Source organism: Eleutherodactylus coqui, chromosome 4 (genome assembly GCF_035609145.1).
Source record: "Eleutherodactylus coqui strain aEleCoq1 chromosome 4, aEleCoq1.hap1, whole genome shotgun sequence".
Taxonomy (NCBI): Eukaryota; Metazoa; Chordata; class Amphibia; order Anura; family Eleutherodactylidae; genus Eleutherodactylus; species Eleutherodactylus coqui.
Window position 1 is genome coordinate 25,183,495 of NC_089840.1, and position 144,179 is coordinate 25,327,673.

The window sequence follows — 144,179 nt, forward strand, 5'->3', positions numbered from 1 at the left end:
AATAATTGCATAATTTTATAACATTAATAGAGATGAGCGAGTATACTCACTAAGGCACATTACTCGAGCGAATAGTGCCTTAGCTGAGTATCTCCCTGCTCGTCTCTAAAGATTCGGGGGCCAGCGGGTGACAGGGTAGTTGCGGCGGGGAGTGGGGGGGAATGAGGTAGAGAGAGATCTCCGCTCCGTTCCTCCCCGCTCTCCCCGCCGCTCCCCACCCCACGTTGGCCCCCGAATCTTTAGAGACGAGCGGGGAGATACTCGGCTAAGGCACTACTCGCTCGAGTAATGTGCCTTAGCGAGTATACTCGCTCATCTCTATATATTAATCCTAAACATAATTAACCCTTTCCAATCCACTGTCTGATGTCTGAAGACATTATGATTTGAGGCTGTACAGCTCCGATGTTGGAAGACGTCCGTCGGGGTTCTCTTACTGTATATTGCCAGCCTCCCTGCTGTCGGAGCCTATCTAACATGTCACCTCATGCAGTACTGGCTTAAGCCAGCATATAGCGCTGTTGTATAATGGCGGAAAAAGAGTAAGCCCCCTAGAAAAAAACAGGAAACAAATTGGATTGGAAAGGGTTAAAGAATAGTTAAATATCCAATAGTTTAATGTTGTGTAATATTCTTCACTTTATTTATGTTTGTTTGTTTGTCTGGATAGTGCTATGAGCAGGAAGGAGGTGGTTATCAATGTTGCTAAGTAACACTACCAACATGAAGATACAGTTGGGAGGAGGTCCGATTTGGCATAGCACTGAGACAAGAGAAGTAGGTTCTGCCTATGTGAACATGCTTGAGCTGAGATGAAGTCAGCAGCTATCAGGAAATTAACACTTTCCCATTCTGTGGGCACTTATTTACCTGCAGCGCCATTTGACCACCCAACCTAGCAGTGACAAAGGAAACTTATGTATTTGTTTAGTAAAGAGTTTTCAGTTCTTTGCAACAAAGTGGCATCGTCATTTGCGCCCACAACAGCAGGGACAAGGACTCCATAAGCCTTCTGGGTGCCATTTTGCTCTCTAATTTCCCGTCACTGTGGTGCTGAGGCCTAGAACCTCCAGCAAGACAGTTTCTCACCTGAGACTGGTAAGTGACATTGATGAGCCCGTTACCCCTTGATTCTGGGAAGTCCAGCTTTAGGCCTCTTATCTGCTGTTCCCACTCGACACCCACACTTTCAGGTGACTTTTTAGAATAAGCCATTCTGGCCTCTATGTAGATGGGACACATATTTGGTATCATCATATCCGTAATAGCCTGTTAAATAAATTGAACACACTATTTGTCCTACATGGCAAAAAAAAAAAATACATTGCTCATTTTGGCTCCCAAAAAAACCCAATAAGGGCTCAATCAGACAAGCAAATTTTTCACGCATGTTTAGGCACGGAAAAAAAGTCGCACATTGTGTGTAGAAAAAATCTTGTGACCAGATGCATTTGCACTCCCATGTACTATCTTTTACAGGTGTGGATTTTAAGGGCTTGTAAAAGCCGACATGTGATCGCTTTCTTCGGAAAAAGATCCGTTTTCAAAAGGCGCCTATAGATTTTTGAAAAAATGTGCGCGTCTGACTGAGCCCTAAGGCCTTAGTCAGACGGGCGTTTTTGCGCGATTTGCGGATCGCATGACGGATGCGCATCCGCAAATCGAGTGACCGGTGCCCGAAAATCGCCCGAAAATCTGCTCCTAGCCGCGTTTCATTAGAAACGGGCTGGAGCTGTCCAGCGCATTGCATTCAATGGAGCCGGCAATACAGCCGACTCCATTGAAAGCAATGCGCTGCGGGCGAGTGTGGGATGAATTGTCGGGAAGGACTTAAATATATAAGCCCTTCCCTGCAATTCATCCAGAAAAGTGTTAAAATAAAATATATACATACTCACCTGCTCCCGGCAGCCGGAGTTCCGCGCAGCCGGCCTGCAGTGGGTGTGAAGGGGGTGTGAGTCAGACCTGCCCCCTGATTGGCTCAGCGCTGAGTCAATCAGGGGGCAAGTCTGACTCACACCCCTTTCACACCCACTGCAGGCCGGCCGCGCGGAACTCCGGCTGCCGGGAGCAGGTGAGTATATATATATTTTTTATTTTAACACTTTTCTGGATGAATTGCAGGGAAGGGCTTATATATTTAAGCCCTTCCCGACAATTCATCCCGCGCACGCCGGCAGCCCATTGCTTTCAATGGAGTCGGGTGTATTGCCGGCTCCATTGAATTCAATGGGCAAACATCGTTCTTCTCTGCCACAGCTGTTATAGCTGTGGCAGAGAAGAATGATTTGTCTTCTATATGTTCTCAATGGGGTCGGCGCTGCTGCCGCCGGCCCCATTGAGCGCATATAGAGAAGAGAACAGGAATCGCAGATCGCAGATAGGTGCGATCTGCGATTTCTGTTCTATAATTTATCGGACGAGCGCATAAAAAGCGCTCATGTGTCCGATACCATTGCAAAGCAATGGTTTTAAAAAATCGTCGGACGCATGCGCATGCACAAATCGCGCAAAAAAACGCCCGTCTGACTAAGGCCTCAAAGTGATCAACAAAGCCCTATGTAACCCAAAAAAGTAACAATAAAGACTATACCACATCATAGAGTTCTGTCTATGAAAGACAAAAAAAAGTTATTGGACGTTAAATGAGAATTAAATAATAATAATTTCCAAAACAAAAGTTTTTCTATTTTTCAAAAGTGGAAAGACCTAAAAAAATAATAATTTTCATGTCATTGTACTAACCGGCAGAAAAAATGCATCATGTCATTTATGCTGTATGATTAACGCTGTAAAGAAAAAAATAATAAACCATGGCAGAAGTGATGTTTGTTCTCTTTCTGCCCTCCAAAAAATAAAAGTTTTACAATATATGACATGCACCCAAAAATGGTACCAATAAAAACTACATTGTTCCACACAAAAAACAAGTCCCCCCCCCCCCATGTCGGTGGACAAATAAAAATGTTATGAAATCTGTGATGGAGCCTCCAAAAGGAACCTTTGATGCAGATGTGAATGATCCCTAAATGTATAAGTGAAGGCATGAGACTCAGTACTCCCATTAGAAGCAGCGTTGGATGCATAATGCGATATTTATGGACAGTCGAAGTCTTAGTTATTTAATGCTGAGCTGAAGTGAGAGCTTCTCTGGATAGAAGGTGGCTTACAAATGCCGTTCATAATAACATTGTGTTCATCTTCCTATTATATGCCTGCAAAACTAAAGATTTTTTGATGAATTTTTCATTTTATTTTTCAACCGGGGTTTGTTAAAAAGTTAAAACAGCATACTTAACCAGAACTTACTGCATTCTGGATGAACCCACAGATGCACTGAAGTTATGTGATTTATCTGCTTGAAAAGAGGAAACATCACAAAGGCCAGAAATGTGGTTCGACATGACCATGAAACCAATTTTTAATTTTTGACTTGAATGAATTGAGTACCTGGTTGTAGACTATCATCAATATGGAGTGTAAACTGGTGTAACCCTACATACAAAGCTATGATGAATGTTGAACAAGCTGATTAGTGCTGAACTTTCACTCTTTGTCCTCCTTTGAAAATTTGTATTACATTTTTATATATCTGAGGGTATTTTGCAAGCAAAATGGAACTTTTTGTGTTGTGCAGTAGGTAACTCGATGGCAGATTCCACCTTTTGGCCCCATTTCAATTAGGTGCACTGCTCTGTAGGACTGCTGGTGTCAATTCAAATCAGTGATCACCCATTGATTGCAGTCACAACTTGCAATTCAGCACTGCAGGAACAAACACAGACTTAGGCCTTTATCACACGGGTGACACGGCATCGCCGCGAGAAAATCGCAGCGATATCGCATTGCTGGTCCGTGCAATATAGCTGCAGTCTCTCAAAGTCGCATGTGGTGCTAAAAAGTCATGTGACTTTTTAACACCACTTGCGAGGATTTTCGGGGGAGGGCTTGAAATATAAAGCCTACTCCGAAAATATGCCCTAGCTACAGGAAAAAAAAAGGATACATCACCTTAGAAGCACTGTTCGGGGTTCTACCGCAGCTTCTTCTCATCTCTTCTGGACAGGGATTGAAAAGTCCCTGCCTCCTGGAAGTGCTGGCTGTGATTGGCTGACACTTAGCCAATCAGAACCAGCGCTCGATGAATGGCTGTGATTGGTTCATCGAGTGCTGGCTGTGATTGGCTAAGCATCAGTCAATAGGAGGCGGCACTTACAGGTGGTGGGGATTTTCCAATCCCTAGCCAGAAGAGATGAAGAGAAACAGTTTCGGGGACCGAAGAGAAGATGCGGCTGAGTTGACAGTGCTTCTAGGATGATGTATACTTTTTTTTCCCTCCAGCTAAGAGTTAGGTTAGTGCTTTTACAGTAGGATTTCCTACTGTCAAAGGTGCGTCACACTGCACGAAAATTGAGTTTTTGTGTGATGCGATGCAATAGAGAGGAAGGCTCCATAGGGAAACATGAGCTACAAAACCTCAAGAGTCGTGGGCATATCGCGGGACCCGCAAGGTTCTTATGTCGGGATGTCACATGTTACAAAACATCGCAGGTGGACCAAAGGAGTTCATAGTAAATTTACATCAGATGAAACACAGGGACCTGGCCCTGCTGACAAAATGAGGCTAGGATAGAAGAATTCCTTTATTGGGTAATGCGTTTTAGTGTTGCACCAGCAATTTCATCGAGCAACATGTTGGCCAATGAAGGAATTATTCTGTCCTGGGCTCTTATCTCATTCTGTTAGCAGTGCTAGATCCCTGTGTTTCTTCTTTCTGTGCATGTACAAGAGTGTTGCTGTTTGGGAAAAAAGACAAAGCTTTCTTTCTAAAAGGATGAATGTGTGCCGTGTTATAGCTTTACATCGAGCTTTCCGGCAGGGGGTACCATTTGTTCTGCATTCAAACAGAACCCTGAATGGAAACATTCATTTCAATGAGGGAAACTGAGTCCAAAGGTGCATATTTTGGATTTTGTTTAATCTGGTTTCCATTCAATTCTAGACTTTTTGGAAGGCATAAGAAATAATTTAGTTAACTACTAGAGATGAGCGAGCGTACTCGGAAAAGCACTACTCGCTCGAGTAATTTGCTTTATCCGAGTATCGCTGTGCTCGTCCCTGAAGATTCGGGTGCCGCTGCGGCTGACAGGTGAGTCGCAGCGGGGAGCAGGGGAGAGCGGGCGGGAGAGAAGGAGAGAAAGATCTTACCTCCGTTCCTCCCCGCTCTCCCCTGCAGCTCCCCGCTCCGTGCTGGCACCCGAATCTTTAGCCCCGAGCACAGCGATACTCGGATAAAGCAAATTACTCGAGCGAGTAGTGCTTTTCCGAGTACGCTCGCTCATCCCTATTAACTACACAAATGTGTCTTCCAAAAAAGTCAGAATCAAAAGAAAATCAAGTAAAAAAAGAAAAAAAGTTTGTACTTTTGAATTCTGTTTTTTTTCTTGGAGGATACAGTAGTGCAGTTAACAGTGCTATAGTGAATCCCAGAAAAGGTAGAATCAAGCAGAATCCAGGTCGAGCAAAGTGAAAAAATTATACTTTTGGATCTGTCTCTTTTGGAGGACACCCTAGCGCAGTCAAATATGCTGTTGTGTGCTCAAAAAAAGACAGACTTGAATGGAAATCAGGTCAAATGAAGTCCAAAAATGGCACCTTTGCACTTTGTTTGCCTTGTTAAATAGTTCAGCTTTGAGTTCCGTATGAGTACTGTTTTTTGGGTTTTCAAACAGAACCCTTGTTGGAAAGCTAAACACACAGCTGTAACGCAGTGTGTCCATACCTAATCCTGAACAACCCTTTTAAATCTCAGTTTCTATAAATCTAATGACATGTTGTCTCTCTACCCACACCCAACAAAAGGCAACTCGATGTCAATACGTATAGACTTTAATAAAAGAGAATCCATAGACTGTCAATTCTACAGATCACATAAATGAGAACTTTTATAAGTTGTGATTAGTGTTGGGTAAACTGAACAAGTAGAATCCTACTTCGGGTTGAACTTTGCTAAAAGCTCGGTTCAGCATGGACCCAAACTAAGCTTCTTGCAAAGTTCTACCCGAAAAAGGTTCTACTGGTTTGGTTTGCTCAACATTAGTCCTCAATAGTTATGTAAAACTATCTAAGAGCCATAAGAGCCTTGTATACCACTGTCATACATGACTTTTATGGCTCTCAGACAGTGTTTTACCCAATCTTAGGGGTTTTGGTAAACTTCCGGTTTGGTTCAGACCAAATCCTTCTAAAGTTCACTCTTCACTAGTTATGACCACAAAGAAGCATTTTTTTGTAACAAAAGGCTCAAGACTTTTTAGGTTCTTGTCGCCATTTCCTACCATTTTCTGCATAATTCACAGTTCTGTATCTCTCGCTTCTACCAGCCATTGAGCTTTGCTTTCTCTAGAGTTTTAAAATATTGAGCTAACATACGCTGTTGCGGATCTGATTGATAGTACAACTATATAGTACCATCTGCTGTAGGGAAATGGCTTTAATAGGAGAAACAATCCTAAGTTATAATACACGGGCATAGTCTTGAGCTCAGACATAAAACATTTTTGAGTCTGTAAGTAAAGTATGTCACCAAAACAAACTAGGGTCTCGTTACTGGAAGAGCCATGCTGCTTACTAAGTTTAGTAAACTGGATAAGCTCTACCTGTCATTCTTGTCAGAACATTGTGGTGCCGTAAAAGTCTCATGGTATGACCTAAAAACTGTTCCTATACAGGCTCTGCTGACTGAACTAAACTGTAACAAAGCATTCATCCTACTCACGATGGCAACTGATGTGGAGCAGAGCTGTCACGAACTGGAGAAGAGAAAAGCAGAAAGCTATTATCTAGAGAGCATAGATATGTAGAAGAGGAAAAATGATTTTTCAACATCAAATGGGTCACAGAACATTTTAGATCTACTTTCTGGATTGAATATTTATGGTGGTTTTCAAGGAGTTTCCTTCCATAATAAATTTGCCCACTTGGACACCATCGTGGAGAGTTCATTTCCTTAATAATGTTTGTTAAAGAATCTCCTTCTGTACAGATCAGGGTTGGTTTGGAGATCGGAGTTGACTAAAAGTCAAGTCAAATATCAGATGACATTTTGCCCAAATATGACTCTAAATAAATAAAAATAAACAAAAAACAAAGTAGATATCTTCTGATTATGAACCCCTTCCTTTGGCTATATACGTTCTAACTTCCTATGCCTTGTGAAGTTAGGGCGTAAATAAATGTCGATATACTGATATATGGAGCAGGCTTGGAATCTGAGCCTTCTCCATTCACCGCAGATAATGGCTGTCTGTGACAACCGACATTTAATAGTTACGATTAGAGATAACTCCGATCGCAGCTGTTAACCCCTTAAATGCAAATGTCAATTCTAACACTGGCATTTAAATGTCGGACTGAAACAACTTGAGTGGCCCCCACGTGATGAGATGGCAGGGTGCCATCCAGATGTCATGGCAGCCTGAGGCCTTCTGAAATCGCCCCTAGGTGTCATGATTGTTTGCCTATTAAGACATGCTTGTGACATGCCTTAACAGAATGTTGGTAAAAATATTATATAATGTAATACTGTAGGACTGCATTACACTGATTCAGTGATCAAACAATTGCAAGTTCAAGTCCGAAATGGGGACTAAAAAAAAAGTAAAATAAATTACCAAAATAGAAACATAATTAGTTTTCAAATATTTTTTCCCAGTCTTTGCATTACAAACAAAAAACATTTCAAAGTGGGTATCACTGCCTCTGCCAAAATTCCAATGTATAAAAATATCACATTATTAATTCTGCATAATGAACTCCATCAGAAAAAAAAGTTAGACAGTGGCAAAATTTCATTTTTTGGTCAAAAAGTCTTGTGTACCCCAAAATGGTACCAATAAAATCTGTAGGTTCCCCCACAGAAAAAGATCCCTCTTACTGCTGTATCAACAGATAAATAAAAAAGTTATGGGGTTCAAAACTATATAAATTTGCTTCAGCTTTAATTGTCCTGACCTACAAAGTAAAGATAGCATGTCACTTTTAATGCATTGTGAACCCTGTAAAAACAAACCTCCCCAAAATGGCTTTTTGGCCAATTAACCCTCCTTAGAAAATTTTCTCATACATTACATGGTACATTTAATGGTACAATTGAAAAATACGTATTTCTATGTTGAATGGCCAGTAGAGACCCCATCTAGCAGCAAGTTATACCTCAGAATTGCAACAATTTATCATGTCATACAGAAAAGTCCACCCTTAATTTAGCTCTAATTTGGTTAAGGAATTCAATTTTTCATAAAATCAATTAATTACATTATTTTGACATGCTAGCAAAACCTTTGAATTCTGCAGTTTAAAAGAAAACCACTAGGAGGCCACAAGGGACACATATAGACTAGAGATCTCGCCACGGCATATCACAAAATTGAGTTGCTATGAAAAGCTGGTTACGTTGTGACACATTCTTGATCATATCCTGCCAAGAGAAAAATTAAGAAAGGACACATCTATAGACTCCACTAGGTGCTGAAACTGTTCTGCAGGAATGTTTACCCAAGCGGACAGGAAGCTTCTTGTAGTTACCGTAAATTAGATGGAATTGCTAACATGCTTTGACCAGCTGACGGTAAGGGGTCATCGATTCATGCTGCTTTCACCAAATTCTGACCCTCCCATGCAACAGAAATCTGTATTTATCTGAGCAGGCGATGTTCTTCCATTGCCCAGTGTTACAATTATTGTGGGTGAGCCGGCGAGATAAATCTGACACAATTTACAGCTGTCTGTCTAAGGGCTTAGTCACACGGGCGTTTATTGCCGCGATTTGCGCATGCGCATGCGTCCGGCGACTTTTTAAAACCATTGCTTTGCAATGGTATCGGACACATGAGCGCTTTTTATGCGCTCGTCCGATAAATTAGAGAACAGAAATCGCAGATCGCACCTATCTGCGATCTGCGATTCCTGTTCTCTTCTCTATATGCGCTCAACGGGGCCGGCGGCAGCAGCGCCGACCCCATTGAGAACATACAGAAGACAAATCATTCTTCTCTGCCACAGCTGGAACAGCTGTGGAAGAGAAGAACAATGTTTGCCCATTAAATTCAATGGAGCGGCAATACAGCCGACTCCATTGAAAGCAATGGGCTGCCGGCGTGCGCGGGATGAATTGTCGGTAAGGGGTTAAATATATAACCCCTTACCTGCAATGCATCCTTAAATGTGAAAAAATAAAAAAAAAGGATGTACTCACCAGCTCCCGGCAGCTGGAGATCCCGGCGGTCGGCCTGCAGTGGGTGTGAAGGAGGTGTGACTCAGGCTTGCCCCTGATTGGCTCAGCCTGAGCCAATCAGAGGCTGATCTCAGTCACACCCATTCATGAATTCATGAATGGGTGTGACTGAGACTTGCTTCTGATTGGCTCAGCGCTGAGCCAATCAGGGGCAAGCCTGAGTCACACCTCCTTCACACCCACTGCAGGCCGACCGCCGGGATCTCCAGCTGCCGGGAGCTGGTGAGTACATCCTTTTTTTTTATTTTTTCACATTTAAGGATGCATTGCAGGTAAGGGGTTATATATTTAAGCCCTTCCCGACAATTCATCCCACACTCGCCCGCAGCGCTTGCATTCAATGGAGCCGCTGTATTGCCGGCTCCATTGAATGCAATGCGCTGGACAGCTCCGGCCCGTTTCTAATGAAACGCGGCTAGGAGCAGATTTTCGGGCGATTTTTGGGCCGATTTTTCGGCGCCGGTCACGCGATTTGCGCATGCCCATCCGTCATGCGATGCGCAAATCGCGTGAAAAAACGCCCGTGTGACTAAGGCCTAAGTGTGCACTATCTTTTAGACAGTATTAGTAAATCTGCCCCGATGATTTTATGTTAAAGGGGTAGTTCGCTTCTGGCAATTTCTGATGATGTAATAATACCATTGATCTCGCCCCAGTGATCAGCTGTAACATGTATGCAAGCCCACCCGTAGGTATACATTTCCTCTGCAGCACCATCATAGGAGAAATGAAGCATTACACAGCTCCTGTTATATTCAATTTCTGCAGTAAGATGAAGAGGTGCCATCTAGGTGTTATGGCAGCCTTGGGCCTTCTGAAAGCCCCCAAAGACTACCATGAGTGAACACTGTATACTGCAGTACTATAGATGATTGCACATTTGAGCCAAGAATAAAAGTGGAAAAGCTTTAACCTCACATCTATTAGAACCAATGCTTTTTAATGGCAGCGATCACATGTCCGTTCTTTACCTGCGCACAAAATATCGCATCGGTAAAAATAGGGCAGTGGATTTCAAAACGCAAGTAACTGTGGCATTGAGGATTTTTGGGATGTGAAACCCTTGGATGCTGTCACATCCAGGGATTTCACCTTGTGGTCAATGGGGCTGGCGGCAGGCAGAGAAGACAGCATACAGAAAAGATCGCGATCCTCTAGCACAACTGTGACGGTTGTGGCCGTGGATTTCTTTATCTCCGCGGGAGGTCCGCTCATCACTAAACACTGTGACAGCATTGTCACAGTGTCCAGTAACAAGGGGACTCCACACGGGGATGACGAATTCCCCTTGAAAGCAATGAATGGCTGTCATTCAGTGGTTGAGCGCTGCCTCTGGTCACAACACTCAGCTAGGACAGCAGTCAGAGGGAATTTGCCATCACCACATCCTCAGGCAGATAGTTCCATAGTCTCACCGCTCTTAAAGTAAAGAACCCTCTTCTATGTTGGTGTAGAAACCTTCTTTCCTTTAGACATAGAGGAAGACAACTTGTCCCACAACAAACAAGCCCTCGTGTAGCTGTCATTGGAAAAATAAAAAAAGTTATAATTTTTTTTTTTAAGTGGGGAGGAAAAAATAAAAGCAGAAAAAAATGCCTGCAGTGGGAAAGGGTTAAAACGATAGCATCTGTAAATAATATACCTTAATGCACAGTACTGTTTCATACATCTAACCCACGAGCGGGAGAATGAATAGAAGCAATGCTTTTATGATCCCTTTACTATACAATTTTTTCAAACCTTATATTTTCCTGGGTAGACTGCCTCAGCAAAAACCATTCCCTCTGCCAAAATGTACATTCAAAGTGTGCGTGATATTTGCCAAAATCCCTTTAATTATCGCTTTTACAAAGCATTTCAAAGAGAATAGAGTCATTGTTGATACGTTTCACGGAGAACAGTGGCAGCAACAAAAAATTACCAAGATAATTGCTGTTGAGAAATAATTTGACTCCATGGTTAAAGATCCCAATTAAACAAGAGCGGCACTGACCTATGTTGCTACACGAGTGTTGTGTTATTAAGTTAGGAAATGCATGGACTAAGAGCGCCGTTAATTTTCCTTCCTCCTCTCCTTCCTGTTTATATTTTATAGTTCAAATGCAAATCAAGTGTATTGGATATTTTTTAATTGATAACAAGTTGGCATTTAAAAGCAATTGATCATATATTTTTTGAGATTTTCGCCTCCCACTAATGAAAATCAATTGTGTGTTTTTGTTTTTTTAAATTAGGACACTACAGGGAAGGAGGTGCATCATAACACTCAATCAAAGTTCAGAGAAGATCTGCTAATTAGACACCACTTGGTAAATCATAAATAGGGATTTAAAAAAGTTTTCAAACTTTTGTCAAATGGTTACCTCACCTTAACCCTTGAGATGGATTAAGGCTCCTTAATAACAAACTGGAAATAAAAAAAAGTAATTAAATAAAATCACCAAAAAGTAAAAGACTTTCCACATTGTTAATTACTTGGAACATTAAAAATAACTTTGCTAATTGCACATCACAATGCCTATTATATCACAAAGCCTTATAATTAATTGCATTTTATTAACATGAAAAATAAATTAGCACATTACTACAAGAAGAGATAAAGATCTTACTGGTTTTCTGCAGGCAATGTAAGCACAAAATTTAAGCTTCTTGCATATTTTGCTTAAAACTTATGTCCACTTTGTCAACTTTTGATGATTCTAATAGAAGATATGATAAAAAAATTTTATCCATGTTTTAGATTAAGTTTTATTGTATAATTATGTGATTCAAAGGTAAGTAATTCTGATTAAGGATGCAATCAGACAAGCAATTTTTTTTCAGCTCCTATGTGCTGTCACAGCCGCAGCAAGGGATAGCAATCCGCTCCCATTGCTTTTAATGGGGCAGCAGTAGCGCCGACCCCATTAAAAGCAATGGGATAGCATTGCAGTCCTCAGCCACTGCTGTGTCAGCTGCGGCAGGGGATTCTTTCACCCCCATTGCAGTCCCCTCATCACTGAACACTGTGACAATGCTGTCACAGTGTTCAGTGATGAGGGGACCTTCGTTGAGGAGCTGTGCTTATACAAGCACAGCTGTTCCACACACATGTAAAAAACAGCATGGAGCTTTGGTCACGTGCATTTTGCACATTCGTGGAACACATTTTTTTAGCACATATGCACGCAAAAAAAAAAAAACGCTCATCTGACCGAGCCCTAAAATTAGCTTTTCTTTTTTTGTTGTTTTCATTGTGTAAAGGGGAACAAGGGTTTTTTTTATTTCTTTTGTGTTGAAATGTTTAGATGCCAAAGTCAGCAATGACTGCAGCATTTGTGGGGTTAAACGGTGTAGAAGAGTGATTAAGATGACCAAATTTTCATGATTTCACTCCTTTTCCAAGTTAAACCCCATCTTTGACAATCAGAGAGCAAATATGCTCTTTAAGTTATGTGGGGTGATAAGATGAACAAAAAATAATGTCCCCCCTCTCCTAGGACAGTAATATATACAGAAGAATCACAGGAGCTAGACTTCCCTCCTTACCCACACACTAAAAAAACACAGATGTAATTTCAATCATCTCCAAGTCAAACAGATGTAAGTCTGGTTTATAAGGGCTGTGAACATACAAGAATGTTAGCTTTAAAACAAAAAAAAGGTTTGGTACCATGTTAGCCAGTAGAGCAAAGTGTGATTGTTCCTAGTTAGAGAAACCAAGTCATCTTTAAGATATGATACCTTTTAATGGCTAACAAAAATACATGATGTTACAGCAAGCTTTCAGATGTTCTATAGATTCTTCCTCAGGCTTACTACAGAGACGACACCCATCTTGACCTAAATACAAATGTTCACACACAGAAATTTGCGACTTAAAACATTACCAGACAAGATGAGCAGAGAGGTAAATACTTAATCAGTCCACTGCTAAGGAATGTGACAGTTGTATGATGTGTGTTATCTCTCCTTCAGACCTGCACTGTTAGATTTCAAATGACATCTAAAGCATGTTGCTAGTCCTTATAGAACCCGAGCTACAGCCATTAAAAGTAGAATTAGCTCTGTTTACTCCAAACTGTAATGTCCTTTCCCCACAAAGCAAGTTGAGCTTGTCCAAAACTGCTGGGGATGGGGGGGGGGTTTAAGCAAATTGAATGTTATTTAGGGATCCTATGTTAATGTCAGCTTTGGTATCTGGTCATATTTTCCATCCATCCTCACCTTTTAGCTATGTAGAGTGAGGAAACAAAATTACTGTTAAGACCAAATGTCCATCTAGAAGTCACTATCAATGTCACAATCTAACATACAATAAAAAAAATAGACATTGGGAGAAGGAAAGAGTTCTCCATGCCTCTTTTTCTGGCATGAAAATAATGATTTTCCTTTTTCAGTATTCTACATATAGTAGTTCTTGTCACACTGGGGCTTGTAACCATTTCAAAAATGTTGTTCATCCACATGACCTGTAACAAAGGGACCACTAGATTCCGTTACAAAAAGATCACATTAATAATATTCTTGGGAGTATAACCAGCCTTGATTACTCAGTGTATGAACATATGCATAGATTATTACTGGCATTCACTGCAGGTTCTGTCTGAGTGAACAGATGGTGAGTGATGCCTGTTTTGTATGTGGCTCGCCTTGTTTAGTGTTGTTGTGTTTTACTTCGAAGATCTTGGCTGAGTGAATGAGATGACTTCCAATAAGATTGCTCTCATATTATCTTCAGTCATTTAACCAATGCATTAGGATTATCTAAGTTGTATTAAGTATCTCTTATTCCATCAGAAGCCTGTGTGACATGCAAATGGGAAAGATCCATTGTTATTGCTCTTTGTGCATTTGCAAATAGTTGGGTTGTTTTATATTAGTAGGCCACAGTACAGGCTAATGCAATGCTATTTGGACAAATCAGTGTACAGATGTGGCTTAAGTTTCATTAAGGACTCCAGTTTATAATGCAAAGCAAGACAAGGACAGATACAAACAGGCAAAAAGCAGAACAGCAAATTATAGACAAAGAAAGAAGGTCTGGATTAAAAAGAAACAAGCTAGACTAGGAACACGATGCTAAAAGCATACAAGAAATACTAGATATAAATGGACATAGCTTACGTTTTAACCAGCAAAACACTACAGAAGCAAGGAGCGATTAAAGAGAAACTAACCAATTAGGAACTCCTCTCCAAACTGGACTGGGCTACAGCAATGTGGTCAGCTGACCTACTCTAAGGGATCAACGTATGATAGTTATATAACTTCCGCAACAACAAACTAGAAGACAGGAAATTACAAAACAGGAGGAACATTCCTGCTGATCATGACCTAATTATACAGCAATATCCTTATGTTCTATCAGTTTATAATAGGTAACATGAGATAAAGAGTGATGCAAACGGGAACATGTGTCATTCAGATAGAAAAGATCCATTGTTACAGCTGTTTGTGCATTTCTAAACAGTTGATTATTCATATGCTTAATACAATTCTAAATAAACAAGTCAGTGGACATATGTATTCACCCTTACCTTGCCTTGAATATCATTAAGGACTCCTGTTTTCTGTTTGTTTTTATCTGTCCATGTCTTGCATCTCATTAGAAATTGAACAACAAATGCTAGGCTTAGAAGCAAGGTCTAAACTAGAAAAAAAAACAAGCTAGACTATAGGAACAAGGTACTATAAGTATACAAGAAATACTGGATATAAATGTACATAGCCTATGCTATAACCAGTACAACACTGCAGAAGCTAGTGATATTTAAAGAGAGGCTAACCAATCAGGGACTCCTTTTCAAATTAGGGTGGAGTACAGAAATGTGGTCAGCTGACCCACTCTAATGGATCACCTGTGCAAGAATGGCATGGCAACTGCCCCAACAACAGATTAGACAACAGAAGATGATGAAACAGGAGGAAGATTCCTGTTGATCTTAACATATACTTGCTTATACAGCAATACATTTATATTATATTGGTTTATAGTAAGGCTAGATAATAAGTTATGTCTGTTTTTTATTGACATTTATGTTACCAGTCAACACTTTTAAACCTGTAATTTGTTAATTAGTGTTACTGTGTGACTCTAACACGGTGACATTTAAATCTTATTAATCGAATATAACACGTTAATTGTGCTTACATTGATCAAACTATTGACTAGTAATAACAAAGCTGTTTCCTAGATTTCGACTGTGGAGATGAGGGAAGGTTTCTTTCTCCTGCATTAGTCTTATGGAACAATTTAACGGTTATTTCTTTTAGAACATAGCATGATACAGAAAGAGTATAGGGGAATTATCATGGAAGAAGTAGAGGCACATATAGTATAAGATTAAATCTTTTTTTTTGTATTGGATGTCAAGCATCTTGATGCCATCTTGGTTTTGGATTTCCAAGCTGTTTATTTCTACTGTTCTTAAAAAAAGTGTGCTAAATGTGGGGTTTGTCAAAAACTTGAAACAATACCAATATTTTATCACACAAGTCAAAGACTTTAACCAGAAATATTATTCCTAGAGGTGGAAACTAATGATTGGCTAACTTATTTGCCATATGTGTTTTATAGTTATTTATATATACTTCTGTTAGTGTCCATAAAATTGCATCAGTTATCATCAGTAATGTTCTCTTCCATCGTGCTTCCATTGTTTTGGATAGGTTGAATAGTACAGCTTGCTGTGTTTCACCATTTAGTTAAAAAAAAAAGAGGAAACCTGATGAGCCACAATAAAGTCAATGGAATCCACTACGATCCATTAAGCTTTCTTTTCTAATGTATTAGAAGCTTGTCTGACATGGATTTGTTGGAAAATGAAGCCTTAGTCCAGGTATATATACCATCTTATACACTCCATAGTAGGAAATTCATCCATCTAAGTAACACAGGCAAAGTAAAGTTTCCAAGGTTGGCAGTGAAATCCTGGCCCTGGCTAATCTGCTACTCATGACCGGGCCTCATTGGAATTGTGTAGATCACTGTATTTTCCCATTCTAATGTGGATTCACACTAAAACTAGGGTCACAGATCTAATTTCCAAACAGGGAAACTCCAATTGTAAAAGGTGACTTTAATGAAGTGGCCTTTCAATACGTTTACATTAAGATTAATGACCAATAAACCCACTAAAAGAAGAAGAGGGTGGTGGTGGCCCTGTGGTTAACCCTGTTTCCTTGCAGTGCTAGGGTCCTAGCTTCAAATCTGACCAAGGACAACATCTGCAGGGAGTTTGTATGTTATCCCTGTGTCTCATAATAATCACTTTTATTTATATATATACATGCAGCACTTTATAATATAATTTGATATTTTTTGTCCCCATTCGGGCTCCAATCTATATTGACCTATTAGTGTGTTTTTGTAGTGTGAGAGGAAACCAACCCAAACCCAGTGAGATCATACAAATTCCATGCAGATGTTGTCCTTGGTCAGATTTGAACCTAGAACCCCAGCACTGCTGGGCAACAGTGCTAACTGCTGAACCCCCGGACGAACCACTACCATCTTTTTCTTCTCCTTCTTTTTCTCCTTCACCAATTTTAGATGTATTGGTGAAGTCTCGGTTTGGTTTGAACTAATTCGGACTGAACCGTACTTTTGATTGAAATTCAGAAAAACGTCCAGACTAGAGATGAGCGAACGTGTTCTTAACGAACACTTACGCACCCAGACACCGGCTTTAGCGAGGACTTCAGTGTCCGCGCGTAAAGATTCGGCCGGCGCCGGGGGGCGGGAAGAGGCGCGGCGGCGCGGGCGGCAGCAGCGGGGAACAGGGGGGAGCCCTCTCTCTCTCCCTCTCCCCCCCACTCCCCGCCGCACCCCCCCGCGCTGCCACGGCGACCCCCGAACTTTTTTCGCCCGAGCACGGAATTGCTCGCAAAGTTCGGTGCTCGGGCGAAAAGGGGCGGAGCCGAACACGTTCGCTCATCTCTAGTCCAGACCAAACTTTTCAAAAGTTGGCTCATCACTATTCATGTCCAACCTATATGCCAGACAAGCCCACCGATAGCCCTTTCCATACTAAAACAGCATGAAGCTATTAACTTGGACTAAACAGGAAAAAATTCTCCTATTTTCCGAAGACTACAAAGCAGAAGTATAATGCTGTCAGGCTGTGAAGTGACTGGGCTTGGCAGGTGAGCAGTACTTTTACACTGAGAGCACAAGTTGGAAGGTATTTACTACTTCATGAATATGCATCTATATTCCAATCATCCAAGCCAGGGACTTCAATCCTCAACCTCCTTGTCATATTTCTAGCGTAAAAAAGTGATATTTCAGGAGACCGCTGCAACCAAACAGGGATTGATATGTTAACTTACACTGTTGAATGTGAGGATCTACTTTATGAACCTGGAGTACATAAATAAAACATGTTACAGGAGCACGGCGGATTCATGCATCACTGCCTGGATTGCAGACAATAAGAATAAAATTCACTCATACTGTGACTGTGAGCTATGTCATTTTGAAAACACAATAGCTACTTTAGTATAAAGTGGACCTGTCAGCCTGGCATAAAACCATGCTGGGGTCTTTAAAACACAAAGTAAGGATTTTGTCTAATTCATTGTGAGCACAGAGGCAGAAAGAAACTTGGGTGATTACCTTTTTAGTTGGCATCTCAGAATTAGAATGGGTAATTTTCTAAAAGTGTATTTTGAAGCAGATTTTGTTTTAAAGGTCATCTCTTAGCTTCACAGGCCCATGTAATTAGGGAATCTACTCAGGAGGTGAGTAAGATCCACCTAAGATTTGGCACTTCTAATTGTTCTAGAAGACTAAAAGTGGAAAATGAGAATATAGAGTGCACTTGATATGTTTGTCTAGCCAACAGTTTAGGAACTATTTTAAGGGGTGGAAAAATACCCAGTAGCTCAATTCGAAGATGCCCATAAAAGGGGCTGTGTTGAGTTTTACCACCTTTCTTTAGGATAGATAATAAAAGCCTAATCTGTGGAGGTCTCACCATTGAGACCCCCACTGATCCCGAGAACGGTGGTCCAGTGTCTCCTTCTTCTCCTTGCTGAAAACTCACTGCACCCCCACAGTAAAGAGGAGATTGAATGGAGCGAAAGTCGTGCATGTACAGTACTGCCCCATTTATTTTTAATGGAACTGGCATAAATTGCCGAGTACTTGTACTCAGCTGTTTCTGTCGGCTCCATTGGAATGAATGGAATGGTAGCATGCAAGCATGACCGCCGATATATTTAGTCTCAACATCACTACAGGTTGGTGCTTTGAGCCCACGGTGATGAGAAGAAGAGGATGCAGAACCCACATTCTTGGAATTATGGGGTCCCAGCAGTGAGACCTCCACAGACTAGACTTGTATCACCTATCCTCTGGGTAGGTGATAAAATTCAATTGTAGTATGGCCCCTTTAAATGGCGTATAAGACAGTGTCTGCTTTTGCCTCTTCTACAGACAAAAGAATATTGAGTCCCAGTTCTGATCCCTACTGTCCATTGATCCAGTATCATTCTGTCCTGCACTTAAAGTATACCTAACTTTTCAGAATAAGCCACCATTGGTATATACATGAGGAATAAGATATATTTGGCCATTTTATGATTTGTATTCTGCTTTTATCACTAGTTTCCCCTCTGCAGTCTCTATCTCTAATTTTCAGTTCTCCTGAGCTGGTGGGTAGAGACTAGCTGCTATTTTCTACTATACACAGCAGAGAAAACTTAAGATTTTGCTTTCTAATTTTCTGTAATGTATGCAGAGAAATAACAGGAACATGAAGGACATTATGCAGCAATACTGAGCAGTGTGGATGTGATTTTAGTATCCATAAAATGGTAAATTACTAAGAATTAGCTGCAACAGCCATGTCTGTGTGTCTCTTCTTCTCCCCTCTCTTGAACACAGACTTCTATGAGCAGCATGAGACAACCTCCACTCCCTGTAGCCTGTCTTGTTATCTCTGTATCTACAGATGTACTTCACTTGATAATAAGAAATGGGTAGCAAGTTAGAATGAAGTAAAACTCCCTACTGTCCAGCGCTTTTGAGGGATTTTTTTTTAGCACAAAAACATCCTTTTAGGTTAAAAAAAAAGTAATTTGCCCTTTTGCTAATTATCATATTGATTATCATATAAGCATAGGTTGCTTGAAATGTAAATGACCATTCTAGCATCTTTGGCATTATTTCTAAATTCTCACTTGGTTTCACTATAGTACAGTGGTCATGCAGCAGTTTTTCAGACCAAAAGGTCCTTCCTCAGTCTTATGCCACATTTAAGTGGTGTTGATATAGAACTTCTCTCAATATAGATCTAGAATGCTGTTCATTTTAGGTGTCATTGTCAATTAATATACAATAGCAACCAACAAGGCGCTAAACTGGTATTGCCTTCCAAATTCCAATTGAAAGTTCTGAAGGCAAAGTATTGTTCCTAAAAAATTATCTATTTCCTTTCATCTTCTTAAAGAGATTATCCCACTAAAACATGTATCATCTATTCACAATGCATGATTGGGGGGCCTGGTTGCTGGGAACCGCAAAGATCATGAGAACGGTGTACCTCAAATTCTCTTAGTAAGTGTAGTAGCAGTGCACATGTGGGACCATCCCTCTATTGACTTCTATGGGACTCAGGGAGATTGCTCAATGATGCACTTGCTTATCTCCATAGATAGTGAATGGAGCAGTAGCTGTGCATGTGCACCGTTGCTCCATTCTCTAGGACAACTTGGGGTGTGCTGTTCTTGTGATTCCTGAGTATCTCACTAGTTGGATTCTAGAAGATCATACATTTATTATCTATCCTATGGATAAGTCATAAATGCTTTTGGTGGGAAACTCTGTACACTACCCATAAGTGTGTCAATAGTTTGACTTGTATGGATACATGTCAGCACATTGCACCAATAAGGAACAGTGTGCTGAGACCACCACACATGCCTAAAACAAAGGGGCCAAAGATCATGATAATACGCCCATTCCCTTGACACTATCATCCGTGGAATAATCCCTGACTGGCTAAATATTATCATGTAGAGTATTAACTCTGCAAGAGCTCATTGGATCTATTCTGCAGGAGAATTGGCTCTTTGGCGACTCCTAATCATCTAGTCTTTCAATGTGGCCCATCAAAGACTATTATTAGTGTAAAAAGAACTGATAGAGTTGAACCCTGTTTTATGTTGGCTTGCTAATAGTTTGGTTTGGTGTAAACCGGAACCTTGGGTGGTTCATCTTGATCGCAGCTTCTTCTTCTTTTTCTTCTTCCTTCTGCCTCCTCCATTATAGAAGAAAAAAGAGAAAGAAGAAGAAGGTGGAAGAAGAAGAGTGAGTTCTTCTACATCCTCTCTTCGTCCTTCTCATTCTTTCTTCTTCTAACATCTACTTCTTCAGTGTTATACACCAGTTTGAGGCCTTAGTCAGACGGGCGTTTTTACGCGCGATTTGCGGATCGCATGACGGATGCGCATCCGCAAATCGCGTGACCGGTGTGCGCAAGTCGCCCGCAAATCGCCCGAAAATCTGCTCCTAGCCGCGTTTCATTAGAAACGGGCCGGAGCTGTCCAGCGCATTGCATTCAATGGAGACGGCAATACAGCCGTCTCCATTGAAAGCAATGCGCTGCGGGCGAGCCCGGGATGAATTGTCGGTAAGGGCTTAAATATATAAGCCCTTACCTGCAATTCATCCTAAAATGTGTAAAATTAAAAAAAATTGTATACTCACCTTCTGCCGGCAGCCGGAGCTCCGAGCGGCCGTCCTGCAGTGGGTGTGAAGGGGGTGTGAGTCAGACCTGCCCCCTGATTGGCTCAGCGCTGAGCCAATCAGAGGCATGCCTCACTCACACCCATTCATGAATTCATGAATGGATGTGAGTCAGACCTGCCCCTGATTGGCTCAGCGCTGAGAGGCAGCAGTCACTCACCCATTCATGAATTCATGAATGGGTGTGTGAGTGTTTTCAGCCTCTGATTGGTCAGGGCTGTGACCAATCAGAGGCAGATCATTCAGCAGGCGGGGATTTTAAAGCCCCGCCGGCTGAATAGTGCCAAGAAGCAGTTCAGGAGAACTGACAGCGGCCACGGCTGGACTCCGGCTGCAGCGGAAAGGTGAGTATCCATTTTTTTTTTATTGTAACACATTTTAGGATGAATTGCAGGGAAGGGCTTATATATTTAACCCCTTCCCGACAATTCACCCCGCGCACGCCGGCAGCCCATTGCTTTCAATGGAGCGGCTGTATTGCCGCTCCATTGAATTCAATGGGCAAACATCGTTCTTCTCTGTCACAGCTGTTACAGCTGTGGCAGAGAAGAATGATTTGTCTTCTATATGTTCTCAATGGGGTCGGCGCTGCTGCCGCCGGCCCCATTGAGCGCATATACAGAAGAGAACAGGAATCGCAGATAGGTGCGATCTGCGATTTTTTGTTCTATAATTTATCGGACGAGCGCATAAAAAGCGCTCATGTGTCCGATACCATTGCAAAGCAATGGTTTTAAAAAATCGCCGGACGCATGCGCATGCGCAAATCGCGGCTAAAAACACCCGTCTGACTAAGGCCTGAGGGGTATTGGTGAAGTTCAGGTTCAGTTTGAACTAATTTAGACCAAGGCAAACATTTTGCCCAAATTTGTCGAACCAGCTGAAGCAAAATTTTGAAGAGTTTGCTGACCACTAACTATTACTTCAGCCTCTATTATCCCATATGTTAACATGTGTATGCAATTCAATAAACTTTTGATGCAAGTGAACAAGATTAAACATCATTCAAGCTGCAGTTTACATTTTACTCAGAAGCCCAGTAAATCACTTGGGCCAATTATGAGTATCACCCAGTATGTTTGCCAGTATCCTCTCTTATGTTCCATTATTAGTTTTTGCAGTTTTGCAAACTATAGAAAGCTAAAACAGTTTCACTGTATCAATAGATCAAAGAGAAATATATCATTACCCTCTGTTTGATAGACTAGTTAAAGCATATAAAGGAACATACTGCGGGCTCTTTGTAGTTACTATGGCAAGCAAGTTTTCTATTCATTTTTGGCATCAAAGAGTCACCCCAAGGTCACATTTTCCTTGTTAGTATACACACTGATCTGTGCTGTCCTGACGGCTTCACAGTAGGGGACCATGTGAGAGTAAACATGGAGGAATTCATTTCCGACGGTCACAACAGTTATTAATTATAGACTGTTAATAAAATGTGAGAACCCGTGATTCAGCAATATACAGTAACTTTATAACGCATGGCACCATATTATATGTTTGTAATTTAGTGGAATACAATTGCATCGTTTGCACATCATAAATAGTAAGAGTCCTCATGTTTATGATATACTTTAAGGCTATTTTCACACAAGCATATTAGAGGCACTTTTATGCATCCGTAATATAGATGAGTGCCCCAGCTCAACTTGCGTCTACTCTTTTTAAGGATCCATGATGATCTGAGTTCCAGTCAGTAGACCTGCGGTTGGGCCAGGAGGCTAACCCATTTTACTGACACATAAATATGTCAATAATACGCAATAATGGCTTTTCTGAGTTACATATATGTGCAAAAGAGTAGGAAAAAAACTAAATTACACATGTAGCAGCACTAATTTAGAAATCAAATGCGCTATATAAGCAGCGTAGGGGCGGGATGTGCCACTATGCTATTTGCATAGCATGACAGTTGCCATTCACTTCTGAGCAATTTAAAAAGGAGCAAATCATATTTATTCCATTAGGACATGCCCATTTTATTCTAAGTCAAGCCTCTTTTTACCCTGACAGTAACACTGCCCCTTAATGACCCCATTACAATAATAGTGCCCCTTAGTGACTTCCTTACTGTAACAGTGCCCCTTTCACAGTAATAGCACTAATTAGTAACTCCCTTACAGTAATAATGTTCCTGAGTGACTCCCTCACAATAATAGTGCCCCTTAGTAACCCCTCAAAGTTGAAGTGTACCTTTAAAGTCCCTGTCACAGTAATAGTGCTCTCAGTGATCTCCTCCCAGTTATAGTGATCCTTTGGGTTACTTTCACAGTAATAGTGCCACTTAGTGGCACATTAGGAGTTATAATGCCCCTCAGTGACCCCCTAAAAGTACTAATGTCCGTTTGAGTTCCTGTAACAGTAATAGTGCCCCTCGGAGACCCACTAATCTTAACAGTGCCCCATCATACCCATCTTCAGTGATAATTCCCCTATTGTTCCCTCTCAATAATGATTCCCATTCGGCAAGCAATACCCCATCTACAGAATAGGGGATAACTTGATGATCAGTTATCCTAGCAGTTGGACCCCCACAAATTCACATAAATCACTCTAAGCAAGTCCTGAAATTTTGACAGCAGGTGGCCATGCATGTACATGGCATTTACTTCAATAACAACTGCCGGAGATAGCCAAGCTCAAAAGTTTGGCATTCTTTGGCATTCCCAATAACTTCAATGGTATCATGAGATTTTCAAGTGCCTGAACTCTGCTATCTCTAGTGGTCTCATCGAAATTAACGTTGTAGTGGCGTGAATGCATGGCCAAACTGCTGTCTAAATTTAGGGACCTGGCAATTTTTGTGGATTGGTTGGGATCTCAGCAGTTGGGCCACCACCGATTGGCTGAAATGGGAATACTCCTTTACGACAGTGCTTATGGTTCAGGACAGTCCTGCTGAATTTAGGATACATAAAAGACACATAATAGAATATAAAGAGTTAAGCTAAAATGATAAATATTTCATCACATACCTACCTTAGTTTGTTTTCAATCAGCCTGAGATTGATTACATTGTATCAGCCCTGAATGCTCCAGGATTTCACATATACTGTAATTTCAAATATTGACATAAGTTAGGCGAGTGAGAACTTTGATGTTTTTTTCCGAGCATACATTGCTTCAAGAGAACGTATCATCATCAGCCTGGAGCTGCTGACTTTAGATTACCTCTATACTCATTTCTCTAGCAATTGGGTAGTGGATGCAGAGAGGCGCTTTGTATATAGATGAATGGAAGGCTCACACTGTAGCATCAGGCTGTACTGATGAGGAGATCATTATTCCTTTTCTTTTTTTTTTATTTATTGAACTCATAAGCAAAAGCTGAACTGGAATGTGAAATTATCTCCAAGTCATTAGTTAGATCAATGCTTCTTAGATTGGGATTGATATAAATACGTGATTCATTCAGGTCAGAATTACTTAATCTATAGCAGTTAAAAAAACAGCTCTCTCCTCCAAATTGGAAATGGAATTTCGCCTTAGACAGCGAATGTGAAGTGATACAAACAAAAAGTAAATATTTCACAGATCTTCATTCCAGGCTACACTCAAAGGCATCTATTAGGCTCTCTTCACATCTTCATTGTGGCTTCCATTTATAATAGAAGCCACAATGCTGTGACAGACTCTAGAGGCGCCAAAAAGCTTTTCAGACTTTGTAATGCCTGCCATATTGGTTAGCAACCTATAATTAAAGCCTATGGAGACTTATGTGCATCAAAAATTAATACACGCATATCTTACTAAGTCACTGCAGAAAAAAAATTATGTACTACTCTTTTTTAGCATTGAGTTTTCCTTTTCATACATTTAGAAAGCCTCATACTTGGGTTGCAGATTTTCAGATGTTCAAATTTCTGACTAAGGCAAGTTACACTGAACAGTACTCCTCTCTACATTTTAGTTTGAAGGTCTCCAATATGCTCTGCTAATTTTCATTTCAGTTTGCACAATGTGTAGCCTATGTGTTTTAAATGACAGCATGTACACTCAAATATGTATACCACATGATCTGTATCACAATAGATGTAATCCCTGATTTTATAAACCGTTGTATTGACATGCCCACTGGAACATGACTTTTTCTGGAATATCTGCAAACATTTCAGCTACTTGATCCACATATATAATTCACTGCATAGCCTGACTCCATTGTTGCAGTGATGTTTCCAATAAACATGCTTGGTGCTACAGTATTTGCAATGTTTTTTCCCCTGCTAGCTACAAAATTTATTTCAATATATCTGCCAATATATCATCCTGGTACAATAGGCAAGTTTATCTGTACTATCGATATTACCTCCTTGTAATTAGCACTATACCTGGTTAAGAATGTTACCATTGTTCGCTTCCTGTCACTATTCTTACTCCTTATGTCCTGTGTTTTTGCCTTAGACAAATCACATCTATCCTTTCCTGTTACTAATTCTGAGTCACGAACAAGGGTCCATTTAAGACACCCCCTTTCCCATAACCTCTTCTTCTTTGTAACTTCCTGTATTTTAAAAGTATTATACTTCGTGTAGGGCCATTTAAATCTAACTATTTGTCCTACTGATATAGACTTAATTGCGTGCTTCGGGTGTAAACTGGTAGCATGCAGAATAGTATTCCCAATGCTCACAGCGCTGAGCCAATCAGAAGCCGCACTCAGCCATTCAAAAATCCCTGCCTCTTGAAAGTGCTGGTCTGATTGGCTGAACACTCAGCCAATCGCAGACAGCGCTCAGCCATTCACTGAATGCCAGCTGCATGCTGCCTGTGATTGGTCACAGTGCTCAGCCAATCAATGAATGACTGATTGCTGCCTGTGATTGACTGAGCGCTCAGCCAATCAGACCAGAACTTTCAAGAGGCAGGGATTTTTAAATGCCCGGCTCTTGAAAGTGCTTTAGATTAATGCCGGGATTGCAGAGAGAAGACGCGCCAGAGCCTGGACAGCGCTGCTAGGTGAGTAATATTTTTTTTCTACACCTAGGAATGATTTTCAGGGTAGGGCTTATATTTTAAGCCCTTTTCCAAAAATCACTGAGGGGGTTGCGTTCCAATGGGGCTGGCGGCAGCAGCTCTAACCCCATTGAAAGCAATGGGCACAGAGTTATGGTCACGTGCATTTTGCTATTGCATGGAGCACTTTTTTTTGCGCACATAGATGCGCAAAAAACAAATGCTCATCTGACTGAGCCCTTAGAGACAAGAAAGCTTTTAAGTCTGGGATCGAATGCACCAGTCTCCTCATGCATACTTTGTCTTTGCTTTGGTTCTCCACTAGTCAGTATTAACATGTACAGAATTACGTACAGGCACTAAGTGCAGCAGCTAAGTAAGTGAATCTCTGTTATATATATAAGCCAGAAAATTGTTGAATTGATATACTCCAAATGGCTACTTTATTAGAGACCTCCATATAATAGCATGTTGGACCTCCTTTGGCCTACAGAACTGCAGGAATCCACTCCAATGTGGAATCTATTGACAGGTATCAAAGGGCCCAGGGTGTGCTAAGAAATCATTCCCCCCACCATTACTCTACTGCTACTAGCCTGACAGGAGGGTTTCATAGATTCATGCTGTTTGCAAAAGTTTTGACCCTCTATCAGCATCTGAGCAGGCAATGTTTTTTTTCACTGCCTTGTGATCCAACCTTTGAGCTCTTTTGCGCAATAGAGGCTCGCCTTTCTTTTTCTCTTGGACAACAACGGCACTGAGCTGGTTGTCTGCTGTTATAGCCCATCCATGCCAAAGAATGACAGGGGGTACATTGAGATATGATATTTGGAGCTCCGGCATTGTCTTTGGCTGCAATTTCCTTTAATGTGCTGCGCAAATTTATCAGAACAATTCCTGACATCCTCCTCTGACCCCTTTCCATGACAAGTTTTTTTCCTTCCACAGGATCCCCTGTCACTGGATGTTCTTCATTGACCATTGTCAGTATAAACTCAACTCCACTGTACAAGAAAACCCCATAAGATTGTCAGCCAAATCCTGGCCCCGTGATCAGGCCTTGTTGGATATCACTCAAATTGCTGGATTTTTCCATTGTTGCATGGATTCACACTAAAACTGATCCACGGAAAACTCTGCAATGTGGAATCACAGGTCTAATTTCCATTCCGGGAATCTGCAATCGTGAGAGGGCTGGTGTCTATAAAAATATGCCATTTCAGTCTATGTGAGTGCAACATGAATAAACAAAATCATTGGCGTATAAAACTGAACAAAATACAGATATAGTAGAGCTAAATAAGGTTTAACCCCTTGAAGATGAGGCTCTTTTGGTATTTTTGCTTATTGTTTTTTCTTCCCCACTTTTTAAAAATCAGAACTCCTTTATTTATCCATCGACGTAGATGTCTGAGGGCTTGTTTTTTTTTTGTGGGACGAGATTCATTTTTCAATGGTGCTATATAATGTACCACATAATGCACTAAAAACTATTTAAAATTTCTAAGTGGAGTGAAATGGAAAAAAACGGCAATTTCGCCATCTTCAGGGACAGCTGATACCCGCCGTGTTCTATAAAACCCTACGCCAGAAGGCATACATGTAGGCATCTAAGGGTTTGGGCTACCTGGCAATTGCAGTGAATCCTACACAGTTTCTTTACACTACATTTGCATCTAATTAGCTGACTCTGTTAAAGGACAACCCAGCCAGCCTATCAGCGCCGGCACCAGAGGGAAATGTTACTCCTTCAGTGTGAAGCACTAAATGACATGGTGCATCACATGGTCTGCGATGATGTATTAACAGACCGGACCCATCCTAGAACCCTGAAGTCACGACACTATCAGTACCATGACGGTAATAATTTTAGTCTGTAGATATCAGCAATACTGAAGATTCTGCAGTATTTCATGTTATTTTTTATGCAAATTGACAACATTTAAAAAAAAAAAATTATAATAATCCTAAAAAGGTCACTTTCTCACTTTTTGTATTTCTAAAAACTAAAAAGGTCACTTTTTGAAGTGCCCTTTTAGGATTAGTATTATGAATGTAGGTTTTTTTTAATATTCTGAATCAGATACATTGAAATCTATATTGTAACTGTAACATCTGTAATGTATGTGGGATACATTGTAGCATCTGTAGATTTTTTCTAAACACATTTTTGGGTTGGAGTAAGGCTTTGTTTTGTAAAAGTTAAAAGTGAGTTCCTGTTTTCGATGCACGCAGTGTGCCGATAGCTTTCGTTTGCAGAGACTGTCATGTTCTTTAGAATGACTGGCATTGACTGACAAGATGAGAAGGAAGCCTGTTCGGGGCAGTTTGACCTTCAAGTAAAGGCTGTGACGGGTGACCTTCTGAGTATACAACAAAGGAAACACAAAGGCTTTTCCATCAAATATTAATATCTCTCTGGAAGCCATTGTATGACTTTACTCATGCAACCATACGCTCCTCTCTTTTTAACATAATGCATTCAAAATGAAGCGGTCCTTTCTACTGTTTCCTTAAACTTGAATATAAATTGGGCAGTTTTGTCATTCATTTTCCTGCAGGATCCTGAGCTTTTTTTTTTTTTTTTACTTGTTACAGTTTTAGAAATTCTAAATAAAGGTTGAACATATGAATGTAACAATGAAACTAAGTTCAAATGTGAGAAAAGCACAATTTGTCGACTTTAAGACTGTTAAATGTGGATGAAAAGGCTCTAATGATAAGTTGCTGCAAATCTAGGAAGCTTATATAAATCATGTTTAATTACTACTATACAAATGACTGCATTGAAGTGGTTATTTATGAAAAGAATACTGGGGTGTCCAACTTAATCCTCCATATTGGTTTATGTAGCTTTCATCTGAGCGATGCAGCTGTCAAAAAAAATTAGGCAGGTGTACTTTAAAGTATCTTTCAAAATGAGATATGATGTAAGTCTGTAAGCCAGGTCTGTATTATATATATATATATATATATATTTTCATTTTTAGTGTTTTATATTCTTTTATATCAATATTCATTTAAGAAAATGAAATATGATATTCGCACTGGTCACTGGAGCATGCACAATTGGCTGACCTTTCCAGTCTTCTGCAGTTCTCTTTTCAGCTTTGGTGTGTAGACTGGGACAGTTTCTGCAGAGTTATCTCGTTATCATCAATGAGTATCTATACTTTTTTGGTGGGATTGGACTTGGATACATGATTTTAAGGAACTTTATAATATATTTAAGAAGAAGATTTTACTTCCTTGTTGTTTAACATACTTCTGAACTTCCCTGCTGATTATGCCAAATGCTGCAAATTGCTGTTTCTATGCTTAATCTATACACCACTGCTTTGCAAGTGGTATATTGACTGCAGAATCTTTGTACGGTGGAGCTAGCTAATTAGCTGTTCAAGGCTTTGGAGACAGGTTTTGCTGGGGCAATCTCTGTCTTCAGAGCATGGAGCAGCTGATAATATGGTTCCTCCATACAGAGACTCTGCAGTCCGTACACCACTTGCTAAGAAGTGGTAAACGGATTAAACATAGAAACAGCTATTGGCAGCGGTGTGCAGGGAAGTTCACCAAGCATTTTAGAAACAAGGAAAGAAAAGTGTCATACACACATATGTGGATCTGCTTTGACACTCATTGGTTTGGCGTTGGGCTAACTGAGGTAGAAGCACCTGAGGATTCCTGGTTTTCACACTTAACCTCTCCATGTGGGATACTGGCTTTGCTGTGTGGTGGCTAATGCTGCACTGGGCCAAGGCACAGTACCTGATGGTGTTAACAGGAGCATAGTGGAAAAATAGGCTTGAGTCAGGACTGGCAGCACAGGTGCATAAATGAGGTCAATGCTCTAGGTCAGGCAGGCGGCAAGCAAACAATTGTAGAGTTCAGAATGCAGAACTAAAGGCAGGAAGCACAGAAGTCCGAATGATCAATAATCAGGCAAGGGGCAGAGCCAGGAATACACAAACTGAGGCTTTGTCACAATGGTTAATGAGGTCAATTGCTTAGGCATCCAACCTAGGGTGTGGACACGTGATAGGGAGTAAAAGAACAGGATTGGAGGTGGATAAGTTATGGGAGTGATCACTGGCCTTTCAAGAGATTGGGAGGGAGAGAACATGGGCAGATCTCAGGGAACGAGCAGGGAAAGGAGTTGGAACATGGTGGGGATTCCTCACAGCTGCAGGAGCAGGTTAATCACAATGGAAGTGCACCGTGACACAAAGGGTCTTAAAATCAGATTTCCAACTCAATCTCCCCAGTCCTCCTCCCAAAAAGTATAGGTAGTCTTTACAGACAAACTGACTTATTGCATTGCTGGATCACTAAATAATGCACATGTGGGTATACAAACCTCTGTATTCAACCTCTATGTCACTTATATATGTTACCTATAGGTAGGTGGCTCAATGTCATCTCGTCTTAAAGACTGTAATGACTTATTATGATATTTCTCTATCAATTAACTGATTGATTGCTGCCATAAAACTGCTGCACAGAGCTTTTTATTAATGAATTAAGTATCAAAGTAAGCTTTGTTTCATCTGTACAGAAAATAACCAGGATCCTTGGTCATGACTAGTCTTGCTGCCTACCTATTTTCTATGGATATTGTTCGTAAATGTTTTTAAAATATTTTTATTGTATGAAAAGACTTTTTTTTACCTCTTAATGATACATTGTTGTATAATGTCCTTATGGGACACATCTGTTCCACATCATTGCCAAAGACCAACATACACATTAGTGTTTACTTGTTCAAACCCACCGTTAATGTCAGGGCTGGATGAATCTCTATATGAATGGGGGCCGCTCAGCTTTCCCCTTGACAAGTGATGTCGGTGAAAAGAAGGACCGGGGGCACTAAATTTAAATGACATATCCTTTTATTACCCAGAAGGTAAGCTGCAACCAGAGCTGTTTGGCTGTGGCTTACCTACCTAAACAGAAGTTGATCAAGCCAAATGTTGATGTGTATGGGGGAGCCAGAGGAAACAGCCATCAACCAAATGATCAAACAGTTGTTGAAAGTTTCTTTAAAGGGGTATTGCGGAGAAAGGACATTTTTTCTAGTTTGAACCCATCTACTGGTTAGGTGAAAACTGATAGATAGGTGGGCTCCAGTCCTAGGAATGGTGTTCCCGTTTTCCCCATTTCTGGTCACTACTGGATCACTGCTCTGTAATAGCTTGGTATTCCCATCAGCCCTACTGAAATGAATGGAGTGACACCACTTAAATGCAAAAAATGCTCCATTTATTCTGGTTGGAGCAGTAATCCAGCGATGACCAAACTGTGGCAATTGGGACCTCTTGATTCCGGAATCAGTGGGGTCACAATGTCGGACGCCGCTGATCTATCAGTTTTTATACATATACAGTGGATGGGTGAAAACTAGAAAGAATGCCCCATCTCTGGAATATCTCTTTAATTACTATTGGCAGAAGGGAACAGAATGGAGACTTGGTAAATATCAGACAAGAGAAGTTGTAATTTTGTCTTAATTTGCTTTACTTGACTTTTATAATTTTAAATCTATAATCTTAAATTTTACTTAAACACTGTAATTTATATCTTACATTTCTAATTATATAGAAAGAGAAATATTTTCCGCAGTTTTAATCCGGGCATTAAGAAATAAGAACATAGCAAGAACAAGCAAGAATCTTGAACTTTACTAAAATTCGTGTTCTTGGAAACATAACACATATACCAGATCAATATAGAAAGCTTGAATCTTCTTTCATTCCCCATATCGTACAAGTCGCTATCATTTCTATGTCTTCAAACATTGTATCTTATACTGTACTCGACCTTGGTTCAAACACACCCTGTCTGTTCTAAAATGTTGGGATGGCATGTTGCCAAGATTAAGTAGGACAATGCTATTTCCAGTTTTATAAACTTGCTGCTGGTTTGGAATCTATGTGATATAGTGTCTGAGATCTTTGCTGAAGAGGTTCCCAAGGTGATAACATTAATGTTAGCTCATTATAATCATAACGAGTATAGCCTATGCCGACATTTTATAATGGGACAAAAATGAGGCGTCAGGGACAAGAAATTATACAGTAGGCTGAAATTTTGCATGTTCACAAAATAGCCCAACTCATCAATGAATGATAAGAATTTAACCAAGAGTAATTTCAATATCTCCATGGTGTATAATTTTACAGATGAATTCCGTCATCAGTTCAGAGGGTGATATAATAATCATTTGTTAGTGGTTCGCCTTCTGGCTGTATGCTATACACACACATATAGGAACGAGGTCCAAAAAAAGAATAAAAACTTTTAAAGTTTGGAGAAAAGATCAATGATTCTAAACCTCATGAGGACCCGGTTAGTTTTGAGCTTGAGGCCCTTAAAGGGAACCTGTCACCACCCATGAGCACCATAAACTAATTTATTGTGCTGAGGGGAGCAGTCAGGGATGTACTCTTTATACTTACCCGGCTTTCTATTCCTGCACTGTCACCCATGGAAGTTGGTGCACTGGAGTCATCTCTATAGGTGCACTTAGTTTTTATGCTCTGCTTATGATGCGTTTGAACCCTTCATTTGCTGTATTGTATATGCCAGGGAAGCTACTGGTGTATATGTCAAATATCCATCTTGCTTAATCCAACTGAAAAATTCCCGAAATAGTGTTCTTTTGACCTCCATTGGGCTGGTATACGTAAATATACATTACTGTGCAAAAGGTTTAGGTTGCACCATCATACACCATCCATTTGCACCTTACATTTTATTGTTTTTGTAACTCCAATTAACATCAATAGGAATTACAGAAAGATTGTTGGAAAGCCTGCTCAGCTGTTTCTGTAGGTCTTGTTCACCCCCGGCCACCACATACATCCAGGCCAGGTTGGGGTTGTCCATAATTGAAGATAGGTGTAAGTCCCAGAGTTGGATTTGACAACTATCTGACTTTTATGTCATATCTTGCGGATATATCATATGAGTCAAGATGGAAATGCCCCTTTACCATCACAGTATTTTAACCCTTTCCAATCCACTGCCAGGTGTCTTCTGACATTCTGATTGAAGCCTCTACAGCTCCGATGTTGGTTGGCGTCCGACAGGGTATTCTTACTGTATATTGCTGGCAGCTCCACTGTTGGAGCCTCTCTGGCGCGTCATAGACTACAATACTGCCAGCAGATGGTGCCGTTGTGTATTGGCAGAAGGAGAAAACCCCCTAGAAAACCCTGAATCAAAAATTGGATTGAAAAGGGTAAAGATTTTGATACTTCCCTCCAACCACAAATCAAATGGCAGATACAGATTTGAATATGGCTATTGTTTAGAGTATCCCTTGATAAAAAAAAAACAAGCATATTCTATAAGCAACTGTGTCTAATATATAATTAAACCTTACTTCCCGAATTTAATAATTTCCACTTGTGTTTTATTGATCTGGAAAGGGATTGTCTCTCTTGACTTGGCTCTACATGTCTTCTTGGACCACAATGTAAAAATAACGAACATCTCACAAGTGGGACATCTGTTTGTAGAATAACTGTAGACAGACGGGGCATTGAAAGCCATGCTTGTTGTATCCCAAGAAAAAAAAAAATCCAAAAATGTGCATTTCCTTCATTTTTATGCTTCCCATCATTTTTCTAAAATATGAAATGCTTGTAGACTCAGTCTTCAAACCCATTAAGCTCTGAAAGCAACTTTGTGTCTTGAAACAATATGCTATGTGTTAAATGATAAAAAATGACAAAAATTGGAAGAAACACAGTTTCATATTTTCTTAGATTTAGGGAAGTAGACCGAATTCTGCTTCTATGGAAAAAAAAGCGAGTTGCAGCAGATGGGTATAGGAGAATACAGTATTATGTAACTTAATAAACAGAGGACAGAATGATTTCCATCCAACTGTGCAAACTGCGATAAGGTGATTGTAATTACAGTCTGCTGTTCTGACTTCACAATTATTTGCTTTTAGGCCTTAGTCACACGGGCGTTTTTTCACGCGATTTGCGCATCGCATGACGGATGCGCATGCGCAAATCGCGTGACCGGCGCCGAAAAATCGGCCCAAAAATCGCCCGAAAATCTGCTCCTAGCCGCGTTTCATTAGAAACGGGCCGGAGCTGTCCAGCGCATTGCATTCAATGGAGCCGGCAATACAGCGGCTCCATTGAATGCAAGCGCTGCGGGCGAGTGTGGGATGAATTGTCGGGAAGGGGTTAAATATATAACCCCTTACCTGCAATGCATCCTTAAATGTGAAAAAATTAAAAAAAAGGATGTACTCACCAGCTCCCGGCAGCTGGAGATCCCGGCGGTCGGCCTGCAGTGGGTGTGAAGGAGGTGTGACTCAGGCTTGCCCCTGATTGGCTCAGCGCTGAGCCAATCAGAAGCAAGTCTCAGTCACACCCATTCATAAATTCATGAATGGGTGTGACTGAGATCAGCCTCTGATTGGCTCAGGCTGAGCCAATCAGGGGCAAGCCTGAGTCACACCTCCTTCACACCCACTGCAGGCCGACCGCCGGGATCTCCAGCTGCCGGGAGCTGGTGAGTACATCCTTTTTTTTTATTTTTTCACATTTAAGGATGCATTGCAGGTAAGGGGTTATATATTTAACCCCTTGCCGACAATTCATCCCGGGCACGCCGGCAGCCCATTGCTTTCAATGGAGTCGGCTGTATTGCCGCTCCATTGAATTTAATGGGCAAACATTGTTCTTCTCTGCCACAGCTGTTCCAGCTGGGGCAGAGAAGAATGATTTGTCTTCTGTATGTTCTCAATGGGGTCGGCGCTGCTGCCGCCGGCCCCATTGAGCGCATATAGAGAAGAGAACAGGAATCGCAGATCGCAGATAGGTGCGATCTGCGATTTCTGTTCTCTAATTTATCGGACGAGCGCATAAAAAGCGCTCATGTGTCCGATACCATTGCAAAGCAATGGTTTTAAAAAGTCGCCGGACGCATGCGCATGCGCAAATCGCGGCAATAAACGCCCGTGTGACTAAGCCCTTAATGTGTAAGGATTAAATTTGCATCATGTTTATTATTTATAACCGGGGTTTCCTGTATAAATAACATTTCGGTAGATAATCGCAGGATATTCCTGCAAAACATTTCCCGGTATCCAATCATCTGCTAAATATTACATTCGGCTCTACTGTAACTAAACTTTTACTTTACAGCTATACCTTTAGACTGTACTTTATTTATACGTTTTACTATTACTTTATACTTTTTTTTAAATACTTTTTACTTCTTTACTATATTTTTTCTTTACACTTAAACTTTTACGTATCTATACGGTACTTGTTCGTGGGGTGGGGGTGGGGGAGTTCAGTGGGATATTAGAAGTGAATAAACTTTATGATACATTTTATTATTGGATTTTGCGCCTTCTTGGTTAAAAATCTTACTGAACTTCAAACAGGGTCTGCAGCTTGATTACTAGGGCTTCTTAAAGGGGTTTTCTAGCATAATATAAATTTAACAGCCAGTGTGATAGATAGCAAAAGTGTAAATCATTTTTTTTTTTTACCTAAAATTATGTTTTTGTGTTGAAAAATCTCTCTGAAGTGCAGGCCACTAGAGGTCTCACTTGTAATGCGCTGTCCAATGCGTGTTGTCAAGTGAAGTCTGTTTATAGGAACAGAGTTAAAAAGGAGGAGAACAGAAAGGGAAGGAGGGTTATGACTTATATTATCCATAGAAGTCTATGAAGAGGAGAGGAGGGGATTAGAAGCATAGACTAACAGAGAAGGGCTGCTGGAGCTAATGGTGAGCTAATTACTATGTTGCAGCTACTGAAGTCACAACTGCACTGCTCAGTACTACTGTACACTGTCCTCCATGATGCTACTATTTATGTTTGGGTGTTAGGGCTAATTCCCATGGGCGGATTGCCCTGCAGCTATTAGGTTCTATTGAACCTAATAGCGCAATGCTCACGGTGCGGAATTCCACTGTGGAATTCCGCCCCATGAATTCATCCATACTCACCCGCGGCATGTTCTATTTGCCGCGGGTGTATGCACGGACGGCTTCCATTGCAGTCAATGAAAGCTGTCTGTCACGCTTTCTTCCGCTGTAGCACAGCGCATCATGTGGTGCTGTGTGCGTGTCATATGATGCTGCCGGCGTGTCACATGACACTACCGGCGCATCATGCGCTCTACTGCACATGCGCGCCGGAGCGTCATGCGGTACGTCAGGCAGCGGATCCAGAGGTAAGTATGGGGTCTCTGGGGGGGGGGGGTGCCGTGACAGGCTCCGCTGCGGTATTCTGCTTGCGGAGCCCATTACGGCCATGGGCATTAGGCCTTAGAGAGAGCGAAATCTGCTCTTTCTTCCATGATCAGTGTGTAGAAGATATCATAACAGCTAGTCTACAGCCATCAGCTCAGAAAGATAGAGTAGAAGATATTCTGCTCTTCTATATGTGCAGTGTATGAAGACAGTGTATGCACCCACCAGCTTAGAGAGAACTGAAATTACACATACAACCTGCAGAAGGGGGGAACTAGTGGTAAATGTCGGATACAAATCCTATAATGGCCAGATATAGTGTTATCGCTCATGTATACACATAGCAGCTTATTCTGAAAAGTGATGACAGTGCTGCTATGCTTTTACAAAAAACTCTCTTCATTTCCTTTAATTAAGAGGAAGGTTTCCTGCATGATCGCCTATAGAGGTTATGTATAAATATATATAGGTAGCTATAAAGCATTGCCATCCAACATACAGTAATACACAAGGAGGTGTCCTTAAAAGCCCTGTCTGCTTGTATATTGCTCTTTAGTACATGCCTTCAGCTTTTTTACGAATTTCATCAAACTTTTTGTCTGTATTTTCCTCTTTTTTTTTCTTTCTGTCAATCTTCAAACAACTTGCTCTCATTGAGATTTTGAACTAGCGGCATTATGATTCAAGCTTTTGTTTGCACAAGATTAGATTACTGCAATTCTTTGTTTACAATCTTTCTCAATCTCGCATAAAGCGGCATACAGCTGCGGCTTTAACCCTAATTCAGTTAAGCTTTTAGAGGATACATGTTTGTTTTCTGTGGGAATTCACTTTTCAATGACAATACATTACTGGCATCAAGGTAAAAGATTTGACTTCGGTGTTCACTTCTGATTATTTACCTAATTCTGCTTTTGCTCTCTTATTTGCCTGAGTTACAGTTTTTGCTGTTATTGCTTCTGTGGTTTTTTTCATCAGTCATAACATAGTTAGAATCATCATTTTAGGATTTGCCTGTTAGTTCCCAAGTGTAATATTAATGTTTACACTGAGCGGGAAGTCGTTCAGTTGTCGGTCCGTTTCAATGAGCTGAAATGGAATGACTAGTGACTAGAGATGAGCGAGCACGCTCGGTAAGGTCAGTTACTCGAGCGAGCATTGCTCTTCTCGAGTAACTGCCTTCTCTTCCAAGCGTGCTCGGGGGCGGCGGCGGGGGTGAGAGGGGTGTGGCGGAGGGTGGCGGGGGGTAGTTAGGGAGGGTAGAGAGATCTCTCTTACGCTCTACCACACTGCCCCCCCAAGCACGCTCGGACGAGAAGGCAGTTACTCAAGAAGAGCGATGCTCGAGCGAGTAACTGACCTTACCGAGCGTGCTCGCTCATCTCTACTAGTGACAACCGAGCGAATGCCATCGGAAGCCACATGCACACTCATTTGAGCGATTATTTGGGCGACTATCAGCATATGTAAAGGTACCTTAAGTCCGTCCTAGGTCTGAGCAACAGAGAGACTCGACATGCTGGATCCGACATATGTTGGACCCAAATAGCGCTGGATGGAACTTATTGACCATAAAGGGCCCATTCGGCTTCGGACATGGACTCTGGTATTTAACTGAACAAAATAGTGCAGCGTGTTGTGCTATATTGTCCAGTATTTTGTGCCAGATCTGCGCCAGAGGCTCCAAATAGAGCATCCAGTGTAGATCTGAACAGAGCCTTAGAAACCAATGCAAACCATTCAGCTGCTATAGGGTTCTTGTAGAGAGAAGGCTCTCATGGGTTCACACAAAAAATTGCTCATCTTACGCAACCTTAGAAAATGTTATACACTGTTTAGGAGTTTTGGTGAACTTCCTATTCGTTTTGCACTAATTGTTCTTCCCCATATGAGAAGACTAGTACTTTAAATAAAGCTTTATAGTTGGAGGACTGTTACATATTTTGCATTGGGGCCCAGCAACTTCAAGTTAGAACTTCATACCGGAGACCAGCTTGTTTTGCAATTTCTTTTATTTCCCATCATGTTGATACAGTTTTGTGTCTATGTAGTCATGCATAACAGTCAGACACTTATAAATGTATTTTAGCAGATAACCCATCAATTTTTCGCTCTACCCACGGGAAAAAAAAACAGATGCAAATGCAATTAACACACTAATTATTTGCAATTTAATTACATAGTCAATGCGGAATATGTTGCTGGGGGAAAAAAGAAGAGAAAAACAAGACCACACATAGGTCTTCACTTACTGTGGTCATTTACAACATAAATAAGTAGGCGATCTGTTCCCTCTTGGCTCTTGGTCAGTAAACATTGATGTAACATACCACATTTAATTATTAGGATAATCCTTTAAAACAGGGCAGAGAAATCACAGATGGATTGCAGGACACTTGGTTCCACAATCAATAACAACACATTAAGAGTGAAAATTGATGTCTGCGGTGGCTGCAAAGACAGAAATATAGCAAAAGCATTGGAGAAGATTTGTCTCCGTAATAACTTCATACTCTGGGCTTTCCAGATTCAGTTCATTGATTGGATTCTGACTAGTGTTGAACGGACCAAACCAGAACCTTGTTCGAATTAAACTAAAAGTTCAGTTCAATACAAAACTGAACTGAACTTTTAGCAAAGTTCTATCTGATACAAGGTTCTACTGGTTCGGTTTAACGCAACACGAGTCTTGAACACCAGTGTATAACACTGTCTAAGAGCTATTATCCCCCATACCTCCATGGGTACTCATTTTACCAACCTGGGAAGGATGGAAGGCTGAGACGGCTACCTGAACCCAGCGGTGATTGAACCTGCAACCTTCAGGTCATGAGTGCGAGCTTAGGACTGCATACTGCTGCCTTAATACTCTTTGCCACACGAGAAGTTGAAGGGGTTGGCCGCTTACCAATTTAATATTTAAAAGAATGACATGTACAAATGTCATCCTGATTAACTTACCAATAATGTACTTGCATTCATCCACTGTTTCATTGTGCTAAACCTGTGAAGTCCCGCCCCACTAGCCCCACCCCCTCATCCCATCCTCACTGCCCCTTCCTTATTAAGTTGGCTGACTGTGGAGGGCCATGTGACCATGGACGTCATGCAGACTACTCCATAGTAATGCTATGTGTGCTGATCGATTTAAGGAGGCTGAGTGATGGATTTCACTTAGATATCAGCACAATAGACTATAGGCTAGTTTGATTCAAGAAAAAATCTCACATTACAGCCGTATTCCAATTTTGAGATATTGTAGATGATTCTAGAATGCTGACTAAATTAAAGAGTTTGTCTAGGATTTGAGAAATGTGTCTGTTTTCCTCCAAAAACAGCACCGCACTGGTTTACAGGTTGTGTGTGGTAGCGCCGACACGTTCATTTCAATGAAGCTGAGCTGCAATATTAAACAGAACCCATGGACAGGAGTGGTGCTGTTTTTAGAAGAAAGCAAGCATGTTTTCTTCATGTTTGTCACATCCTTTAATGACTGTAGTCTGGGGAAAGAGAGTAAAGTTATTTTATCTTTATTTGAGGTTCTCTCCACTTTTTTGGCTTAAGAGGTTGTTGTTGTTTATTCGTTCAGTCATTTCCGACTCTTCGTGACCTCGTGGACCAGCCCACGCCAGAGCTTCTTGTTGGCTGTTGCAACCCCCAACTCCACCAAAGTACATTCCGTCTCCTGAAGGATATCATCCATCCATCTTACCCTTGGTCGACTCTTCTTCTTTTTGCCTTCCAATTTCCCCAACATCAGTATCTTCTCCAAGGCATCCTGTCTTCTCATTATGTGGCCAAAGTACTTCAGTTTTGCCTTTATTATCATTCCCTCCAGTGAGCAGTCTGGCTTTATTTCCTGGAGGATGGACTGGTTTGATCTTCTTGCGGTTCAAGGCACTCAGCATTTTCCCCCAACACCACAGTTTGAAAGCATTTATCTTCCTTCGCTTAGCATTCCTTATAGTCCAGCTCTCACTTTCATAGGTTACTATGGGGAATACCATTGCTTCAACTATGCGGACCTTCGTTGTCAGTGTGATGGCTCAAGAGGTAGTTCCATCAATATTCTAGTTAAAAATACTACTGACATGTCATCTGCTTCCAAATCTATGAAGGGTTCATCATAATAATACATTTGTCATTCGTGATCAGTTGCAATATGAAATGCTGGTCTACGCTGGTCTTGGAGCTATTTTAGAAGCACTGGATACCAGAATTCTGGAGTTCAAAAGTCACAATTTTGGCCTCCCAGACATTCAAGATTATTACCTAGCCACACATCTCCTACCCAGCTCCATGGTGGAGTTCTGATACCCAGAAACTCTGGGTTCATATAGATCATTATCTAGTCACTCCTCTCTCAACCCAGACTCTGCTTCTAATTTGGTTATCGAATTTGCCTCTACCCTTCCACCTTTCCCCATCGACTCAAATATCCTTAAAGGCACTGAAAAAAATTCATGGTTATGTGAAACCACAGACTACATGCAGGATTACATTTCTTTAGATTTTCTGCAATATGCTATCCTCTGCTTGAATATCAAAGTGGAACTTGCTGGATATTACTAACCTCGCACATTTATCGTAAGAGGAATCTCTTGACCCATTTGAACCGCTAAGATCTCAATATTTTTTGACTCCAGGGGACTATTATAAGTACAGCATTTTCTACACATGCATATGCTTATATTATTTAAGGCTAACTCAAATATATTCAAAATATTCTCCAAAGGAATTAAAGGGTTAAAGCCTATATATATATATACTTTATCACATGATCATGCTAACTTTCAAAAAACATATCCATTAAGAGAATGGGAGAGAGAGTTGGCTCCAAAATTTAGTGATAAAGAGTGGAAGTAAGCTCTATCTTTGACCCACAAAGCACTTAAATGTAGCATGCATGTGAAGACCTCAATGAAGATTACACTATGGCCGGCTACACACGACCAAATTTCCATTGCGGAATCCAGAACGAGCATCTACCTCCGGATTCCACATACTCTAGTCTCAGCATGCTCTATTTTTGTGCAGATTCAGTGTGGATGGCTTCCATTGAAGTCAATGGAAGCCATCTGACCCGCAGCCCTTCCACAATTGACATTGCGGAAAGGTCGCGGATTCTATACTGTGCATGTCCAACGGCGAGCAATGTGGACCATCTTCAGTATGGAAGAGAAGTAATAACAGGTACACATAGATGCCGGCTGGACACAGGGTCGACTTCACTACGGGCTCCCGAAGGCGGAATCCAACCTGGTCGTGTGCAGCCGGCCTAAGATGGAATTTTGAGCTCAAATGTACCCCAATTACTCGTCTGACATCTGGAGGAATTTTGGCAACTGGGGAATGCTACTACATATATTGTGAAGCTGCCCTTTTCTCTAGCAGTACTGGGAATCTGTTTTAGGTTATTGTCATCCCTAGTTGGTTATACAGTCCAGAAGGCTCCAGCTTTATAATTAATGAACATTGGCTCGAATGTAATCCGACTGAAATACTGAATTTTGGGAAGCAGAGTGTTCGCATTATCAAACTTAGTCATAATGAGACATTGGAGAAGTGTTGACATCCCAAGGATTGCCGAAACTGTCACGTTGATCAACCAGACATATATATATGAAAAAATGCTTGCGGGTAATACCTTTACACTCTTGAAATTTGACTATATCTGGAAAGCATGATCACCTGGTAACTACTCTACAGCAGGATGATTGCAACATTTCTCGCTCTAGGTTCTTGTGATGTTATTTAGTCAGTAAATATTAGGAGCTCAGATTGTAATATCCTTCCTTTATCTGGTAATTATTTACTTATTTACTCACCGACCTATATACCCTTGTATCTTTATTATTGGTTCATATGGAAAGTTCTTTATGTTTCTCTTTATTACATAATCCAGATAATGGGCCATATCTGTTATGCAATATTTGAAACACTATAATTGACAATTATGTCATTCTTCCTAACCTGCTACTTAACAAGATGTATTTTATTCTGAAAATGGAAAATTGAAATAATGATTATGGAAAGAAAAAAAGTCTGACTTTTTGGGTATCTACACTGCGCCCCAACAGTTTTTTTTTCAATGATTCTTGTTTGCATGAGTGAACGAGCCAGTGGCGTCATCACCAGCTCATTTGCTTTTGTGCAGCCTGCTTAGGCAGGCAGATCCATCCTTGACTCGTTTAACGAGAATCATTCATTATCTTTTAGTGTATTACATAAGCGAGCGATCAGTATTTAACTCTTTCCAATCCACTGTCTGACCTCTGAAGACATTATGATTTAAGGCTGTACAGCTCCGATGTTGGAAGACGTCCGTCGGGGTTCTCTTACTGTATATTGCCAGCCTCTCTGCTGTCGGAGCCTATTCAATGCGTCACCTCATGCAGTACTGGCTTTAGCCAGCAGATAGCGCCGTTGTATAACGGCAGAAAAAGAGTAAGCCCCCTAGGAAAACCAGGATACAAATTGGATTGGAAAGGGTTAAACTGAAAGAGTAGTGAACGAGCCAATGGTGATTTTTATGCCTGCATAAAATGAACGGCGAGCAAGAAGCAGATGATTCGCCATTTGGCTCGTGTTTAGACCCAACTGTTATCATTCACGTTTGTGCATTTGAAAGATTTTTCTGAATCATAATCATTCCATCTAAGGCCGGCTGTCCACGGGCGTTGCAAAGTCCTCATAGATAGGCGTCATGACCGCGGAGAATCGGGGCAATTCGCAGCATGCTGCGAATTGCCCACCGTGAACGGAGAATCGCGATGATTCTCCCCTCTGCTCCAGCCTGCGTGATTTGCCGGCAATTTACCACCAGAAAATTCATGGTCGTGGACAGGGGACCTAAAGCACCCTTAGACCAGCGTGTAAAATGCCAGTCTAAGTAAAGAAGCCCCATTGGCTTTGAGTAATTACTTCTGGCTCTAAGACTTCAGCTCTGCATTGTCCTGTAGGGTCATCATTGACTACAGCTCAAGGTGCATTTAGACAAAACAACCATCGTTAAAACGAATGAAAGTGAATGATAATTGATTAGTCTAAACACAAGCTAGTGACTGAGTGGCGAACGACAATTGTTTGTTTGTTGTTCATCATTCAGTTTCTGCAAGAGTTGCAATCGATGACCCTGGAGGTCCCTTCCAACTCTACCATTCTATGAAGACTGAAATTCATTGTTGGCCCGTTGACTTGTTGTTCTGTTCAAACAGCAATGGTTCAAGGTTTCCAAAAAGAATGTGAAACACTGATTGAGAAGTGAACCATTCTCAATGATGAATCTGCCTGTCTAAACAACTTGCATGAGCTCGAACAAGCTGGTGATGATGTCACCAGCTCGTTCGCTCATGCAAACAAGAATCGTGCATTTCTTGTTGAGTGTAAAAGGAGCATTAGACAGATATACATCCTAGTGAAAGTGAAAATGTCCCACATTTGTTTTCTTCTCCATAAAGTTTCAGACCATCCCACGCATTTCAGACCTCAGAAATGCGGTCCTTACAAGCTATAAGTAAAAGCCTTGTGCCGTAGGTCTAAAAAACGTAAGCATTCTGTCTGCTGCTTTTTCGTGCTACTGTTTGAAAATGTCCATAAAACTTCAGAACTTTTTGTATGCATTTGAAGTTTACGAAATATAGGCAGTTACTGCTGCTGTTTCGTTGCACCATCAGATGGTCAACCAGGCCAAGAGGATTCCTTTGATGTAGCCATCTGGTTAAACACTTTCTCATTCATTCTCTACATGCTGCTCACTAGGAAGCCAGACCAAAGAATACTAAACATAAAGATTAAAATATTAATCATGGCATCTAGTTTCACTGTGAAGTTAGCGCCCCCCTCCAACAATATGGCACATTTATTAAAAAAGGCCCCTGCAATGGTGGTCCTTGGAATCACACAACAGGACGAGTTTCAGGGTGCATTCAGATGAACGTATATTGGCTGGGTTTTCCCGCCCAGCTGATATACGGCATCTCTCTCTCTGCAGGGGGAGGAGGCTGAAAGAGCCGGGAGCAGTGATCTGAGCTCCCGCCCCCTCTTTGCCTCCTCTCCACCCCCCTGCACTATTTTCAATGAGGAGCGATGGGGCTAAGTTGGAATTAGCCACGCCCCGTTCCGCCTCCTCTCATTGCAAATAGTGCAGAGGGGCGGAGAGGGGGTGGAGAGGAGGCAGAGAGTGGGCGGGAGCTCAGAGCACTGCTCCCGGCTCCCCAGCCTCCTCCCCCTGCAGAGAGAGACACTGTATATCAGCTGGGCGTGAATGCACCCTTAGGCTGCGTTCACAAGGACAAGCACAATATCAGTCGGAATAGTTTGGGCTGCTATCACGATCATTAAGCTACATTCACACGGGTGAATGCGATATCGTTCCGAGAAACTTCGTCTGATTTTCTGCTTCTAAACATGCAATGCGTTTTGCAAGAAAATCGCATTGCATCGCTAATCATGTGATTTTCACACACATTTTTCAACTGTGTGAAAATGTCATCTATTTGAAATAGGAAAAATTAACAATCACCCTGGCATGACGTACGTGTGAGTGCAATGCAATTTTTTTTTTTTTCTCGCACAAAATGTAATTTTTCGACCTCGGGGCCTGTACGACCTGTGTGGATGAAGGTGGCCACAAAAACTCAACTTTTAACTACAAAGCAAGACATGCTCTAATTTTTTCCCTTTTAACAAGCTTTTATTTGGGGCAGTTTCAGGTTCTTACGTCTAAGAGAAGGTTGGGTCAAAGACCATAAATTTTCAGACTTTTTACTAATGACAAAGAAGAAAAACAACTGTTTCTTTAAGTTGTTGAAGCAAATCACAAGGCTGTTGCAACACAGATCACCAAGAAGTCTGCAGCCCAGTCCTTCGGCACGGACTGACAAGTATTTGTGTCGTAATTTTGACTATTTTCATATTTTTGGAGGTATTTTTGTAGGGACAGCACAAATGTGTAGATTGTCGGGACAAATGCTGTTGTCTTTACTTAATGTTTTAAAGTATAGCGGTTGATTATAAAAGCAAATTGTTAATATTAATGCTATAGCTTGCGGAATCGGAAATCCTGTGCGTAAGCGCCATTTCCCATAATATACCATTGAGCACCATCTTGCAGTTGGAATTTAACCCATTCCCAATCCACTGTCTGACATCTGAAGACATTCTGATTAAAGGCTGTACAGCTTTGATGTCAAAAGACGTCCAGCAGGGTATTCTTACTGTATATTATTGGCCGCTCTGTTGTTGGGGGTCTCTCCAGCATGTCACATACCGCAGTACTGGCTTTAGCCAGCAGGTGGTGCCATTGCATAATGGCAGAAAGAGAAAGCCCCCTAGGAAACCCTGAATCCGAAATTGGATTGCAAAGGGTTAAAGCTAAAACTTTACCCTAACATTAGATGTAACAAATTGGGAAGGCGTCTTGCTGTATAGCTGCCACTTTATTTTTTGCCATATCTCTATGGGCCACCCTAATATAGATATACCCATTGTAAATAATGGGTTGCATTTTTGTGCAGCTCGCAATGCACAAAATTCACATGATTTTCTTGTCTGTGTGAATACGGCCTAAACATGCAATATGCTTTTTTGCGAGAAGAACGTAACGTGTCACATCACATGCCTTTTTCACTTGCCGTTTTCCCAAACATGAAAATCACATGTTATTTCAAGAGTTGTTAATTCACAATCGCACTGCGCTTGCATGAAAGCGTATCTGCATGTGAGTGTGATGCAATTCTTTCTTCTAGTCCCTATAGAAAATAATGGTCAAGATTGCCCAAAAAATATCACAAAACTTGCGCGCCATTATCAACCCTCGTGAAAACGGCCTCAGCCTGTATAATTGATAAAATTCACAGTGAGCCTCCTTTAAATGTCCATGAGAACGCTCACAATGAACAAACTAAGCTGATGTGTCAAATGATACAATAGATGGAGCTGCATCTGTGTAATGCAATCATCCCCGGTTCACGGGTTCAAGTCTCCACTTCTCTGATATAAATACAAATTGGCACCAAGGCCGAACTCCAGAGCCGATATGCATGTGCTTATGTAAAGGATGACATTCATATAGTGTTCAGTAGTGTTTTATTCTGCAGGTAGTTTCAGTGTTTTCATGTAAAAAGCCTTCTATACTATTGTTTGTCTTCTCCCAGTTTTCATGTGATTGCAGGATTCAGCGGCGCTCAGCATGATCTATCACCTTACTGTCTTCTGTATCGTCTGTAACATCGTACATTATAAGTGAAAACATAAACAGACATTGATGCGGTATTGTAAGTGACAGTATTGTAATACAATGTTTATTAATAGAGATGAGCGAACGTACTCGGATAAGCACTACTCGTCCGAGTAATGTGCCTTATCCGAGTACCGCTGTACTCATCTTGAAAGATTCGGGGAGCGCCGCGGAGCGGGGAGCTGCAGGGGAGAGCCGGGAGGAACGGAGGGGAGATCTTTCTCTCCTTCTCTCCCGCCCGCTCTGCCCTGCTCCCCGCTGCGACTCACCTGTCAGCAGCGGCGCTCCCCGAATCTTTCAAGACAAGCACAGCGATACTCGGATAAAGCACATTACTCGGACGAGTAGTGCTTATCCGAGTACGTTCGCTCATCTCTATTTATTAACCAAGTAACCAGGGGTATAAGGGCGCCTTCAGGTGAGCATATTTGTGTACACAAAATGTATGTGCGCAATATGCTGAGATTAGAACCCGTTGATTCCAATAGCTTCATTTACATTTCCCTTTTTTTGCACTTATTTGCCAACCAAATGACCACTGGGAAAAGAACACACCTGGACCTCATTAGGCTAAATAGCCTTTTAAATCAGGAAGGCAGGTGGGGTGTTGGGCACATAGGAACATGCCCTGGCTGCGCAAGAAAGTGCAGTAGAATGCGCAGACATGCGTGCAAATCAACCTTGTTCATAGCACAAATATGTTGTGCTGAAGCATGCGCATTTGTGCCTATGCTCATCTGAAAGAGTCCTAATTGGTGCAGAGGGTGGAGTTGTATTTAGGTCTTTGGTCTTTAGGGAGGTCATGAGGTCTCTTTTTCCCATATGAGGAGACCAGTACTGCCCCCTGATTGTTATTAGAGCGCCCCCTTGTTACAGTCCTGGGTATAAATAGATGAAGGCAGAGATCTCTGTACTGTCCACTGACAGTTATTAGAGCGCCCCCTTGTCACAGTCCTGGGTATAATAGATGATGGGAGAGATCTCTGTACTGACCCCTGATATATTTATACATAGTTATTAGGTTGCTCCTCAGCCATCTTTTTGCTAAACTAAATAACCCGAGTTTTGATAACCTCCCTGTATATTGTAGTCCGCCCATTCCAATTATTACTTAGAATCATAGAATGGTAGAGTTGGAAGGGACCTCCATATGGACCTCCAGGGTCATCGTGTCCAACCTCCTGCTCAGTGCAGGATTAACTAAATCATGCCAGGCTTGTTGCCCGCCTTTGTATCCGCTCGATCTCTGATATGTCCTTCTTGAGTACCGCTGCCCAAAACTCTCCACAATATTCTATGTTTGGTCTGACCAGTGACTTGAAAAGAGGAAGAACAATGCTCTCCATGTGCCCCTAGCCCTCTTCTGATGCACCCCATTATCCTATTTGACTTGGCAGCAGCTGCCTGACATTGGTTGCTCCAATTAAGTGTGAACACTGTGAAAACTATAAAGACACCCACCGTATGTGTTATTTAGTGGATCCTTAAAACCAAAATCTGATTGGCAATTTTGGCAGCACAGATGAGTTGAGAAGGCTTGGCAATGTAGAAAGCTGGTGATGTAGCAGAGGTGAGCAGGTTCTAGCAATGCAGCAGAACTGAACAGGCTTTGGCTTGACAAGGCTAGACATAGCAAGGTAAGCCTGGCTTGTCAATTTACAGGACCAGAACTAGGGATAACCTGCATAGCTGCTCAGGCAAGACATAATTAAAGTCCCAGAATATAAGGGTGCTATTATACGAGGACTAGTGGCTGCTGCTTGCACACTTGATTTAGCATTACTTGCTGGGCTGCACTTGCAGTTGGAAGTCCAGCCTGGCAATTAAATGGAAAACGTTAGTGCTAGCGGCCACCATTAGCGCACATGTAGTAACACCCTAAATAGTAAGGCTAATGAGCTAATTAGGAAATACTGTGCCAATGGAGTTCAAGGAAAAGGAAGAATTAACTTTTGAAGAGCTACAGTGAACCATGGCACACTAAGAAAGAATCACACGGCATCCAGGCCTGAATCCCATCTGTGACCACAGAAGGCCTAGTGCCATGGCCCAACATTCGTAAAGAAACAGAAGGGGATCGCCAGAATAGTGGGCTGTAAGCAGCTTTACAATTGGTGCAGTTTGTAACTATAATCATTTTTTTGTTGGTATCTTAATACCCCTGTAAGGTCCAGTAGAATGACAATTCCTCGGTATAAACAAAAAATATATGTATGGAGCGTGCTCAGGAGTTCAGTGTTTCTGACAGCTCATGGTCGCTGGTAGCTATTGCCGTCAGAGTTATCTGTTTGGATTCCGTGGTCATGGTCAAAATGTGCCCCTTGCTATGCAAATCTGTATATGGGGGCATACGAACACTCTTTAAATGACCCCCATATACGTTTCTACAAGAGATACATAGATGACATCATCTTCATCTGGGAAGGTCCTATAGAAGAGGTCCAACAGTTTATTTCCAACATGAATAACAACACCTGGGGTCTAAAATTCACCAGCACAATTGATCCAATAAATATAACCTTTCTCGACTTAGATATATACATTGAAAATAATAATATATGCACAAAAACCCACTTTAAAAAAGTGGATGCGAACAGTCTATTAGACTTCGGCCTTAGTCACACGGGCGTTTTTTCACGCGATTTGCGCATCGCATGACGGATGCGCATGCGCAAATCGCGTGACCGGCGCCGAAAAATCGGCCCAAAAATCGCCCGAAAATCTGCTCCTAGCCGCGTTTCATTAGAAACGGGCCGGAGCTGTCCAGCGAATTGCATTCGATGGAGCCGGCAATACAGCGGCTCCATTGAATGCAAGCGCTGCGGGCGTGCGCGGGGTTAATTGTCGGGAAGGGGTTAAATATATAACCCCTTACCTGCAATGCATCCTTAAATGTGAAAAAATAAAAAAAAAGGATGTACTCACCTGCTCCCGGCAGCTGGAGATCCCGGCGGTCGGCCTGCAGTGGGTGTGAAGGAGGTGTGACTCAGGCTTGCCCCTGATTGGCTCAGCGCTGAGCCAATCAGAAGCAAGTCTCAGTCACACCCATTCATGAATTCATGAATGGGTGTGACTGAGCTCAGCCTCTGATTGGCTCAGGCTGAGCCAATCAGGGGCAAGCCTGAGTCACACCTCCTTCACACCCACTGCAGGCCGACCGCCGGGATCTCCAGCTGCCGGGAGCAGGTGAGAACATCCTTTTTTTTTATTTTTTCACATTTAAGGATGCATTGCAGGTAAGGGGTTATATATTTAACCCCTTCCCGACAATTAACCCCGCGCACGCCGGCAGCCCATTGCTTTCAATGGAGCGGCTGTATTGCCGCTCCATTGAATTCAATGGGCAAACATCGTTCTTCTCTGCCACAGCTGTTCCAGCTGTGGCAGAGAAGAATGATTTGTCTTCTATATGTTCTCAATGGGGTCGGCGCTGCTGCCGCCGGCCCCGTTGAGCGCATATAGAGAAGAGAACAGGAATCGCAGATCGCAGATAGGTGCGATCTGCGATTTCTGTTCTCTAATTTATCGGACGAGCGCATAAAAAGCGCTCATGTGTCCGATACCATTGCAAAGCAATGGTTTTAAAAAGTCGCCGGACGCATGCGCATGCGCAAATCGCGGCAATAAACGCCCGTGTGACTAAGCCCTTCAGGAGTGCCCATTTGAAAAAATGGAAATTGAACGTGCCCTATGGGCAATTCAAACGTCTAAGACGAAATTGTTCTACTGTAGAAAAGTACAAAGAACAAGCAAACACCTTATATAATCGTTTTCGTGACAAAAAATACCCCGAAAGCCTCATTAAAACATCATATACAAGAACATTGGAGGAGGATAGACATGTAGACAATATAGATAAAACGAAAAAACATATAAAAGATCGAGATAAATTTGGACTGTGCTTTATCACGAGATTCAACTCTAAACAACACAATCTCCAAAAAATCATTCTAAATAGGTGGAAAATCTTGGAAAATGACCCCCCATCTTACAGACATATCGTCTTCCCGTCCTAATATTATATATAGGAGAGGGAAAACATTGGGTAACATCTTAGCGCCTTCGCGCCCCCGGACACCAAATTTCAAAAAAGAAAAAAATAAAATATCTGCAATCTCTCCAGTATTAGGTGCATATTAATGTGGAAAAACAAACTGTAAATGCTGCCCAAATATATGTCATAAGAGAAAAACCATTGAAAGACAGTTGGATAATCATTATTCCATCAAACAACATCTAAATTGCAGTACAGTTTATTTAATATACATGATAGAATGCCCTTGCGGGCTACGGTATATAGGTCGCACCATCAACTCACTACACAACCGCATCAACCATCACAGGCACAACATTAAAAGGAGCTTTTTAAAACACAGTCTATCACGACACTTTTACCTTGAACACAATTCAGATCCAAATCTGATGAGAATCACCCCGGTAGAAAAGATTAATATAGGAGAATTCACAAGGTTAAAAACGAAGGAAATGTTTTATATATTTTATTTCAATACCCTCATACCGAATGGCTTAAATGAGGTTTTAGAGAAATTTTAACAAGAAATTATACATGTATTCACTTTTATATGTTTAGTTGTGTAATAGAAACAAAAATGTGAGAGACTCAATATATTGGTCATCCAGAGTAGATGTATACCACATATACATGTAGTTTTTAAATTGCATATAAGTTCTAAATAACAGACACTCTACCATCAGATTATAAACTTAGGATCATCACAATATATATGAATACAAGCATCTCCCATGTACGTAGTTTCTATATATATCTCACAATTCTATGCAGTATATACAGAGGTGCTGTGGGTTCCCAAGTCTAAACCTTCATTTTACCTGTTCCCGTCATATACTTGTTAAATACTACACAGAAATGGTCCTGCAGTATATTTATTATTAGTGTAAAGTTAATCTTGGTATGTTCCTTCTCTGCATCTATAATGCACTTCAGCCAAAAAATGTATAGATCCAATTTTCTATTCATAATGCCCCTCGTTTGTAGCCATATGGTATCGTGCAGCCAATATTGTTGGGCTGCACTTACTAATATTCTATAGCTATTTTTAGTAATGCCATCATACTTAGATAGCACCTACGGGTGCGTTACACAGGGAAAAGACACTCGGAACATATTCCATGTTCCATGAGATTCTTACCTGTAGATCAATGAGGGATTTCCATGTGTCTAACGACACCCCTCTAAGACTTTGCTCTATGAACTAATATAAACGCCGCGGGATGGACCATTGAGGGACTTTGACGCGTTCAGCGTCACTTTCTTAAGACCCCGCCCCATAAGTCACCATGACAACGTGAATGCTGCGGTCCGGAGCGCCATTACTCCATCGCACACGTCACTGGAAGTTCGCGCACCAGTCATTCCAGAGTCTCCATAGCGACCCGAACGCCGCGGGCAGCACGCAAAGTCCCTACCGCGAGCGTCATTGGAAGTGCGCGCGCCGGCCATCCCAGAGTCACCAAGGCAACATTAACGCTGCGGTATTGAGCACGAACCGCATTAGAAGCCCGCGTGTATGTTAGCCTAACGGTAGCAAGCAACAGGTTTAGGAATGTCGTTAATGTTATTAAACTCCCATTAAGATCTGTTTTGTGCCTTTTTTTTTTTTTTTTTTTTTTTCCCCCCTCTTTCTCTTTTTAAACTGCCAGGACACCATTATGGCATTATGATCATGTGATAACCACACCCACCTCAGTCAAACCCTGTTAACCTAGCGGTAGCAAGCAACAGGTTTAGGAATGTCATTAATGTTATTAAACTCCCATTAAGATCTGTCCTTTTTTTTTTTTTTTTTTTTTTTCTCCTTTTTTTTTTTTTTTTTTTTTTTTCTCTCTTTAAACTTTAAACTGCTAGGACACCATTATGGCATTATGATCATGTGATCTCCACACCCACCTCAGTCAAACCCTGCTAATTATGCCACAGGCTAACAATACGACCTGGCATCGGTTTAAGACAATAATAGTATATATAGGAACTCTTTGGATATTTTTTATCATCTAATCCACACGTTCATGAGGAGTATATAGATAGGTGAATTTCTGAATTTATATATATATCGAATAAGTGATTATTGACATTAACCCCTTGATGTATATTCCAGTCCATGTTTTCTGTTTAACCTATTGCACCATCATGTCTGCAGGCCATGCAATTGTTTGTTAGTTACCTACACTATATAATGCAGGCATGTTGTAGATGTTTTTATGCTTGAGAAAGGCCGATATAACGGCCGAAACGCGTCGCAATAAAAAGGAATTATTATATATACCTTCTGAATTCTGCCTGCTACCTTGGATCCAGGGGTGCTTAACCACTAGCACCCCTGCGAAGTAAGTAACATCCACATCATATACACCTCGTTTGCACTACTTTGCATCATCTGCCATTTTCCAAAGCACCGGAGCGCTGGTTAATTTTCTGTTTTTCACATTGCTGTACTCGTCTTGAAAGATTCGGGGAGCGCCGCGGAGCGGGGAGCTGCAGGGGAGAGCCGGGAGGAACGGAGGGGAGATCTTTCTCTCCTTCTCTCCCGCCCGCTCTCCCCTGCTCTCCGCTGCGACTCACCTGTCAGCAGCGGCGCTCCCCGAATCTTTCAAGACGAGCACAGCGGTACTCGGATAAAGCACATTACTCGGACGAGTAGTGCTTATCCGAGTACGTTCGCTCATCTCTATTTATTAACCAAGTAACCAGGGGTATAAGGGCGCCTTCAGGTGAGCATATTTGTGTACACAAAATGTATGTGCGCAATATGCTGAGATTAGAACCCGTTGATTCCAATAGCTTCATTTACATTTCCCTTTTTTTGCACTTATTTGCCAACCAAATGACCACTGGGAAAAGAACACACCTGGACCTCATTAGGCTAAATAGCCTTTTAAATCAGGAAGGCAGGTGGGGTGTTGGGCACATAGGAACATGCCCTGGCTGCGCAAGAAAGTGCAGTAGAATGCGCAGACATGCGTGCAAATCAACCTTGTTCATAGCACAAATATGTTGTGCTGAAGCATGCGCATTTGTGCCTACGCTCATCTGAAGGAGCCCTAATTGGTGCAGAGGGTGGAGTTGTATTTAGGTCTTCGGTCTTTAGGGAGGTCATGAGGTCTCTTTTTCCCATATGAGGAGACCAGTACTGCCCCCTGATTGTTATTAGAGCGCCCCCTTGTTACAGTCCTGGGTATAAATAGATGAAGGCAGAGATCTCTGTACTGTCCACTGACAGTTATTAGAGCGCCCCCTTGTCACAGTCCTGGGTATAATAGATGATGGGAGAGATCTCTGTACTGACCCCTGATATATTTATACATAGTTATTAGGTTGCTCCTCAGCCATCTTTTTGCTAAACTAAATAACCCGAGTTTTGATAACCTCCCTGTATATTGTAGTCCGCCCATTCCAATTATTACTTAGAATCATAGAATGGTAGAGTTGGAAGGGACCTCCATATGGACCTCCAGGGTCATCGTGTCCAACCTCCTGCTCAGTGCAGGATTAACTAAATCATGCCAGGCTTGTTGCCCGCCTTTGTATCCGCTCGATCTCTGATATGTCCTTCTTGAGTACCGCTGCCCAAAACTGTCTACAATATTGTATGTGTGATCTGTCTAGTGACTTGTAAAAAGGAAGAACAATGTTCTCCATGTGCCCCTAGCCCTCTTCTTATGTACCCCATGATGCTATTTGACTTGGCAGCAGCTGCCTGACACTGGTTACTCCAATTAAGTGTGAACACTGTGAAAACTATAAAGACACCCACCGTATGTGTTATTTAGTGGATCCTTAAAACCAAAATCTGATTGGCAATTTTGGCAGCACAGATGAGATGAGAAGGCTTGGCAATGTAGAAAGCTGGTGATGTAGTAGAGGTAGCAGGTTCTAGCAATGCAGCAGAACTGAACAGGCTTTGGCTTGACAAGGCTAGACATAGCAAGGTAAGCCTGGCTTGTCAATTTACAGGACCAGAACTAGGGATAAAGTGCATAGCTGCTCAGGCAAGACATAATTAAAGTCCCGGAATATAAGGGTGCTATTATACGAGGGCTAGTGGCTGCTGCTTGCACACTTGATTTAGCATTACTTGCTGGGCTGCACTTGCAGTTGGAAGTCCAGCCTGGCAATTAAATAGAAAACGTTAGTGCTAGCGGCCACCATTAGCGCACATGTAGTAACACCCTAAATAGTAAGGCTAATGAGCTAATTAGGAAATACTGTGCCAATGGAGTTCAAAGAAAAGGAAGAATTAACTTTTGAAGAGCTACAGTGAACCATAGCACACTAAGAAAGAATCACACGGCATCCTGGCCTAACTCCCATCTGTGACCACAGAAGGCCTAGTGCCATGGCCCAACATTCGTAAAGAAGCAGAAGGGGATTGCCAGAATGGTGGGCTGTAAGCAGCTTTACAATTGGTGCAGTTTGTAACTATAATCATTTTTTTGTTGGTATCTTAATACCCCTGTAAGGTCCAGTAGAATGACAATTCCTCGGTATAAACAAAAAATATATGTATGGAGCGTGCTCAGGAGTTCAGTGTTTCTGACAGCCTATGGCCGCTGGTAGCTATTGCCGTCAGAGTTATCTGTTTGGATTCCGTGGTCATGGTCTAAACAGTCAGCGGGGTGGAGGATACTCCTTCCCGTGTCCTCTCGGTATCGGCACATACTGAAGTATTGTAATATATAGTATAAATGGGGACTAAATAGAAGTTCAAATAAAGTTGATTTTCTAGCTGTTAAAAAATATATATTTTTTAACAGTGAAAAAATGTAAAAAATTATGTTTTAAAAAAACTTTCCCCATTTTTCCCATAAAAAATCTAAACCATTAAAAAAACACATATTTGTTATTTCCATGTACGTAAATCTTCATAATATTAAAATATCGCAATATGTGTCTTGTATAGGGAAGGCCATAATAAAAAAGTTCAGACTGCCAAAATTGAGACGGTTTTTTGTTATCTCAAATATGTGAATAAAAATTGATCACAAAGACATGTTTCCCAAAATGAAATGATACTAAGAAAAACTACAGCTCCCCCCCTCCCCCCCAAAAGACGAGCCCATGAGATGAAAAATAAAAAAGTGATGGGTCTTAGAATCTGGGGACAGAGAACGATTTTGTTTACATTAACAAAACTCTACATTTTGTATCACTGTAACCGTACCAACTCATAGAACAAAGTTTTTAGGTCATTTTTACTGTGCTGTGAATGCTGTAAAAGCAAACCCCCTCAACAACCCCACAAACTTGGCACAATTGCATTTTTTTAAATTTCTCCCCACTTAAAAGTTTTTTCCATACATTGTCATTAAAAAATCCAACTTGTCCTGCAAGAAACAAGCCCTCATACGGCTATATTAATGTAAAAAAAAAAAAGTTATGGCTCTTGAAAGGACGAAAGGATAAAATAAATAAAATAAATATATCTGATTCTGTATCGGTGAAAGAATACTTATACCATTGACTTTTATTCTTGCTAAAGTCACTACTTATGACAGGTTGTGCCAAAGTCCTAGCTCTTTTGGACATCTTTCCCCCTTCCCCCCGCAAATCAAATCGGTCAGTGACAGGGTGGGTCCACACCGGTCATGTGACAATTAAATAAACTTCAGTACATTTCCCAAAAACATAAACCCAAACTGTAAAGCATAACTGTGGTAAAATATTAATACTATTCCAATATTGTTAACTGTGACAGATCCCAACCATCCTTTTAAAATAACATACTTGAGGGCTTTACCCAGAGGATTATCACCAAGACTTATTAAACCAAGAATGATAATTTTCCTATTTATAATGCATTGATTTTGCATTCCATTTAAATATTTTACAAACTATTTATCATAAATCTAAAAGAATTAGATTTCAAAGCGCATTTTGCAGAAATCTATCGGAACGGAACTCATTGGGGGTCACGATGGCAATCATTCGAGCCACTCTTTTGGAGATCATGCTACCCTAATGGAATGAACCGTCCTGTTGAGAGCGTCGAAGGAAAGACACAACAATATAATTACGGCAAACAATCTCCGATTGCCTTTTCTTTGTCCTTTGCTTCAGTTTTAGACATCACGCTTGTCAGTCTCGCCTCGTTGAATGAGCAAGTTTCCTGTTTCATTATTTCGGATGCCTAGAAGTCATTACCATTAACACGTTTCAGTATGTGCGGTAATGAACAAATGAAACATAAAAAAAGAGAATATTGAATGCGGATCGCATGAGTCTTAATAATCTTTTACTGTGATTTGTATGACTAGCCTCTTTTTTTGCTTGTCCTAGCTATTTTAAAGCACTGGAAATGCGGCTTCAACATGAACTTTTAGTGAAATCCCAATGCTTCTTTAAAGTGACTCGTTTTCAAGGGAGTGTTAAAAAAAAAAAAGCACTCTAGGCTTGCAGTTAATTACCAGGGGTGGATGCTATTATGTTTCTTGCATACGTTATCTTGGACGGTATAATACATTCTAATAAAGAGATTATTTGTCACTTCAGTGAACCATAGAAAATACAAGGGAAATGGTATTGTAAGGCATAGCGAGCATACTGCGCTATATTATAATAGCCTCACTCAGATAATGTCATGGGACATTATCATTTTATGGTGTCAGGAAGACTTCTGTTTTCCAGAAGGGCTCATGAATTACAATGATATGCAAGTAATGGTTCGGAGGAATCTCTGTGTACCATCTCTTGATGTTATTTACTACACATTAGCATGTTAATGTGTAATTTTTTTTTGCTTTTTTTACATTGTTTGGTTAACGTATTCAGAATGATGGGTTTCCAATGACAAGCTGATCGGTACTGGTCCCTAGGAAGGGAAGTTTTCCAAAGTTTTACACAGTGCCCATTGACATCACTAATGGTCGTTCAAAGCTGAGGGCCATATTGGGCACATTTTTGTCCTCTAGCTAATAGAATAGGATAACTTTGTATTCTCCAGTGAAGCATTTAATGGGGTACACAATATAAAATTATCCCATATCCACAGTTTTGGGGATAACTTTTGCGACAAAGGTTTTGTTACTTGGCAATTTTTGGTGCTCCCAATAAAGTGAATGGAGTGGCGGTACACATGTGTAACATTCACTCCATGTTTTAGGTAGCTTTGAGATCCCCTATTCTTACCATCTGAGAGGGTTCTAGCAGTCAGACCATTCTGGATCATAAAGTGGTAGGGATAACGTTATGTCTTAGCACAACACCTTTAAAGCAGCCCTCTAGTACCAGGAACAAAATCTAACTTGGGACCAGAGGGGAAAGTAATTACCTAGAGCCCCCGTTAGTTCTGTCACAAATCAACTAGTTCCTGGGGTTCCTCTTCAGTCTTGCAAGTTGGCCACATCACTCCTCTCACTACCCAATGATCACTCTGCATTAGTAATCTAAGACACATAACATTGCTTTTGGATTGGTCACTGCTGCTCATGTAGACAGTGATGGCCAACTATTACCCTCTGGTACCGAGGACAAGAACTGACCACGGGACCAGAGAGGGTATAATTACCTAGTACTCTACTTTCTCATAGTTCTGTCATGGATCCACAAGTTCCTGGACCTCATCTTTAGTCTTCCAAGATGGCTGCAGTCCTGCTCTCACTACCCAATGCATACTTTGCATTCATTTTCTTAGACACTTCAAACTGCTTTCAGATTTCCTAGTGCTGCCCAAGTTACCAGCAATGGTCAATCACTAGCAGTGTGTAGTGTTTTAAACTACCAATGCAAAACCAGTGACTCAGGTAGTCATAGCAGGGCTTTTGCGATCCTAGAAAACCTAAGAGGTCTTAGATATTGGAAGATCCATGACTGAACTGTGAGAAAAGAGAGCACTCAGTAATATCACAGATTTTGTCCTGGGATTAAAAAATCACTTTAAAGGGCCAATTTGGTGCATTTTTTTCATTCCTTATGTAACTAGCAATCCAGTATATATGCGTTAGCTCATATTACCTTATTCCTTTCCGAAACGTCCTGGAGTATTTCTCCTCAGATGGATCATGTGATCTCATTCTAACCACCTGAGATTTACTTGGCTTTATGTTCTTTCAAGAAGTCAGTTTCTTAGTCAGTATAATTCCTGTGTGATGATAATTTATGGATTCTACACAAGCTCTTCATAGGAGGGGCACATAGGCCGCCTGCAGATGGGCGGAAATTCCACGGCAGGATTTCCCGCGGAATTTCCGCCCTTGGAAGCTGCTATAGGATTGCGTTAGCACAGAAATGCCACTTACCGGCCGCCGGCTCTGGTTTGTGCATGCGCCGACTGCCCGGCAGCTGGCACATGAAAGATCCAGGGCTGCGGGGCGCAGGTGAGTACGCGCTGCTCTCTGCAGGCGCTCTGGTCAGGTCCGACCCGGCCATCTGCAGGCGGCCATAAACTCCTATCACAGTTAATCCTGATGATTAGAAGCTCCTGTCACACTGTTATAATGAAGAAGATCACAGCTCATCCTCTTGATGGTAAAATTATGTTCTGTAGTTTATTTAACTACATTAAGAATGAAAAAGGTAATAGCAGTGTCTTCCTCACAGGCAGAGATGGTACTTAAAGGGAATGCATCATCAAAAAATTACCTATTACATATACTACATTTTTATGTTATACATATTTTTAAGAATTTTTGGTGATTTAAACTTTTGATCACAATCTATATTAAAAAAAATCCTAAAATCCTGCATGTTTCTAAGATATAGCTGTTCATGAATGAATAGCTAAGGGCTATGTGTAATTGGGTGAGCGCTCAGCCAATAGCTAAGCAGTAGCTGCTATTGGCTGAGCCCTCAGCCAATCTGCACAGCCCTTTCAGGAGGCGGGGATTTTTAAATCCCCGACTGCTGAAAGAGCTTCATAGCAGTGCTGGGGAGCCAGCAGGAGGACGCGGCTGAGCGCAGGAGAGGTGAGTAATATTTTTTTTTATTTTTTAAAACACTTTTGGCAGATTATCAGGGAAGGGCTTATATTTCAAGCCCTTCCCCGATAATCATTCCGCGGGGCTTGGCAGAAAGCAGTGCTTGCAATGGGATCAGCAGCAGTGCCAATCCCATTGAAAGCAATGGGCTAGAATGCTGGGGACTTCTGCCACAGCTGTGACAGCTGTTACAGCTGTGGCAGAAGTCCCCGGCATTCTCCATCTCTTTTCAATGGGGCTAGCGCTGCTGTCGCTGGCCCCATTGAAAAGACTGGCGATATGTCGGCGTGATGCCGATATCCCAGCGTCATGCCGATTTTTTTCTCGCACTGCGATGCGAGACTTTAATTTTAGAATTGTATCGCAGAGGAGAAAATATCGCCAGTGGGTGGGAGCCCTAAATGTGATTAGCGTATTTATTATAGGTATCTATACTTCTGATAGGAAATACATAAATAGATGTGAATATCTACTCCCCCTTCCTCCAAAATGATCTCCTCACAGGTCATACACCATGCCTAGAACAGTCTCGCATACAAGTTAATGGGTCCCCTCCTATGCATGGTGTGAATGGCCAATAAAGCTGCTGTAAAGTACATGTCTAAATTGCAATAAATGTTGCTGCATTTAGCTCAGGCAACATGGCCACCCCCATAGTCATGTATAGGCAACAAAATTTTAAAAAATCAGAAAATAAAAACATTTTAAAAATGAACTATATTTCTCTATCTGGTTTTAATAAAAAAAAGTGACTTAGTCCCTTTAAATCATAATGATAACTGAGAAGACAACACATTTTTGACAAAACTGAATGGCAGAGACATAAAGTTTAGGTCTACTGCTGAAGGTTATGAAGACAGAGGAAGTCATTACCAATACCACAATCAATAAAAAAGCCTTGCAGCAAATATGGCAGAGCCGAGAACACTTATTGATTTGGAAGCTGTTTGAAATAGACTCCTGGGTATTCTAAATGCTGAACTAAGGCTCAAAGCTGTAAGGGTCAGAGGCATATCTGAAAATAGAAAAAAATGACTGCAGGTCACTTTCCATCGCTCTGAAATATTTGCAAAAAAGTTTGTACTTGCCACAATACAAAGACAAAATATCCAGCAACAGGAAGCAAGGAGTTTAGCAGACCCAAGTGTTATGACATAAACCTCAGTCACCCTGTAGTCATGTTGTGGGTCCCTGATGAAGAATTGTTGGCATTGTAGCCTTTCTACGACTTGTCAAACCAACTATGAAAAGAAAAAACTCAACTTGAAGATTTTCTTCTTTATTTTGTGAATTTCATTTTATTCAGAAAGTTTGTAACAAATGGGGAAAAAAAAAAGCAGACCAACCCAAGGGACAAGATAAAATGCAATAAAATGCAAACCTAAACAAGTGCATTACAAATGCAGAGCCACTGGCAATCAGCTGATATACAGATGTAACAAACATTTAATGGGCACTAACATTTCAGACGACTGCTTATCTACTAATTTGTGTTAGTCTCATCATTTCTGTAACATACTTGCATTAAAAATTTTACTTTAGCACTATAGATCATGTTTGAAGTGGTTGCTACTAGAGGTCTCCCTCCCAGCTTCTCTGCAATGCACTGTCTTCCATAAGGTACAGAGCTTCTGTAGGAACAAGGACATTTCCATAGCAATAGAGATATAAGCTATCTTCACATTTCCGTACACTTACAGACTGCAGGCCGACAGATCTGCAGACACTGTGATAATGATTTCCACAATCTCTGCTTTTCCTGTGTATGTGCATGTATTCGTGTATATACAAATTATATTTGGTTTACTCACAACTTGGTTTTATGCCTTAATCATCCAAGGAAAGCAGAGGGACAGGCATTCAAATACTGCCTCCCTGCTGACTGGACCAGAGACAGTGCAATCCACCAAGGGAAGGAAGGGCAAGGAAGTTCAGGACAGGGATCCTCTGTCAAAATGCTAGGCTTGCTATAAGCCCCCTCACTCATAGTGGATAGTAAACTGCAGGACAGCATAAAATGGGAAAAAACACCTGAAAATCAAAACTTACAGATATGAAGCACGATGTAAACAGCAGAAATTGAGAGGTCAAGGATAACCTGTTGTATTTTAGAAAACTTGTTGAAGAATTAGTTTTGCTGCAGCTTTACATTTTAAGGGAATGTCTCATCAGAAAATGACCAATTATATAAATCAACTTTTTTGCTAATCATTTTTGGTGATTTTTGTTTATTTTTTTCATTTTTGATATCACAATCTATGTTTACTTTGCTGGATGATGAACCTGGTGTATCTTTGGACTGCCACCACATGCTAAAGCAGATGGAATTTCTGTAATATAAAAACGACGGATTATTTAGTGAATTGGCAAAGTCACTTAAGCCACGAGCCCACCGATCAAGGGTCCTTGTGTCTTGTGGTCCCTACTCTAATGAGACACATCATCCAGCAACACAGACCACAGTTCACACAGCAAGCAGCACCACAAAGGTAAAACACAAGTTACACAGCAAGCTGCAACACAAAGGTAACAGGACACAACTCACACAACAAGCTGCAATACAAAGGTAACAGGACACAAGTAACACAGCAAGCTGCAGCACAGAAGGAGGTATGACTGCTCACCCTGGACACCAAACAGACACTGACAGGGGCCTGTATTTATGAGCTCAGAGCTTGGGGACTGGCTGACCTGAGCACACCACACCCAGCCAGCTAAACTATCCCTTACCTGTGAAGGTGTGCTGCTGGAGCCTTGTAGAACAACAGACTCCAGCAGCAGAACCTGACACCTGGGTAGACAATATTGAATAAGCCCTGCAAGGACATAATAGTAAAATTTTAGATAAGAAATATTAAAAAAGAAAATCAAAAAGTTTCAAAATCAGATAATATAATATAGCGCTACAAGACAATAAAGAACACTTTACATGGCCTGCTAATCAAAGAAGAACATTCTTTCAAATGTTTTTTTGCCCAATCAGTGAAAATAATCACTGTTTGTCAGCTGATTGGCTCTTATTTGTGAGTATAAAACTGTTTGATAGTCGACTTGCGTGAATAGGGAGATGTGCAGCCAACCAAAGATAGCTCTATGGTGATGAAATAATGTGCTAATGATAGTTTGTCCCCTATTTTAATTGGCCTATGTAAGTCCTGGTAGACTAGTGCCAACCAAATTGATCATTGCTCATGTTCCCCAGTAAATTGCTCCATGTAAACCACTTAATGCCGTAGGGCATCCCGGCTGCTGGAACTTAATGCAATAGGATGTAAATTTACATCCTGTGGGTGGCACGGGCTCGAAAGCTAAGCCCATGTCATCCTGCAGTGGAAGTTGGCTGTGACTGACAGCCTGCATCTACACGCAACAGAAGGGATTGTTGAGAACACTGATCCCTACTATTAACCCCTTACGTGCCATGATCAAAATAGTTTACAACATGTAAAGGGTTCACAGAGGGAGCATGTTCCCTATGTGAGGTCATCGACCTCAATATGTAACCGCAGAAGGTCGATGTGTTTTCCATGACAACTTGACACCTGACAATGTCATCCGGGCCTGCCATGGCCTGTGATCACTATAGTAAACGATAATGTATTGCAATACAGAAGTACTAAAAACAATACAGAAGTAAAAAAAACTAATAAGAAAACATATTTTTTATCCATAAAGACCTGTACAACAAAATTAAACACACCATTTATCCTAAATTGTAAAAACTGTAAAAGGGTCTCTAAAAATGGAGCCAAAATGCTTATTTTGCTCATTTTGTTTCCCCCAAAAAGCAGTAAAAGTAATCAAAAAGCCGCATGTACACTAAAATAGCACCAACAGAAACTACAGCTCGTTATGCAAAAAACAAAACAAAGATCTGGTACCGTGTTAGCCAGTAGAGCAAAATGTGATTGTTCTCAGCAAGAGAAACGACGTAATCTTGTAGATATGATACCTTTTAAGGGCTTAGTCACACGGGCGTTTATTGCCGCGATTTGCGCATGCGCATGCGTCCGGCGATTTTTTAAAACCATTGCTTTGCAATGGTATCGGACACATGAGCGCTTTTTATGCGCTCGTCCGATAAATTAGAGAACAGAAATCGCAGATCGCACCTATCTGCGATCTGCGATTCCTGTTCTCTTCTCTATATGCGCTCAATGGGGCCGGCGGCAGCACCGCTGACCCCATTGAGAACATACAGAAGACAAATCATTCTTCTCTGCCACAGCTGTAACAGCTGTGGCAGAGAAGAACAATGTTTGCCCATTAAATTCAATGGAGCGGCAATACAGCCGACTCCATTGAAAGCAATGGGCTGCCGGCGTGCGCGGGATGAATTGTCGGGGAGGGGTTAAATATATAACCCCTTCCCTGCAATGCATCCTTAAATGTGAAAAAATAAAAAAAAGGATGTACTCACCAGCTCCCGGCAGCTGGAGATCCTGGCGGCCGGCCTGCAGTGGGTGTGAAGGGGTGTGACTCAGACTGGCCCCTGATTGGCTCAGCCTGAGCCAATCAGAGGCTGATCTCAGTCACACCCATTCATGAATTCATGAATGGGTGTGACTGAGACTTGCTTCTGATTGGCTCAGCGCTGAGCCAATCAGGGGCAAGTCTGAGTCACACCTCCTTCACACCCACTGCAGGCCGGCCGCCGGGATCTCCAGCTGCCGGGAGCTGGTGAGTACATCCTTTTTTTTTATTTTTTCACATTTAAGGATGCATTGCAGGGAAGGGGTTATATATTTAACCCCTCCCCGACAATTCATCCCACACTCGCCCGCAGCGCTTGCATTCAATGGAGCCGCTGTATTGCCGGCTCCATTGAATGCAATGCGCTGGACAGCTCCGGCCCGTTTCTAATGAAACGCGGCTAGGAGCAGATTTTCGGGCGATTTTTGGGCCGATTTTTCGGCGCCGGTCACGCGATTTGCGCATGCGCATCCGTCATGCGATGCGCAAATCGCGTGAAAAAACGCCCGTGTGACTAAGGCCTAATGGCTAACAAAAATACATGATGTAATAATAGCGAGCTTGCGAACCAAAGCAGGGTACTTCTTCAGGCTTATGGATTGGATCTGAAGAGGCATGGATATTTATACACACTTATAACATACATACTTATGACCAGGCACAAAACTCTCATATCTCCTATGTCATGTCCATGGTTAGAGAAGTGCTCGGCCACAGGTAATTCTCTTTTTCTGTGTTCAATTGTATGGCGATGAGATCTCATCCTGGCTTTCAGTTTCTGTCCTGTTTCCCCAACATAAAGACCCCCAAAAGTACATTTACTGCACATGATCAGGTACACAACATTGGACGAGGAACATGTAAATGTCCCTGGGATCTTATAGTCCTGCTGTGTGTTGGGGATCCGTATCCTGTCCGTAGTCAGTATATGTGAGCAGGTCTTACAGCTCCTTACATTACAGGGATAAAAGGAACTTGACATAACATAGGACATGACATAGGAGATATGAGAGTTTTGATATTGAAGGGTGGTTTCAAGTCACAAAACCACAGAAGAATTTGGGAATATAAATTGATAACAACCTTTGACACGCTGAATACTGGGTTAAATTATTCCCCAGGATTTATGCGTGAATGGGAAGTGTGAGACTTGATTGCACAGATAAGACCCCCATCAACAGTAATTCAGGGAACATAAACTTTCACTCCCTTATCAGTGCTTAGCTAAAAATGTTTGTGTATCTCTTGTAGAAAGTCAAGCCTGATGACCCCTCCCCCCCCCTCCAACAGTAATTTAGGGACCATAAAACTTTCACTCCGCTATCAGTGCCTAGACAAAAAAAGTTTGTTTGCTGTTGCAGAATTCCTTTTAAGTGCGAACCAATCACATCCATATCTGTGCCTGGTCATAAGTATGTATGTTATAAGTGTGTATAAATATCCATGCCTCTTCAGATCCAATCCATAAGCCTGAAGAAGAACCCTGCGTTGGTACGAAAGCTCGCTATTATTACATCATGTATTTTTGTTAGCCATTAAAAGGTATCATATCTACAAGATTACGTCGTTTCTCTTGCTGAGAACAATCACATTTTGCAAAAAACAAACTCACACACAAGTCCTTCGATGACAAAAATAAAATTTTAGTATCATCGTAATCGTACCAACTCGCAAAATACATTTAGCATGGTATTCATGTTGTATGATTAAGGCCTCATGCCCATGGCCATGGCAGACTCCATCAGTAGAATATCGGAATGGAGTCTGAAACGGCGCCCCACAAATACCCCATACTCCCTTCTCCGGATCCTCTGTGAGAGTCCCGTCCGACGAGCCAGTGCGCATGTGCAGTGCAGCGCATGATGCGCCTGCAATTGGCGATGACGCGGCCGATATTGGGCAGTGATGTGTAATCACGCAAGTCCAATGCATGCAGCTGTCAATGATTGACAGCTACCTCTAAATGTACAGCCATTCACAGATAGCTACCAATCACTGATAGGACCGCTTATTGGGCTGTTCAGCTCAGAGGGTACAGAGGTATGAATGAATAAAACACAAGTTATACTGATTCTTTCCCCATAAAACTGTATATCAATCTGCTGAGCTTCTCATGCTCTATAATATGATGCCTGCAGTTTAGGGCTCGTTCACACAAGCGTGGATTTGCACATACTGTATATATGCGCGTGCAAAACTGCTCATCCACGCATGTGTCAAAACACATATGAACAAGGCTCTGTACCCATTGCTTTCAATGGAGCCACGGCTGCTACTAGTGGCCCCATTGAAAGCAATGGGCTGCTGGCAAACCCTGCAATGATTTTCGGGAAAGGGCTTTAAATATAAGTCCTTACCTGAAAATCAACCTGAGTGGTGTAAAAAAAAAAGTTAATAAATACTCACCTCTCTGCCGCTGTTGGGGCTCGGAGTGTCTAGCCGCTTGGTCCTTGGCATAGTAATGAAGTTCTTTCAGCAGGTAGGGATTTAAAATCCTTGCCTCCTGAATGGGTTTCGTCTGATTGGCTGAGTGCTCAGCCAATCACAGGCAGCACTCAACCATTCATTGAATGACAGCTGAGCGCTGTCTGTGATTGGTCACAGTGCTCAGCTAATCATAGGCAGCACTCTGCCATTCATGGAATTCAATGAATGGCAGAGCGCTGCCTGTGATTGGCTGAGCGTTGTGACCAATAACAGGCAGCGCTCAGCTGTCATTCAATGAATGAGTACTCAGCCAATCAGACGCAGCCCTTTCAAGAGGCAGGGATTTGAAATCAATGCTTGCTGAAAGAGTCTCACTACAGTGGCGGGAACAAGCAGTGAAGAAGCGCCTGGACCCTGACAGCGGCAGAGAGGTTAGTATATATAATTTTTTAACACAAACTGGGGTTGATTTTCAGAGAAAGGCTTATATTTAAAGCCCTTCCCCGAAAATCACTGCAGGGGATGCCAACATCCCATTGCTTTAATGGGGCCGCCATTGAAATCAATTGGAGAGCTTTGCGATCCTTTGCCACAGCTGTGACAACTGTGTCAGGCGATTCTTTACTTCCCGCAGGGAGTCCCCTTCTCACTGAACACTGTGACAGTGCTGTCACAGTGTTCAGTGATGAGGTCACTTCCCATGGGAATATTTACGCACAGCATGGACATTTTCGATGCACGCATGTCCTATCTTTTGCAGGTGCACGCGTTTGCACGCCTGTAAAACACGGACATGTGAATACACCATAGGTCAGAAGCGCTATCTTTTCTCCTTAGGGAGAGCAGCTATATTATAAACTAAGTGAAGAGACTCAAAGGGCCACGCACGCTCCTCTGGGTAATATGCAAAGAAGGGAGATGGAATAAATCCTCCACAGTGCCACCTATTGAAAGGCAGCATTCCTTCAAGCCAAAGTCAGACTTTTTATACTTTTTATTTCCCGGTCATTGTAACAAGGCTTGTATAAAAAGTCTGACTTTGGCTTGAAGGAATGCTGCCTTTCAATAGGTGGCACTGTGGAGGATTTATTCCATCTCCCTTATTGGCATATTACCCAGAGGAGCGTGCGTGGCCATTTGAGTCTCTTCATTAAGTTTATAATATAGTTTCTCTCCCTAAGGAGAAAAGATAGCGTTTCTGACCCCCGTCCCAGGCCTCTCACTAGCAAAGCCAGACTCCTACTGTACACTGATGAGGGGCAAAAACCCTGAAACAGCTGTACGTACATGGAGTCTGGCTTTGCTTTTATTTCCCGGTCATTGTAACAAGGCTTGTATAAAAAGTCTGACTTTGGCTTGAAGGAATGCTGCCTTTCAATAGGTGGCACTGTGGAGGATTTATTCCATCTCCCTTATTTGAATACACCATAGGGAACCAACGGTTCTAATAGACACGCGGTTTTTGCACGGGCGTATGTATGTGCAAATACATGCTCCTGTGAATGAGGCCTTAGATAGCATGGTTGAGCTGACAGACTCCCTTAAGGGGTTAAAGGACCGATAGCTTGTAAAGCTCTTTGATTTCCTGGCCTTTGCTTGTATTCTTCTTGCATTTCCTAAGCACAAAGCCATTTTAGTCCATTATCCTGCAATAAATGGAAGGAAAACATTGCCTGTATATTCGGTGTGGGCTTTAAAAAAAACAATTTATTGCATAAACAAATAAGTTGAGGACAAGATACCAGGAACAAGTGCCTGCTCAATAGCTCATCTGCTTTTGGATAAGCAGAATTATTTTTCGAGGATAGACTCTCTTTAAGTAGATAACAATAAGTATCTTAAAGGATGTACTTTTAATCCCTGAATTGAAGTGGAGCTTTAATGCATGCAATGAGAACTATTATTCAGAAATTGTCATTTTTTTCCTTCTATTCCGTTATAAAATGCCAGATTCAAGACGACTGCATGTAGCTTAAACCGTGACCAACTGAGCAACTTCACAGTTGCTAAATGTTTACTTCTATCTGAGTCATGCATTAGCTCCGATAAGAGATCCTCCAGTATAAATGCTAACTAAAAACAACATAAGAAGGAAGTAAAAATACAACATTATGTAAGGGCACAACACATCGGGTCAACTGCTTTACTACTGCCCATGGAAAACCAATGGGAATTCTTAGAAGCCTATTAATGGGGTAGGGCTGGACCATCGTAATCCAATGATAATTTACTCAGTGGGTTGAAAGATAAAGGTTCACGAAGTTGAACCTGTTTGAAAAAGTGTTAAGTCTCTTTATATTAATTTAGGGAGCAATAGGCTAAATTAGCTTGAACCTGAAAAAATGTATTTTCCATCTCAAAGCATTCAGTACTAAGACTTGATTATTAGAGATGAACGAGCATACTCGCTAAGGGCAATTGCTCGAGCGAGCATTGCCCTTAGCGAGTACCTGCTCGCTCGAGAGAAAAGGTTCGGGTCCCGGCGCGGGGGAGCGGTGAGTTGCAGCAGTCAGAAGGGAGGAGCGCGGGGGGGATCTCCCCTCCGTTCCTCCCCGGCAGCCGAACCTTTTCTCTCGAGCGTATGTATGTATTCATAATATACATAAAATTGACACTTTATTATAGACCCTCATCTAGTAGTCCTTTGTGCCTCATTTGGCCTTCATAAGTGCAATAATTCATTGGACATCTATCCACAAGTATCAGAGGGTGTGCCAAAAAATCATTCCCCTCATCAGTATTTAATCTCCACCAGCCTGACCGGAAAGGTTCTTCTATTCATTCTGCTTGCACCAAATTCTGACCATTCCATCACCATGTTGCAACAGAAATCAGGATTCATCTGACCTAAAGATATTTTTCCATTGCTCAGTAATCCAATTTTTGCACTTTTTTTCCCACCGGAGTCTTGACTAACTCTTTGTCATAGACATGAATAACACTGTAACTGGTTATCTACTGTTAAAGCCTAACGGTGCTGGGGAATGGTGTATTTTGCATACAGACATGTTAGTTGGAGAACTAGCATTGTATTTGACTGCTCTTGACTGTTCATTACCCTTTTGGTTAGAATGATTACTGACATCCTCCTCTGACCCCTTTTGGCAAGTTGTTTCCATCCACAGGATCTCCTTTCACTGGTTGGTTTTCCTCAGTCACACTATTCTTGGTATGCTCTCCATACTATTACACAAGAAAACTCAAGGTTGGCACTAAAATCCTGGCCTGGCTAGTTTAGAACTGATGACCAGGCCTCATTGAAAGTGACTCAAATCACTGGATTTTCCCATTCTAGTGTTGAATCACATTGAAACTGGTCCACTGAAATTGATCTATGGAAAATGTGTCACTTAATTTTATGCTGCACTTTGGGATCAAAAGTCTAATTTCCATTCGGGGAACGTCCTATAGTTGAAGTGCCGGGACCTCTAATAAAGTGGCCATTCAGTATAGTCTACATGTATGTATACATATAGGATGAATTTAAAGAAGAATATACAGTATTGCAGTGTATTGTACTTCTGTTATGCTGTACCACAGGCAGCACATAATGGTCATGAATGCCTAGAAGCCTTCACTAGACCCAATAACGTCATTGCAACCCATTAGCACCCTACGATCCTATTGTTGGAAGGCTAGAGAAGAAATGGAGAGGGCCTGCACTAGCTTGCAGCTTAGATGCCACAATCATCAGCTTGATAAGATGTGTGAAGTGCGCCACAAGGTCTGTCTTGAGAAATTCTTTGAGTACCAGTATCCAATCCCCTAATAAAAGGGAGAGCTGCAGGATGAATCAAGCTTGACCACAGCTGTTAACAAAGCTAGCTCCAATTGCAGCTACCGTATATACCGGCGTATAAGGCGACGGGGCGTATAAGACGACCCCCCAACTGTCACCTTATACGCCGGTATACAGTGGAGAAAAAAAAAAAAAATTCATTACTCACCTCCCCCGGCGTTCTGTCGCGCTCCGGCAGGATGTCGCTCGCTCGGGCAGGCTGTCGCTCGCTCCTCGTCCCCGGCGCAGCATAGCTTTCTGAATGCGGGGCTTGAAATCCCCGCTTCCAGAAAGCTAATACACACGCCGGCAGCCATGACAGCATTGAATGGCTGTGATTGGCTGAAGGCGCACGTGTTAGCAATCACACCCATTCAATGATGTCATTGAATAGTGTGATTGGCTGAAGCCACGTGTGTTTTAGCCAATCACAGCCATTCAATGATGTCATGGCTGCCGGCGTGTGTATTAGCTTTCTGGAAGCGGGGATTTCAAGCCCCGCATTCAGAAAGCTATGCTGCGCCAGGGACGAGGAGTGAGCGACATCCTGCCGGAGCGCGACAGAACGCCGGGGGAGGTGAGTAATGATTTTTTTTTTTACACTTTTTTTTTTTTGTATTACCGGCGCATAAGACGACCCCCGACTTCAGAGCAGATTTTTCGGGGTTCAAAAGTCGTCTTATACGCCGGTATATACGGTATCATAAACGAGTGTCAACTGCTTCATGTAGCTTACATCTGCTGAGGATAGGCTACTGATTAGCGATCAGCAAACTTTGAAAAGTTCGATTTGGACTCCATACCAAACTTTTGATGAAAAGTTCAGTTTGGTCTAAATTAGTTTGAACCAAACCAGAAGTAGTTCACGACACTGTCAAAGAACAACGAAAGTCCTGTATAATACTCTGAGATAGATTACTATCCTCAGGTCAGGTTATCAATAGTTGATTGGCCAGGGTTCTCCCCTCAGGACCCTTGGAAATCAGCAGTTCGGGCACCCATTGTGAGCACCACAATTCACAAAGGTTGGAGTGAAAGCCACTACTCCAACTCCTATGTAGTGACTGGCACTTGTAACTATAGACACAGCACCTATTAATTTCAGTGTGACCCTAGCACCAACTCAGCTAATTGGCCAGGATGCCAAGCGGTGGGTGGTGGCCATTCAACTATTGATGACTTATCCTGAGGGCAGGTCATCAATAATATTTTGCGTGGAAACCCCTTTTAAAATAATTAATGCAAATAAAAGCTTAGGACTGAAGCTTACGTTTGATTTCAGAACCATACATCTATCAGCTTACCATAGTCCGCAACCCCAAGCTTGTGCATATCTCTAATTAGCCCATGTACATGAACCCTAAGGCATATTCCCTAACACCTTCTGATTTACACTTTCACTTCCAGATCACTCAACCCAGTAGGAATACTGTAACTTTTTTTACCCATCTGAGAAGCATGGCATTGCTTGTAGAAGACACCGGTAATTTGTACAACCGTAAATAGCATGCGATGTAATGCTCGATCGGTGATTAGTTTACCCAATGTAATGCAGTTGATTAACTACCCATTGAAAATGAAATATTATATTTTTTATCCACTTACTTTCAAATTGCATCTTGTTAAACAAAATTACATGGTTCATTTCAAAGCGATTTCTGTTTTGCTAGATAATTTGGGTTGCCTTTGTTTAATTTGCGCAGTCTTTATGCGTTCTGAAAGGTAGATTGAATTACACAAATAGAACATTTAGTAAAAACATAACAGATCACTGAACTGTATATTTTATGCTTAATTCACAGTGGAATGTCATAGAAGAGTCAATGGCTCCATCCCATTATGTCATTCCACTCTATACTATACATACCAATGGATTATTTAATATCAGTAGCATTATGTACCATGCCATAAATTGACTATTACTACATCCTTAATAATCAACTCTTATTCACTAGATTTATGTGTGCAGCCACTTTAAATATGAAGCATATTCATCAAGAAATTCTTAAAACACATTTTCCCATCCCTGCCCCCCTGACCTGCTTGCCCATGACACGCCGAAGGTCTCCGCCATGTTTTTCATACATACAACAATATTGCAGTATATTCAACAAATAATCAAGCAATCAAAAGTTCACGTTCCCTAGTGAGACCAAAAAAAGCAAAACTGAGTTTAATAATGTTTAATTGCTAAATACAATACTGCTATATGCATAAAACATCAATACAGTAATAAAAAAAAAGGTATTTGATATAGCCGCATCCATAAAAGTCTGATCTAGTAAAATATCTCTAAGGAGGAACACCATCAGAAAAAAATAAACCAAGCCAGAATTGTGCTTTTGCGGATAGCCCATTTGCAAAAAAAAAATAATGAATTAATGTGATCAAAAAGTTTCACATACCCCAAAATACCAATACAAGCTGAGGGTGGGTTCACACGAGCATATTTACAACATTGCATTCCCTATGGTGTGTGCACATGTCCGTATTTTACAGGTGCGTGCCTGCAACGATAGGACATGCGTGCACCATTGGGAATGCACGCATTGTTTTCAATGAAGCCACAGCTGCTGCCGGCGGCTCTATTGAAAACAATGGTCTGCCGGTCCCCTGCATTCTTTTTCAGGGAAGAACTTTACATATAAGCCCTTCCCTAAAAAACAAAAATTTTAGTGTTAAAAAAAAACAGCTTACCTCTCCATCGCTGCCGTGACCCCCGCTGACATGAAGAACACATCTACCATTTCCTTCACCCCCGCTAGTTAAAAGAATTCCCTGCTGCTACATCTGCCACCTCTGTGGCAGATGCAGCAGAGGAATTCTTCAATTCTTTACCGCAGCTGTCACACGTCAGCTGCGGTAGAGAATCCTGCTGCCCACATCCCTGTCGATGGCTTTTAAAAGGCATTTAAAATAGTGTAACAAATAAATAAATAAAATACTCACTCCCCTTCGGCTGCCGGGCTCAGCCGCGTCTTCTCCTCACTTTCCTCGGCTCGGTAGATCTCAGCTATCAGCAGGCGGGGATTTAAAATCCCTGCCTGCTGGTAGCTCTGATTGGGATTGGCTGAGCGCTTCAGTGGCAGAAGTCGCCACTGAGCCCCGGCAGCCGTCAATGGCTTTTCAAGGAAGGGCGTCATAAGCCCTTCCTGAAAAGCCATTTAAAATAGTGTGAAGAAATAAAAAAATAAATACTCACCTGCCAGGGCTCAGCCGTGGCTTCTGCCACTGTAGTTCTGAGCTATCAGCAGCTGGCGATTTAAAATACCTGCCTGCTGGTAGCTCTGATTGGGATTGGCTGAAGCACTTTATGCTTGTGGGGGTCACGGCAGCGGTGGAGAGGTAAGTTTTTTTTTTTTTGTTTTAACACTAAAATGTTTCGTTTTCAGGGAAGGGCGTATATGTAAAGCCCTTCCCTGAAAAAGAATGCAGGGGTGCCAGCAGCTGCGGCTCCATTGACAGCAAGCACGCAGCTGTGTTCATGGGTGTTTTGCTCGTACCTAGGTGCGTACATATGGAAAAGAGAAAAGTTCTGGGTAACAGAAAATGGCGACAAAAGCAATATATTTTACAACATAAAACAAAACTTTGGCATTAATCATACTCGCCTACAGAATAAAGTGAATGTATCATTTTTACTGCATTGTGAACTCGGTGTAAGTCAAAACCTACCTAAAAATTGAACACTTGCTTTTTTTTCACAGTTTCAACTCACGTACAAAACTTTTTAAAAAAATTTTTCAATACATAATATGGTTCATTAAACTGACCCTCCGATTCAGGTTAAAATTCTATCCTGGGAAAGAAGGTGATTATATTATCTGCAGTTGTTCTTCTCTGTTACTCCTCTGATCTGTTGGTTTTCGGTCATCCAAAATAGCTGCAACAATTTTCTAACTATTTAATGCATTCTATACACTGCTCTATGATTGGCCAGTACTGATCTAGAACAGCTCTGGCCAATCAGAGAGCTGGTATAGTGTATTGTTAGTCTAACACGACCAATACACTGTGGGGATTAGGTAGTCTGAAGATTGTGTAGGCTATCCTGGATCGCTGAAACCAGGATGTGGAATCGACAGATTGGAGAGATGATAGAAAAGAACAACTGCAGGTAATATACGCCCCTCTGCCTCCAGACCTGGTACAGAGTTTTGTCTCAAAACCAGAGTACCTTTATATGGTCTCATTAAAAAACACAACTTGTCCTGAAAAAAGCAGGACCTCATACAACTACGTTGACAGAAAAATAAAAAAGTTATGGCTTTGGCAGACAGGGACATAAAAAACAAAAATAAAAAACTGAAAAATATTTGGTCTAAAAAAGATTAAAATGTATAGAAACAGCTTAAAATCAACAATAAGATTCAATTAGAGGACAGCGGACAGCAAGCAAGGTGCTAACTGATTAAAGAGCAACCACTTCCATTTCCTGAAAAACTTTTTAATAATACCAATATGTCCCTTTCCTCTTCAGCCACCCTGTCACAGTTCAGAAAACACTTGATGGACTGGCTATACTGTAGTACTAAAAAAATGAAGTGAAAAGCATTATTTCAACCTAAATACTTCATAGAATAAAGTGATGAACTGTTATACAGTCGCTCCCCGAGGACATTCAGGAACATATTTGATTCCTCCACTTTTATTGAATACCCCTCACTGTTCCCCTTTGTACAGCAGGCGCTGAATGGTCACAGCTTTGTTGGAAAATGACATTGCTGTTTAACCTCTCTTTTTTTTGCCATTTTTGGATAAAAGTGTTGTAGCAGTGGGGTGGGTTGGCTCTCTCAAGTTCACCTTGGGGGTCCTTAGAAAAATATGCTGGATTTTCTTTTACTTTTTTTGTACCTTACCCCTATAAATAGGTGGTGCTACAGTAAATTCACATGGTGTATAGTACTGTATATGCTACCTTATGTCTATTTTTATGTGTTTTTTTACTTTCTGTACTACAAAATGTCTAACTGATAAATTGAGCAGCCTAGTAAAAGGACTGTGAACAAGGACATGTCATTATCCGGGTATACAGTCAGGTAGGAAATATTAGGGGTTGATCCAGGGAACAGTCTGATTGCCATTAGGGAGTCGGGAAGGATTTTTTTCCCCAAAAGGGATATTTGGCTTCTGCTCTTGTTTTTTTTTTTGCCTTCCTCTGGATCAACACAGGAGGATAAACAGGCTGGACTAGATGGACATTGTCTTCATTCAGCCTAACGAACTATGTTACTATGTTACTATTACATTTCTATTCACATTGAATGGCAACTTTATTAGAGACCCCCAACTAGAAGCAAGATGGTCCGCTCTTGGCTATTATAAGTGTTTTTTTGCCCCCTGGATGTACGCGAGGATTCTATGAAGTGGACGCAGGAACGGAGCCCACTCCAAACACAGTGAGTGTTGACTGTTTTTGACTCTGATTGTGGCCATTAAAAATTTAGTTGCTGCTGTCAATTTTGACAATGGCAGTTAAATAGTTTGATGGAGAAATTGTACTCTCTTTGCTACCTGAACAACTCTCCCGCAATGCGATTACAGACGGCCGTTCCTATGTAATGGAAGCCTGGGGCCTTCTAAAGGCTGTTTTCCTTTTAAACCCTGCCTGTTGAAAAAGAAGGCTTAATAAAACGCCTGTTCAAATACAATATACTGCTATACTGAAGGATTGCACTATATTGTATAATCAAGCCAACAATCACTGGTTTAAGTCCCTTTTGAGTATTAGGAAAAAGTAAAAATAAGTTAAATAACTTTTTCTATCTACTTCAAAAATAAAAACTATGAAAACTTAAAACTTTCCCCATTTTTAACATAAAAAAATAACACCAAACCCAAACCCCCACAATTGATATTGTTGTGTCTATAACATTTTGGTCTATTAAAATAATACACACTGTATATCACATGGTTAATGCTGTAAGAAAAAACATTACACAATGCCCAAATTGGACTTTTTTGGTCACTGACCGTATTTCCAAGAAACATTTTATAAAAATCAATCAAAAAGGTGTATGTATCACAAAAGAGTACCAATGGAAGCCACAGGTTGTTCCTCAGAAGAGCCTTCACACAACTCTGTCAACAGAAAAATAAAAAAAGGTATGGTTGTCATCAAAATATGGCAACAGAAAGTAATTTTTTAAAAGAGAGTACAACAAAAAAAACTTTATAAATTTGCTACAGCAGTAATTGCATCGACTGATCGAATAAAGTTAACATCATACCCTGTGAAAGCCCTCCCCCCATCAAAAAAAAGTAGCCATTGTGTTTTGTTTTTTTTTCATTTAACCCCACTTAGAAATTTTCAGAAGTTTTTCTGTTGAGTACATGGTACATTAAATAGTACTATTGAAAAATGCAACTTGTCCTAAAAAAAGCCGAACCCTTAGATGGCTATGTTGACGAAAAAATAAAAAAATATTATTTTTTGAAAGTGGGCAGGAAAAAAAAAAAATAATTGTCATGTCCTCAAGGGTTTAAAATGAGTATGAGCCTGTCTTAAATGTAACATTTTTTTCTCTAGGGGCCCCTATTAATTGTATGGTCGGCTTGCAGTATGTTTGGCTTCCCAGCACCTAATTTAAGCTTTAGCAGTATGACAGCACTAACTATTGTAACTTTTCAGAAATAACTGCCACAAAAGGTAATAAAACAAAAGAACATGGACGATTTAGGAACCATATCTTAATGGACATGACGGAACAGACACATCTGCAGTTTTCTGAAATGACTTCATTTTGTAAGCACTTCCTTAATCGTCTATTTCATTTTTTATGGATGCAGCAAAACACGTCCTAAATATGACAAACTTTGATCTTCCATGCGCTGAACTTCTACATCCACAAAGTCATTTTGCTGCAAATTTCTAAGAGGGTAATAATATTTGAAGAAAATATAAATTGGAAGGATGCATGAAGCATTAGAAGTTCGCTGGAAATAATTAGATTCCTTTGTGAACCATTAAAACCACGCTTTATAACCTAATTGAGAAACATGTTCATGTGACTGTTAGCGAGGCTACTGCTGCTCAAATTAACTTAAGACGCTTTCTGGGAAACTGAAACCTATGACAAGTTTGAACTGGAAAATCAGTAATATGGCTTTATATATCCAGCCCCTGGCATGCTCCAATATAGGCTGACCATGTGACTGCTAAAGACCCACAGGCCCCCTTCCCACCTGATGACCCACCAGCCCCTGCTTCCAAACTTCTAGCCACATATGCAAAAATCCATTCCTACGCACAAACCTCCATGCCTTCTGCTGGCAGCATGAGCCTAATACGAGTCCTCCTCTCTCTTCTGCACACTCTACTGTGAGAGCAGGAGACAGAGGAGTCAAATTATGCTCAGAGGGCTTGTGCAGTGGCAGGCTCAAGTTCATATGTATGAAGATTTTTGCACTGGTGGCTGGATGTTTGGGTGTCAGTTAGTGGTTCATCAGGTTGTACAGGAGCACTATTACTAAGTGGGGCCACAGAGGGGAACACTATTACTAAGTGGGGACATAGAGGGGGTACTATTACTTTGTTGGGGCACTATTACTTTGTGGGACCACATAAGGGGCACTATAACTTTGTGGGGCTGCAGAGAGAGCATTATTACTTTGTAGGGACCTGTAGCGCTGTTATTTGTTGATCCACTGAGTAGGACCCTATTACTATGTGGGGCCACGGAGGGAGCACTGTCCCATGTAGAGGCACAGAGAGAACATTGAGAGGGGCGTTTTACTGTAGGTAGAAGCAGGATGGGGAGAATGTGCAGAGATGAGTCATGACTGGAAGAAGTATTCATGATGGTCTGGACCCAGATCGAGAAGAGAAGGGAAAGTACACGTCACCAGAGACATTATCAGTGAGGATGTCACGAATCAGAGGAGACATCACCTATAATCACTGGAAGTAACTGCACTGTAATCACTATCACTGTGCAGAATTAGTATTTGACTATTATATGCTAACTGCATTGTTTGGAGGTATACTAGAGCTAAAGACCTGGGCGTCTGTACCTAAGCCTGCCACATTATATATTTTATAGAGCATATTTTTGAGAGGCCAGGAGATTGGGTGAGGGCCCAATTCTGTGTTTTTATGGAGCCACATGAGTTCTGTGTATGCCTCTTTATCCAGCTTTAAAAATAAACCTATTATATTACAAGATTTGTTCTTCCCAAGGGGAATTTACCAGTCGACGATCCCTCTGCACAGAAGCCTTGTCCATGTTCAGTATATCTGTTTCCTTGGAGTTCTTGAATTACTGACGTGATTAAAAAATGTGGACACGAGATAGAAATAGTCAGTCCTGAATTTGGACTAAATCCATATGGGTATATATTAGCTGGAGCACATAATACATAATTGAGAGGGATCAAGTCAAATTGGCAAGAATGACGATTCTCTGGAGGACTGTAATATATGCCAGTCTATTGACAGCAATTCAACAATGGCGAGATAATTTGTGTACAGGGACTTGCAGTGTTAGCCTGGACTGTAAGTAGGAGGAATGGTTATTAGGCAGTAAGTAGAAGTGCTCACTGGTTATTATACACCTCAATGATTATACTAAAGTGATCACAATGCTCATTTTCATTGTGGTGATTACAAAAGGTGGATTTTCATATTTTCCTATAGACAAAACGGTTCCAATTCAGTCCAAATGTTGTGGAGAAAATCACTGATATTTGTTTCTAATGAAACTACTATTCCACGATTTATCATTTTGTCATTTACATTTCGTCTGTTTACCCATGATTCCTTGCACTGCAGAATCATATACATATACTTACTAAACTGGAAAGAACGTATTACTTTGCTGTCCATACCTTTTGATTTATGAATAGAATGGTAGAAGTGTAGTGAAAAATGACCCTAAGGCCTCTGGCACAGCCCTATACTTGGGTCCGCATGAAAAAAATGCAATGTACATAGCACCGTAGGCTATAAACGGCCCATGGGCTGCTCACAAATTATAACAGGCAGCACACAGACCCTTTATAGCCTTTGGGGCTATGTACCCTGCCGTTTTTTCACTTGGACTGATGGTTTACCTAAAAAAATACTTTTGTGTCCTATTCTTGTCTGAATCATGGCTGAGAATTAGGACATGCAAAAACAAATCAATATCTGGACCGTTTGTATATCAGACAGCATATAGTCAGGTGTCCAATGAGAGTTGCACTTTTGGGCGTAACTCACGTACACACCTGGTGTGCGTCTGGCCTTAATTAGACAGATTAGAAGGCTATAGGTACTGAAGGGGATGTAAATCTGCATGACAATTCATGTCTACATGCCATGTATGTTGTATGCTGGTTATTTCATCTATTCATGCTGCACCAACATACAACAAATAGACATTTTATTCAAGACCCCAGCCCTCTCATGATTGGCGCTTCCCTGTATGGAAATTAGCCATTAACCTGAAGTTTAGCATTAAATCACTTGAAAAGCTTTCCATGGATCATTTTAAGTATAAATCCACATTACAGTGGGAAAAAACAGCAATTTGACTAATTTCCAATGAAGTCTGGTCATCGGTGCTACACTAGCCAGGGCCAGGATTTCACTGCCAGCATTGTGTGGGTGGGGAGTGGAATGGTGTAAAGGGTATACCTAGAATGATATGATTGAGAAAAACATCTAGCGAAAGGGGATCCTGTGGGCGGAAACAACTTGTCGCCAAAAGGGATCAGAGGAGGATGTCAAGAATGTCAAGAGCTGTCTAAAGCAGCCAGATACAATGCTGGTGCTCCAACTAAGAGGTCTAAGTGCACAACTCACAATTCCTTAGCACGAATGGGATATGAAAGCAAACAACCAGTTCCAGAATGATTGGTGTCTGAGAGTTACAGAATAACAGGATAGTTCATCAATAGCTGATTGGCAGGGTTTGCTGATGAGACTCAGCCTGCAGTACTGCTGTGCAATACCTGGATCTGTTTGCTTCTGGCAACAAAGCGGCCTAGTAGATTAGAATAGAAGCTCCAGCACTCAACTACTCATCAGAGATCCCAAGGCAATGCCCCCCTCAGGATCAGCTATTAAAAGGGTTGTCTTGGATTTTTTGAAATTTTTTTCTATAAATGATTTGTCTTTAGGACAGGTCATCAGTAGATGATTAAGGGGGTCCACCGCTCCACCGTCACTATGCAAAGCACAGGAAGCATATTGCACTAACCGTAGCACAGTGACTGGCTTGGTATTGCAGGCACAAGTCCCATTGAATTCAATGAGAACTGCACCTGCAACATCAACCTGGGCTGTTTGGCTATGATCAGCGCTATCTGCTTCCTGCACTCTCTATAGTGACAGCAGCTATTTGGTGGGTTGATGATCATCTATTGATGGCTTTTCTTGAGAATAAGTCTTCAATAGAAAATATTCAAAAATGCAATGGACAACCCCTCTATTGACCTATCTGGATCATAAGCCATCAGTCTTAGAAGTGGGACAACCTCTTTAAATAAAAGAAAATATAAATTAAAAGGTCAAGAGAAAGAAAAAAAAACAACAACAACAACATTGGAAAGGATGAAATTCTGGGGTGGTATTTATTTCTTATCTTCTGCTTGCAAGCAAATCAATATGTCAACTTATCTATCTGTCTCATCTCATGTCTATGTGTTTAGGCTTATATGTACTAATCGACTTGCAAAACGTAGTAAATTCTCTGAAAGTAAAGTCCACATTTTTCTGAACATATTTAGCATCATCTGAATTAGAAATTCAGTCCAGGAATTAATAGAGTTATTTTTGAGATGCATCTGACACATCTATGAATATTCAATCATGGCCAACAACATTCAGAAGTAATTCATGTGACAGCCGTGACTGATCAATTGTTGTTTATGAGGATGCTAATAAGGATCATTTAAATTTGTCAAGTGTGCATGCGCTGTCAAGTGTGCCTGATGTCCGCAAGTGCCGAGCACCTTACACCTTCACGGATTGAAAAATATGGATTATGCGGGAAGTGGTCATCTTTATAGTCTACTTCAAGGAACAGTCTCACAGCTGGAGAAGAGTTTCTATAATGGATGTTGCATTTTGTGTAATTCCAAATGTATAGGAAATGGTAAGGGAGAAGCTGATTTTAGAGGTTCAGAGGCTGGAAGACAATAGTCAATGGGGAGAAATGCAATGCGTATCCTTACAGGTACAGTCAAGAATATTCAAATACTAGTGATAAGCAAACTGTTGAAAAGTTTGGTTTGGCAAGTTCGCTGAACTTTTGCAAAAAGCTTGGTTTGGTCTAAGCTGGTTTTAACAGAATCAGAAGTTCACCAAATCTCTTAAAACTGCTTTATAACACTACAAATCATAAAAGTCCGAGCTCTTTGCCAGTGTTCTACACCAGTGTTCAGGACTAGTGTTAGTAGAACTTTGCTAAAAGCTCAATTGGGACTCTTGCTGAACCAAAACTTCCAGTAAAGTTTGACTCAAACAGGGTTCTACTTGTTTGATTCACTCAATAGATTTCCATGTCTTTCTCTGTTTCTACTGAGTGTTCCTAAAGAGCTACAGTTCTGAGAGTTCCACTATTGCATATTTTTGCTTTAGCTTATATGGACTGGTCTTCTGCTGGAGACAACCGTTTATTAGCTAAGTATGCCCTACGAATTTCATAAATCCAGAAAATTTTTAATATGAATGGTTACATGTGTCTTAAGAGACTTTTACTTGTCCAAATGGTCAGGTAGGAACTTTTCTAGGGTCATTTGTTTGCCTCATCATTGGGCTGTGTGAAGTAGTTGCCGATCACCCAATGAATGAACAAACGCTTATTTGTTGGCCAAAAAAAAACATTTTTCATGTAGCACCAAAAATTTTAATTGTCGAATGCATATCTACCGGTGTAAATGGGATCTTTTAGCAATCGGGGAAGGTCACAGCACAGTGACTTGTCACTATGACTTATCAAAAGGTCTCATATCAGCGCAGCTGGCCCCATAATTTTGAAGCAACAGTCCTGCTGACTTATACAATGTGTTTCTTCCGCTCATACTCACAATTGTTCCCCCATACAAACTATTCTTAGATTTGTCTCCTGACATTGTAAATATGTCAAGAGGGCAGTCCCTACTGATCAATGTCAATCAAGATTGATGTCACCCATTTACAGTGAGTGGAGGAGACCTTCCACTTGACGCATTCACAGTGCCAGCAGCAAAATCTAAGAAAAGCCAGTATAGGGGAAGCAGGAGTGAGTATAAACTTAAGAAACACATCATTGGAGCTAGCTGGCCTGTGACTGTAGAGCTATACAGTCAACCTCACTGACATGAGGACACGACAGCTCTTTTTTGAATGTCAAATGACTCTAATAGACACCATTAATAGGGTTGTACCAAATTCTACATTTATTCCCTAACCAGAGGTAAGGGGCTAAGTTTAAAGCTTAGTACTACCCCTTTATTCTTTATGGCTCACCAGTTCATTGTCTGATTGTGGCCCTGCTTACATGGGATGAGTTTGGGTGAATTCCCTACATTTGCATGAATGTTGTGAAGGGAAAGCATGCTGGATGTTTTTTATATGTATATTCTGTATGGCAGCTTTGTGTTGTGTTTTTGGTCATCTATGTCCGATTTCTGGCTTATTAGCAGTTTATTTTAGGCAAAACTGCCTTCTGAATCAATAGTCCTAACTATTGATCATCTCATAAATTAACAATACAGGACATGTAATTTCCAGCTTCACCATTGTACATAATTAAAAAATTATCCATTCTAACTAGCAAGCCTGTGCCATAGCACAGGAAAGGATTTGAAAAGCGAATGTGAACTTCTGACCTGCTTAATTCTTCAATAATCTCAGCTTCATTGGCTGATATGTTATGCAAGAGAGCAGCATAATACGTTCACACACACAGTTTAATAAATTTGCACTTATTGTGGACTCATGATATACTTTATTTATATATCAGATTAATCCCGGGGATTACAGATCTGAATTCCTCTATTTAAGTTCACAATTAGTTTTGAGTGACTTTATACATGTTGGAAGTAATCATCGAATGAGCCGATGCAGGTAGAAGGAGCCTCCGTGTGAGTGCTCTTGGTTCCTATTATTGGCTTAGAAAGAGTTTGTTTGGATAAAACACATCAAGATGTTTGCCCTACCAATAGAGCGTAAGATTTAGTGGGTTCATATAAACTTCTGTTGGTTGAAACATGTTATAGATGCCTTAAAATGAAGGGTCTGTTCATTAACAGGTACCCCTTGTGATTGTTCTCAGCAAGAGAAACCAAATAGTCTTGTAGATATAATACCTTTTAATGGCAAACAAAAATAAATTATGTTATAGTGAGCTTTGGAACCTCTTAGGGTTCTTCCTCGGGCATAATGAAATAGATCTGAAGAGGTAAGCATATATATACCCACATACATATAACAAGGCACAGACATGGTGTGATTAATTTTCACTTAAAAAGATACTAGAACAGGATGAGTAAAGAAATAGATAAATACCTAAATAGTTCACTGATAAAGATGTGAAAGTTTCATGGTCTCTGAATTAGTGTTAGGGGGTCATCAGAGAGTTATCTGTGCTATAGATTTCTCGTACTTCCCAGTCATGCATATATCCCTTTTAAGAATTTAGGCCTCTGTTGAAAGTGTCAAAAGTTGTTATAAATTTTTACTCTCAAATTCTTCTATGGCTTTATGGTTTGAAATTGTCTTATAATATGGTGGCTTTCATGTGTTTTATGTTGTGTCTGTGACTAGAAAAGTGCTCTGCCACAGGTAATTCTGTCTTTCTCTCTTTAATTGTGTGGCGGTGAGATCTCATTCTCGCTTTCAGTTTTTGTCCTGTTTCTCCAACATAAAGGCCCCCAACAGGACATTTACTGCACAGGATCAGGTACACAACATCAGATGTTAAACATGTGAATGTCCCATAGATCTAATAATCCTGCTGTGTGTTGGGGCAGTGAGACCTCATCCTTGCTTTCAGTTTTTGTCCTGCTTCTCTACAATAAAGATTTTTTTCAGTTACCCCTTCAAACATTTCTCCAGCATTGTATACAAATGTCCATCCTTACCCTCACCCCAATTTCATTAAAGGGGTATTCCATTTAGGTGGATAGGTGAAAACTGAGATGGGGGTCCAACCACTGATTTCTAGAACAGAGGTCTTGAAGTTCCACAAATGTCATCACAGCACATACAAGAGGGAACTGGGTAACATAATTCCATCCTCCAGTCCTTGTGCAAATTTTGGCAGGCCGGACATTTACTTTAATTTCGAGGAACCCTTCCAACAAAATAGATTACATAATGTGAACATTACCTTTAGGCTGGTTTCACATGAGTGTAGAATGGGCACATTTATGCGTCTGTAATAAAAAAAAAATTGTTCTGGCTCGATTACAGATTTAGTAACCTGATCTGTGAACATTCTACATCCCTCAGATGTTCTGATTTTGATTCACTAGACCCACAGTCAGGCCAGGGCACTTGTCCATATTATAGATGCATAAATGTGTCCGTAATGCACTCATGTGAAACTAACCTTAAAGGGGTTGTCTCACGCCGAAACGGTTTTTTTTTTTCTTTCAATAGGCCCCCCGTTCGGCGCGAGACAAACCCAAGGGATGGGTTAAAAAAAAAAAAAGTTTATTACTTACCCGAATCCCCGCTCTGCGGCGACTTCTTTCTTACCTTACCAAGATGGCCGCCGGGATCTTCACCCATGATGCACCGCGGGTCTTCTCCCATGGTGCACCGTGGGCTCTGTGCGGTCCATTGCCGATTCCAGCCTCCTGATTGGCTGGAATCGGCACACGTGACGGGGCGGAGCTACGAGGACCAGCTCTCCGGCACGAGCGGCCCCATTCACCACAGAGAAGACCGCACAGCGCAAGCGCATCTAAAATCGCCAGAAGACGGCGAAATTAGACGGATCCATGGCGACGGGGACGCTAGCAACGGAACAGGTAAGTGAATAACTTCTGTATGGCTCATATTTAATGCACGATGTATATTACAAAGTGCATTAATATGGCCATACAGAAGTGCATAACCCCACTTGCTTTCATGAGACAACCCCTTTAAAGTCAAAAGCTCAATGCTTTTCTTTTTATGTATTGTAGATTTCTAGCTTAGATTTTGAGCCAAGCTAAAATGTTGAAAACTCTTTAATAATGATATTTTATCTACAGAATGACTATTTTTCATCAGATAAAACTTTATAACAGTCTCACAATGAATGAGGAAGTTGTGGATCAACTTGTCAAAAATGATGATGAGGATGTTAAAAAAATGTTTAAAAAAATCCAATCCTGCTGTTGAACCATAAATAAGGCATGGCAACATTAAATTCATTGCTGTTTCCTCTGCTAGTTTTTATGAATTCTCATAAAATGCTGAATGTTTAATAGTGCTTTTTGGTGAACGGCAGCTGTAAGCAAAGCAGAGAGCGGTTGACCAAAAGTTCACATTATTTATTATTTAGTAGCGAGCTACTCTTAAAATTTAATACAACTGCACTAAAGGGATATTACCTCCACAATTTCCCTGTTTTTACACATTAGTGGATGGCAGCGCTGAAACAAACAGACAAATAGTAAAATGCAAAAACTAACATAATAACAAATGTTAAAAAGAACTCCTTTTAGAGATGTACATACTTTTTGGACTACATTGTGTCCATTGAAAGAGGACCTAATATACACTTTCTTCAGTGGGACCAGCTGCATAGCTTTTCGATGGTTGCACCACTGACATTAGTGCAGTTTATGTTTTGTGTTGACTTCCTCCGGTTCACCGGTATGACCTCCATAAGTTTCAGCTCTCAGTGCTATGAATCACTTAATTGGGTGGTCTCCGCCACACATTGTCAATAGAGGACGTCCGTTTTTTGTCTACCCACTGACATCACCGATTGCACTGGAATTAGCAGAGCTACAGCTAACTAAAAAACATTAGAAAAAGCATTTTTGGGGACAGAGATATTTAACAAAATAAATATATGGGAGAGGGTATCTGATAACGTTTGGATTTCTGCTGCTTCCATACAAAATCAAGAACACAAGTGTTATATAAATGATGAAGTTGTTTACATGAAGCTCCGATGCCCCAATCCAAAATCTGTAACGGGACTCAACCTATAATGTGTCATTCATAATACTAATGTCTTCTTGTGTGAATGAGGACCCTTCGGGTCTTTTAGGTACCAGGGCTAGGTGTGAACATTACCAAACCCATTGGGAATACCACAAAAAGCCTTTCTTCAGACATAGGCGGATTTATAAATGCTCATCTGCTGGAATTCTGGCATTAAAAAAAACTCAAAATTTTTGCACAGTTCTCCGCTATGCAAAAATTTGCAACTTTTCCGTATTTTCCACTTCCCTTACTATTTTTGTAAAACTGGGCAAAGCTTGATAGTGAGGGTCTGGACCGCCCATGGCCTGTCATGTTCAATATAATCTATGCCAGAAGCTGTCAAAAAGTATAGCACAAATCTACAAATAGTTTTACCTGTCATAGATTTGAGCAGGAGGCCTATGGGTGGCCCAAGATATGACAAATGTATTAAGAGGATGTTGCCTCCTAATACATTTGGTACAGATTACTCCAATGGCACCTATAGATTAAGCAAAGTTTAATCTAATAATTAACTATTAAGAAAAAGTTCGATTTCACCGTTCATTTACCTTTTCATTGGCTTTTCTTGCATCAAGCTATAACAATTAAGTTGATCTGTATCCAATGCTCCATTTAGACGGGATGAGCTATTGGGAAAATGATGCCCGTAAGACCTGTGTATGGAACATGGAAGTTGAGAAGGCAGCACAGGGCCAGTAAATGCCCCAGAGCTGTCATGTATGGATGCTTATTAAGCCGTGCCTGTAAATTTGTGGCAGGGCTTAATAGACTGATGTTAAAGGTAAAATATACTGCAATAGAAAGAAATACAATATAGAAGTATTGCAGCATATTGTACAAGTAATCATATTATTAGTACAATTTCAAGTCTGAAATGGGACATCATTTTTTTTTATCAGGTTTAGAAAATTATTTAAAAAAATTGAAGGTAAAAGGTTAGAAGTTTCTTTTTTTTCCCCCAATAAGTAATCTAAACAATGAAGAAAAAAACACATACAGTAATTGGTATCACTGTGTTTATAAAAGTTTGAGCTATTAAAAAATGTAGTGCACACATGTAATGTCATAAAGAAAAAAATTACACAATGCCAAAACTGTGTTTTTTTTAATCACCTAAATCTCTCAAAAATAATTAATCAAAAATGAACAAACATATTTATGCCCCCCAAAACAGTACTAATAAAACTATAATAAAAGCCAAAATATAAGTCATGACACAGACAGAAAGCTGTTTCAAAACTTTTCTTTAAAAAAAAAGGATATAAATTAGTTATTTCTGTAATGGCAAGGACATGCGAACCTGCCTTTTTTACCTCACCATGAGTGCTGTAAAAGCAACACATTATGTGGTGCAATAAATATATACAGTACAATTCAATATATTTTATGGTACAAACTATTAAAAATTACAACTCCTCCCTCAAAATGACCGCTGAGCGGGGATTTTTAAATCCTCGGTCAAAAGAAAATGCTGAACAACACTGCCGGGGAGCCAGAGAGAAGAAGCGCTGGACCCCCCCAACAGTGCTGATAGGTGAGGCATTATTATTATTTTTCTTTCATTCAGCTAGAGCTTATTTTCAGGGAAGGGCTTATATTTCTAGCCCTTTCCCGAAAATCACTGCGGGGGTTGCCTGGATCCAATTGCCTTCAATGGGGCCATCTGTAGCACCGGCCCCATTGAAAGCAATTGAGGAACATCGTGATCCTCTGCCACAGCTGTCACAGCTGTGGTAGGGGATTTTTTCATCCCTGTGGGGAGTCCACTCAGCACTGAATACTGTGACAGTGATGATGGGAGCTTCCTGGAGCAACTGTGCCTCTACAAGCACAGCTGCTCCAGTAGCATGGAGCTTCGGTCACGCGCATTTTGCACATAGGTGCAGTGCATTTTTTTTGCACACCAAGACCTAATAGAAAAAAAAAAGTTATGGCTCTTGGATAGGCAGGAGAAAGAAACAAACAAAACAGGTTTTGAATGAGTTAATATGCTTTAAAGTAATACACTTGCAAATCAAAGTCATGGACACCTCATATTAGTTATGCCACTTACCCTGCTGATAAAACTAGGATCCCAGAACCAAATTGTGTAAAAAAAAAAAACATAAGATATTTTGTGGTCCTAAAAAAACCAAATAAACAAAAAAAGTGAAACGCGTGAAGTTTTCTATTTCGTTTTTTTCAATCCTTTGCTTACTTTGCATATTTTTTGATGAATACCTCCCTCGGTGTGCACCCAGTATCTCCTTTCTAGAAAGTGCAATGCCTTCTATCATAATCATCATATGATATATTCACATTATAATCAGTTTTTGCATTTTGATTCGGCTTCCATGTATGCAGAGATGCTTAATAATTACCTAATAAAACAGTCTTATTTATATTCAGCAATAGACCACGGAGTAATTCTGCCTAATCATCCACCAGCTGCTAGAGTTTCTTATGAAGGCTCTAGAGGGGTAATTTAGACAGCCCAGACTCGCAATGCTGACTTCAGGGGAAAGTATTGTTGTAGACTACGGGAGGGGTTACGGGATCTAAAACCTGACTCTAATCTACAAATATAAATCATCACTGTCTTCATTAAATAATTTATAGTTTCTCCATTTTTTTTACCGATACATTAAGGAAACTCAGACATGATAATAAAATCTTTCAGAAATACCTGAAGAAATTCATTAAGCCGATATGTAAAAAGACAAAAAGATAATTTGTCCACATCATAAATAAATTCTGTCTTTTCAACGCATTTTTTTAAATTTGTAAATCCCATTTTGTCTAATAAGAAACATGTTATGCTAATTAGAAGTTAGCAACTACTTCTACAACGACTGGTACAAAAGGCTTAAAGGGCACCTGTCATCAGTTTTTACTAGGGTAAACTAAGCCGAGTGATAGGATCGTTACCTATTCCTGTTTTCAAAACTAATTGTTCCCAAGCCATACCTGAGAAACTGTGGTTTCAAAAATTCTCATGATGTATGTAAAACATGCAGATCTGTCCAGTTGTCTTGTCTGCAGCTTTTTCCATACGTCATTCACGCTGCACTTCAAAATTTTGGGGTGTCGCTGACTAGTGCATAGGCAGTTGAGCGCAGTCCTTCTATTCATAGAAGGAAACGCTCACCCGCACATGCACGGTCAATGATACTGCAAGATTTTGAAGAGCAGTGTAAATAATTTAGGGTAAAAGCTGCAGACAAAAGAGATAGTCTTACTGATTGGGGAGGTCTGACCAATAAGACCCCCTACCAGTCCCAAGAATGGGGGTCCCAATGATCCCCACATGAGTGGACCAGTGTCCATGCATGCATACTGCTGCTCCATTCATTCCAATTTGGGAATCAGAGATTGGTGGTTTCTTGTGCGAGAAGGAAGCTTCTTCTAGTTGCCCTGAATGAGATGGAGGTGCTGACTAGAGATGACTGAGCATACTCGCTAAGGGCAATTGCTCGAGCGAGCATTGCCCTTAGCGAGTACCTGCCTGCTCGAGAGAAAAGGTTCGGCTGCCGGCGCGGGTGAGAGGTGAGTTGCGGCAGTGAGCAGGGGGAGCGGGGGGGGGGGGGGGAGAGGGAGAGAGAGATCTCCCCTTCATTCCTCCCCGCTCCCCCCCCCCGGCGCTCCCTGCCCGCCACCGGCAGCCGAACCTTTTCTCTCGAGCGGGCAGGTACTCGCTAAGGGCAATGCTCGCTCGAGCAATTACCCTTAGCGAGTATGCTCGCTCATCACTAGTGCTGACATGTTCTGAACAGCTGACAGGAAGGGGTCATCAATTCATGATGTATGTATAAAATGTTGCACCTACCATCAACATGCTGCAACAGAAATCTGGATTCATCTGACCAAATAATGTTTCACCACTGCTTAGTGATCCAAATTTTTGTACTCTTTTGCCCCTGGAGTCTTGTATTTCAGTTTCTTTTATACAGCAATGGTGTGAAACTGGTCATCTGCTGTTATAGTCCATCTATGCTAAGGAGGGACAAGTTGTGTGTTCGCATATGACTGGTCATCAGAACAATTCTAATTTACATCCAAAGAACCTCTAATCCTGAAATAGCCAGTGTCACTAAGTAGTCAAGCAGTGTTTACATAATTACCATAAAGGTATCTACATGGGAGTCAGAAACGCTATCTTTTCTTCTTAGGGAGAGCACCTAGACAGTGAGTGAAGAGACTCAAAAGGCCATTCGTGCTCCTCTGGGCAATATGCAAATAAGGGAGATGGAAAAATGCCTCCACAGTGCCACCTATTGGAAGGCAGCATTCCATCAAGCCAAAGTTAGACTCTTTATACAAGGCTTGTAAAAATGACTGGGAATTAAAAGCAAAGCCAGACACCATGCACAGACAGCTGTTTCAGGGTATTTGCCATTAATCAGTGTACAGAAGGAGTCTGGCTTTGCTAGTAAGAGGCCTGGGATGGGTGGTCAGAATCTTTTCTCCTTAGTGAGAGGAACTATATACGGTGAGTGAAGAAACTCAAAAGGCCATTCATGCTCCTCTGGGTAATATGCATATAAGGGAGATGGAATAATACCTCCACAGTGCCACCTATATCTACATGCATACATACCAAGAAATCTACCATATTCATGAGTACGTATGCTTCTCCTACACAAATTACATTTTGAAGATTTATAGACTGCTAACTTCATCTAATTAGGGTGGCTCAAGACTAAATATTTTCAACATAACTTTAGTTAACCCTTTCCAATCCACTGTCTGACGTCTAAAGGCATTATGATTTAAGGCTGTACAGCTCCGATGCTGCAAGACGCCCGTCAGGGTTCTCTTACTGTATATTGTCAGCCTCTCTGCTGTCTGAGCCTATCCAATGTATCACCTCATGCAGTACTGGCTTTAGCCAGCATATAGCGCTGTTGTATAACAGCAGAAAAAGAGTAAGCCCCCTAAAAAAAACAGAATACAAATTGGATTGGAAAGGGTTAAGGGTGGCTTCACAAGAGCATAATTCGCTGCATGCCACCTGTATGACACAGACGCACGGTGTGCAGCAAATATGTAATGACACCATGCACTTTCTTGGCATGTATGCGTGCATAATACACGCAGAGTTAAAACATGCTGCGATCTTTATTACACGCATATTTCGAGCAATATGCGTGAGCGGCAACTTGGTAGCCTACGGTAAATAGGTGCAGCATATTTGCACACACTAAATCCACTGTGACCGAACATTCATGTGAAGGAGCCCTTAATTTGTATAACATTTCCATAGACTCAGGCTATATATCCGTAACTGAATAGTAGGATTTTTTAGAAATGTACACCATCTGGGTATTCATCAGACTTCACATTTAAACAACTGCTAGCAGATGGAAGGAAGAATCCAACCAATTCTCCAGAACTTTACTTTGGTTGATAAGATTCCAATAATGAGCACTTCGCTTTACTAGCGTTTCGTTTGCCATACCTCTTAAATAGCAAATTCCTAATAAAAAAAAATGAAGCAGTCTCTGTGAACAGCGCTGCAATAAAGTACCAAATGTGCAGAGTGAGCAAATGAAAAGTTCTGAAACTTCTATTCACATGTTGTATTATTAGCACTGCGGCTTTTCGGTATTGTTAAAACATCTAAAATTGTTGCATTTCTTTGAACTATTTTTTGAAGCAGTTTTTCCAGCTCCCATAACCCCTCCTGCAATCAGCAGGCTGGGGTGAACAGCTGATTACCCCAGGCACTTCTCTGTGTCTCCGAAAATTTGCTGATTTTGCAGGGCAAGTCATGACCAGTCACACATTTGCTGCCGCAACGGAAAAGTGATACAGGATGGCCATTGACTAGTGTTGAATGAACTTTTGAAAAGTTTAGATAGTTCACCTAGCTTTGGCAAAATGTTCTATTCCGACCAAAGTAGCTCAATTCAAACCAGAACTTCACCAATACCCCAAAAACTACTATATAACACTGTCAAACCTAAATTCACCCACCAAACTGCTATACAGTATGCTGAAACGCAAAACAACACTCCAGAGTCCAGTGGTGGTGTGCTTTATATCACTCCAACTGGTACTTGGCATAGCTCATGGTTATCTTAGGCTTTTGGGCAGCTGCCTAAGTATGGAACCTCATTTTTTTATAGTAGGGAGTAGTGAAGAGCAAACTTTTGAAAAGTTCAGTTTGGTCAGTTAGCCAAAATTTGTGAAACATGGTTTGGCTCAAACTGGTTCGAACCAAACTGGAAGTACACCAAAACCCCTACAACTGGTGTATAACACTTTCTAAGGGGCCAAAAAGCCTTGTATAATACTCTGGGAGTATTATACAGGGTCTTAGACAATGTTATGCACCAGTTTTCAGGGCTAGTGTTAAGTGAACTTGACCAGTAGATCTTTGGTTTGGGTAGAACTTTGCTATCTTTAACAAAGTTCTACCCAAAACTGGGTTCTACAGGTTTGCTCAACACTGGTAGAGAGTATAGCTCCAAAGCACAAAGGACATTAGTTCTTCTAATAGAAAAAATATCATAGAGTAGAATTCATAAGCTACAAGTAATTAAAAGGGCAATGTAGGGAGAGAAAAAAAAATAATATTTATCTCACCCGATTGCCTGCAGATTGTGTTCTGATCATGCGTGGTCCCCCTTTGGACTCTTCTTCCAACTCCAATGATAACATCCTATCACAAGTTCAAGTGATTGCTGCAGACAATTAGCCTGTGACCTTGAATTACAAAACAGCCAGTGATTGGCTGCGATAGTCACATGTCTTTATGATGGGGCGTCACTGCTGGAGCTAGAAGAAGAGTACAGCGGGGGATTGGACACTGTTAGAATAGGAGCTGTGGAGAATCAGGTGAGTTGAGGATGGACTTTTTATGTTTTTACACAGTACCGAGGAGATTTCAGTTCTATTCCCCTCCAGACCACTTCTTTAGCAGCACAATGTGTTTTCAATATAATTATTTGACATTTATTTTCTATTATTATTCTTCATATTTTTTGTCTTTCCTGTTGAGAAAAAAAACAGACCAAAGCTCAATTTTTGTGTGATATTAAAAACACATTATAGTCTATTTTGGATCTTTTACTATTGAGACTATTAATATGCAAAAGGTTATCCAATTATTATTTGCCCCGCTGTTTCCTGGCAGATTGTTAATGCTGGGATGTGAAACGACTCTCGTAATGTGAAAGGTCGGCATCTTTGTGGCTGGCTGTTGTGAGGTGACGCACCTGTCATCCTTTTACAGTTATTGTAGATGCACAAAGTCTTTTTGGCACAGGCACAAGAATTAAGGCAGTAGACGACTGCAGAGAGGAAAGGCGAATTAAAGCTTTTCTTCTTTGGTCTGTTAAATGGCTATTCATGTTTACTTAACATTTCCGGATTTCAGATTTATTAGCTCTTAATTAAAATGTATTTACTATTATTTTTTTATGCAGAACAATTGGATATTGCACATGGATTTATTGGTAAAATGGGTTATCTTAGGACAAACATTAATAGCATAACACTATATGGCATCAATGCCCAATCGGCAAGGTTGGCAGCAGCTCTAAGACAGCACTGTGCCACTTTGTCTCCTGTCATCTCTGCTTGGCTTTTTTCAAAAGGACACATGGTTGGATTATTGTAGTCAATGGCTGACCATGTGTCTGCTTGAAGTAAGTAGCACAATGCTTTCCCAGATAACCCTATTAAATTTTTTCGGGTTGCTTCGCGGAGATAAGAAGGGGAGGGGAGTTCTCCATTGTGCATTGAGTATTTTTCGACAATGTAAAATAAGGTCCCTTTACACGGGCCAACTGTTGGGAGCATTAGCGCCTAACAGCCTTCCCAGCTACTATCACTCCTGCATTTTTACACAGGAGAGATGGCCGAGCTGAAGGTTAAGCGAGCTGAAGATTGCTCCGGCCACCCACTTCCATTGACTGCAAACAGGCAATCCCTCGAAGATTGAGTGACTACTGTTTATATGGGCCAATAGTCACTTGGGTCTTAGTTCCGCTAAAAACCAAGTGACCCAGATAAGTGAACGCTTTCTCCGGCAGTGCCTTGTCGGCATCCACTTGTACATGGGATGACTATCACCTAAATTTGCTGTTTCCAGGGATAATTTAGGGGCTAATTGCCCCATGTAAAGGTCCCTATATAGATGGGTTTTCATCTCCTTGTGCAATGAATAGCACTGGTAAATCACATGAATTGTGGGTCCACAGCAGCTGATCCTCCACATAGAATGTTCCGGTGTACACTGAAAAGTCACTTTAATAGAGACTCCTATTTAGTAGTGTTTTTGATGGTCGGAACTGCAGCAATTTGTTGTAGCATAGATTCCACTAGGTGGTAAAATCATTCTGCAGTAATATTGGCCCATGCGGACAGGAAGCTTCTTGTAGGTGCAGTAAATTAGATGGAGGTGTTGTTATGCTCTGACCAGCTGATAGGAAGGGTTCATCGGTTCATGTCGCTTATTCCAAAATCTGATCCTCCAATCAGCACGGTGCAATAGAAATCTAGATTCATTGGACCAAATTATATTTTTCCACCGCTTACTTATATACTTTTTGCGCTGTTTTGCCCACCAGAAACTTGCCATTCTGTCTTAGACAACAATGGTGCTGGAACTGGTCATCAGCTGTTATACCCATTTGTGCTAAAAAATGGCAAGTTGTGCAATAGTACATGTTAGCTGGAGCACTAGCATTGTATTTGGATACAATTTGACTGTGCATCGCCTGTGGGTAAGAATGATTCTTGACTTCCTCTTGTGATCCTTTGCATGAATGAGTTGTTTTCATGCACAGGATCCACTTTCTCTAGATACTTTTCCTTTATTGAATCACAGCTGAGAGCTGCCCCTGATTGGTCCCTGCACTCAGCCAATCAGAGGCAGCACTCACTCACCCATTCAGGAATTCATGAATGGGTGAGTGAGAGCTGCCTCTGATTGGTGAGGGCTGTGACCAATCAGAGGCAGCCCATTCAGCAGGCGGGGATTTTAAATCCCCGGCTGCTGAATACTACACAGGGCAGTTCAGGAGAACTGCCGGCCGGCCGCGGCTGAACTCCGGCTGCAGGGACAAGGTGAGTATTTTTTTATTTATTTTTTTTACACATTTTTGGATGTTTTTCAGAGAAGGGCTTATATTTTTAAGCCCTTCCCGAAAATTCATGCCGTACTCGCCGGCAGCCCATTGATTTCAATGGAGCCGGCTCCATTGAATTTCAATGGGTTGGATAGCGGGCCCGTTTCACCGAAAACACTGCTAGCTGCAGATTTTTCGGGGAATCGTCAGCCCGGTCACGTGATTTGCGGATGCGCATCCGTCTTGCGATCCGCAAATCGCGGCAAAAAACGGTCGTCTGACCGAGGCCTAAAACTGATCGACAGAAAACTTGTTAAATGCATTTCGGGGTTACAGCTCTGTATGGAAGCTCCAATCGTGAAAGGACCTATAGTTCTAATAAAGTGGCCATTCCATGTATATTGGTAAGAAGGAACACAAATAGAAGGTGAAGCTCACTGGGTGCCTCCTTGTCTAAGCTAAGTGCCTAAGTAGGTGTCTGTCAGGGGTCAGTAACCCAACTATCACCATCAGTAGGTTGATAACTCATGGGTACTGAGTAGATTATGGGTGGTAGATCTAGCAGTCCTGCAGAATAATGCCAATTATGCAGTAATGACCAAACAACTTTTGGCTTACAGGTTGACATTGAGTTGGGTGTTGGGCACTTATGTTGACACATTGATGTTAGTGAGGAGGAACTTGGAAAGGGGGGAAAGATTTCACACTCAAGGAGTTACAAAACCTTCTGCCCTTTACTCTCCATACGGTAAGGTGTATGTGCAGGTTTTTCTTCCCTATTGTATCTTGCCAGGCCTATTTTTTTCTATTTTGCTTGGTACTTTGAGCTTTACTACGCTTTTTTAAAAATCCTGTATCACACTATATTGAAAAGTGTCATAATATATAATGATGATATATAAATCATCACCCATAATAGGAATAAGAAGACTGTTGGAGCGTGTTCTGCTTTGCTGCTAGGAAAAGAAAAACCTCTGAGTGTTTATGAAGTGAATTATGTGAAATCGATGTTTATCCAGCCCACCGTTAGTAAAAAGACAAATGGCCCCTGTTGTTTGTACATGACAGTGTGTTGCTTCCAGCAAATATTCAATTATTTCCATTCTTTTCCATGCATTCTGCAGGCAACCTGAAATTTGGAATAATCTCAGTAATACCAGTCAGTTGCTGCCACCTATCTCTTGCTCTATTGAGAACTTGCCAACGAAGCAAGAGTTGGCAATCTGTCAATCACTGATGGGTACCGAGTAAATAAAAAGTAGTAGTTTAGTCAGTACAGTTTATTCTGCCATACTGACTGAAAACTGTCTGGCTTAAAGGGTTATGCCAAAGTTAAAAGTTATTCCTTGTCTACATCAGTCCAACCCTTACAATCCCAAGAACAGAGCCCCAATACATCCTGAAGTGAGGGTAGTGGTACTCGTACATATGCACTACCGCAGCATTTATGTCAATGGGGTTGTTGAAATAGTCGAGTTCAAACATTTTGCTATTTCCAGTGGCGCCAATGGAAATAATTGGAGCAGTGATGCGACGGAGCTCCGTTCTCAAGATTGGTGGTGGTCATAACTGTTGAACCCCCACAGTTATGAAAGTAATGTGAGTAGGGCATAACTTTTAAACATGGTAAAACCCCTTTAATGGATGCTGCACATGTACCCATCAATAGTGTTGATGCAAAAAAGTTATGGACTCCCCCTCCCCCCCCCCCCCCTTCATGCTCAAGCATCAAAGTGTATCATCTCTTGTCAATAAATCTATTGAACTGATTTTATGGAGTGGGATGATGTGAACTTGTGTGCTTAAATGCCCACATATCATGTGTACGAAGAGGCATGGTGGGACATGAGATTAGAGAGTAATCTAAAGGAGAACGGTAGGACAAAAGATGGTGCCACAAAATCTCTATAAAAGGAATACCGGGGATCACCTATTTTTTATCAAATTGAAACCAGAGAGTGAAACATTTTCCATTTCTCTAATCTGCTTTTATTGTCTCATTTGTACATTTTTCATTCTTTTGTCTGCATATGACTATGGGGGTGCCTGTCTTGCCTGAACTGCAGTTAAAATCATTTAGAGATCTGCTTTACAACAGAACTCATGGGCCATTCACACAACTTCGGCAGGACTGACAGCTAACCCAGGGACCAGATGCTCACTCCTCAGTGTGAAGCTTGGTACAAGGCAGAGACTGGGACTGAGCTAGCCCTCAGCTGGTCAGGGGTAAGGAAGTCCCTGCCTAACAGAGTGGAGTGTTTGTCCCAACAAGGACAACCCCGAGCTGGAACCTGGGTGCTGTATAACCCTGTCAAGGCCCTAACCTGAATGGGATGTACCAAGCAGAAACAGAAACTGAGGATGTGAGCAGGAACAGAAGATCAGGATAGAGCATAAGAAGCTTACAGCTACAGCAGACTAGATATCAGTTGTAACAGAGATACAGCAGGAGCAGCAGCCATGAACGGCAATAGAAGAACAACAACCCAGAAGCAATGGATAGCAGATCTGGGGAAGCTATATAGTGGAGTGGTTGGCAAACAGCCTCCACCTGAGTGCAGTGGTGAAGAACTGTTAACTCCAGTGAAGCTGGAGCAAAATAAATGCAAACTCAGATAACAGACAAGGCAGAGCAGCAGACCTGCTATACCTAACAATAGGGTTCCAGTCACTTTTCGGTAAAGAGTGCACTGAATAGTATTTAGTAGAGATGAGCGAACGCGTTCGTCCGAGCTTGATATTCGTGCGAATATTAGGGTGTTCGGGATGTTCGTTATTCGTAACGAACACCATGCGGTGTTCTGGTTACTTTCACTTCCTTCCCTGAGACGTTTGCGCGCTTTTCTGGCCAATTGAAAGACAGGGAAGGCATTACAACTTCCCCCTGCAACGTTTAAGCCCTATACCACCCCCCTGCTGTGAGTGGCTGGGGAGATCAGGTGTTCGCCTAATATAAAAGTCGGCCCCTCCCGCGGCTCGCCTCAGATGCGGTGTGAGTTAGATGAGGGACAGTGCTGTTTATACCGGAGCTGCTGTAGGGAAAGAATTGGTAGTTAGTGTAGGCTTCAAGACCCCCCAAAGGTCCTTATTAGGGCCACTGATAGCTGTGTGTTGGCTGCTGTTAGCAGTGGCATTTTTTTTTTTCTCAAAATCGCCTCTGCAGACCGTTGCACCTGGCATTAGGGACAGAAGTGCTGCATAGGCAGGGAGAGTGTTAGGAGTGAGTGTAGCCTTCAAGAACCTCAACGGTCCTTTCTAGGGCCATATTTATCCGTGTGCAGTACTGTCCAGGCTGCTGTTGGCTGTGCTGCATTTTTTTTGGGCTTCTCAAAATCGCCTCTGCAGAGCATTCCACCCTCCATTGATACTGCAGGGAAAGAATTGTATAGGCAGGGCCACAACACAGTTATTATTCATAGAATATACGCAGTGCTGCCTGTTGGTGGGAAAAAACTGAAAAGAAATCTATTTGTCCAGCCTGTGTCCGTCCTTACGGGCGGTGGAGACGTGTGAGCTGCGTGAAATACATTGCTAAATCATACGCACCCAGCTACGCTTTACTGCTGGCTTCGCCATTTGCTTTCCTTAATTGGGAAAAAAAATACCTGCTCTCCAAGAGTTATAATAACTCTGCTACCCTCACGTTCTGTGACACATAAGCAGGGACACAGCACAGTTATTAAACTTCGCAGGTTCATTGAATATACGCAGTGCTGCCTGTTGGTGGGAAAAAACTGAAAAGAAATCTATTTGTCCAGCCTCTGTCCGTACTAACGCCTGTGGAGACGTGTGAGCTGCGTGAAATACATTGCTAAATCATACGCACCCAGCTACGCTTTACTGCTGGCTTCGCCATTTGCTTTCCTTAATTGGGAAAAAAAATACCTGCTCTCCAAGAGTTATAATAACTCTGCTACCCTCACGTTCTGTGACACATAAGCAGGGACACAGCACAGTTATTAAACTTCGCAGGTTCATTGAATATACGCAGTGCTGCCTGTTGGTGGGAAAAAACTGAAAAGAAATCTATTTGTCCAGCCTCTGTCCGTACTAACGCCTGTGGAGACGTGTGAGCTGCGTGAAATACATTGCTAAATCATACGCACCCAGCTACGCTTTACTGCTGGCTTCGCCATTTGCTTTCCTTAATTGGGAAAAAAAATACCTGCTCTCCAAGAGTTATAATAACTCTGCTACCCTCACGTTCTGTGACACATAAGCAGGGACACAGCACAGTTATTAAACTTCGCAGGTTCATTGAATATACGCAGTGCTGCCTGTTGGTGGGAAAAAACTGAAAAGAAATCTATTTGTCCAGCCTCTGTCCGTCCTAACGCCTGTGGAGACGTGTGAGCTGCGTGAAATACATTGCTAAATCATACGCACCCAGCTACGCTTTACTGCTGGCTTCGCCATTTGCTTTCCTTAATTGGGAAAAAAAATACCTGCTCTCCAAGAGTTATAATAACTCTGCTACCCTCACGTTCTGTGACACATAAGCAGGGACACAGCACAGTTATTAAACTTCGCAGGTTCATTGAATATACGCAGTGCTGCCTGTTGGTGGGAAAAAACTGAAAAGAAATCTATTTGTCCAGCCTCTGTCCGTCCTAACGCCTGTGGAGACGTGTGAGCTGCGTGAAATACATTGCTAAATCATACGCACCCAGCTACGCTTTACTGCTGGCTTCGCCATTTGCTTTCCTTAATTGGGAAAAAAAATACCTGCTCTCCAAGAGTTATAATAACTCTGCTACCCTCACGTTCTGTGACACATAAGCAGGGACACAGCACAGTTATTAAACTTCGCAGGTTCATTGAATATACGCAGTGCTGCCTGTTGGTGGGAAAAAACTGAAAAGAAATCTATTTGTCCAGCCTCTGTCCGTACTAACGCCTGTGGAGACGTGTGAGCTGCGTGAAATACATTGCTAAATCATACGCACCCAGCTACGCTTTACTGCTGGCTTCGCCATTTGCTTTCCTTAATTGGGAAAAAAAATACCTGCTCTCCAAGAGTTATAATAACTCTGCTACCCTCACGTTCTGTGACACATAAGCAGGGACACAGCACAGTTATTAAACTTAGATAATTCATTCACTAGAGGCAGTGGGGGCTTTCGTTTTCCAAAAAGGGCAAAAATTATATTTGGCCTGCAGTCTTGCGCCAATTTATTTCCTGCCTGGGAAATCTAATCACTGGTAATACAGCATGCTGAGGGGTAGGGGTAAGCCTAGAGGACGTGGACGTGGACGTGGCCGAGGACGCGGAGGGCCAAGTGAGGGTGTGGGCACAGGCCAAGCTCCTGATCCAGGTGTGTCGCAGCTGTCTGCTGCGCGATTAGGAGAGAGGCACGTTTCTGGCGTCCCCACATTCATCGCCCAATTAATGGGTCCACGCGGGAGACGGTTATTAGAAAATGAGCAGTGTGAGCAGGTCCTGTCCTGGATGGCAGAAAGTGCTTCGAGCAACCTATCGTCTACCCGCAGTTCTGCGCCGTCCACTGCTGCCAATCCGAATCCTCTGTCTGCTGCTCCTCCTTCCTCCCAGCCTCCTCACTCCACTACAATGACACCTGCTCAGGAGCGGGAACACTCCCAGGAACTGTTCTCGGGCCCCTGCTCAGATTGGGCAGCAGCGGTTCCTCTCCCACCAGAGGAGTTTATAGTCACTGATGCCCAACCATTCGAAAGTTCCCGGGGTCCGGGGGATGAGGCTGGGGACTTCCGCCAACTGTCTCAACAACTTTCTGTGGGTGAGGAGGACGATGACGATCATACACAGTTGTCTTGCAGTGAGGTAGTAGTAAGGGCAGTAAGTCCGAGGGAGCAGCGCACAGAGGATTCGGAGGAAGAGCAGCAGGACGATGAGGTGACTGACCCCACCTGGTGTGCAACGCTTACTCAGGAGGACAGGTCTTCAGAGGGGGAGTCAAGGGCATCAGCAGGGCAGGTTGCAAGAGGCAGTGCGGTGGCCAGGGCCAGGGGTAGAGGCAGGGCCAGACCGAATAATCCACCAAGTGTTTCCCAAAGCGCCCCCTCGCGCCATGCCACCCTGCGGAGGCCGAGGTGCTCTAAGGTCTGGCAGTTTTTCACAGAGACGCCTGACGACCGACGAACAGTGGTGTGCAACCTTTGTCGCGCAAAGCTCAGCCGGGGAGCCAACACCAACAGCCTCACCACCACCACCATGCGCAGACATATGATGGCCAAGCACCCCGCAAGGTGGGACAAAGGCCGTTCACCGCCTCCGGTTTGCACCCCTGCCTCTCCCCCTGTGCCCCAACCTGCCACTGAGATGCAACCCCCCTCTCAGGACACAGGCACTACCGCCTCATGGCCTGCACCCACACCCTCATCTCCGCTGTCCTCGGCCCCATCCAGCAGTGTAGTTCAGCGCACCGTTCAGCCGTCGCTTGCGCAAGTGTTCGAGCGCAAGCGCAAGTACGCCGCCACGCACCCGCACGCTCAAACGTTAACCGTCCGCATAGCAAAATTCATCAGCCTTGAGATGCTGCCGTATAGGGTTGTGGAAACGGAGTCCTTCAAAAGTATCATGGAGGCGGCGGCCCCGCGCTACTCAGTTCCCAGTCGCCACTACTTTTCCCGATGTGCCGTCCCAGCCCTGCACGACCACGTCTCCCGCAACATTGTGCGCGCCCTCACCAACGCGGTTACTGCCACGGTCCACTTAACTACGGACACGTGGACAAGCACAGGCGGGCAGGGCCACTACATCTCCCTGACGGCACATTGGGTGAATTTAGTGGAGGCTGGGACAGAGTCAGAGCCTGGGACCGCTCACGTCCTACCCACCCCCAGAATTGCGGGCCCCAGCTCGGTGGTGGTATCTGCGGAGGTGTATGCTTCCTCCACTAAAGCACCCTCCTCCTCCTCCTCCTCCTCTGTCTCACAATCAAGATGTGTTAGCAGCAGCATGTCGCCAGCAGTCGGTGTCGCGCGGTGTGGCAGCACAGCGGTGGGCAAGCGTCAGCAGGCCGTGCTGAAACTACTCAGCTTAGGCGATAAGAGGCACACGGCCCACGAACTGCTGCAGGGTCTGACACAGCAGACCGACCGCTGGCTTGCGCCGCTGAGCCTCCAACCGGGCATGGTCGTGTGTGACAACGGCCGTAACCTGGTGGCGGCTCTGCAGCTCGGCAGCCTCACGCACGTGCCATGCCTGGCCCACGTCTTTAATTTGGTGGTTCAGCGCTTTCTGAAAAGCTACCCACGCTTGTCAGACCTGCTCGTAAAGGCGCGCCGGCTCTGCGCACATTTCCGCAAGTCCCACACGGACGCTGCCACACTGCGCACCCTGCAACATCACTTTAAGCTGCCAGTGCACCGACTGCTGTGCGACGTGCCCACACGGTGGAACTCTACGCTCCACATGTTGGCCAGGCTCTATGAACAGCGTAGAGCTATAGTCGAATACCAACTCCAACATGGGCGGCGCAGTGGGAGTCAGCCTCCTCAATTCCTTTCAGAAGAGTGGGCCTGGTTGGCAGACATCTGCCATGTCCTTGGTAATTTTGAGGAGTCTACCCAGGTGGTGAGCGGCGATGCTACAATCATTAGCGTCACCATTCCTCTGCTATGCATCTTGAGAAATTCCCTGCAAACCATAAAGGCAGCTGCTTTGCGCTCGGAAACGGGGGCGGGGGAAGACAGTATGCCGCTGGATAGTCAGGGCACCCTCCTGTCTATTTCTCAGCGCGTACAGGAGGAGGAGGAGGAGCATGAGGAGGATGAGGAGGAGGGGGAAGAGACAGCTTGGCCCGCTGCTGACGGTACACCGGCTGATTGCCTGTCATCCTTTCAGCGTGTATGGCCTGAGGAGGAGGAGGAGGAGGAGGAGGATCCTGAAAGTGATCTTCCTAGTGAAGACAGCCATGTGTTGCGTACAGGTACCCTGGCACACATGGCTGACTTCATGTTAGGATGCCTTTCTCGTGACCCTCGCGTTGCACGCATTCTGGCCACGACGGATTACTGGGTGTACACACTGCTCGATCCACGGTATAAGGAGAACCTGCCCACTCTGATTCCCGAAGAGGAAAGGGGTTCGAGAGTGTTGCTATACCACAGGACCCTTGCGGACAAGCTGATGGTAAAATTCCCAGCCGACAGCGCTAGTGGCAGAAGGCGCAGTACCGAGGGCAAGGTAGCAGGGGAGGTGCGGAGATCTAGCAGCATGTACATCCCAGGCAGTGCAACAGTCTTTAAGGGCCTGGCCAGCTTTACGGCTCCCCACCAAGACTATGTCACCGCTGCCCAGTCACGGCTGAGTCGGCGGGAGCACTGTAAAAGGATGGTGAGGGAGTACGTAGCGGATCGCACAACCATCCTTGGTGACGCCTCTGCCCCCTACAACTACTGGGTGTCGAAGCTGGACACGTGGCCTGAACTCGCGCTGTATGCCCTTGAGGTGCTTGCTTGTCCTGCGGCTAGCGTCTTGTCGGAAAGGGTGTTTAGTGCGGCTGGGGGAATCATCACAGATAAGCGTAGCCGCTTGTCAACCGACAGTGCCGACAGGCTAACACTCATCAAGATGAACAAAGGCTGGATTTCCCCAGACTTCTGTTCTCCACCAGCGGACAGCAGCGATACGTAAGCAATACGTAGGCTGCACCCGCGGATGGAAGCTACGTTCTCTCTCACCATCCAAAACGGGGACATTTCTGCTTCATCAATCTGTGTCTAATATTCCTCCTCCTCCTCCTGCTCCTCCTCCTGAAACCTCACGTAATCACGCTGAACGGGCAATTTTTCTTAGGGCCACAAGGCTCACTCAAATAATTTTTCTTAACAATTTTTATAAGTTTCAATGCGCTTAAAAGCGTTGGAACTTTAACTTGAACCAATTTTTCGTTACACTGGGCTGCCTACAGGCCTAGTTACCACTTAAGCCACATTAACCATTGCTTACATGGAACGAAGACTGCGCTCCCGCTATACTGCTGCTTCAGAATTGTTACTGGGGCCTGTCTTGAGTGCTACTATTGCTGACATGGAACGAAGACTGCGCTCCCGCTATACTGCTGCTTCAGAATTGTTACTGGGGCCTGTCTTGAGTGCTACTATTGCTGACATGGAACGAAGACTGCGCTCCCGCTATACTGCTGCTTCAGAATTGTTACTGGGGCCTGTCTTGAGTGCTACTATTGCTGACATGGAACGAAGACTGCGCTCCCGCTATACTGCTGCTTCAGAATTGTTACTGGGGCCTGTCTTGAGTGCTACTATTGCTGACATGGAACGGACACGTGGAGAGGACACGTAGTGCCTCAAAAACATCCCCCTCCTCCTCCAACAGGGAAAACATTGTTGGCAAATGCCTTTGCATTGGTTCGTCTGGTGGCAGTCCAAGAATTTCACCTTTACCGACACTACAAGAGAGCCCCCCCACCATCCCCCCGCCACGGCCCACTTAATCCTGGCCACATTCCGAAAACCAACAAAATACAACCGTGGTACTAGGTCCGCAGTCACCACCACATTACCACCAACGCGGTTACTGTTAAGGTGCATATAACCACGGACACGTGGAGAGGACACGTAGTGCCTCAAAAACATCCCCCTCCTCCTCCAACAGGGAAAACATTGTTGGCAAATGCCTTTGCATTGGTTCGTCTGGTGGCAGTCCAAGAATTTCACCTTTACCGACACTACAAGAGAGCCCCCCCACCATCCCCCCGCCACGGCCCACTTAATCCTGGCCACATTCCGAAAACCAACAAAATACAACCGTGGTACTAGGTCCGCAGTCACCACCACATTACCACCAACGCGGTTACTGTTAAGGTGCATATAACCACGGACACGTGGAGAGGACACGTAGTGCCTCAAAAACATCCCCCTCCTCCTCCAACAGGGAAAACATTGTTGGCAAATGCCTTTGCATTGGTTCGTCTGGTGGCAGTCCAAGAATTTCACCTTTACCGACACTACAAGAGAGCCCCCCCACCATCCCCCCGCCACGGCCCACTTAATCCTGGCCACATTCCGAAAACCAACAAAATACAACCGTGGTACTAGGTCCGCAGTCACCACCACATTACCACCAACGCGGTTACTGTTAAGGTGCATATAACCACGGACACGTGGAGAGGACACGTAGTGCCTCAAAAACATCCCCCTCCTCCTCCAACAGGGAAAACATTGTTGGCAAATGCCTTTGCATTGGTTCGTCTGGTGGCAGTCCAAGAATTTCACCTTTACCGACACTACAAGAGAGCCCCCCCACCATCCCCCCGCCACGGCCCACTTAATCCTGGCCACATTCCGAAAACCAACAAAATACAACCGTGGTACTAGGTCCGCAGTCACCACCACATTACCACCAACGCGGTTACTGTTAAGGTGCATATAACCAGTCTGACTGGGGCATGCAGACACCTTGACAGAATGAATAGTGTGTGGCACATAGGTTCCCCATTGCTATGCCCACGTGTGCAGCTCCTGATGGCGGTGGCACAGGATTCTATTTCTCATTGCTTCTGTACAGCATTGTGGGCTATCGCCCCGCCCCTATTAAAGAGGGTCGCTACCTAGCCGTGCCAACCCTGTGCAGTGTGTGCCTGCGGTCCCTCGTCGTGGCAGACGCACTTCTAAATAGACATGAGGGTGGTGTGGCATGAGGGCAGCTGAAGGCTGCGCAGGGACAGTTTGGTGTGCGCTGTGGGGGGGAGGGGGTGCGGTTGGGCAGCATGTAACACAGGAGAAGTGGCAGTGGAGTGTCATGCAGGCAGTGATTGTGCTTTGTTGGAGGTAGTGTGGTGCTTAGCAAAGGTATGCCATGCTAATGAGGGCTTTTCAGAAGTAAAAGTTGTTGGGGGGGGGGGGGGCCCACTCTTGCCGCTATTGTGGCTTAATAGTGGGACCTGTGAACTTGAGATGCAGCCCAACATGTAGCCCCTCGCCTGCCCTATCCGTCACTGTGTCATTCCCATCACTTTCCTGAATTGCCCAGATTTTCACACATGAAAACCTTAGCGAGCATCGGCGAAATACAAAAATGTTCTGGTCGCCCATTGACTTCAATGGGGTTCGTTGTTCGAAACGAACCCTCGAGCATCACGGGAAGTTCGTTACGAATAACGAACACCCGAACATTTTGGTGTTCGCTCATCTCTAGTATTTAGTCAACGGCAATATGAAACCCCTGTTTCTGTCGACAGTCCAAAATGTTACTACAGCTGCAGTACAATAGTTTTAAAACCCTTGGGAAATAAAGTCAAAACAAGTTTTAGGGCTCATTTAGATTAGCATTTTTCTTTCAATTTTTAATAGACCCTTTTTCTAAATGAAACTGATAGCAAAACAGAATTACAATGGAAACCAGGCGGAAACCATAGTATGTATATTTTTAACGGATCCATTAAACAAATCTGTGAGTTAAACGGACCATTTCTATTAGTTTGTTTCTGTTTTGTTCTGTCTACATCTGTTTTGTAACGGATCTGTTTTGTCGTTTTTCCCCTTTATTCTCATTTAAAAATGGATCCGTCAAACAGACGACAAAAGCAGAACCCAACGGAAACCTTGGAAACCTTTCTGTTTTGTTACATCACTCCCTGACTAAAATGTAAAAAAAATGGCTTTTTGTTCTCTTAGCAGAAAAAAAGTGCTGCAGTCTGCGCTATTGTTTACTTTTTTTTTTTTTAAAAAAGGGAAAGCAGATGGAAGGGAACCAAACTGAGCATAACTGAAGTTCAGAAGATCTCACTGGAATCAATGGGAAGTAAAACAGAACCGTTTTTATTTTCCATTTTGCTGCTCCTCTGTCGGAACAGCAGAACGAAAAACAAGAACGCTGATGTAAACAAATGCAAAAAAGTCTGTGGTGCGATTCCTTCCTTCTTTATACATTCATTTTGGTTTAAAGGAAACCTGTCACATCCTATGAGCCCCATAAATAAAATTTTTGGCCTTACAGGGCAGGGGCGCTGACTCTAGGGATGTGGGATGTTTATATTCACCAGTTTTCCCGTTCTCTCACTTTCTGCTCACACACTGTCCACTCATTATCTACAAGTTTTGAATGTGTAAACAATGAAGAGGAGGAGTCGACTCAATGCATTGGACACTGGCTTTGTGGGCAAATGGAGAAGCGGGTAAGTATAAAAATAACACCCTAGACTCCGCATCCCATCATATAAGCCCATAACTTTAGTTTTTGGGGCTCATAGAATGTTACAGGTTCTCTTTAAAGGGGCTCTGCAAAGTTCCTTCTCAAGTTTCACACCACTTTCCCAGAAAAGAAAATGGATATGAAGTATTTTTTTGCTTTTAAGATGGCACCCCAGCTAATGGATGAGTCTGTCTTCACTCTAGAACCAATACTCCAGCATACTGCCCATCTTTTGTGCAGTTAAAGGAGTTATCTGGGCCTATGTACTCATGTTCCTTACAGGGATATCTGAAATAAGCCAGCATTTGGCTACAGCAGTCGAATGTTCCTGGTGTCGGTGACATCATTGTTGGCTTCCTGCACCTGGAAGTGAAGACCAGTGGAGAGTTATTCCACCCATGGTCATGTCCCAACTCAGTACCAAGCAGATCTCCCAAGTTACAAAAGTAGATCCCTACCTCTAAAAGGCTACCTACCCCTAGTCTAAGTATTATTTTACAGTGTCTTTACTTTTCTGTACACAACTTCAAATCATATATAGTACAGTAGTTGCGTTTCAGTAGGAATTTATACAAACAGGGTGGGGCCCTGGTCATCATTGGTGGTAGTCATTGCATTTTATATTTTACTGATTGTTGCCATATGGTTGATGCATTTTTAGGGAAAAGTTATTTTAAACTATTACTACATTTCTGAACTATACCTAAGATGTATCTTTGGAGATCTTGTTGCTATGGGAGGGCAAAAACACGGGCATATGCACAACGCCACTCGCCGCTACAGAGCGTAGTTACGCATAAACCGGGGGTTTTCTTTTGTTTCAGGCTATTCGAAATCCATGCTGTAGTACGCAGCTTTGAAAAAAACAGCTAGAAGATAGTTCCTGCCCTATCTTTCCAGCGCATAGTATTAACTTCGTGCGAGAGAGATAGGGCAAGTCCTATCTTTACTCGCCCCTACTATTATCGGGTTAGAATAAAATGAAACCATTGAAATCAATGGCTTTGTTTCATCCCGTTACGCGGCCATGATAATTAATGCCGCATAACAGGATGAAGCAAAGCCATTGATAACAGAATTAAATCACACCCATGTGAAGCCCTTAGTGTAGGACACAATTGTTTCCAGTCCTTTAATGACAGGTGATTATCAGAGTGATCAAGTGAGGGCCACATGTCTACATTTGCAATGAATGGCCACTTTATCAGACACCCCGATCAGGTAGCATTGGGCTTCCTTTGGTTTTCAGAGCTGCAGAAAATCATCTTGGCGTGGATTCCAAGCGTTATAATTGCTCTGCAGAAATATTGGCCCATGTGAGCAGGAAGCCTTTGTAGTTGTCGCAAATTAGATGGAGGTGCTGATATTTTCTGATCACCTGACAGTAAAGATTCATTGATTTATGCTGCTTGTGCCAAATTCGGCCCTTCCCATCACCATGGTGTAACAGAAATCTGGATTCATCTGATCAAGAAATGTTTTTTCACTACTTAGTTTTCCAATCTTTTGCACTTTTTTCCTCACTCGAGTCTCGCTTTTCTCCTCTTGTTTCTCTAGACATTATGGCTCTAGAACTGGTCATCTGCTCCTATAGGCCATCTAGGCTATGGAACAGCGAGTTGTGTTTTTGGACACATTCCTTGGAGCACCAATGTTGTATTCAGATGCTTCTGACCATCACCTGTTGGTCAGACTGATTCTTGACATCCTCCTCTGAGCCCATTCAGTGATGGGTTGTTTCCAGCCACAGTATCTGGATATTTTACCTTGATCGCATGATTTTCTGTTTACTTTCTACACCGTTACATGACAAAACCACCAGAAGGTTGGCAGTGAAATCCTGGCCCCAGCTAGTCTAGCACCGATGACTAGGCTTTTTCCATACAGGGAAGCTCCAATTGTGAAAGAGCCGGTGTCTCTAATAAAGTGGCTCTATATAATGAGTTGACCTCAACTGGCAGCTAATTTTCATAATTCAGCCTCATTCATACGTGTAATGCCTTTTTAGCCAGCCGCATCGAGGCTTGTAAATGCATAGATGAGAAGAGGCCAGCTAAAATTTGCATTTTCTTGCCCATTCACCCGGCCGGGTGCAACGTATATACGCTGCAGCCCGGAGTTCCTTTGGTCGGGAGAAATGCTAAGCATGGCTTATATTAGTGGGAGCCGTCAGCTGATCGCAGCCGAAAGATAGGACAAGACTTATCTTTTCTAGCTATGTCAAAACATTGGCCGGCGTATTCGGCCATTGATGTCCTATCTTCAAGGCCGGCCATCTGAATGAATGCATTGGAATCCAATGCTTCGCATAGTTGCAATTTTCTATCGCGACTAAGTAAGTCCTTACCTGCATCATGGTAATGTGAGCATCATATGACCTAATCCCACCCTCTGCTATAATCCCTTCTGTCATATATAACTCACACCACCGATTACCGATCTTCATAGTACCGTAAAGTAGAAATCATTTTCCCACTAAGTTTAACACATTTTGGTTTTATTCATCAAAACTGCTAAACGGCATTGTTTATGGACACGCTGTCACTTCTTTTGTGGAGCAATCTGCCATGAGAAGATTGATTGCATACAACCATTAATGAACTGCCTTTCAAGGCACTGAGTATTCCTCCCTTTAAGAAACTTCTCTTGGCTGATTGCTGTCTAAAGCATTGATTAGCATTTAGCGCATATACTGTACGAAATGAAAGACCGTCTAAAGAGCAATTCAGACAGAATCATTCTTTAACCCTGTGCAATCTATAGCACACGTAGGTGGTGGTGGTGGTGGGGGCACTGCAGTGACCCACTTAAAGTAGCCCTTTTTAAAGGGGTTGTACAATGTGTTCCATTTGGGCATATTCAGGAGTCCTATGACTTGTACCCCAATTAGCAACAAACGCGGCTCTGTTTATAATGGGGTCCATATAACTCTTCACTTTTTATGTTGCATTACTGGAGGGATTATATGGACTTGTAGACCATTCCCGAGAGATAACAACTCGCTGCAGGAAAAAAGGGGGCTTCCACTATGAAGTAGTCTGAATCCCTATTATGGAGCACCGGGCTGTTATTAAAGGGGTTGTGCAGAAATAGAAGAAAATTACAGTTTTTGTTTTCACAAGCAGCACCACACCAGTCCATAGGTTGCTTGGCAATGCAGCTCAGTCTCGTTCACTTCAATGGAGATGAGCTACCAGATCTATCTATCTATATGGTATGAGATAGATACATACATAGATTTGAGATAGATAGATATGAGATAGATACATAGATTTGAGATAGATAGATATGAGATAGATATGAGATAGATAGATAGATAGATAGATAGATGATAGATAGATAGATAGATAGATAGATATGAGATAGATAGATAGATAGATAGATAGATAGATATGAGATAGATAGATATGAGATAGATAGATAGATAGATAGATAGATAGATAGATATGAGATAGATAGATAGATAGATAGATAGATAGATAGATAGATAGGAGATAGATAGATAGATAGATAGATATGAGATAGATGGATAGATATGAGATAGATAGATAGATATGAGATAGATGGATAGATATGAGATAGATAGATAATCTATCCTTTATCTATCTCATACCTATCTATCTATCTCATATCTATCCATCTATCTATCTATCTATCTCATATCTATCACATATCTATCTATCTATCTCCTATCTATCTATCTATCTATCTCATATCTATCTATCGATCTATCTATCTCATATCTATCTATCTAATATCTATCTCATATCCATCTATCTATCCATCTCCTATCTATCTCATATCTATCTCCTATCTATCTCATATCTATCTATCTATCTATCTATCTATCTATCTATCTATCTATCTATCTCATATCTATCTATCTATCTATCTATCTCATATCTATCTATCTATCTATCTATCTATCTATCTCATATCTATCTATCTATCTATCTATCTATCTATCTATCTCATATCTATCTATCTATCTATCTATCTATCTATCTATCTATCTATCTATCTATCTATCTCCTATCTATCTCCTATCTATCTCCTATCTATCTATCTATCTATCTATCTATCTATCTATCTATCTATCTCATATCTATCTATCTATCCATCCATCCATCCATCCATCTATTTAAAATCCTTCTATATGTTGCCTAACTTTTTTGTAATTTTTTTAAGGCGTTATTATTTTTCTTTTTATTGTTTTTAGCATCGATTCTATACAGTTATTACAGATCCATCATCAATGTTATAAGAACTCTGTATGTACAGCGTTTCTTGTAAAGATTTTGTCAGAATTGGAAATTCATTTGCTACACTGTGGTCCATGGACAATTTCAACTTTTACATCATCAAAGTGTCCTTTTGTGGGATGGTGGGGGCACATATTTTCTGGTGGTGCACATACTATTTGGGCAGCACATAGCTTTTAGGATGAATAAACATACTGCGAGAGACGTCTGCCACCTTCTACATATCAGCTATGTATAATAAATATCTTCCTACTCATTCACAAATGAATTACATTTCAGATTTATATATAAAACTGTTTATTTGAATTTCCAGTAAACTTCACTTCACTTCTAACTTTTTTCCCGTCATCTACAAGTGAAGTCTATATATGAAGTCTAAAAAAAACTGGAAAAAACTGTTTTATATATGAATTTGAAATTTAATTTATTTTTGAATGAGAGGGAAAATACATATATATGAGAGAGAGAATATATGAGAGGCTGCCCTAGGCATGCTCTGAGATCTGTGCAAAGGACATTTTGCAGGGAGGGGTAGCAGCTGGTCACAGTTTATACCTCTTGTGAATGGTGGATCCTATGCTTTCTACATACAGGTGTTACTTCTCAATGTAATCCTGCCTGTGATGTTAGCAAGAATCCTATTATTAGGCTCTGTCTTCAGTTTGAGAATTGGAGGATTTCAGTATTTTTTAAAAGATAAAGATCATGAATGAAAGTTAAAAAAAATCACCAAAAATTCTTTAAAAAGTATACTTAGCACAAAAATGTGATTTATATAATAGGTCAGTTTCTGATGATACATTCCCTTTAACATAACTGGTGCATTGTGACTACTTGATTTACAACATTGTTGGACATTGTAGTTAACTTATCCTAATGTGTTAAATGTCAAGTTAATGTTTGCTACATTTCTTTTTTGACCACTTTCTGATGACACTTTCCCTTTAAATATACTCCTATGTTTTTTCTATGTAACACATTTTGCTTTGCCAGATTTGACCACTTTATACAATTACATGATACCATAAGGATGGCACTTATGCATTTGAAAGGAAGGAGCAGGCAGAGGGCATCTGGCATGGCATCCAAGCCAGAATGACCTCAGAAATTATGAAAATAAAGGGTTACGAGAGAGCAAGCACTGCCACATTGTCTACGAAGCCTCTCCATAATTCCTCTGCTAGACTAGCAGCTCTAAACCTCGCTATAGAGCCATCTGTTACCTCTCCACAGGAGTTGGAGATGTCAGGCATTAAAGCACAGTCAGAATTAGAGTCCCAGATGAGGAGACAGAGTCTCTTAGGGATAACCAATGGAAGAGTTATAGATTGAGGAGAAAGCAGAGGAAGAAAGAAGTTAAATTCCCTGAGCTACTGTAAGAAAACATACAAGGGGGAGTGGATGAGTTAAGGGCGAGAGGCGGAAAGGATGTAAAATACAAGGCTGAAAAACTGTTTTTTATGATGCATATTCATTATTTATCGCACCTGGGAAAATAGTGTGGTTCAGTTATTGTACTCATTTATATAGCTCATACATATCCCACAACACTGTACAGAGATTGCCGCCACTTACATTGGACCTTGTCCCTGTAGAGGTTAATATTCTAAATTTCCCCATCAGTATGTTTTTGAAGTGTGGGACAAAACCTTTGGCGGACATACAAACTGCATGCAGATTTTGCCCATGGTTGGATTTGAACCCAGTGCTGCAAGGGGATAACGTCAACCAATTGTGCTGCAAATGTGCTGTCAATCTCTTAAAGCGGTTGTACTTCAATTGAGCTTATCACCTATTTATAGGTCATAAAAGTAGGATTGGTGGGGTCTGATTCTCCGATCCTGAGAATGGGGGTTCCATGTCCCTCTCTCCTCTTTCAAACTTGTTGCACCCCTTGTAGTGAAGAAGAGATTAACTGGAGTGCAGTACAACTAAATTCATCTTCCATGGGACTATCAGGGATATTTCCATCAACTACACTACAATGAATAGAACATGGCTGCGCATGTGCTACCGCTGCTCCATTTCATCTCTTCCTCGCTGTGGGAGTATAGTCATTTTGCAGTGAGGAGGAGAGGGGAACATGGGACCCCCATTTTCAGGATCGGTAGGGGTCTCAGAAGTGAACCCCCCACTGATCAGACTTTTATTACCTATTTTATGGATAGGAGATAAAAGTCGATTGTGGTACAAACCCTTTAAAAAAAGTATTCACTTAAACATATTCTCATCAACCAGAATGTAAGTCAATAGAAGTTTTTGTTAAGTTGCCCATACACATTAGATACCTTGCAGCTGAATCATTGTTTAGCTGCGGCTATGTCTCCTTCCATACATAGACACGCTTGGTTCAGTTGAGTTCAGTTATGAATGCGGTAAACGGAGTAAGCTGCTATTAGACTCTGCTGCCAAGAATTAAAGGATCAGGGAATTGAAATCCAACAACCCAATCCTTATCTCTCCCAGCATCTGCTGTCAGCAAGAGTTGGGAAACCACCATACATATAAGATGATTGACTGGTTCCACCGAAATTGGTAGGCTTAGACGATGTATATCTAATGTGTGTGGACATCCATAGCTTTCACTTGTACTAGCCATTTGATAGAGGATTTCCAGAAAGGTGACCAGTTAGAATACATATCTCACATTGCCACACAGTTTATGGTAAGTGGCTTCTTGGTAAGTTGGGATGTCGGACCTCTTGAAGGGTCTCCGAACATGACTCAGGTTATTAGTCAAACAAGTCACCCTTCTGTTCCTGTGTTTTTGACCCTCATCAGTACTTGCGCCACAATTGTGGCCTAAAAAAAATCACAATTTTGTCAAGTACTAAAGTGCTACTTTTTTATCATTTAAACTAGCCCGCACTTCATTTTTAAAAATGGGCGTGGATTGGCAATAAGGAAAGTGGCCAAGTGCAGCCCGTTTCATTTACTATAACTGACACCCGGCCACCCCACCTGCTACGTGTCACTTATAACACTGCTATCTTTTATATTGCAGAAGGGGCCTTCAAACCTCCTTAGACACCAGGGCTTGGGTATGAATACTACCTCTGCACCTCTGGTACAGTTACAAATCACAGAAAGCGTCCATACTTACTGGTATGCTAATACAAAGTACAATGACAAGTATAGACCTCACATCCCTTATCATGCAGAAAGGCAAATTGCTATATATAGGAGCATTGCAAAGGTGATGAAAAATCACTCATACGCCTACCATATATTTGTGTGTTGGGTGGATGCGGCTCTGATTCATATTATACTTGAGCATGGATAAGGCTTGTAAAAGGTATCATGCAGGTTTAAAGACTAATAATGATGCCCCAGTAGTCTATTCTGCACCTCAAAAGTGAACCACACTGGTAGTGACACTGCAAGCTCCTCCAGCATTTGAAGGGGTTGTACCAGAATTTCCAGGTATGGTCTCCTCAATGAAACCCCCACCAATATTAAGAACAGGGATCCAAGCACTCATTCAAGTATTTCCATCAGCCCAATTAAAATGAATAGAGCGCTGACCTCACATGCTTAACCAGCGCTCTCTTCATATTGACATCACTGCGAGGGAAGAAAGTGACCCTTGCAGTAACAGAAGAATAGGACACAGAAGTCCCATTGTTGTTGTAAGAGTGGAACATAAGGGGTTGAATCCCTTTTTGATATGCCTGCCAATACATGGGTAGAAGGACCTTCAGAGACAGAGGTCCCATAATTGTGACATGAGTAAGTTCATGAAAGTCACTAGAACTAGCTCGGTGTGCTGAGACTGTGCATGAGGACTAAACCCTGCCCCCTGGTGATGTAATGATGGCCATCTTGGTCCATAGATTTAAGTGATTTGTGTGGCAGCAGAGCGAGAGAGACAAACTCCAGACCAGAGAACTGCATGCAAGGCAGCAAAGGATATGGCGGTAGCTGTTACCAGAGACCTGGCAGAGATGTCAGCAAGAGGGCCTGATGATCCAGGGGCCAAAATATTACAAACCTCATGAAAGGAGAGGGAGTCTCCCTTCCCACAGAGGACATGGTACCCAAAGAAGATAACACACTGTGGAATTGTAATTGACAAAAGCTGAAAGAAATGTAGGACTGGTCCACGACTTTAGTGTGCGCACACTAGGGACAGTGACTATGATAGACAAGCTCGGACTAAGGGAGTACCTTCCCAGGGATTGTGATATGGGGAATGCAAGAATTTGGATGATTCAGTGGGATGTTTAGTAAAAATAGTGGGAATTATATGATGTTTACCTGATGAAAGTTATAGGATGTTCATTGATATGACATGAAGTGTAAAACAGTGTAATGGAGGAAGAGGCACTTCGAGAATGACAATATAATGTTAGATTCATGTAATATTAAAGTTACTTGAGATTATATTTGCACTTACGGTTCATATGAGCCGGAGGCGACATGGTACTCCTAAATTCATTGACGTATTCTGGCACCTACTGTGCATTAGGCGGTTAGGTTGACATGCATGTCAGTAATACGGAGTACAATCATAAGTAGTAAGTACCACAACGACAGTGGTTTGTCATTATGGATATACAAATATACATTCAAAGTGCCTTTTCCCGCTAAAGTAATCGCCTTATGTGTAATAGACATGGTGACGCATAATTCCAGTTTGTTTACTAAAGTTCGGTTTTCATAAAATGTGCCGCCTCTGCCTTCATCTGTCAACTTGTCCATACACAGAGAGGCAGCATCCACAGCACGGGGATAAATAAAAGAGAACTTTATTCCATCATGGTTCTGATAGCATATACAGCAACATGGACACCACAATGAAGAGTAGCAGTGACGTTTTGATCCAATAAGGGTCTTTCTCAAGCCCTTACCGGATCGAAACGTTGCCGCTACTCTTCATTGTGGTGTCCATGTTGCTGTATATGCTATCGGAACCATGATGGAATAAAGTTCTCTTTTCTTTATCCCCGTGCTGTAGATGCTGCCTCTCTGTGTATAGACTAGTTGGTGAGTGGAGCAGGCTTTGGATCCAGCCTGAGGAGGCGTGACATCATTGTGGCCGTAAAGGTTTTTAGGACCTGAGCCACCTTTTTGAGTGCTGCTGTGGGTTATATATTTGAAGCAGTTTGCCTTCATCTGTCACCGCCATGCCATACATAACACCACCACCTGCTACACTGTGGATAGGGAATAACTTGAAATTCTGGTATAACCCCTTCAAAGACTGACATCTTGCAGCAAAAATGAAGATGGATACCAATAAATATGGGGTATTGATTAATATTTTGGCCAAAAATGCAAGCTCGCAACCCACGTCAAGGGTCCTCATTATCTGGCATGTACACTAAAAGTGTTGCAATTTGTTGACCTTAAACAGTCGCAAGAAAAAGTAAATGGCCCTTTTTTCATTAGTAATCAGTACAGAAATGCACATCATTCCAAATTATTAACATACTTTTTCTTGCAGCTATGAGCTGTGTGTATAAGGTACGTTAATAATTTAATTTATTGCCGTGACTGTAATCAACTTTTACTTTGTTGGTAAAACTTATCCCGCCATCTCCTATTAAACATATAAATGTGATAATATATTTAAAGTTTTACCAAAGTGCTGAGACATTTACATATCTGACCGCAGAAGCTTCTCAGATCTCCTTTCTTTTCTTATAGGAGTAGCTATTTTAGCAAGGCTAAATATATTCCATGGTAGAATGTTTCAGATTGATCTGACCTTTATATCCTCAACAATCTTCATTTTAATTAAATGAAAGTTTTAGTCATTCTCATACGAGAATAGAGTGTAAGTGTCAACGGCAACAGAAAGTATCCCCTCTCAGAAGATGAATATGGAAAGATGTGCGACATGATTATATGGAAGGCTTTGCTGCAATTAATGTTGGATACTGAGTGTCTTTGTGCTGCGCTTCATCTTTCTTTCTTTCTATGCACTTTTAAAAATTACTCATTTTCTCATATCTCTGCCTTTAAAGATACTTTTCTTCTAACTCTAATATTTATGCATACACATACACTGAATGGCCGCTTTATTATGGACCCACATTTAGTAATGCTTTGGAACTCCTTTGGCCTACAGAACAACAGCAACTCACACTGGCATAGATTCCACTAGGTGATGAAGGAATATCGGCCCATGTGGACAGGAGTTTATTGCAGTTGTTGCAAAGTAGATGGCGGTGCTGACATGTTCTGATCCACTGACAGGAAAGGGGCATCGATTCATGCTACTTGTGCCAAATTCTGACCCTCAAAACAGCATCATACAACAGAAATCTGGATTCATCTGACATGTTTTTCCACTTACCAGTGATACAATTTTTTGCGTTCTTTTGCCCATTGGGGTCTCATCTTTCTGTTTTTCTTAGACAGCAATGCCACTGAAACCCGTTGTTTGTTATAGTCCAGCTGTGCTAAGAAATGACGGGTTGCATGTTTGGACACAGGTGGAGCACCAGCTGTATTTAGCTCAATTTACTTACCTTTGCAGCACTTTTTTATCAGAACGATTCTTGACATCCTCCGTTGACTCCTTTCATCAGTGACTTGCTTACATCTGCAGGACCCCCTTTTGCTGGATGTTTTCAGCGATCACACTATTCTCGGTACACTCTCAACACTGGTAAAATGAAAAAAGTTTGGTACTGTGTTAGCCAGTTGAGCAAAATATGATTGTTCTCAGCAAGAGAAACCATGTAATCTTGTAGATATTATACCTTTTAATGACTAACAAAAATACATGATGTTATAGCGAGCTTTTGAACTTCCTCAGGGTTCTTCCTCAGGCTTATGGAGTCCAGAAGCCTGAGGTAGAATCCAAAGTTATCCACTCAATGTTGTGAAAAATGTGTCAAGAGGGAGATTATGTTGGGAAGTGACAGAAGTTTCAGCTTTCTGGGGTAAATTGTTTTTTAGCGAAAAATCTAGGAGACCTTCGAACTTGAATGACCTCATATTAATGTTGATTAATTAGCTAATTATTCAATTTAGATGAAATTTAATACATATAATAACCCATCCCATATTGTTTTTATGCCTCAGTTCTCATATACCTTCTTGTGACAAGATGAATCCAGATAAAAATGCTTTGCACACCTGCTGAACGTCTGCAACACACCCACAATCTGCAAGAATTTGGTTTACAAATTAAATCAATTCAATTTGTCATGGATCCATGATTCATGAAATCAAGTGCCTTCATTTGCATACATAAGTGAAGGTGGCTAAAATTAAAAATTAGAATTTAGTTTCTGTATCATTATAATACAATACATCACCTACCGCAGATGTCTCATAACATACACCTGCCACGTTCAGTGTTTCCTCGCACCGTCAAGGGATACCATTAGAGGCTATGACTAGCTGCCATGTACTGTATAGAGCGTTAGTCATAAACATATGGAAATTATCTCCTTGTTGGATATTGATGCCATCACGTATAATGTGCACTTAGGGATCACTAACGCGATTCCTTGGTTATCCAACTATAATTAAGTTTTATGTTTAGATTTCTTGAGCTTCTCTTGCAGTCTTCACTTTCTCCTGGTCTATGAGGATCTCGTTGAGTAGCGATTTACTGTAATTAGCAAAATATACTAAAATCCCTTTATTAAATTCTATTTATTCCTTCCTGATTATGGGATATTCTGGTTTATCGGATGGCAACAGGTATCAATATAAAATGCACTCTTAAAGGGTTTTTCAGGAAGGAGAAATATCCGATCCATAGGTGTCAAAACCTCTATTTCTGCGTCACATGGTATGGTATTTCCATTCTTTGTGATGTCATCACAGGATGTTGGATATTTAGCTCATTTTTATAATTAATCCAACCCCCTTCTCTGTTTCTGCATTGGCTGTAAGGGGGAAGGGGGCTGGCTTAGTTATTCAAATAAGCTAAACTGCTGTTTCCCGCGATGATAGGTCAGGAAGGGTATAGTTTTTCCTTAGGGAGAGCACCAGGGAGAAGACTTATAAGGTAATGCATGCTTTTCTGGGAAATTTATATAAATGGGAAGATGAAACAATGCTTCTACAGTGCCGTCAATTGGAAGGCAGCATTTCTGCAAGTCAATGTCAGACCTTTAAACAAGCCTTGTAAGAATGAATAGGAAAATAATCAAAGTCTTTCAAAGAAGAAAAAGATAAACCATACACAGACTGCTGTTCCGGACTTTTTGGCTCTCATCAGTGTGTACGTGAGAGCTCTATGACTTAGAGCATCTAGTGAGGGATTTATAAGGCCATGCATGCTCCTTTGGGAAACTTATGCAAATGGTAAGATGGAACAATGCCTCTACAGTGCCACCTATTGACAATGAGAGGAGGTAGGAAGACTCCATGCCACCTGATCAAGGAACCAGGTTGCAAAGTGAAGGGTCCAACACCAGGTTGGAACCAGGTTGCAAGTGAAGGTTGGAACCAGTTTGCAAGTGAAGGGTCCAACGCCACTGGACTAAGTAGAGTTTCCCCCTCCTTGGACATCCCCTTTAAGAGCAGAAAGGACAACATCTGCTACTTGAATTTAGTTTTTAAAACAAAAGGCATTGTTAATTAGTATATCACAGTTTGGTTTTTTGCTTCTAGCCTTGAAATTGACATTTCACTTTGTATTTCAGTTTAGTCCTCATAAAAAGTGCCAGAATATTAGGTTTTCTGGATTATCAGATGTTGCATAAAAGAATTACATTGTACTGTGCTCTCTGTAGGGCAGCATATCAATGGAATTCGAGTTTTTTCCCTAGCAAGAAGAATCTGGCACTCCCAGTGATACCAGAATAAAATAATGTCTCTATTTTAGCAAAATGGCTAAAACTGTCCCAGAAAAAAGCTGTTTACGCTTTGCAAACAAAGTTCTTATTCATAGCCCTATTGGCTATGAATAGGAATGCTTTTCTGTGATGTTTTCACTCATTTTATTTAAAAAAAAGTATTTTTTTTTATTCTGGTATGCATGGGAGTGCTGTCTTCTTCTACATTTGGATTTTATGGTTTCTACACACTTCTGTGCATCTGATAGGAATTTGCAATCAAAGTGAGACAGCTTCCTTGGATTGTGTTTGTTGACTTCTTTCCTTGCTTTTGTTGGTGTTACCTACTTTATTTTTATTTTTCCAAGAAAAGTAGGCGAAAATATCTTCCTATGTAGTACTAGGGAGTCATATTGACTCTATGCATATGACTGAGGGTCAGTTCATACCATGGTCAGGCTTCTATCCCTGGATTCTGTTACAGGCTTCCATTTGGATTGCCAAAAACAGCATTCAGATGGAAATGTCCATGGAACGATAGGCTACCATTACTCAAATGGAGACCAAAAAGCTCTTCATTTCAGCAGAGTTCCATTAGTTTCCAGAATTTGTGACAGAGATAATAGCATAGTTGGCTACGTTATTCTTTCCGGCATAAATGCAGGGAACTTAGGGAGCCCTGCTCAAATGGAGAGCTCATTGGTCTGCGCTAAGGTTTCCATTTTTTGATAGATCAGTCAATTGGATCTGGCCAAAAATGGAAACATTATCCTTCATTTATCTCAGTTTGGCGATCATCTTAAATTAGTTTTTAGAATATATTTTTTTCTAGTTTTCACAGCATGTACCGAAGAAATAACTGATCTGTTAAATGGAACAAATAACAGATATAAGCAAATCTGCCTCTATTCTCCATTGATAACGCTGTAAAAAAATGAAAGGCTACTTTGTTGGGTTTTCTTACTTGTTGGATGGAAAAAAAATAGCGCATCAGACTACTTTTTTTGTTTTTGTGAAAAAACAAATGGAATCCCGATGGAACGGACATAAATGGGACAAACTGAGAGCCCTAAAAAGCCATTGATAGCAATGCGAAATTAAATGGAAATGTGTGTTTCCATTTTTATATCTCTTTGGTGGTAGAGAAGAACGGAAACATGTACCATACTGATCCTTACTACCCAATACGATAGAGAAACAAAACAGAAAAAAAAGAATCTTCTGAAGCCAATTTCTCCATTTAATTCCTTCAGTCAGGTATCAGATGTGTTGTAAATACAATACACCAGGAGATTCGTGATGGTGAATCCTTCTGACTGTGGCACTTTGATTCCATTGAACCATCCAATAAGGTAAACAAATACATCTGCATTCCCTAATTACCTTCAATAGCTTGCAGATGATTCAAGAGCGGGAAGAGTTGCCAAAACCGCTCCTGAACTTATCTATCTTCATAGCAAGTCTTTGAAATTAATACAATAGGGCACATTTCAGGAAGTCCCTAAAGACAACACAAGCTACAAAATCACATTTTGCCTTGTGTTTAATGAGAAAAATATTTAAAAATCATCTGACATGACTAAACATCTTTGTTTCACATCAATACATCAAAAGGCAGTGAAGCGATTGATTCATGTTTGATTAGCCTATCAAAGTTTATGCTTTTCAAGTAGCTTTTGTTGCATGCTATTTGGGGTGTTTTGATGTTTACGAGTTAGATCTAACCTTATTGTTCAGATACCGGTATGTAGAATGTGAAAAGAACTCAGTCACCTGTAATTTGTAGTAAGTTTTAAAAAAAATAAAAAAATATATTTTTTTTTTGTTTTTTTTGTTTGTTTGTTTGTTTTTTGTTTTTGTTTTTGTTTACCGCCAACACACTTTTTATTTAGTTTTGAGTATTCAGCATTTTTAAAGAGACTCTTAATAGTTTCATATCATTGAAGGGGTTGTGCCAAGTTCTAAAGTTATCTTGTGGATATGGAAATCTATATGATTGATGGGGGTCCGACCACTGGGTCCAAGAGCGGGGATTTTCTTGGTTGAGTGAATGGAGTGGAGGCCATGCAGGCTCACTGCTGCTCCATTCACGTCAACTAGAGCACCGGAGATTACCAAATTCAAGCGCTTCAAGTAATTTCCCATGCTATCATTGAAGAGAAAGGAACAGCAATGAGCCTGCATGACTTCGGCTCCATTCACATGGGGACCAGCCTGACTCCCATTTTTGGGATCAGTAGTTTTCCATGCACTTGAAACTCCACTGATGTTGTGAGTAGGGGATAATTTTATAATTTGGCACTAAAAAGTGTGTGTCAAGTCTACTGCAATTAGTCTATTTCAGCATGTACAGATATAGTAATTACTAACTTGATTGCCTTCAAGTGTTACAGTGAAAGCATAGCACACCTACAGAATGTGTGTAACATGCTGCTCATCAAGCATGAATAAGGAAAGTCTTGCTATGTCAATACATTAATGCTCCATGATGCACTCTGCGATTAAAGAGTTTTTCAGGACATTAAAAAAGTTAAATGGGCTTAAAACGAATAATAATTGAACACTCACCTATTCCGGTGGACCCCCAGCCGGCCCTGCAGGTGCCTGCCTAAAGGAATTGGAAGAAGCAGCGGGTGGTCCCGTGTTTGTTGTGTATATGACCGCTCAACCAGTCAGAGGCTTCAATAGTTGTTCTATGGCCACTGAAGGCATAAGGAGAGCCGCTGAGATAGGCGAATATTCAATTTTTCTTTATTTTAAACCCATTTAACTTTTTTTAATGTCCTGGAAAACCCTCTCAGACTGTGAGCTGGTGGTCAAGTTAGTAATCACTACATCTGTACTTGTTTTTCCCTTAAAATAACAATTCTGAAGCATATTCTCTTACAACAAAGGGTCCGGAATTCACAAAAGGTGATGATCACAACTCACCTTCTCCCCTTTCTGTACAATGACGTCTGGATAGGTTACAGATCATGTCTATCAAGCTCTCCCATATAAGTCGATGGACCAGTTCTTGTCCGTTGTGAGAATGGTCCATAAGTTCTGTTATAAAGCATATTTCTAAATACTGTTAACTACAGCTCAGGCAAGATGACTTCCCCCACTGCCACACCCCCTTGTCATGTATGATAGAGTAAGAAAATCTACAATCAGAAAATAAAAACATTTTAAAAAATTGGACATATTTCAAATGCTATCTTTAATTATAAAACAAAATTATAGGTGATATTGTACATTTTCCTCAAGCACCTTTCCCATGGCTCTTGGGTTGGTACCCTGCCTCTTTGATATTTCCCCTTCAGTGACATAGCTAATGCAGTTTCTCAGGAGAAAGAAGTTCTGCAAATTCTTGCTACTCCAAAGGAATACACGCAATGAAGGCTGGACCCATCCTACCAATGGCCCCACAGCATGGGACATCTTCTGCCTCTATTCTATGTCACCATGGCTATTGATAGTGTGGGAGCAATAATGTGCCAAAACAAGTAAGTGTTATACAGCTGTTGAAGAAGTGCAGAAACTCAATCTTAGTATTTGCGAATATGCTGTGCAGTTGAAAATATCAAGATTAAAGTGACCCACTAGTCCAGGAGATAATATTTTCTCAGGGACCAGTTTAGACGGGGTGACATATTACTTCCTGCCCTCCTTTCTCCTAATTCAGCCACGATCTGCTTCTTCTTAGGTTACCTCTTTTTTTCCCAACACAGCTGTGGTGCTCCTGTTATTACTGCCTTCTAATTGGCCAGCGCCACATGTAATATCTTAAACTACCAATGTTGAAGCAACAGTGCTGGCTTGAAGTAGGGCCTTCATTTTATACCAGACTGGGATTCCTTAAACTTGTATATGCACATCCTGCTGTAACCTAAAAAACAAGCCAGATAGCTTGCAGCAATTCAGATTCTAAGACATAAGAGGAGCTGTTGTACCCTGAGTACAACATCTAAAGGTGAGTAGATCCATCGATCAGGTTTCCCCAGTAGAAATCTATACATATTGTTGCATTCTGTTTGAAATGGGTGTGACTTTATGAAGTGCCGGTCTCCTTCTTTTTTAATAGTTATGTTAGACAACCGATGCTTCACAAGTGCTCTATGTGCATCAAGTAGTCTAAGAATAGCTTCGGCCATGTTGGAAGAAGAAAGATAAATCTCTGGAAGAAGTAGATCAGCAGCTAAACTGGGGCAAAGAAGGGCAGCATGTAATTACACTGCCCCTCCAGTCCCAGTAGAAGGAGTTGCTGTACTCTGAGTACAACACCTAAAGGTGAGCAGATTCACCAAAAGGGCTTCTCCAGTGGAAATCTAGAAATCTGGTTTAAATTCTGGTCGGAAGGGTGTTGCTTTATAAAGTGGCTGTCTCCTCCCTTATTTACTAACTTTATTACACTACTGATGTATGACTAGTGCTTAGTGTGCATCGGGTAGTCTAAGAATAGCCATGGACATGTTGGAAGAATGAAGATTGTCCCATGGAAGAAGCAGATCGGTGGCCAAAGTGGGACAAAGAAAGGTGGTATTAAATTTAACATGGTCTCTGGACAGAGACTGTGTTAAACAAATATTGAAGAGTCGCTTTAATATTGTATTTGAGAAACACTCAAACTATTTAATGTCTGGACAACTATAACTTCATATAGCAAAATGTTGGGTAGTTAAAAGAAATGCCAATGAGAGACTAGTGTTCTTCGAGAAATGGGAAATTGTAAATTTTCCAAAAACTACCAAGTCAAGTTTGAAGAAACCTTCTACATAAAAAAGTTTAAACAGCAATGTAACTAATACAATTTTCGAACAATAATTACTATTTTTTTAAAATTAAAGACAGTTTCCCCTCGGCAAACAATTTTTAAGCCAGTAATTCTTGGCATAATTTGTCCCCAAATCCCCCAAATCCTGAGCGATGCATATTAATTTCTGAATGCTGCCAAGCCTTGGAACATGGGAAGAGTGCACTACAAGTAATTAAAGTACTGTACATCTTAGACTGGAAAGGTCATTAGTGTTGGCAAAGGAAGAGATTTATGGAGCTGAAGTTGCCACCTGTTCCCTTTTTACAAGCTACTATGAGACACGTAAGTGTGTAACGAACCTCAGATGTTACGGAGACTGTCCCTTTAATGTATCGGTAAAATCTTCTTTGTTCAGAGTGCAAGAACATTGAAATTAATCACCAATTTTGCTAATGATCTCTCCCTGAATAGGCTTTCAACTATAAGATACGCAGACCTGAGTTGTTCTATTAATTCCTCTAGTCAATTGTAATAATGTTAATCAGTGATGTTCAAATCTGATCAAATCCTTGTACATACGAGTTGATCCTTTAAAGTTGAACGGAAGCTTTTCATGTCTAATTAAGTCCTAGAATTGACAAAACTAGTTCTCATATTACTTTTATCGCTCCTGTAATATCCCTGCAGAGATACCTAATTTCTACTACTATTGAAGAAGATAACTGAGCGTAGAATTTAATTCTTAGAGAGCGGTATTTACTGTTTTAGAAATTACCTGATTGGTGATGTTGGACATATATGGTCAAAATATTCACTGCGTCATATAGAGACTCATGGAGACTTACATAGAATGAATAGTGGCAGTAGAGTTAGGCTAACAGCCTTTTATACAGCCCTTAAAGTTTTGGCAAGAACATTAACTTGAATGTTCTTTTGCCCGATCATCGAACCATGTAAAAGTTCAAATAATCAGCGGACGGATGAGCAAACATTCAGTTGTTGGCTGCTTTGCTCATTTATGTGAACATAGAAATACTTGCTGGTTGGTTGTATAACTCCATGTGTAAATTGCTAGTTTTGCGACCCACCAATTACAGCTCTATGGGTATAAACAATGGAGGCTCCAGGGATGCTCTATCGGGATGATAGAAGCTCTGTGGGGATGTCCACTGATATAATCTGAATTGGCCTTTGTGAAGGCCCAGGAGATGACTGACAATGTCTGGCTGGCACTTATCTACCAGAGGTAATTGCTCTGTGCAAAAGGACCCTTAAATTAGGGCTACATGGTGACATTACAATGTTACGGGATTACTAGTATAGTTGTGTATGGTATAACATGACTATGACTGGACAGTTGCAAAAATTCAAATCTGCTGGATTTTTTTTTTTATCACATATGTGGACCTTAATGGGATTTGCATATGATTATGACTCTATTGCAATATATCTGTGATTTCAATTTTTTTTTAAACACAGCCAAGTAATGGCTCAATAGTCAACAAGAAGTGGTAGTCAAATTGACACATTTCTTGAACTAAGGCTGCATTCACATGAACGTATATCGGCTCGGTTTTCACGCTGAGCCGATATACGTCGTCGTCATGTGCAGGGGGGGAGGATGGAAGAGCCAGGAGCAGGAACTGAGCTCCTGCCCCCTCTCTGCCTCCTCTCCGCCCCTCTGCACTATTTGCAATGAAAAGAGGTGGGGGGAGGGCGAGGCTAAGTTTCACGAATTAGACCCGCCCCGCCTCTCCCTATTGCAAATAGTGCAGAGGGGCGGAGAGGAGGCAGAGAGGGGGCGGGAGCTCAGTTCCTTCTCCTGGCTCCTCCATTCTCCCCCCCTGCACACAAGGACGACGTATATCGGCTCGGCGTGAAAACCGAGCCAATGTATGTTCGTGTGAATGCACCCTCAAGTTGTGCCATCAATTATTATAACTATTCTTAACTCCACTTTATAACCTCACCATCAGTGCCATCACAATTATTATTAAAGATTCCGTTGACTATCTTTTGAAAACCTAATGGGCCATACTGTTTGGGCTCAGCTGTTGCCTAAAGGTGCCCATACACCTTGAACAGCTGTCAGCCCATATTTTTCCTGAATCCCCTTAAACAAATGAATGCTCAATTTGTATGAGCATTCATGTGTTCTTAATTCAGGGAGTAGAATCAAGAGAATCGGGGATTGAGGATCAATGCTGAATCTATTTTCCAACATAATTTGTCAGCAAACATCAGGAGGCCCCCATACGCGTATGATAGTCAACCGGTCCCCCAAATCAGTGGATTAAACAACTTTTCATCAAAAAGGGCCTCAACTGGTCATCTGCTGTCATAACCCATCTGTGCTAAGGACTGGCAAGTTGTGGACTGAAACTCGTTAGTTGAAATATTAGGAGAAAATGGCATGAATGAGTAAAAACAGTTAAATGTTTTTGAACCAAGTTCAGATTGTGACAAGTTTATGAAATTCCACTCAATGTTTAACACTTGGTACATTTATACATTTGTCCCACTTCTAGCTGTTTTGCCGCAGCTTTGTACATTATCCAATGGCCCAGGTTGATACTGCAGACTGAGTTCAATTCCCTTCAATAGGGCTCAGCCTGCAGTACCAACCTGGGCCACTGAACAATGTACAGAGCTGTCAGCTTCCTACAGGAAAACAACTAGAAGTGGGACAACCCCTTTAAATATCACATGCGAATGAGAAGTAAAGTATGAGGCAAACATAATTGACCTGTTTGTCTTGGCTCGGCACTGTCTAGTCCGGCTGACCCAAGCAAGCAGTTAACATTGCCATTGTCTTCTCTAAATCTGTATTCTTTTCAAAAGTGTATTAAAATACTAAGACTTCTTCACTTCCTCATTCAGTTACATAAGAATATTCTGGAATGTTTTCAACTAAGGGCAAATTTCGAATTTCTATAGGCTCACAAGCAAATTTGACAGCTGTTCCGACATTTGTATTTATAGTTCAAAGACTTGCTGTCATGTTTTGCATCTTTGCTTTTAAAGCCTGAGTCCTCAGCTGAGGATATTATTGTATAAATAACCCATACATCCTGAATATCACAGGATTTATGTTTCTTCAGCGCAAGAGATAGTATAATATATTCAATGTTCCTTTTTAGAAATCATTGCATTCCTTTGATGTTTCAAAAGCCGGTAAGATATATTAACATCATTATATATTTATAGCAAAAAATGGGCGATGGTATCCCCAGTGCTTGACATCCCATGAGAGAGGCAGGCAGTAAAAAAGAAGCATGCATATTTTTTCAGAGATTATATGGAACTGGTCATTCTGAGCAACGGACTCTTCAAGAACCTCATTTTTACGGATGGTTGTGGGTAGCGAGCAGGAAGTTGTGAGTATACAGTGGGATGATAGCTCTCTTATTATTGTAGGCCCTTATATCATTTCTAGCTCTGTAGCCCATGGGGTGTTCATAGGAGAATCTCAACTATATATACAGGACTTGTATATATGTGATATATTGAATAGTGACTTTATTAGAGACCCCATATATTATCCCATTGAAGCTCCCTTGACCTTGAGAAATACAGCAATTCATTGTGGTGTCCATCCACTACTATCACATGTCCCAGCATGTGCGAAGAAAACTTTTTTAGTACGTCATTACTCCACTTCCAACAGCCAGACAGGAAGGATTCATCTATACATATCTGCAGTGGTGGTGATGGTGGGTCCCTTTCTACAGCAGCTCAGTGGTTAGCACTGTTACCTTGCAGTGCTGGGGTCCTAGGTTCAAGTCTTACCAAGAACAATCGCCTCCACCATTTCAGTAATCTTGGGAAGTGTTCAGTACTTGTTTTAGAGGGGTTTTATGAACTTTCAGCTCAAAACAATTCAAACCAAACCAAACTTTTTGATGAAATTTGGCAAGCTGGCTAAACGGAACTTTTGAAAAGTGTGCTTATCTCTAGTTCTGTGCATGATACCTTGCCTAGCATGGCTACAATGGAAACACTACTGTGTAGGAGGTGGACGAGAGCTGTGGAAACGGCATAGTTTGCTGTGCCATGCTGTTTTCATAGCTTTTATTGACTTCTAGAGCAGTAATGGAAACTGTGTAGTGCAGTACGCCCAGCTGTTTACGCAATTGCTGACCACCTTGGGTCACTGCATACAGTTGTCGCAGAAGCTGTAGGGTCACAACTTGAAATGTAGGGTCTCAGAGATGTCATATGCCATAAAAGTCATGGTAGGAATGCCTTAAAGGGCTGTTCTGGGCACAAAATAAAAATTCTTAAAATGCTGAAATGTAGGAGGTACCGCTAAGTAGCAGCAACCTTCTTCTGTACCCGTGCAGCTGGCTGATGTGCCGCTGTGTTTACTTACATCCCTTTTGCAGTCAACACAGCAGCCTATTGGCTATACTTTCAGCATGCATACCAGTTTGTCTTCCCCCAGTACTGTAGCTCCGCCCACAGCTCACAGGTCCTACAACTTACCAGCACCAACCTCCCTCTCACTCAGAATGCCAGAGAAAGCTGCTGAAGCAGACAGACAGGGGCTTCTGGCACTCTGAACTGCACATCAGTAATACAGCGCAATGCTTTCACTCCCGTCCTCCCATCATGCACTGCTCACTGAATGTTGGAAAAAACGGGCAAGGGAGGAAGTAGCAAATGTAGACAAGATGTTAGAGGAAGAGGAGATATTTTTCAGGGGGAGGGCCATGTGACATAGGTAGAAAATGAAGAATGTAGCTAGACCAGGTACAGTAAACTTTTTACAAAATGACTAATTGTAATGATGTACATTGAATTTTAAATTGTTAGTCTGTGCCCGGAATATCCCTTTAAATCATGTTGAAATTTTTCATTTTGTATAACTCACTACATAATGATGTAGGAGTCAAAAAAGAATACAAAATAATAATAACTTTCCCCCTGTTATTGCATTCTCACAACAAAACTTTGCCTTGACTTTCTTGGCATCTCTGCTGTATAGTCTTTGCTTTTGCAAATCAGATTTAATTAAAAATAATGCAGGCGTCGTGTAGAATATATATAATAGATCCTCATTGTTATTGAAATTCAGCCTTTTTCTCCATATGGAACGCTCATTGGCATCTCGACATTGACTCTTTCTATGTGAGAGGACTTCTGAATGTTTCCTTCTCCAGAGATGAGACCTTTGCCGCTCTATGGACCAAGCATTGATGGTTATAAAATCAACTGAGAGTAAATCTGTCACTTTTGAATCTTGCCCAGACTCTTGCTTATGCCTACGGGAATTTGGCTGAAGACTGGTTAAATCTTATCACCAGACTATAAAGCAGAGCTGCTTTTCAGTGGCACGAACTTAAAATAAATGATGTCCAAATTCGAGAGTATTTGTGTCGTAGCCGTGTCCAGACAAGAAATTCTTTCTAATTTCAGCCATCTGTTCGAATCAGGGTGCCAGTGAAACATTTCACTGTGAACTCCCCAGCTGCTCTTCTGTTCCTTCCTGTCAGACTGGCTTCGGGAGTATTAAAAAGCAATTCAGTAAATGTGAGGGTCTAGAAGAAATCACGGCCAACTCTTATCATCCTCTTCTTAAGAATTGGAAGAATTTAAATGTGAACGGTTTGAAAAGTAGAGATGCTAAGACTTCTGGTACAAACTGGGTTAAAAGTTACCAAGTGGGTTCTAGTCATGGAGCTTGAGTTCAGTTTTTATGTTCTAAATCTTATGATTTTGTAATACTTAAAGAAGCACTGGGGTCAGGCTACAGTTCTTCCCTGCTCTCGAGGGAAAGATGGACTGACTGTGGAGCTAGGGGAATTTTAGGGAGAGAAGGAGCCAATTTCTGGAGAGTCACCATGTTTTCCTAATCTATACATGTAAGGTCATGTTCCAGCAGGGACTCGTGCCCCAATTCCGGACAGACATATTCACTAGAGGACCTAGATCTGAAGTGCGCCCGTAGGTGGCATGGGAAATTACTGGGACTCCATTTTGGATGCTGCAGAACTTTTTAATAAAAATGAGAAAGCGGAATAACAATAACAATTGCTTTGCCCTTTACCAGGGTACTATGTATTACTAACGCCTTATCTACCTGGCTACAGTCCTGGCCCGTGGGTCAGGGGACGATCAAAATCGTCTTTGATCGCTTTGGGTTTTATAGCACTTGATAAATGATTAGATGTTATATTCACCAGGGCTAGGGCGATCCAATCTTGCGCCATGGAAGTCCCAAGAGGTGATTATATCGTATGGAAACGCTGTATACGTCATAAGGCACCGCCCCTATGCCTCATGACGATTTTGATGTCATCAGTATACGCCCACCCTCCAAGACGCCGGGAATACGGCACTGACAAGCATGTGAAGGGTATGTTCTCATTTTTAATCATGTATAAATTTATGTACTGTATACTTGTTTGTATGGCTTGAGAAAGGTGCTTTACATTGCACCGAAACGCGTTGCCTGATTGCCTGATTAAAGTATCCTGTTTATTACTATGTACCTTGGAACATAGTTGTATACTTCGTGAAAGACACTCTGAGGAGGGGGCATCTGTGCATCATACCCCCCTCCTTCCAAGTAAGTGTTACAGCAAACCATTTCTTGTATGTGAAGCTGTCCTTAGTTTGCACTCCAAATTGAGCGCAGATTTTTTTCTGACATCCCACTTTTTGTTATACCTGGGGGAGCTCTGGTTCCAGACCCCCCGGCTTGTATCTGCAGCTCTCCTTTGATTCAGAGGATCGGCGTACTGAGGAAAAGATTCATCGTGACTGTTGACGCATATTCCATCAGCCGTGGATTATACTTACCTGTGGCGCTCTCTACTATTTCTTTGACTTTTTAGTTCTACATCAGGAGCACCAGCTCATAGGACCACTGCAGCACCGAATTGCTTCCTCAGAGGAGTATCTTCAGCTCCTTCCACTGCAGCATAGCTGCACTACTCTAACTCTACTCTCGCAAACAACATTTCTTTTACTTCACAAACACACTAACAAGAAATTCCAATTATAAACTGCCAGAAAACAGCAAACCACTACAGTACCCCCTACAATACTGTTGGGGTATGTACAGATGTAGCAATCACCACCTTGATTGCCATGGCACTTTATGATAATAGTATAGCACCTGTAAAACACAGACATGTGAACACACCATAGGGAATGCATTGTTTCTAATAGTAGCAGATTTTTGTGTGCGCGTATGCACGCACAAAAACACACTCGTGTGAAGCCACCCTAAATCGACTCCTGCTCGCCTCATAATCTTAGTGGAGTTGGACACAAAATGCAGAGAGCATGGTCTGGAGGAGAGAACAGGATAGTCTAGTGGAGAGGAGCTTCCATTGACAGCCTAACAGCCTAAGTCTCCAATCTCACTGGAGGAGGGGAAGGAGACATCCACAGTGATATTATAGCTTCCTCCTGTAAATTGGACAGTACAATCAGGGCTTAAACAAATTGATTTCAAAGGTTTCGTTTTTACTATCGGGATTAACGCGTGAGAAAAGATAGGACTTGGCCTATCTTTCACGCAAGTAGTTAATACTACCATCAAGAAAGATAGGGCAGAACCTAGTGCGGAGTTTGTATGGTCCAGAAAAAGGGAAAACATGGTTTATGCTCTAATATGCTCCATAGCGGCAAGAATACTAGCATACGCACCAATGTTTTTTTCCTCTCAGGGTTAATGCTGCTTGTTGGTGTAGAGGGCAGGACCAACGCTGATGACCCATCATGCTGGAAGAGGAGACAACCGTCGGTTGATTACAGCCTCCTCTTCAACTAAGCATGCTTGCCTTTCCCCCACACTACCAACTATGCGTCCGCTGTTTGCTTGACCTGGTGCAAATGTTCTCTGCTCTACATAATCAGAATGGAGGACAGAGATACAGTAAGTGAAGAGTATTAAATGAAGACTGTTCAGAGCTAAAAGACCAGGTTGTTTTTGGTGAGCTGAAGCAAGTGATCCAGTTCACCAAAAAAGGCTGGAATTTCCATTACTGCTGTGCACCTAGAGTTCCCTATGTGAATGGAGTGGTGATGGGCAAGCATCACCATTGCTCCATTGACTTCTATGGGATGGAAGAAGATTGCCCTGCTCATTGATCTCCACCTGTACTATAGAAGTAAATGGAGGGGAAGTTGAGCATGGGCACAATCACTCCATTCGCATCGGACATTCGAGGGATTGTTAGTGGTCTCAGTGATCAAATCCCCACTGATCAGACATGTAGCAGATAGGGAATAAATGTATTTGGTGCTAAAACCCCTTTAAGAGGTAAATGACACATTTAGTTGTGCTGCATCTCTAGGTTCAATTTTGTTTCATTCCCACCACTATTCCAAGTCTATGCAGTTTGTTGTGACCTCCATGATGCCGGAGGTTATTTATGTTTCCTGATTTCGGTGATGTAACTAGCTTCTACTGAATTAATGGAGTGAATGTTCATTCGCTAATCACAACGGTCATGTCCTCTTTGTGCAGACAATAAACACAGTGTGGACGTGTCCTTTGATGTGCAGATGAAACTATAACATGAGAACATTATTCCAGTCAATGGCAGCTCTGAATAAATAGAATTAATGGAATAAACAAGACTCACATTCACACGAACTCTTCGGAAATAGAATGCAAAAATATGTTAAAAAAATCCATCGTAAATCTGTGGTTTATACTCCTACACGTGATTCCTTAAACCCTGTGCAGATGTACTTTTAACAGGGTGACTATACGGATGTGACAGTGTCAAGTTTATCATTATAAGAATGCAGAGTTTGTCCACTGGCACATACAAAACTGGCCATAGATATCTAACAACTGCCTGCTGATTACCACCATTATCATCATTGGCTTCCAATAAAAGTGTGGAATTGGTATTTCTAATGGAAGGCTGCCAAATGTTGATGGCCTATTCGTAGACTATCGATTGATAGGTAAAGGTCAACTGTGGGGAAACATGTATTCAGTCTGTATAATGTTTATCCAAACACAGTGGTTTGATTATATGTGCTGCCGTGTATGGTAGTCCCATCAAGGGGAATAATTATTATGATTACAGTCTCAGGGGTTTGATATACAACAGTGTTGAGTGAACCGAACCAGCAGAACCATGTTTTGAGTTGAACTTTGTTGAAAGTTTGGTTTGGCATGAACCAAAACTGAGCTACCTTGGATAGCTGCTGGCCGAATGCTCTTTAGGCTGGTAGCTTTTCCCACAGTCCCCCCCCCCCCCCACACACACACACACATTGTGTAAGGCTCATCAAGCATGCATGTGTTTTGAATAAGGAGAAATGTGTAAGCCAATGCCAGACTCCCCTAATTGTAGTTTATCTCGCTTGTGAACAGAAGGATCTAGCAGGTTGATTCCAACGGTCCAATCCATTTTTCTATCTGGACATCTGATATCTGTGGATAGTTGGGGGATTTCCATACACAGTACACGATTGGCCTATGTCCCCCTTAATGGGTATGGCCACCTGTAGATCGTTGGTAGATTCTATAAAAACTGACAGAATCTACTAAGAAAATTCCAATTTCACACTCCTTTCCTTCATGTGGCAGACACTATATCCTACCGAGTTTCTAGCCTCTGTCCATAGGGTGTGTGCATATTCCAACCCCCATAACTTAAGAACTAGTGCCCATCTTGCTAATCTTTCCCCAACCTATCCCTACACAGTCCTGGTTATATTAGGCATCCTCCCCCTAAGGTGGATGCCTAAGCAATTTGATTCCATCTGTTGTGTAAGCTTGATCTGTAGTTGGTATACTGTCCTTGTTTCCTGCCTCCTACTTATTACTGAGTATTCTCACTTCTTCATCCCTGACTTTAACTACTAGTGATGAGCAAAATATTGTAAAGCTTGATTTGACTGGTTGCTGATTTGTTGAAAAAGTTTGGTTCAGCCTGAATTAGTTTGAACCAAATGTTCACCAAAAGGTCTAAAACTAGTGTTTAACACTATTTAAGAGCCATAAAAGCCCTCTGGGAATGTTATACAGGGCTTTTATGGCTCTTAGACAGTGCTATACATCGGGATTCAGGAATAGTGTTGAGTGACTTGAACCAGTAGAACCATGTTTCAGGTAAAAATTTGCATAAGTTTGGTTCAGGTTTGTGCCAATCGAACTTTTAGTAAAGTTTTACCCAAAACAAGGTGCTACTGGTTTTTAGTGCTCAACACTGTTGGCTACATTTATTGGACTACTTTCTCTGGCGGTTGTCTGCCCTGACTTTTTATTGTATTTCACCTGTTCTGCCAGCTCTATCTCTCATTTGATTTTTTTTCCCGAAGTTTATCCTGCCTGTCTTGACCTTGGCCAAGTCTCCTGGTTTTGTCTCTGCTCACACCCTTCGATATTGTGCCTTGGTCTTGTGTAGTGTTAGGCACAGCAAAATTGAGACTATTTCTGTGAAAAAAGGTCTGGAGCCCCACAGCAAACACCACTTCTAAACTAGTGATATAAAAGAATGAAAATTGAGTGCCACTGAGCTACCTCCAGATGACACACAAAGTCACATGGACGCACTACACAATGGTTTGGTGCAGGGGCTCTAAAACATGGATTTCAATTTTGTGTTGGTGCCCCTCTATGAGATAGAGAATAAAACCCAATTGCAAAGATGAAAAGTAACAGAAATCCGCTTTCTGTATCTGGGACTGCTCCCATGACTCAAGTAAGGAAAGTATACTTGGAGTGGTCTCCTTCGGCTACGATACGGGCAGTTCATCCAGGAAGTCATCCTCTGTTGCCTGCGGCAGATGCAGGTACCAGTCTGCATTTAAAGTCCCTGAAATAAACACCAGTCAAATGAAGTAATCGCGCCAAATTCCAACCCACACGTTCACGCTGAAATTTGCATTGTTTTCTGATTGGGTCATGCTCTAACTAGTATTTTGCATTGCATCTGCACCAAATCAGTGGTTCGCCATTCACTAAAACGATGATAGCGTCATCCCTGGACTGCACTTTAGAACAACTCCATGCAGTATTGTAGCAGAAAGAGGTTACTTCAAATACGTTTTCCTTACTTTAGTCATAGCAGCGGTCTCACTGGACTTAGAGAGACGCGGAAAGCGAATTTCTGCTTCTCACCTGCTACTCTTTAACTTTGCAGTTGGGTTTTACTCTCTATCTCTTGCAGGGGGGCATAGTAAAAAATTGAAATCCAAGGGCTTGTGCACCATACCATTGTGTAGCACATCTATGCCTTCCTATTCAAGTACGCTATTGCTTTTTCAATATAGGACACCAATACTGAGATATATCGCTACATGAGGCCTTTTGACTACATCCTGTATAACAGTTTTCCCAAATCCAGTCCTCAAGGCACCCCAACAGATCATGTTTTCAAAATATCCTACAGTAAGAACATCTGTGGGAATGTCTAAGGCACTGATAATAATGACATCACCCAGGGGCGTAACTAAAGGCTCAAGGGCCCTGATGCAAAAGGTGAGCTGTCCCCCCCCCCCTCTATCTGTATCTGTACCCGTACCCATACCTAAACCATGCTGCACAGAGACATAACTTGAAGCTTCTGGGCCCCAATGCAAAACATGTAACAGAGCCCCCAACTATAATGCTTTATTCATAGTACTAGGCTCCCCAAGGCTCCTGGGCCCGGGTGCAACCGCATCCCCTGCACCCTCTATAGTTACGCCCCTGACATCACTTGTGCCATATTGAGGAAATCCTAAAAACATGACCTGCTAGGTGCCTTGAGGACTGGAGTTGGGAAACACTGGTGTATAGTAACAATAGAAAAAAAATAAAGAAAGGACCCAACCAGTAAATGCCCACTCAGCATTCTAGTATCTTATTTATGGCAGCAGATGGCCCTAGATATAACTGTTTGTTTTCCATATAATCACCGAGATGAATTGCCGAAACGAAACGGCGCAAAATGTATCATTCTATATTCCTTTATAGGCAGTTTGACGTCTCCTTTCCCCCCTCTTGAAGGTTATTTGTAGGATTGCTAATATATCTACTAATGTAGTCAGTAATGCATATAGCCGCCAAAGAGGCTCCCAGCTGTAGAGCGAATCTGACATTCCGCGAGTTTATCAAATGAACAGTTATTTTTTAGTCATTAGTAAATTATTCCTCTTTCATTCTACGCACTGAGACCATTCTCTTTCCTCCTGAGTGGATGCACAAATGAATACAAATCCTTTATTTTTCATTGACTATGTATAGAGCTGAAGCTGTGATATGAGCTCTTCGTAATGGAAAATGGAGAATTTGAACTTCACTGAAAATTGTAATATATTTCTTGACTGGACCCTGGAGATCTCATTTATTTACTTGCATATGCTGATGAACATTTTGCTTATGCTACACTGAAAGCAAAAGTTAACAATTATCCTAAAGTGATATTTTGCAGGAATGGCAGAGAGATGTTATTATGAAGGACGGAGCGAATGAGAGATTGTGCGCTATACATCAGTCATAAACATAATTAAATCATTTTTTTTGACTCCTTGGCTATTGTGATCATTAACAGGGTGGCACTTACTCAAGATTATTGGAGTTTAATGGATATCCATACTGCTTTGGCCTCCGGAGAAATCAACTTCATTCTCATCCCAATCTCGACTCAATTCTGCATTTTGCTACAAAACCCAAACACATGTCCTTGGAGCAATGCGCTGTGCCTTTGCCATCCAATAACTAGACCATGATCATTTAGCAAGATGCCAGAAACTTAATCTGACAAATTGACAAATTGACAGTAACACAACTGGCAAAGTACTGCATGACTTCACCCGGAAGGACTGGACTTTTAGTAAAGGGTTTATACAGATGCTGATGCATTGCGGTATTTGCATAAATATTGGTGATCTTCTTGACTTTTGTTGGATTTGTAAAACACTATATACGTTATTTAGAAACCCAAGAGGCCAACCAAGTACAGATATAGAAATACAAAATGTAGCCCAGCACTGATAACTTGCTGCAACAAGGTATCTTAACACGAATAAGTATTGAAAAGACTTTGAAAAGGTGCAAAAAAAGTTCTGTGCCACAGGTTATTTAATCCCTTCCTGCCCCAGGGCATAAATGTAAATCATGGCTGGAAAGGGGTTACCACGAATGGATGTAAACCTACACCCTAAGGCGTTGTTCACACGAGCGTGTTTTTTTGCGCACCTATGTGCGCACAAAACCATGCGTCTGTTAGAGTCATCGTTTTCCTATGGTGTGTTCACATGTTCGTGTTTTACAGGCGTGCAAATTCACACACCTGCAAAAGATAAGACATCCGCACGCTGGGTAGGTCTGTGCTGTGCATAAATATTCCCCGCAGGGAGTTCCCTCACCACTGAACACTGTGACAGCACTGTCATAGTGTTCAGGGATGATGGTGCTCCCCGCGCAGAGTAAAGATTCCTCTGCCACAACTGTCACAGCTGTGAGAGGTGTCGCAAAGGAATGGGAAGCAATGGGATGCAGGCTACAACTGCAGTGATTTTCGGGGAAGAGCTTTGAATATAAGCCCTTCTCTGAAAATCATCGCTAGGTGTTGGAAAAAAAATTCTGTATGAGTCATGCTCTCCCTTCTCCCCTCTGCTCTCATAGACTTCAGTGAGCAGCATGCTCCAACATTCTCCTTTACTTCATGTGTTCTGTCTTGTTATCTCTGTTACCAGAGAAGTATTTCATATGACAGCATGCGGTGGACAGCAAGTTAGAAGAAAAGGAGACTCCTAGTGGCCAGTACTTTATTTACCTAAAATTACCTACTGAAAAATCCGTCTAAAGTCATTTGCACTTTTGCTAGTTATCACATAGACTAATAATCTTCTATCATTGGATTCCTCCCTGATGATGGACCATGCAATGCCCGAATAAAACGCTGCTGCCGCCCCATTGAAGGCAATGCGATAAAGGCAACCCCCGCAATGATAGAAGATTCTGTGCAGGGCACTGAGGCGGGCACTATCTGTTAGAGTAACTTGTAAGATGCCATGCACAGACCATTAAAGTTGTTTGTAGGGAAAAAGCTACTTGACAATGTGAGCTTTGTAAGAAATAACCAGTCCTTCCCTTTTATTCTTTCCCTAACAGGGAGGTTTTTTAACATAAAATGCATTGGAGCTTATCTACAACAGTAAAGCAGCATTGTAGAGTCATGAGCAATGCTGTTTATCCTAAGCAGAAGACTGAGATGAAGAGAATGCATTGTCTGCGATATTCCGTCAGCTCCATGCTGTATATTGTGGTAATGCATAGGTTGTGTGTGGGAGGAATTTAGTTCAGCTATACTGCGGCTAAATCAACTGTAAATAAAGTAAAGGCTTCAAATGACTATTGCAACGTGCAGTAAATTGGATCCTGCCTCCTGAAACTCCTTTTCCTTGCTGCTGGTTCTCAATACTGTATGTTGCTGTACACAGCGGGTCGCATTGAAGTCTTAGAGCAGACAAAAGGGTTATAACATGTTTAGCTCAGATATATCGGTATATGAGCTTTTTCTTTGTATTTAATGTAGTATTGCGTTTGTGTCTATTTCTAGATAAATAGCCAGATTTCAGATAGATAGATAGATAGATAGATAGGAGATAAATAAGATAGATAGATATGAGTGAGATAGAATGATAGATACATATGGGATAGATAGATTAATTGATATGAGATAGATAGATAGATATGAGATAGATAGATAGATAGATAGATAGATAGATAGGAGATAGATAGATAGATAGGAGATAGATAGATAGATATGAGATAGATAGATAGATAGATAGATAGGAGATAGATAGATAGATATGAGTGAGATAGAATAATAAATACATAGATAGATATGAGATAGATAGATATAGATAGATAGACATGAGATAAAAGGATATGCGATAGATAGATAGATAGATAGATAGATAGATAGATAGATAGATAGGAGATAGATAGATAGGAGATAGATAGAGAGATAGATAAATAGATTGATAGGTATGAGATAGATAGATAGAAAGATAAATAGATAAATAGATATGAGATAGATAGATTGATTGATATGAGATAGATATAAATAGACAGATACGAGATAAATAGATGTGAGATAGATAGATAGATAGTTAGATATATAGATATGAGATAGATAGATAGATATGAGATAGATTGATTGATTGATATGAGATAGATATAGTATAGATAGATATGAGATAGATAGATAGATAGATAGATATGAGATAAATCAGATAGATAGATAGATATGAGACAGATAGAGAAATATGAGACAGATAAATATGATATAGATATATACATGGATAGAGAGATAGTTAGATATACTGGTATGAGATAGATAGTTAGATAAGATAGATATTAGATATGAAATAGATGCGAGATAGGTAGATAGGTAGGTAGATAGATAGATAGATAGATAGATAGATAGATAGATAGATAGATAGGAGATAGATAGATAGATAGATAGATAGATAGATAGATAGATATGAGATAGATATGAGATAGATAGATAGATAGATAGATAGATGGGAGATAGATAGATAGATAGATAGATAGATAGATAGATAGGAGATAGATAGATATGAGATAGATATGAGATAGATAGATAGATAGATAGATAGATAGATAGATAGATAGATAGATAGATGGGAGATAGATAGATAGATAGATAGATAGATAGATAGATAGGCAAACAGAGCATTAAAACAGTCGTATTTGAAAATTCGAAGGATCCTAGGGGCTTAACCAATATTAACGTTACGATCAGACAGATAAATAATAAAACCACGTTAGGTAACTCCCAGGGTAGGTGGCACGCTAGTCAAGTAGAAAACTCGAAATGAGAAAGCACCGATCCTGTCTTTCACAAATGCTGAGAGCTGAAATGTGAACACAGCAAGAGACTCAGAAAATAAAATCCTTGAGAAAGCCTTCGTAGCCGACACATTGGCGTTTTCTCACTTGTCATCCCCAGTTTTAACACTGCTGTTGATTTATACTTTCTTTCTAACTTGATTCGATGGTTGAGTTTATGTTGCGCGGCGACACGATCCAATATGTTCGGCTGTTTCCAAATCAGATTTGTGTTCCTTTACATTAGTGTTTGCAGGTTTTTCTTCAATGCGGGTATCAATTATTTCACATTTTTGCAGTAGATTTAGCTGCCTGGGGATTTTATTGCGCCATGAAGAAAAAAAAATTCTGAACAGCAACATATTTTTCATTGACAGGCTTGCCAACTGTTTCTGATATCCGGAAATGTGACGTGTTAAAGTCAGTGTCACTTTTTTCTTATGCGCAGCTTCCTATAACTTTTCATGCTAGAAATTCTTGTTTTTTTCTTTCCATTTCTATTTCATTGTGCAAACATTTTTTGGCCCGATATGTATGAGACGTTGTACTGTAATTCACCGTGGCATCCATCCACAGGTATCAGAGGATCCCTGGCGTGCCACAAAAACATTTGCCACACCCTTACTCCACCTCCACCAGGAAGGGGTCATCGGTTCATGCTGCTTGCACCAAATTCTGACTCTCGCAAGGTGCGTGGTGCAAGAAAAATTGGTGTACGTCTGACCAGGGGATGTTTTTCCGTTGCTCAGTGATCCAATTTTAGTGCTGTTTTGACCACTGAAATCTCACCTTTTCTGTTTCTTTTACACAACAATGGTTCTGAAACTTAATGCCCGCTGTTATAACCTATTTGTGCTGAGAAACGATGAGTTGTGAGTTCGGACACCTTAGCTAGAGCACCAGCGTTGTATTCAGCTGCAATTTGCTTGACTTTCAGAATGATTCTTGACATCCACCTCTAACCCCTTAGGCCTCATGTCCACTGGACAAATAGAATTAGGAAATCCGCGCGGGTGTCCCGCACGCGTGATCCGCGCCCATAGGGATGCATTGGACACCCTATGCAACATCTTGTTGCTACTTATGCTCATACCGGTATAATCATAATTTCTGTATCCTTAAATAAAACGTATATTTTTGTTAACTCCATTGCTCCTTTGTATCCTGAAAGCTTCGTCGTACACCACCTCGCCATGACACCCGGGAAAGTCAGCACACGCACAGCAAGCTTAAACTCTTTTTAGAAGGTTGTACACATGTAGTTTCATAGATACAAATAAGTATGCGCACATAGCCTTCTGAAGAAAGTCAAGCTTGTTGTGCATGTGCTGAGTTCATTGGTTATCATTACAGGAATGGGGGACCAGTTGAGAATGAGACATGAGACACAGCTCTCTGGACTCCATGTCAGCTAAACTATAAGCACCATAATGTAAGCCCCATTTACACACAGCAACTATCACTCAAAATTCACTCAAACAATGTAGTTTGAGTTTTTTGACAAAACAATGATTTTTAGTTCAGCTTAAAATCCATAGTTTGGTCGGAGAGCTGATAGCAGGGACTGCATGCTGTGTTTCTTCACAAAAGCACTGATAACATTGTATTCAGCTGCCGTCCCACTGGCATACAGCACAGTGAGGCTCATTTACATGCAAATGAAGCCAATAAGCTACTAATGGGCATTAGTGCCCATTAGCAGCTTATGCAAAATGATCGCTCAAACTGTCATTCTCCCTATCTTTGGAACAAATTTTGAGTGATCGCCTTTGTGTGTAAATGTGGCTTTGGTTTATAGTGCTGGTAGTTAATGACTAGTTCCTTTTAAGTTATCAGAACGCTTAAAATTTTTTGTATATTTGGATATATATATACCCTAGTTAAATGACAAATTCCACCTTGCTATACCGGTGTTCACTAACCGAGCAGCAGTACAACTAATCCAAATCTGTTTTCGTAGTGTCCTTAACAAAACCCATTTGTGGATATTCTTGTCCTATTACTAAAGTGTAATTACTGCTCTGTTAAGTAGCCTAAATCACCGAGTCACAATCTGTCTTGTAAGGGGCACTTGAGGCGAGGCTTTATAAATAAATGTGCGCTTTGTCCACGTGTAAGCACTCAGTGCGGAAGCCAAAGTGATATTTTATTTTTCCTTTGGTGTTTACTGCACATTTTAAGAGGAAGTTAGAGAAATGCAAAGTAGAAAAAAAATATATGCAAGCAAATATCATAAAGACCAAAACCCCGAGCTCTATAATCTATAGTAGTAACATATAACCTGTGCAGGGGACAGGATGATTTACAAGCTGCTTGTCCTTATAGTTGGTCCCTATGGATATAATATGTAGATATGAACATGGAGAGAAATATTAGGACTATTGGCATAGAGAGCACAATAAAGGGCAATAAAACACAATGCCAAAACATCAGGCAGCCAACCCTACTAATGTATAACCACAGCGCAGACGGTTATTACACAATGCCAGATGTCAGGGATATCAAACAACGCAGCTGTTAGTTTGTTAATATGGGAAATCAACCCTGCGACAGAAGCCCAACGCTTGCCCCACGCTTCAACCCCATCATTAGGTAAACTTAGATGGTCTTTTTTGTTTTTGGGCTGCTGTGGACTGTGAGAAAGAGCCCCGTGTATTATACCTGTTGTATGTATAATTATATTCCCCAAGACAAGTTTTACAGATGTAGCAAAATGTAACTTGACCTTTAACGCATTGTGATAACTACAATTTAGTACAATGCCGTAGATCAAATGATCACGATGTGCTAGTCATATTACCGATTGTTACATCTCTACTAGAGATGAGCGAGTATACTCGCTAAGGCACATTACTCAAGCGAGTAGTGCCTTAGCCGAGTATCTCCCTGCTCGTCTCGAAAGATTCGGGGGCCTGTGGTGGGCGAGGAGCGGCGGGGAAGAGCGGGGAGGAACAGAGGGGAGATCTCTCTCTCCCTCTCTCCCGCCGCAACTCACCTGTCACCCGCGCCGGCCCCCGAATCTTTAGAGACGAGCGGGGAGATACTCGGCTAAGGAACTACTCGCTCGAGTAATGTGCCTTAGCGAGTATACTCGCTCATCTCTAATCTCTACGTCTATCACAGGAACTCGTCATCATTGAAGACTTAAATAAAGCAAGGTGAAATAAAAGGTGAAAAAAATCATAGTGTAATTAAAGGGGTTTTCTAACATATTTTAAAAAA